This window comes from Varanus komodoensis, unplaced genomic scaffold (assembly GCF_004798865.1).
Source record: "Varanus komodoensis strain SLA01 unplaced genomic scaffold, ASM479886v1 scaffold20_1, whole genome shotgun sequence".
NCBI lineage: Eukaryota > Metazoa > Chordata > Lepidosauria > Squamata > Varanidae > Varanus > Varanus komodoensis.
In genome coordinates, this window is record NW_025335587.1 from 5,302,589 (window position 1) to 5,445,797 (window position 143,209).

General features: G+C 43.3%; 6 protein-coding genes across 9 annotated transcripts; 3 read left to right on the top strand and 3 right to left on the bottom strand.

The window, feature by feature from the left end:
• Window positions 1-5,554: 5,554 nt before the first annotated feature.
• Window positions 5,555-8,305, bottom strand: PARS2 (prolyl-tRNA synthetase 2, mitochondrial). 4 transcript variants are annotated; one of them, XM_044430455.1, is made up of 2 exons: window positions 8,180-8,305; window positions 5,555-7,135 (listed from the first exon to the last, which is right to left on the bottom strand). In XM_044430455.1, exon 2 carries the CDS (start codon window positions 7,099-7,101, stop codon window positions 5,680-5,682), a length of 1,422 nt encoding a protein of 473 aa, XP_044286390.1. In that variant the 5' UTR covers window positions 7,102-7,135; window positions 8,180-8,305; the 3' UTR covers window positions 5,555-5,679. The 4 variants fall into 4 exon arrangements, with proteins under 4 accessions (XP_044286390.1, XP_044286389.1, XP_044286388.1 ...); XM_044430454.1 differs by having other exon boundaries at window positions 8,120-8,305; XM_044430453.1 differs by having other exon boundaries at window positions 8,020-8,305.
• Window positions 8,306-33,530: 25,225 nt separating this feature from the next.
• Window positions 33,531-45,919, bottom strand: TTC22 (tetratricopeptide repeat domain 22). The gene is made up of 7 exons (XM_044430304.1): window positions 45,362-45,919; window positions 41,077-41,132; window positions 38,008-38,123; window positions 37,532-37,650; window positions 36,182-36,343; window positions 35,417-35,569; window positions 33,531-34,513 (listed from the first exon to the last, which is right to left on the bottom strand). The coding sequence occupies exons 1-7, from the start codon at window positions 45,917-45,919 to the stop codon at window positions 33,983-33,985; spliced, it is 1,695 nt and encodes a 564-aa protein (XP_044286239.1). The 3' UTR covers window positions 33,531-33,982.
• On the top strand, window positions 40,939-69,341 carry LEXM (lymphocyte expansion molecule). The gene is made up of 11 exons (XM_044430306.1): window positions 40,939-41,149; window positions 48,047-48,315; window positions 49,329-49,416; window positions 51,862-52,032; window positions 52,613-52,735; window positions 56,860-56,988; window positions 57,219-57,362; window positions 58,492-58,656; window positions 60,166-60,294; window positions 66,260-66,390; window positions 69,159-69,341. The coding sequence occupies exons 2-11, from the start codon at window positions 48,266-48,268 to the stop codon at window positions 69,211-69,213; spliced, it is 1,185 nt and encodes a 394-aa protein (XP_044286241.1). The 5' UTR covers window positions 40,939-41,149; window positions 48,047-48,265; the 3' UTR covers window positions 69,214-69,341.
• A 3,116-nt stretch (window positions 69,342-72,457) lies between these two features.
• DHCR24 (24-dehydrocholesterol reductase) lies at window positions 72,458-90,707 on the bottom strand. The gene is made up of 9 exons (XM_044430305.1): window positions 89,910-90,707; window positions 84,368-84,523; window positions 80,991-81,096; window positions 80,084-80,202; window positions 79,726-79,989; window positions 77,995-78,138; window positions 76,409-76,606; window positions 76,074-76,252; window positions 72,458-75,083 (listed from the first exon to the last, which is right to left on the bottom strand). Exons 1-9 carry the CDS (start codon window positions 90,138-90,140, stop codon window positions 74,930-74,932), a joined length of 1,551 nt encoding a protein of 516 aa, XP_044286240.1. The 5' UTR covers window positions 90,141-90,707; the 3' UTR covers window positions 72,458-74,929.
• Window positions 90,708-112,475: 21,768 nt separating this feature from the next.
• On the top strand, window positions 112,476-114,916 carry TMEM61 (transmembrane protein 61). Its single transcript, XM_044430466.1, has 2 exons — window positions 112,476-113,013; window positions 114,399-114,916. The coding sequence occupies exons 1-2, from the start codon at window positions 112,667-112,669 to the stop codon at window positions 114,697-114,699; spliced, it is 648 nt and encodes a 215-aa protein (XP_044286401.1). The 5' UTR covers window positions 112,476-112,666; the 3' UTR covers window positions 114,700-114,916.
• Window positions 114,917-128,598: 13,682 nt separating this feature from the next.
• Window positions 128,599-136,523, top strand: BSND (barttin CLCNK type accessory subunit beta). Its single transcript, XM_044430344.1, has 4 exons — window positions 128,599-128,775; window positions 129,927-130,021; window positions 132,664-132,921; window positions 136,091-136,523. The coding sequence occupies exons 1-4, from the start codon at window positions 128,599-128,601 to the stop codon at window positions 136,521-136,523; spliced, it is 963 nt and encodes a 320-aa protein (XP_044286279.1).
• The last annotated feature ends 6,686 nt before the right edge of the window (window positions 136,524-143,209 follow it).

Genomic DNA, 143,209 nt, shown 5'->3' on the forward strand with positions numbered 1-143,209 from the left:
GTTCTTGATATTATTTAATCCACAATTCTGCACCTTCCAAAGTTGAGCCCTAGCACTGAAATAATGTCTAGAGAGGCAGTGATGTCAAGATGCATCCATAGAAAGAAAGGGATGCTGTCCACAAACATTTATGTCAGAAGTATGTGTTAAGTGTTTAGGATGTCAGAAGACTCTTCTTGGTTTTATCATGGAAAAGGCTCTTCAGTTATTTGGTACTCTGGTTCAAGTGTAATTAGAAACTGTGAGCATTTACTCCATATTGAGAGTAAAGTGTGGGAGAGGGTGATAGTAAAGAGAAATTAATTTGCAGATTAATATGAACATGTTCCTACCATTTTATTACTTTCCTCCAGTACTGCTGTTTCAGGGCCTGGATCTCCTTTTACTTCTGTGTCATACAACATATTTCCAAGGGCCTTGCTGGAGGTTACTGAAGCTGATAAAAATGGAAGGTAAAATGAAAGTGAAAAAGATGCAATTGCTATGGAAATGTCTGCTACCTCTCTTTGTTCGGTTACTCTAATGGAAGTAGAAATTGGGGCAGAGAACTAAGACTTACTGAGATATGTACAATAAAAATTAGTCTTCTTTCAGTTGGTTTTCTGTTAATTCTTAATCCTGAGCAATTTATATGGATTTTCTACTGTCTTCAAAACTAAGGTAGTCCATCATGAAATCAAAATCACAACAGACTATAGCACAAGTACAAGCTGCCTGGAGGGCCTCCAGTTGCAGTCTTCACCTGACTTGGTTGACTACTAAAGGTTGCCTTGATGTATTGCTAAAAACCGAACCAGACATTTGTATCTAGCACCAATGACCTTATCATTTTCACTCCAGAGTAGGCATAATGATTCAGATCTTAAATGCCCTCCAGCTACCACCACTCCATGCTAGGCTCCTCATAAAGATTGGAGCTTGGGTGTCTTCTCTAGAATAACACTGGAAAAGCCATAGGTACTAGACACACATTTAAAATCATGTTTGGTTTGGTCCTCAGTTACATTCCTGTGCTCCAGATGGGTTCTTTGAATTTTGAGGCTGGCTGGATGGAAACATAGGAAAGTGATTTATATTAAGCCAGTTTGATTATGTATACTGATTGATTTCCCCAGGGCTTCATACACTAAATTTAATGAAGGTGCCATTTTAGAAGAATTAACCTAGTCTATTGAATTCAGGTTTATGAATTACTTCCTTAGAGTTAGCTGATCCATCATCAGATCCACACAGAGGACAGACGTAAAAGAAATGCATTTTGTGTATTGTACTCTGTGTACTTTGGTACTTTGTCTATTGCAGTTTGATCTAGCCATATGCATTTTATTTTCCAAGCCCTAGGGGTCACTCTTCACCTTCAGAAATAGCTTGTAATATGCAATATTCTAACAAGAAATCTTCTGGAGGTGTCTTGGACATCAGAGAGCATTGCTGGGTTATTAGAATTTCAGCTGACTTTTTCTTTCCAGGGACCATTTCTCTCTTTTCCTTCATCTTTGGAATCACTCTGGAGGGATAGTTTCTTTTCTTTTTTAAAATAATTTTTATTTTCTTAACGTATACAAATACATAGAAGAAAATGCAGAATAGGAAAAAAATCCCTAGTATAAACAGAACAGACTAAAGTAAACAAAATAGACAAAGTTGCCAAGGGAATTTTAAACAAATACAGCTTATGTATTGTAACCCCCAAAAGTGACTCTCTTCCTATCTTCCCATACTCTGTGCAACTTTACAAAAAATAATTATTCTATACATCAAGAGAATTTCTAATCAGTTTAAATTCTACTGCTTCCCTTTTTCTTTTCCAAACTTCCCTGAACTTCCATTAGTAATGCTAAGCACAATAAAATTTCCATTTGTCACTAAATTCTTCTGTCTTCTATTTACCTAATTAGCTAGCTTTGCCATCACTGCATATTCTGCTAATCTGTTTCTCCATTCTTCAATGGTTGGGGCTCTGGTGATTTCCATTTAATAGGTATTGTGATTCTTGCTGCCATAGTCAAATAACTCTGACATGTTTTTTAAAAGGGTCTCTGGCGTGATATTCAAAAGCATGTTCTTGGGACTCATAGGAAATGTAATTTTAAAGATTTTCTGCATGTATCAATTTCCAATTTTTAATTCACAAATCTACCACGTATGATAGAAAGTCCCATCTACCTTGTTACATTTCCAACATTTTCTATTATAATTCTATAGTATCTATAATATCTATTTTTTCCAATATCTTTTGGAGTAATGTACCACTGAAAAAACATCTTATACAAATTTTCTCTTAACACTTGACTAGCAGTAAATTTAGTATCTTTCTTCCAGAGAGCTTCCCACTTATCAAGATTCTTTTTCCAGATTGTCATATGAACTGAACTACCTAAAAAGCACCTGAATCTTTACCAACTGGGGAAGCTTAGAGATATCCTTCTGCTGTAAATCATGCACGAGATCTCGCAACCTCCCTTGGGAGAATCCTGACCAATAGCCTGACACCCATACTCAGCTATTTCAGAGTTTGAAAGTGGGTGATTATAACGTGAGCAGTGTTCCTGTAAGAGAATCAGGAACTTATCACATCAGTGTTGTCCCAAAATACTTTGCAGCACAGATGTACTGTGCCACAGAAAATCTAATGTAGGATTTTCCAATCGGGGGCCTTCCATATGTGCTGGACCCAAACTTCTACCATCTCTAGGCAGCATGGCCAGCTAGGACCAATGGGAGCTTTAGTCCAGCAAATCTGAGCAGTTGGTTGGCAAAGGCTGATCCATTGCTACAAGCACTGCCCAAAAAGATAACGGGAAATAGGAATGATATACCCAGAAGGATGTCAAGTGGGTACATTTTTTTCCTCCCATTCTTAAAGCAATATTCTCTCTCCTTCAAACTTGGGGCAACAAGGGAAGCCTTCCTACTTCTTTTAGAGCAAAAACCAGAGGAGACCGTTTGGGGACTTTGTATTAAGTATTTAATTCCCAATTTATATTTTGAGAAGAAATATTAGAATGTGGTTACATCAGTGTTATTCTCAAGAGAATATAGACTCAAGATGTAAAACCTCAGAGCAAGGCTGTATTCCTGACCAAGTCTCTTAAAGTATTGTAAGGGTGCATTGTTTTAACAGAAAAAGGGCCTATAACTCCTTCAACTACCAGCATGTTAGTAGTTGTAGGCCTTTTTTCCTGTCTGTGCATACATAGGATTATGTTCTAAATCACCCAGTTCAGCCTTAGATTTGTCAGAGATACAAGAAAAGTTTGTCCAGTGATGCTTTGAAAATGGGTATAACTTCTGTGTCATGTGGTTGCCCCTATTCATGTAGTGGGCAATGCTTGTTTCTGTAGAACTAAACTAATCAGACCAGAGAGAAGTTTCACTTGAATCTTTCTCTCCAAGGCAATTTAGACTCTCCAGCAGGCTAAACTGGGCATTAGTTATATGGCCAAGGCCATGCCGAACGAAGATTTTAACCCAGAATATATGGACATTCAGATTCACTATCACAGGATCTTAACATGTTAAATTCACTCAGGCTTCCCCAGTCTGGTACCTGTCAAATGTTTTAACCTCAACTTCTTGTCCTTTGTTGTATTGGCTGGGACCGATAAGCACTGCCAACCAAAATATCAGCTGGGTACTAGGTTGAAAAAGGGCCGCCAATCTTACAGATGCTGAAAACACAGTTTTAAGTGTCATGTTATTACTAATCTTGTGTAAAGGATGCTGCTACATCTGCAGTTAAGGATGCTAGTTTGCACACTGAGGAACAGGTGGACTCCACACCAGAAACACACTGGAATGGGTCCAAGAATGAAAAAATGGCACTCACTTGTTGGTGGAAGCTCACAGCTGTTTACTGACTTTACATTTCTTTTCCTCTGATGGACAAAACAGGCTCACCGGCAAGTGTCACAATGGAGAACTTTGTGTCATAATTAAAAACATTCATGACAACTTGCTTGTCAGTAGCACTCAAGACTTCGAATACATATGTAGCTGAGCATGTTTGTGGAGTGGTGCTTATTGGCATGCCACAGGTACTTCCCACAGAATTGAATGTTTTCTCCCCAAATCCAGGATCCTTTACTGTCTGACTCTGTCCCTTGCTTGATCCTGCCCCTTATATGATCAGTTAACTATTGAGTTTGGACAAAGAATCATTCAGAAGAGCAAGCTAAAGTTGGTTCTTATAATTCATTATGGGTCCAGTGTGGCGCTAAAACAGGCAGAACCTTTTCTTTCCTAAGCCCTGAAGTAAGCCTTTCCAATTTTACTGGGCGGAGGTAGATCCTATGCAACACAGAGAGGAATATGAGGCATACGTTTCCTCTTTCTCTCCCTCTCATTGTGAGAGAAGTAGCCTGAAAAATAGTATGTTTCTTTTGAACTGCCCTATCTCTGGTCATTTTCTTTCTGCATTACATCAGTAACAAAGGAAAAGCTTTGCAGAGTCTAAAGGTGCATAGTGATATTGGCAAGTTCACCCACACCAGTTGTTACAAACCCAGAAGTGAAAAGGAGTATTCTGTAGAAGTACCTATGATCATGACAGTGTATATTTTTATTTTTTAGATTTATTTCCCGCCAACTTGCCTCAAGGGCCCTCTAAAAGTGGATGGAGGTGCTGGGTGGAGTTTGAAGGTGCTGGGTTTGTACAATGGATGTTTTTGCCTATTTTACAGAAGAAAAGCATAAAATTGGCCAACCTCTAGCACATGCAGTAAAGGGCCTATGGACATTTCTCTTGGCACCTATGTAGCCTTCCAATTAGTATATATTTTAGAATATTTTAATTTTTAAAACATCTTTTTTTAATTGGGAGGCTTGGCATGCTCCAAAATGAAGTGCTAGCCCCTAGCACAAGGGGTGGATGAGAAGGGGAAGGAGTGCTTTGCCTTTGACTTATGTGCATTTGTGTGGATTGTGTTCTTTTGGTTTGCATGTTGCCTGTATGTCTGTGTTTCTCCGAATATTACCAGTTTGCCTTCTGTAAAATTAGTATTTGGTTGTGCTTTGTAAAGGCAAATATGCAATTTAGCATTTGGGGAGATCCATCTGGCTTGCACACAGATTCTTGGTGAAGAGACTTTTCTGCGAGCCTCATCAGTTTGCGTGGTGGGTGCTGGAGCCAAAGACTGGCCTGTTAATAAGAATGCAGGAAGAGCTGTGCTGAATCAGACCAAAGGTTCCCACAGTGGTCCAGATGCCATTGGAAGCCCAGAAGCTGGATGCAAATACAATAGCGCCCTTCTGTTGAACTCAGTGGTGGGAAGCCTCCATGTGGGACATCTACACTGCTCTGAACAGAACAAACTCTTCCAGACACTGAAAGCAATGGGCAAACACTTGCACTTTAAGCTTTGGGATGGAAGCCACACCGTGTCTGAGTTCAGATGACTCACCAACCCATTGTAGGTGAAACAACCTTGAGAATAAGCTATGGGTTGTCATGGTGGTTTGTTACTAGTAAACAAGCCACTTTGTGGTAACTTGTCTGACTTTATACAATAGGAAAATACATTCTGGGTGTCATGTCACGCAAACCAAGTCAACATTTGTCTTTCTTCTGATCTTTAGTTCACAAAATATAAATCAAACCAACAAAGATCCCATATGTCCCCATAACCATACATTTAATACTACACTTATATCTCAGCATTCAGAAGCCAAAATACTCAGTTATTTAGGGAGTTTACTTAGCAAGTCAATAATGGCCTCCTTGCTAAGAAAGAGTATTTCACCAGTGTTTTGATTTTGGACTTCAAACTGATAAGGTTCATCCAAAACTCCCTTTCCACCTATTATAACATAGGGGTATCCAAGTTTCTTAGCATCTTTTAACCTTTTACCAATGGTGAGCTGGGTCCGGTCATCCAGCACCATTTCCTCTTCAACATGTGGGATTGCTTGGACAATAGAATCATATAAATCCTCCAGGAGCACTGCTCCTTTCTCCTCTTTACTGCCTTTCTTTGGGGGAATAAGGCAGATGTGATAAGGTGCAATAAGGTTTGGCCAATGAATGGCATTCTCTGTAGAAAGCACCTCAATGGAGGCTGCAAGAATCCGAGAAACACCGAGTCCATAGCAGCCCATTTCAGCTGGAACAGTCGTATTTTGAGGAGTGTGGACAGAGGCATTGAAAACAGAAGAGTATTTGGTGCCTAAGAAGAAGGTATGACCAACTTCAATTCCTTTGCGCTTAACTAGTTCTCCCTTGCAAGCTGGGCAGTGTGTCTCACCTTGGTGTATTGTTTCCACATTGGCTGAAAAGTCACAATTCACACACATCATTAACTGGTCCTCTCCAATGTCAGAAGGGAGCTGGAATTCATGAGACATTGTCCCCCCAATGCTACCTGTAGCTGCCTGGACTTTCACAATTTGAAGGCCTAATCTATTGAATATCCTGCAGTATGCCTTGCACACAAGAGCATACGTCTGCAGGGCAGCCTCCTTGGAGGCATCAAAGGTGTACATATCCTTCATATAGAACTCACGGCCACGCAGCAACCCAAAACAAGGTTTTGGTTCATCTCGAAATTTTCTGGTTATCTGGTACAGCAAGAGAGGAAGTTGTTTGTAGGCCAAGCTGCCTTGAGAAGCTATTAAGTCTGTAATGGCTTCTTCATGGGTAGGTCCCAGACAGTATTCTTGGCTGTGCCTGTCTGTTAGTTGCAAGAGTTCTTTGCCCATCAGTTTCCACCTTCCACTGGCTTTCCAGAGCTTTGCTGAGCATAGTGCGGGCATGTTGATTTTCTGACCTCCTATGGCGAGCATTTCCTGATCTATGACCTTGATGAGCTTCTCCATTGCTCGGACAGTGTAGGGCATATAATGGTAGCAGCCAGGGCTGCTGGGACAAATCAGTCCTGCTAGTAACATTAGCCTTTGACTTTTACATGTCATTTCTCCAGGTTTGCTCTCCTGTGATGCCAAACTATCCTCCCGCAGATTCACTGACTGAAAATGCTGGGATACCAATTTTTTGGCACGAACATTGCAATAAAACCTGCCGCATTGCCATTGTGTTTTACAACGAGCAACCAAATTCAATGAGTCAGGAAGTAGTCTTCTCCCTGTTCCAAGAAGTCCATCCATTTTGAGGCACAGAAAAGAAGCATCTGTTTCAAATCTGCAGGCAGAAAGAAAAGGGATTTATTTTGCAAAAATAAGTACACAAGTTGTATCCGGGTGAAAGAGCTCCCTACAAGTAAGGAGAATAGAATGCATTGCAATCAGCTTATTTGAATGAATATGAAGCTGAACAGCTCTGGCTGATTTTGTAAATGTGTAAGGCAGTGAGGAATTGCTCCCTAAGCTTGTTTCAAGGAACATTTAAGAGCAGCATTACAGAAACAAAATCACATTAAAAAAAAAACATGAATGGCAACGCAAGAGCCTACTCAAACTGTAACCTTTTAGATTGTCAATGTGTAGGCAGAAACTTTTTCCCCTGAGAAACAGGATAACAATTCTTTCAATAAAATACTTAGTCTACTTCTTGCCTAAATGAAGAAATTTCCTAAACTACAGCTGGTGAAGGAGAGGAAGTCAACAATGAAAATACATTGTTCTCACAACACTCTCCTCATAGTTGTCCAAGCAATTATTTTCCCCGAGATTATAATCCAATTTCTAGTTACTTAAGGGTTCTACCAGGCCCCATCCTGGCCTCCACCTCAAACTACATAAATATTAGAACCACATTTTGCTATCCCAAATACCGATGTTCTAACCTGGGCAAAATATACAATGGAAAAGGAAACACAGAATCATGGCAGACAGAAAATAGTCTGCATTTTAGTTGCAGATGTGAGCAAAACAAAAACATACAAAAAACACAACTGAACCCCCTCTTTTTAAAAAGGAACTATATTTGCACGAAACATCCTGATACATAGTTAAGCACTCAGCCAAATGTACCTGAAAGCTGGTAAAAGCATGCGCTTTCATGTCATAACATTTCAATACAAGAACAATTAGTGGAAAAAGTATAGCAGGAGGGAATGCACCTGCCTTTCTTAATAGTAAAATTAGTTCTTGCTGCAGCATTTGAATGTATTTCTGAGTACAGATGCAGTAATATCAAGTTGCACGTCCTTCGTGGCACGGCTACCTCAACTATGTGCAAGAGACTCTGGTATCATAAAAGAGAGACCAGTGCAGTGCCGGTCACCACTTCCATCCCGGGGATACTTGCAGAATCCTCAACTCTTCCAGATCTCCCTTGGCAAAGTTCAGCAACGATCATTCCCGCCGCCGCCTCCTTCCCACGCCTGTCGCCAGCAGTACGGGAAGTCCGCAAAGGAAAAGCGACAGACACGCATGCGCAAGACTCGTGTTCTCTCCCCCGCCCCCCCCATGCCCGGAACCATAGAGTTAAGGAAAAATGGAGAACGAAGAACTCCCTCGGCTCTTGCCTCATTACCTAGCCGCGAGCTAGACAGTCGGCCAATAAGAGAGAAGATTCCATTCCGGGCAATCTCACGTGACACATAGAAAGCACAGTACCAAACAGTGAGCAACGCGTTGCCATTTAATATGTGAGGGTTTGGGTTAGTTTAAAGACGCGATTTCCAGTTCCCAAGTAGAGTTGGTAGAATCCTCCATGTGCGGGAACGTTTAGAACTAGATCTGAAAGAAAAATAAATATAAGGTTAGAAGTTCCCCTTCTTTAGGGGCGGAAGAAAGAAGTAAGGATATTAAAATAGAAACCAATGAGGATAAAGCGTGTTGCCAGGAGGTGGAAACTGGAAGGGAATGGAGTGCACCGCACTGCAACGTTTTGTTGCAGAGCCTGCTTCTGCTTTTTCTAACATAGGTTTTATTTCATGTGAAAAATGTAATATTTTTGAGAACTAAAATCCTTCTTAGAAGGGCGATGAGGTGTTAGGAGACGAAAACGCTTAATATTACGTCAAGAAATCAGTCCTTGAAATGGACTAAGGAAAGAATCCTATAGTGCAGATATAGTGTCCCAAGAAATGTAGGATCTGATGGAAGCCCCCCATCTTGGTATATCTCAGTGGTCCAATGCCAGTGCAAAGTCAGGCTGAAAGCTCTGTTGCGGGTGTGAGAGGCTTTTGTTGGGGGAAGAACAGGCTCATATCAAATAGTGTGTGCTCTCAGCCCCTTTCCTGGATCTAAGATGTTGACACCCCCCCCCCAAAAAAAAAACAAACACGGAAAGAAAAAGTGATGTGAGTTACATCTCAATGGACAACCTAAGTAAATAAACCTCTGCTTCCCACTTTTCTGTTGGTGAAGGCGAGATACTCCATTCTGATAATTATTACCAGAGTCTGCATTCCCAAACTCTCTTAGGACTTGCTGAACCACAGACTGGCTGTATGGATCAGGACAGGCAGACATGCATCGAGTGTTCCATGGCACCCTCTAAAGAGAGTGATACCATTTTTTAAATTCAAGGATGACGTTCTTAATCTCTCTCACAGGAATTTGCTCCTGGTGATCTGATGAAGAAAGGCTTTGATTGTATCTGGAAGGGCAATGGGAGAGATCAGATCTGCAGGCAAGGAGCCCTACAGGGAGTTACCCAGCTCTCAGAGGGATAATAACCAGATTTAGTCTATTGATTTGTGGAAAAGAGACCATCCTGGGACAAAGCATTTCTTTTGCTGATCCTCTGTGCATAACTGTTATCCCTGTATCGAACTGCTTTTGCAATTACACCCCAGTCCCATAACAAGTAGCTGCTTTCAGCTCCTAATGTTGGAAGTCATTCAGTTATTCAGAATCAGCTCTGGGATTATTCAGAATGACTTAAGTAAAGATGGGGTAAGAAACTGGACATTTTCAGTCACTATATTGAATTTGCATTTGCAAATGTTCTTTGGACCCCCCCCCCACACACACACACTTTATTGCAAGTCATTTGTAAGCGGATGTATGCAAGGGGATCTTGCACAGACTTCTTTTCACATACATAAAAAAGAAATCATATAGAAAGAAAGGAACTTTTAAATAAGATAAATTTCCATAGCAAAAGAACAGACAGACTGGGTCATGCAAGATTTATGGACAGCTAAGACATGTAAGAAAACAGGCAGAAGCTATAGAAATGGCCGGATATAATGAAAAAGAGTTGTTTGTTTGTTTCTGTTTTTACTAAGGAATGGTTTTACACTCATGACAATCTGGTGAGGCATCTTCTGGCAAGTGCAAATCATGGACTGATTGCATAGTGATATTGGAGGAAATTTTGAAACTGAAATACTTGGCTTTTAGATTGCATTTGGAATTTTAACAGAGCAAAAGAAAAAGAGGAAATTCCTACAAAGGATAACACCAATAGTAAGACCATAAGAAAAATAAGAATAAAAACATCCAATTGCATTAACTTTTTACAAAAGAATTGGTACAATCAGTTGCAAGATACACTTATTGCAAAATATAGATGTGTATACTCAAAAGAGTATTTTGTTTTGATTATTATTATTCTGTTAATATAAGCAGACCATATATACATAAGCAAGCAGATGAAATTGACAGGATATATTTTCAAATGCAACAAGAGTAACAAGATCTTCAGTCCACTGAACAACTGGTGTGTACTTACACTTCCATACTTGGAATTTAATTGTTTTTGTACCAGTCAGTTCAATTTTCTGTCCATCTGTTAACCCCCACATCACAGGAATATAATGTAAATGTGCACAAGCACTAGAAGTATCCCAGATTTTTCAAGAACAAAATATATGTGGGCAGCAGCTTCCAATCCTGGGGAGTATATCACTGATCACCAGGTTTGATTAGGATTCAAAGGTGACACTAGGAATCAGTATCCCAATAATACAACTCCGTGGGCTTATTGCTTGATGTAGCTCCCATCTGTGTGCTTTAATCTGCCATATTGGAAGTAATGATGCAAATTTCCCTATGAAAACTGGTTCTCTTGTGCTTGCTGGTTCTCTTTCCCATGCTTGGCTCTGGCCTAGGAAGCAAACCAAGCAAGAGAAAGTCCATGAATACTTGGGAATGCTAGCAGGCTCCTCTGTGCTGAATTATGATCTTGCTAAGTACACAAAAAGCCTTCAAGTCATGTGCGGAAGCAGAACTCGGCTTGGGCAGTGGGCCTGTGCAGTCATTACACCTGCACAAGCATTGACCTTGCTTCCTGCCAGACACCCATGCAAACACTTGGCACAAGCTGGGATTAGAGTAGAGAAGAAACACATCAGGGCCTGAGGAGCTGAGCTGAGAAAATCTGGTAGATTCCTACCCACAAACTGGATTCTTCACACATTGCTAATTGTATCATTTAAAAAAAAACTTGTTTTCACTTTGAACGTTGCCCATAGAACATGGGCAACTGATCAAGTGGATGAACAAATTAAGATGGAGCCTGTTTTAAAGCACACTCTCCCATGCAGCTGTATCTGGCAGACCATTCATTTGCAGAACTCACCAGGGCAATCGGCAACGGGGGAGATGACCAGGATGCAAGTTGCACTCAGTGTGTACTGCAGGTGTCTAATTGTGGTGTGGATCTTTAGGGCAGCTGGAGGGAGACAGGCCTTTTCTTCTGTTGCTATTGCATTTGAAGATGCCATAGAAGAAGTACTTCCATCCAAGAATTGTTTAGAGAAGCTCGTCTTCCTTCATTCAAAGGCTGTACTGCCTCTGATCTATGATGAACCACTTACTGTGCAGACAGAATTGTTCATGCTTTCCTCATCAGACAGAGTATCACAGAATCAGTTTATCTGTAGTGATATGTTTCAACTGGCATTTGGGTGATGTGAGCTATACTGAAGCTAATCTTGCTATTGAAAAAGATTTCAAAGAACTACACATTCTTGGCTGAGATAAGTCTTTTAAAGCAAATACAAGAGAAAAGTAGTTCTTGGGTGGTGTTTTTTTAATGGCTACCTAGCTGGGTGTGTGTAAGGGAAATTCTCAGACAATTGCTTGAATTAAGGTATTATGCCAGAAGGAGGGCCACTGTAAAACTCAAAGCAATCCCAGTGCATTTAAACATCCAGGCACATTGATGTCTTTTCCTTCGGCTCATTGATGTTTCTGTGTGGTAGCTCTCTTAAGTAACAGTATACAGTATATGGCACAGCCCACAGCTTGTGTCGCAATGTGAATGCTTGGATTGGAACTGACCATCCAGATGCAATGCGGCCTTGGATTATGAGAAATTTAATTTATCCATGAGAAATTTAAGCTGTCAAACTGGAATCCTCTGGGCAGGACTGGAACAGTCCTTATCCTGGCAAATGGGGCACAAGTGAAACTGTCTGCACCCCTCCAAGTATCTGGGAGCACCACTGTGTGGAGATTATGACTATTCTGCACCCTCGGTTTTGGGGGCTTTTTGTTCATGCCATAAGCTTGATTCCCAGGCTGCCCCAGGCACTGTGGTTTCTGTCAAGGCACAAATGGCCATGTCAGGAAAGGGGAGGCAGTCCTGGCTGTGTTTGTGGAGGTTCTTATCAGTGCAGTTCCCTCTGCCCAGTTGGGTGTACTGGGCTGGCGGCGGGAGAGGGAGTTGGAAGCAAGAAGGGGAACGCTTCCCCTGCCATCTGTGCTGTGGCTGCTTAAATGAGCTGCAGCCCTGGCTTGGCCTTTCTCTTTGCACCGATGGCTGCAAACTTACAAGATACACTCTCCCTCTGAGAATAGTTTCATTGCTGCAGACATCAGTCAGCTGTTGGTTGATGGGGCTGGGAAGGAGTATTTACATGGTGAGGCTGACTGGCCTGCCTCACAGGGTTTCCGCCTTTCCCACAGCAATGCAGGTTGTTAGGAAGTTAATGGCCAGGCAGAATTATCACAACTTTTTAGGTGGATGGCATTGGGCTGAATTCAACCCATGTCCCAGCGAAATTTCCCCTTGTTAAAGGGCCACCAGCATGCAGCTTGGGGTGTAGATCAGCCAATGGGCAGGTTGCTCAATTTAGGGATTCTTCCATATGCCATGTCATACTCCTCTTAACCTGTAACCAAGAAAGTCCTGCTGCAGGTCTAAGATGTTTCCTGCAGACCCGCACAATCTGTGCCTCCTCTGCGCCATCAAAAGAGGAAAAAGAGAAGATAGTGAAGAGGGAAAAGATAATATTTTGGGGTTTTTTTTTTTAGAAAGGAGAATGAGAAAGAGAGGATATCAAACAGGGAAAAGAACTTGGAATTAAGTATAACGAGTAACAAGTTTAACAAGAACAAAGAACAAAGCAATTGGTAAACAAGAGCAGAAGGCACGAGGCACAGCGAACAGCATTCGCAAAAGACTGGAAAAATGGCGGACACTCCGCTTTATATATAATACTGAGGGGGAGCGGAGTTTTCTCGCCAAAAACCAAAAACCGTTAGCTTTCTAATCTTCTGGCCTTAGGCACTTCCTTCTCCCCCCACTAAGCAACGGAAGAAGAAAAGCACAGTGGCTCTGATAAGTCCTCTAGCCGTAAGAAGGTGAAAAAGGACAAGGCGGACAAGTCGGCCCGCAAGGCGAAGAGGCCCGACCACACCCAACATCATGGCTTGGGTTCATCTGGGCTCTCAGTACCGGCGGCTGCTACGGTACCGACCCCATCGGGACTGGCCCTGCAATCGACCATGCAGGTCACTCCACCGGGATCCCCTGGATGGATAGTACAGGCTGAGGGTACGTCCCCTCGACGATCCGAGGCGCCAATGCACGAATCCATCTCGGATGGGGAAATCCGTGACTCCCCGCCAAGAGCCTGCTCACCAACTCCAATGCCTCTGCCTGGACCAGCTGCGGAGTCTCCTCTTGCACCACCACAGTCCCGGAGTTGCTCCGCTGACAGGCATGAAGAAGAGTGGGGCCTTCCCCATTATGGAGGCTACACTGGCTGGGGCAAATACCACTCTTTCAGCTATTACCCATCAGCACGGGACCATCCATTGCCATCGGTCCCGAGGGAGGATTGTCCATGTCCACCCATGGTGAATAGAGACACCCCGCTTCACCGAGGAGCTCCTCATCCAGCGGGCAATACTGTTATAAGGGCGACTCGGATGAGTTGGAGGTGGACTCTACCTCCCCTGATGTTGTCATCACTTCTCAGGGCCTAGTATCCCCAGAAGAGCCCCATATTTCGGGGAGCTTATGCCTAGACTCGTGCAGTCGCTGGAGATTGAGGCACAACATCGCCCCGATCCCAGCACCGACAGATTCTGCGACATCGTCAGGGTAGAACAGTCATCGGCCATCGTGCTACCCCTCATTACCACACTTCGCCAAGCGATGGTTCAGCCCTGGGATCTACCGGCTCAGCCGCAGGCCACATCTCGACAATATGAGGCAATGTACCGGGTTTGCGAGCAGGATATTCCATTCCTCCTGCATCATCCGAAACTGAACTCGGTAGTGGTCGAGTCGTCCCAGGGCAGGGAAGTGAGGGGCCACACAGCTCCCTGTGACAAGGAGGGCAGGAAGATCGATATGCTAGTGCACCGAGTTTATGCGGCCTCTGGACTCGGCCTCCATATATCAAACTACGAGGCGACCCTTGCACGATACCAGTATTTTATCATGCAAAAGCTGGAGAACGTCATCTCTTCCCTGCCCAACCATCAAGGAGACTTGGCCAAAGTCTTCATAAAGGAAGCAATGCAAGTGGCCATTCAACAGTTGTCAACAGCGCGGCATCACGTAGACACCGACTCCAGGGCTCTGTTCAGTGCCATCTCCCTCCGTGGACACACTTGGTGAGGAACAGCAATTTCCTGGAGGAAATGAAGCATAGAATCGAGGAGATGCCATTCAATGGATTGGGACTTTTCCACGCCAGAACAGACCACAAGCCCAAGTCCATACACGAGTTGAGGATGACAGCCTGCCATATGGAGATGCCAATGCAACAAAGGTGTAAGTGGTCTTGGTCCCGTCCATTGTACCGCCAGCAGTTCCAACCACGGCAACAGTACCAGCAACGCCAGCAGCATAGAAAGCAGCAGCAGCGCTTCCAGCAGGGCCATCGTCGCTTTGACACCAATAAGCGCCAGTGCTGACGGGCCTGGCGAACTTCTCTGTCTCTCCAAATCCCACCTTTCCCTCTCCCGTTGGGATCGGCTGCAAAACCGACTCCCCATTTGGGAGTCCATCACATCTGATCAGTGGGTCTTATCCATCATCCAGCTCGGATACAGAATAGAATTCAATATCGTTCCTCCGTTGAGCCCGGTTCGATTTACACCGTGCTCGCAGGTATTACTAGACGAAGTCTGTCAACTACTTTGTAAAGGAGTGATTCGTCAACTCTCTCCTTCTGAGGAACTCCATGGATTCTATTCCAGATATTTTACAGTCCCTAAACAGGATGGTGGTCTCCGTCCTATCCGGGACTTGCGAAATGTTAATAGGTTGATCAAACCTAAATTTCAGATGACCACTCTTCAAAATATCCTTCTGTTGCTGAGGAGAGAGGATTGGTTTGCCTCACTGGACTTAAAAGATGCTTATTTTCACATCTCAATTCATCCCTGTCATAGACGTTTTTTACGCTTCACTGTTGGATCCGACATTTTCGAATTCAATGTCCTTCCATTTGGACTGGCCACCGCTCCGCGAGTCTTCACAAAATGCATGGCTCTGGTGTGTGCATATCTGCGGCTTCAGGGTATCCAAATATATCCTTACCTAGATGACTGACTCTTAGTTTCCCAGACTAGGGATAGCCTTCTTTCAGCCGTCCGTACAACTTGTGCTCTACTGGACAATCTTGGACTATGTATTAATCATGAAAAATCATCCCTTGTTTCCACGCAGGTGATCGATTTCATTGGAGCTCGTCTCGATTCTACTCTAGTGAGGGCGTTTCTTCCTCTGACCCGCCAAGACAGTCTCTGCACCTGTATTCATCGGATTCGCCGAGACAGGACGGTACCGGCCCTTTCCATTCAGAAACTTCTGGGCCATATGGCAGTGTCCATTGCCATCGTCCCACATGCCAGACTTCGACCTCTTCAAATGTTCTTCAACAGAACGTTTCATCCACAGAGGGATTCACCCAACAAGCTAATCCGACTTCCGCTGCCTGTCCTACGCTCCCTGACATGGTGGACTATACCGGACAATTTGAATGCGGGTGTCCCTTTCCGCCAGCCTCAGCCAACCGTGACCCTCTACATCGATGCGTCACTGATCGGTTGGGGTGCAGTATGTACAGGACTCCACACCCAGGGTGCTTGGGACCGACAGGAATCAACCAAACACATCAATTTCCTCGAACTGTTGGCAATCTTCAACGCGCTGCGATCATTCGAAAATAGTCTTTGACAACAAGTAGTACGGATTGCATCCGACAGCATAGCTGCTGTGTTCTATGTGAACAAACAGGGTGGAACAAAGTCAGCCACCCTGGCCCAGCTGTTGATGAAGATTTGGGATTGGTGCATCCCGAAGGACATAGCTCTTCTGGCGGTGCATCTAGCTGGTACCAACAACGAGGAAGCCGACATGTTGAGCAGGTAAATGTCGACGACTCACGAGTGGGAGTTGGATCGACAGATTTGCGATCAGCTTTTCCGTCGTTGGGGACATCTGGACATGGACTTGTTCGCTACCCATGTGAACAGGGTATGTGAACTGTTTTGCTCCAGGGCAGGCATTGGACTGGGATCAATAGGAGATGCTCTCATGATCCCATGGGACAACATGAACTTTTACGCCTTCCCTCCAATTCCAGTCTTGACAAAAGTTGTCTCGAAGATAGCCCAAGGCAATGCCATGGGAATTCTGATAACCTCATGGTGGCCTCGCCAGCCGTGGTTCTCCACTCTTCTACAGCTGTCAGACGACATGTTTCTTCATCTCCCATCAATACCACATCTAATAACTCAACAACACGGAGTGGTTCGTCATCCAGACTTAACTTCTCTGAACCTCACAGCTTGGCAAATCTGCTGACCCTCGATACTGACTCGGTACCAACGAAATCTCGAGCATCTGAAAACTCCACTTACAAAAACAAGCAGTTGTTTACTTCCTCGGAGCTGACGCAACTTATCTCAGGATCGACCATTCTCGATCCAGATATTCAAAGAATTCTTGAATCTTCTCTAAGATCGTGAACACAAAGATCTTATGCGGCGAAGTGACGTCGATTCTCATCTTTTGCCGAATCCCACTCCTTTGTTCCTGGACTCGCTTCTATCGAGAACATATTACAATTTCTTTTAGCGTTGCATCATTCAGGACTTAAACTTCATCTATAAAGGTTTATTTGGCCGCGATTTTGCATTACCGCAGCGCAATACAAGGTTCATCTGTTTTTTTGCGACCGATGGTTAGACGAGTCATCAAAGGACTACAAAACCTTCATCCTTCAGTTCGCCCTGTCATGCCTACTTGGAGCCTTTCAGTCGTTCTGCAGACACTGACTAGACCTCCCTTTGAACCTCTGGCGACTATTGACTTGCAGCTAGTATCTTGGAAGACTGCTTTTCTCATAGCCGTTACTTCGGTTTGGAGAGCCAGTGAACTTTGTGCTCTTCAAGTAGATCCACCATATTTGAATTTCCATAAAGAAAAAGTCGTTCTTTGGATGAATTTGACATTTTTACCAAAGGTTGCCATCAGGAGATCATTTTACCTACTTTCTTTCCATCACCATCGAACTCGATTGAAAGATCCCTGCACACTCTCGATGTTCGGTGTTGTTTGGCATTCTACAGATTACATGCAGAGTTGTTTCGAAGTTGTAATTGACTCTTTGTGAAATATTCTGAACAAGACAAGGGCTCTCCGGTCACGCAACAAAGACTGTCAAAATGGATTGTTCAAACTATCGTGTTGGTATATCAACTAGCAAAGATGGACTTACCTGTTTTTCCGAGGGGTCACGCCACATGAGCAGTAGCAGCAGAAACTGTCTTCGCCACGGGAATCTGTGACATCTGTAGAGCTGCAACCTGGGCTGCTCCGTGTACCTTCGCCAAACATTATCGCCTTGATGTCCGTGCCAGACAGGACTGTTCCTTTGGCAGAGCCGTCCTTTCAGCTATTCTTCATTGATGACACCTCCCTCCTCCGAGTCTGGTAAGCTTGCTAGTCACCCATATGTGTGATGCACAGAGGTCACAAAGAAGAAAAGCAGGTTGCTTACCTGTAACTGATGTTCTTCGAGTGGCCATCTGTGCATTCACACAACCCACCTGCTGGCTCTGCTCGGTGTCGGTGAGTGGATTCGTATGTCGATACCATACCCTTATAGTCATGGTATGTTATATTGCTATATTTTTATCTCCTGTAAGGGGGTGAACAATTGGTCTTTCAAAGACTGGAGAAAATGGCAGACACTCCGCTCTATATATAGTACTGAAGGGGAGGGGGAGCGGAGTTTTCCCGCCAAAAACCGTTAGCTTTCTAATCTTCCGGCCTTAGGCACTGTACAGGTGCAGCACCCATATGTGTGAATGCACAGATGGCCACTTGAAGAACATCAGTTACAGGTAAGCAACCTGCTTTTCATATATGGCTACACTTTCCACAGTCTCTGCTGTTTGATGAGATTGGAGCCCTTGATTTCATTAAACTACAACTGGTACAAAACACAGCCACTAAGATATTGTTTGGTGCACCTTGTATAGTGATTAGAACCTATTCCTCTGTATTTATGGTTGATGATTGTGGAAAATGAGGACTTGATCAGGAGTCTAAAGCAGATAAGGGAACATTCTTCAAACATCTCCTCATCCTTAATGAAACTGGGATCACTGAACTATCTCAGGTATGCACAGGGCAGCGGGACACTTGACTGTATCTCATCTTCTGCATGTGGAAAGCTAGTATACCTGGAAGACAGCTGAGCTAAATATTTCCCATGTGGGAAGGCCTTCCAACTAACATTCCTCTGTGAGTATATTTGAGGGGGTAAGACTGTATTGTGCATATGTCTGAGATGGCAGAGACTCTGATAGTTCTTTTCCCACATACCTAGTTTTACAGAACAGTTTGACACCTTCAAGGAAGCTTGTTGGGAGGGGTAGGCCAGGTGGAGGCTCCTCTCAGCTGGCCCCAACAGTGGTGGCACCTAGAGGTTCCCCTGCAGCCAGAAAGCTATTGCCAGCAGAAGCCTTCGAAACAGAGCATTCCAGGCAGGGGAAGGAGGTGTCTTTGGTTCTGCTGGATCTCGAGTCCCTTGTTCTCCTCAGGAACCACACCAAGGCTAATTTATCCTGAGATGGCATAGGAAATGGCCCTCCTCCTGCAGCTCATGCAAGGGAGGGGCAAAAGCCCTTCATAAACTCATAAAATAAGGCCTGTAGGAGATAGCCCTTCCCTGTTGTTAATATGTAGCATTTAGTATTCAGAGGTAGCGTGCTTCTGCAGGTGAAGTTTCTACACTCAACTATAAGAATGAAAAGCATTTCCTAAATCTGACTCCACTCCAGAGCGACTGAAAGGCGATTGACAAAGAAAAAACAAAACGAGCAAGCGATCTACTTATCTACACAGCATGGCATTCTGGGAGTACAGCTTTCTCACCTTTAACCCCCATTACTTCTCATTTAGTGCTTGGAAAGGCTCTTTATCAAATATATCAGCATCCTGCTTCTTATGTGCTGCTGCTTGCTTTGGATTCACTGGGGAGGTTATTTCTCTCCATGCCTTTTGTCTGGGAACATCATCTGGAGGATTCTGCAGCACTGATAGGCTGGTCTGTTGGAACAATGCCGCTGAAGGTGATTTGCATGCTCTTCACACAAATGCTGGATGCTGCCTGTGGTTAGTGATGTATGGAATGGCCTGTCTTATTCCAGGGGTTCAGGTCTTTAACTTAGGCCTGCCAAAGCTTAGTTGTCATAGAAACCAACAGGAAGATAATTCAGGTGGTATAGATATACCCCTTTTAATCAAAGGATTTATTGTCTGAGGAATAAGATGTGGACCCTTTACATATAGTTGAGAATATCCTTAGCATTATATGACTTATTTTTCAAGTTGCATGTTCTCATATCATAAGCAAACAACCAGCTTAGAGAGCAAATATAAACAGGAAATCTTTGTCAGCAAGGGGCCTAAACAATGTGATGAATGTATTCCATTGATGACTATGCTATTATAGATTTTGTTTTGGGGACTTGACAAACAATCATTAGCATTTCTGTACCACTGGGATGTTTCCTTAGCATCTTTCCCTTGACTTTGGTGTGCAACACCATTCAGAGCTACCAAGCACAACAGAAAATAGTTTCATAACATTGAATCAAGTCCCACCTCTCCATCACAATTCACAACCCCATAAATACATGACAAATTAGCTGCAGAGACCAGGGGAGATTCTTGCTTGCTTGCTTGCTTCCTCCCCCCTCCCCCCCTCTTTCTTTTGCACATTTTTTATTAAGATTTTAAACTAAAAACTAAGAAAACATCAATCATCAAATACATCGGATGTACTGGGTCAGCCCCCTATAACATATTTTTTTAACATTCTATAATCATATTCAAATCGATTTATAAAAATTTAAAGACATCTTTAAATCTAAGCCAAGTCCCATTTCTCCAGCCAATCATAAAAAAGGTCCCAAGTCAGCATCTTCTTTCTCCTTCAGTAATAGAGTCAATCTGTCCATTTCTACACAGTCCAGAATCTTTTTTAAAATCAATTCCTCAGTGGGTAGTTCCTCACTCTTCCAGTATTGAGCAAGCACAATCCTCGCCACTGTGATTAAATGTAGCATCAAATACATTTCTTGTTTGCTAATATTTTCCGGTATAATGCCTAACAAGAAAATTTCAGGTTAAAAGCTATGGGTTTTTGTAGCATTTCCTCAAGCCATTTATGTATTTTAATCCAATACTTTTTCATATATTCACAGGTCTACCACAAAAGTACCCACATCATGTTTACATTTCCAACATCTGTTTGACATATTTGGAAACATCTTAGCTAATTGACTTGGTGACAAATTCCATCTATAAATCATTTTATATAAATTTTCTTTATACGAAGTTGCTAAAGTTACCTTAATATTTCTCTCCCATAGCTTTTGCCACTTTTCTAATATTGAATATTGAACTTTTCTAATTCAATATTATATCCAAAATTTTGTGCCCATGTTATCATAGTTTCCTTAACCTGTTCCCATTCCATTTTCCTGTCAAGTAAGAACTCATAAATTCTTTTAATCATTTTCTCATCTGTTTTTAGCATCACTTGATCAAAGGCTGTTAGGTCTTTATAAACCCCCCATATTTTACAATCTTTAGCATACCTTGATTTCATCTGCACCTTATACCACCAAGAGATATTGAGTCCCTGTTCTTGTATTTCTTGATCTAGTTTCAGGCCTCCATCCTTATCCAAAATACCATCGTATCTTATGATCCCTTCAAAATTCAATACATTTGGATACACAAAAACTTCCATAGGTGAAAGCAATCTTGGTAATTTATTATACAATTTTGATTTTATCTTTTCCCACACTGACATTAATGATCTTCTAATAAAGTGACTTAAAAAAGTCCCATGAGACTTAACCTTCTCATACCACATATAAGCATGCCCACCCATTTGTAAATCATGACCTTCAAGATACAAAATTCTCTTATTTCACAAGGTTATCCATTCTTTTAGCCAAGTTAAAATAGATGCTTGATAGTACAACATCCAATCAGGAAGACCAAAACCCCTGTTCTTTTTGGTTTCCTGAAGCATTTTTAGTTTAATCCTTGCTTTCTTTTTTCTCCAAATAAATCTTGAAATTTGAAAATTTAAATCCTCAAAAAATTTTTTATCAATTTTTATGGGAATCATTTGGAACAAAAACAAAAGTTTTGGTAGTATATTCATTTTAACAAGTGCTATTCTTCCCATCAAAGACAGTTGCAAATTGGCCCATTTTTCCAGATCACCTTTAATATCCTTCAATAATTTATCATAATTGTCTTCTTTCAAAGTTGTGCATTTAGTTGTAAGATAGATTCCCAAGTATTTAACCTTTTTAACAATCTGCAAGTCCACTTGTTCTTGGAGTCTTTTTTTCTGAACTTGCATAAGATTTTTAACTAGAAGTTTCATTTTTCCTTTTTTCATTTTCATCTCTGTAACCTCACCATATTCTTCAATCCGTTGTAAAAGTTTAGGGATTGTTACCAAAGGTTCCTCTATTATAAAGACCAAATCATCTGCGAATGCTTGCAATTTATAATTTTCATCCCCAATTTTAGTACTTTAATGTTATCGTCATCCCTGACATTTCTACTCAAGACCTCTAAAGTCAGAATGAACAACAGGGGTGACAAGGGGCATCCTTGCCTTGTACCGTTTTGTATCTCTATAGCCCTTGTAAGTTCTCCATTAATTAAAATCCTGGCCGATTGTCTTTGATAGATGCTTGATATCGCATTCATGAATTTTCCCCCAAATTCCATTTGAGCCATCTGTTGCTTCATGAATTGCCAATTAACATTATCAAAGGCTTTCTGGGCATCTAAAAACAGTAGAGCCATTGATTTTTCCATGTGTGTCTCATAGTATTCTAGGATATCCAAGATCATCCTCAGATTGTTCTTCATTTGTCTTTTAGGCAGGAAACCATTTTGGTCTGGATGAATAAAGTCTATTAAAAACTTCTTCAACCTTTCTGCCAATACAGAGGCAAAAATCTTATAGTCCACATTTAGTAATGATATAGGTCTGTAATTTTGAATCTGTATTAAGTCCATATTTTCTTTCAGTATTAATGTGATATTTGCCTCTGTCCAGGTATCTGGTATTTTAGCATTTAACAATGCTACATTACATATATCTTTAAGAAATGTAGCAAAAACTCCCTCAAAAGATTTGTAAAATTCAGCTGGTAGCCCATCTGGACCAGGGGTTTTATCGTTCTTTTGTAGCATGATTGCCTCTGTTATTTCCATAGTTGTTACTTCTTGATTCAATAATTTTTGATACTTTTCTGGTAGTTTTGGTAAGTCTCCCTTTCGAATGTATTCTTTTACCTTCTCGAAAAAAATCTCCTCCTTCCGATATAACCTTGCAAAAAAGTTTTCAGCTATTTTCTTAATCTGTGTATTTTGTACCTGTAGTCATCCTTCTCTGTCTTTCAGTTTTGAAATCAATCTCTTCTCTCTTTTTTTACTTTATATGCTAGCCATCTCCCCGGTTTATTAACATTTTCAAAAAAATTCTGTTTAGCCAGTTTCATTTGCTTAGTAAGTTCATTTGTATCCAAGAGATTCATTTTGTGCTTTAAAGTATTCATTTGGACCCTAAAATTTCTTTTTGTTGGATCCTCCTGCAGTTCTTGTTCCTGTTTCCTCAGTTCTTCTACTAATGTTGCTCGCTCTTGCTTTTTCTTTTTCTTTATTTTTGCTGAGTAGGTTATTATCAGTCCCCTGACATAGGCTTAAGCTTTATCCCAGACATTCTGTAAAGAAGTTTCTTCCGCTTTGTTTATTTGAAAGAATATTTGCATTTCTTTGCTTATCTCTTCTGTAAATTTTTTTATCTTTTAGTAACGCTCTATCTAAACTCCATCTGGGCGTCCTTGCAGCTCCTTTCAGTGATATAAATACAGGATTATGATCTGCCCAGACATTTGTCTCCATTTCAGCTTCTATCAGATCTGGAACTAAGTCTGGAGTTATCCAAACCATATCAATTCTAGACCACGACCTTTGTCTGTTTGAGTAAAAAGAATAATTGGCCAAAGTTGGGTTTTTATGCCTTCAGGCATCTATCAATCTGAGTTCTTCAATCATGTTGGAACAAGACTTTTGAAGCATCTTCCTACCCTTTTCCCCCTTACTTTCACTCTTGTGATCGATTCCCTTATTCACAATTGCATTAAAATCACCCGTTACACACACAGTCTGATAGTCCGCTTGTAAGAGTAACGTACGTAGTTTTTGGTAAAAAGTTTCCTGATGGTCATTTGGTGCATATATTGCCACTAACAGCACCCTTTTAAGTTTAATTGTAATTTCTACTATCAAGATCCTACCATCCTCATCAGCAAGAATATATTTAGGGTCCAATTTTTCTTTAATATATAGTGCTAAACCTCTTTTCTTTTGCGATGCAGAAGATACGAACAATTTTCCCAGTTTTAAACATTCCAGAAGTTTAACACATTGTTTCTTAATATGTGTTTCTTGTAGACAAATTATATCTAACTTTTGTTTTTGAAGTTGAGCAAAAATCCTTCTTCTCTTAGATGGTCCATTTAGTCCATTAACATTTAAGGAGAACAATTCAATTTTCTCTTCCTTTTTAAGAGCCTTATTTAATAAATTATCTACTTATTCTTTGCCTTTACAGTTCTACCTTTTTTTTTTCTCCTTTGAGTCCAAAGTCTGTACTTCTTGTTGTGAATCAACCTTCAGTATTTCTCCTTCTTCAGAATAGTATGCTGTTATTTCCATTGCTTCTGCACCTTTTTCTCCTTCTTTAGAGCCGACAGGGTCCTCCTTTTCCAACATGACTCTAAATTTTTCATAGAACTCTTGTGCTTTAAGAATTGAATCCAATTTATATCTTACAGAGTTCCATGTGAAAAATATTCCTTCTGGTGTTAGCCACTTAAAGATAATCTCTTTCTTGATCAGTTTTGTAGTAAGGAATAGATATTTCTTTCATCCCTCTCTAATCCTCCATGGTATCTGTTTCAGGACTGTCACCTCCTGATGATCATCTCTCTTTAACGGCTTCTCCCGTACGGCCTTCAAAACATTGTCTCTTATAGACCTTAGAGCAAATTTGACATGAACTTCTCTTGGAAGTTTATTTTTTCTGGTATAAGAGGAATTGACCTTAAAAACAAGGTCAATTCCCATACCCATGACCTCATTCTCGATTTCTAAAAGCTCCGCCAACATGTCAGTTATAAGCTCTCGCAGATCCTCATTTTTCTCTTCAGGTATATTCTGAAATCTTAGATAGTAAGATGCCTTCTCCATCTCTAATGCAGCCATTGATTCCCCTGTTGACTTATTTGTTTGCTTAATTAAATATATTTCTTTATCTACTGTCTCCAATTTTTCACATACTTGTTGCATTTTTGTGTATTCTGTTCCACTTTAAGTTGAACATCAGATAATTGAGTTGTCACCTCTTTAATAGAGTTATCCAATTTGTCAAGTCGCTCTTTTTGCTCATTTGATAAGCTTTCCAGCCGTGTTGACATCGCCTCTTGAGATGCTTGCAAAGTTGTTAAAGCCGCCTGTATTGCCAAAGTCATAATTTGCAACTCTTTTAAGCTTTTTGCAACATCTTCTGTCTTATGCTGATGAATTGGAATCTGACCAGCTGAGGACGGTGTTGAAGAGGGCTGAGTTTGCCTCATGATGAAAGTTGTTCACCAAAGAAGTTTCAATATAACAGCAAAAAAAAAAAAAAAAAAAAAAGTTGAAAGGGAAGAAGAAGAAAAAAAAGGGAGGGAGAAAAAATATAAATTGAATAAAACATTAAAAAGAAAAAAGAGAAAAAAAAATGAAAATAGCTTGCAATAATTCCAATAACCACAAGGTGGCAGCAAAAGGCTATTTTAAAAAAATGAAAGAAATGTCCTCAGTGTCCAGCTTCTTTTTGGCAGGAGTCCCAGAAAAAATGGAAACTGGCCAAAAATGGCCACTGGCAAATTAGGGGCTTTTCCTTCTTCTATATGCCAATTAACAACAGATATAGTTTTTCCACAGGTAATATTGCAAAAAGAAAGTAAAAATGCTCACCAGAAAGTCATCAGAGTAGAGAGGAAAACACCACGTAACACAAAAATTATCCTGGCAAGTGTCCAGTTAGTCTTGGCAGAAGTCCAAACAGGTATCCAAATGATCGCTCTACCTTTTAATCTTCTATCATTTAATTCCACAGTAATTATTCATTTTGCTTTTCGCCCTTAGATTAGAAGAAAAATCTTTTTCTTCGGCTTCAATTCAGATAAAAGCCTTCACATTCTCTCCTATATCAGTTGCCGCTTAAAAACTTCGGGAGGGCTTTCTCTTTCTTCTTTAAGCCAATTATAAACAGATACAGCTTTTTCACGGGTAGTATTGCGAAAAGAAATAAGAAATAAGAATGCTTACCAGCTGTCTGATGCTTATCTGGCTAAAATAAGCTAATTAATCCATCAGATGTCGAGAACTGGAAGGGGCTAACCCCCCCTCCCCCCCATGTTGCCCAGTTGAGAAATGCCTGAATTTCTCCCAGTGGATATGGGATTGCCGTCCCACACCAACCAAAAGAAAAAAAGTCAGGCAATCTGTTTTCGCCCTGAGAGGGCTTAGATGAGTCTCCCACAACTCGCTGCCGAGCAATACCGGCGTGATAACAGAAGCTCCGTTAATCACAGCCGTCCCCTTCCAACGCCATCTTGAATTTGTGGGAGATTCTTGTTTTCCTTTCATGTGTATGTGAAGTATCAGCAGAAACTTAGTGTGGATAGATGGCATTCCATTAGTGGTTCTGTCAGTCATTCTCACTGAAGTTTAATGTTATTAAAGCATCTCACTCTTCATGTGAATGCTCACTTGCTGCAGTCTGCAGTTACGGTTAACCATGAATCAAATGCCTTGATCCCATCTTTTAACAGAGGTGGTCAATTTGTACCTCTCCAGATGTTTTGGCAAGAGCTGATAGGAGTCGCAGGCCAGAAGATGAAGAGGGCCACAATTTGCCCACACCTGCTTTGAAGTTCCTTTGTTGAGGAATGGCAACTTAAGAGTTAGTGGTGAAATGTCCTGGGAAACAAAAACAACTGGTTTCTGAATATTGTCTTTTCTGATAGGAAACCTGTGTCTGTTTATTCTTTTTTTAGAGTCAGAGTTGTGTCCATTTGTAGATTTTGACCTTATTTCATATAGATTGAAGGCTAGAAGGTATATGCTTAAGAGCCTTTTCTCCCCATCTCTTTCCTTCAGGAGGTGTAATGTGTGGGTTTACAGCCATGACCACCTTGTGTCCTTCATTTTTGTGGTATGTTAAATGAAATATAAGTCCAAGTTGGACTGCTGTTCACATCTGTATATATTACAAACATCTGGCACCTGAAGAACTTCTACCAGCTTGGCATTATATTGGCCCTTCTAGGGCCGTTCAGATGTTTTGGACTACAGCTCTAAGTATTCCTCACCTTTGTCTTTGCTGTCTAGGAGCTGAAGTCCAACACACCTGTAGGGTTCCAGGCTGGATTACACAGCAACTTTTGCTTAATGGCCTCTCTGTTTGCTATCCCAGAACAGCCTTTTTCTTGCAATGACTGTGATGCAGTCTTCACTCCCATTGTTTTTCTTTTCTTTTTCAAATTGTACCAGAGTGCTACATCACTATACAAAAAGACAATTAAAAATGAAAGAAAATCTTGCACATGGGTGAGGGGAGAAGCTCACCAGGAGCAGCTCACAGAGAGGCTATTCAAGGCAGGAATTAATCTCCATCTAGGTTCAGTAGGCAGCCATAATGGGAAGAAGCTTGTCTTTGAACCTGCAAAGAAGATAAAGCTTTATTTAAAACTGCTGGAGGTTGAAAAAAGCCTCAGTGCTGCTTTGTCTATGCAGACTTGACTGGAACTGATACTGCATTTTATTACCAAAAATTGCCACTAATAGGGTCTGAAAATCTACAGGTGGCAAAACAGAAAACTTGCTTCTCCAGGTGGGGAAATGCCACGAAAAATACCAGCCAGCTTGAGGTGCAGCATGGCGGATGCCTCACTTATGGTCAGAGCTGTTTAGGCAAAGCTTGATAATAGCTCATGGTGTTGTGATGGTTTTTCAAGGACCCTGCAACCGTTTGGATATCATGAGAAGCTTTATCACCTGGTGTCCAGGAATGAAATGGGGTTCTTCAGAGAAGATAAGGTGGCACTCTGTCATTCTTTGTGTTCACAGTATTGATGGGCAGTTGCAAAGGACCATATAAGGATGACCCAGTAGGGATTGTATTTCTTATGATTTCCTATTAGAGATCAGGCTTGATAAAAGCAAATTGTACAGTGTAAAGGGACCTTCCTGAGCAGACTGATCCAATGTGGTAACTGATTCAAGCCAGTCCCTGTAGTGATGGCTACACTGCCAGCCAGCCATCTTTATAGAAGCCTTGTCTTCTAGGCAAGGCGTTTATAGTGCAACTGCCTTGCCTCATCCATGGAATTTTAGTGGGTGTTTCTGTCTATGTGATGATGTCTGCCACTCATAAGATGCCATTTTCTTTCATTGCTTCTTCCATCTTTTCCCTTACTGTAGAAAATCTGTTGAGAAGAAAAGATGGAAGAGCTGCCCGGTGCACTAGGAGTCTTCCACTTGGAAGCATCCAGTAGAGACGTTTATTTCAATTTTGTATTTATTTTAAATATTTATATTCCACCTTTCCACAAAAAGGCAGTTTATAACCAGTAAAATAAAGCAAAACACAAACACTCAATGGTATATAAAATAAATCTGACTGATTAAGACAGTAACAGGAAGTCAACAATGATAAAACCAGCAAGAGTAAGTCACTACAAGCGTCTCTAAGAATACCAGGATAACATGGAGACCAAAAGACAAGAGTATGTGTGATGGACAGGTGTCTCACAGATAGTATTATTCCCCAAATTGGACACGGAAGGCTCTATCACTGTCATCTATCAGGAATAACATGAAGAACCTCATTCATGTTATTATTGAAGAACGTGCATTTATGTAGCTGTCCAAGGTACTGCTCATGTGTAAGTAGCTCAGAATTTCTTCTGGTATGTTGCCATTTATCTGTTCACAATTGCTAGACTGCCCTAGCTCAGGCTTTCTTATCTGCAACATTTTTCTTTTTTCTCTATGGGTATTCAGAACCACCCTGACAGTAGCTCCTGACTGGAAAAAAAGTCCATGACTTCTTTAAATGTTCCCAGGTGAGAAGCAGAGCTGAAATAATGTACATGAGGAATCCATAATAGTTTCAAGAGCTCTTCTTTCCTCGTGGCTGGCTGTGATGGTTAATATTTGTGTTTTTAATAACTGGAGTCGTTTCAAAGAAACAAACTTGATAAATCCAAATGGATGGTGGCTCTTGTAGGGAATGAAAACTGTTGCTATTAAAGCATCCTCAAACCACTTTTTAACATTTATTGAACAGTTTATTTTATTTTTTATTAAAACATTTTTATGCTGCCCCATTCGCCGAAGCGTCGGGGCGGCTTACAACAATAAATTACAATATTTATAAACTTGAATTAAAAATATAAACATTAGAATTAAAATACAAAAATACAATATAAAATAAGCCGCCCTGGCCCGATAAAATTCAATAATATTAACATTATTTTTTATTTTATTAAAACAGTTAATGGCTCTCATACGTTTCCTTCATTTCTTCAGCTTCCATAGTTATCTCAACAGTTTGTTTATCTGCAGTCTAAGCCTCTTCTCATGGGAAGAAAATGTTTCTGGCTCTACCGAATGCAAAATCAACTTGCTTGAAATGTCAGGCCCCTCTTCAGGCACTGTGATTCTCTCTGCTCTGGTCTGATACCTCTCCCTCACCAGAGCTATGTGTTGTCCCAGTGTGCGGAGTCCCATAGCACATGTAGGTACATAGAGTTTTATGCTTGGTAACTTGCGTAACAGTTTGGGAAATTTGGCACATGCCCTTTTCAGGTTACCTGTGTGTAAAGACTGAACATGCTAGGAGAGTGACTTGAGAGTGGTAGGCCTGTCCTACTGCATGTATAGTTGCATTCATGTTCAGGACTGGTTTTGTTTTGAGCACTGTTTGAAAAAAGCCTATTTTTTAAAAAAACGCACTTTTAAAAATGCCACTTTGAAATGCACATTTGAAAAAAATCCATATTTTCACCTTGGTCAATGGTGATACATGCTGCATCCACATGCTAGCATGACAAAGAAAGTTACCAGAAGTAGAACTCTGCAAAATCGTTTTCCTTCACAAAGATGCATAGCAAGTCCCAACCTGCTTTTTGCTGTCAGAACTAGCAAATGTCATTCCACTGATTTTGCAGATGTTATGATGTGTGTGTGCTGGAAAGAAGAACTGACATTTTGACTGGCAAACAGAATTCACATGTGCTACAGCTTCCTCTTATCAGTCTGTTGCCCATTGCTATGGAATCAGATCGTGCCATCCAAATATAAAGACAAACAGAAAAACCAGCACGCATGCACAGCCCTCACCACCAGGTATTGAAAGACTGTGGCCAATTCATGTGCTCCCGCTGGTGTTGCCACTGCTCTAAAAGTCATCCTGATGCCTGGCAGCTGTGCAGCATTGAGCAGGAGGGGAAAAAAATCAAAATCCACAATTAGGCAATACTTTTGTTAGAACCAACCTAGATTCCACAACATTTCCAGGTCTCCAGAGCTGTGCATCAGACTAGTTAGTACAAGAAGCCAGGGAAGAAGGGGGGAAATTGGCTATGAAGTCTGCAGGGCCAACCTGTCAATGGAGATTCACAGTTTGAATTAATTGGTCCATGTTAGATGTTGCGGGTGTGAGATTACACTTGGGCGAGATCACAGGAGTGCTGGCCATACTTCTTCCCTCCTCTCTAGGAACCGCTGCAGGAATTACCCAGCTGATCTGTTCACCCAAGTGAGTACACCTTTAGGTTACTGTTACAGCATGGAAACCTGCTATAGGAAATTATTTGGGGTGGTAATCCAAGGCCAGGACCAGGCTGTTTGGCCCCACTGTTAGATAAAGTGAGGCAGCCCATCCTGTGTGACAAATCTGTAGTGACATTCAATTACGTATCAATCATTGTAGAGTGTATAATTTGGATTTTTAGCACAAGGCACCAAAATCTCTTTAGCTGTTTCTGCCTCGTATTAACTAGTTCCACTTTCTCAGAGGAGGAAGCTCATTTCTACAGCTTTGTTTGCCAACCAAATTCCTAGTGATGTTCAGGAAGGCAGAAACATTTTGCTGCCCATTCTAACCAGGTTTTAGTATAATCCCTTAATTCCTGCATCCCTCACCCCAGAAAATTTTAAATGCCTCTGAAATTTTAAACTTAAAACAAGCATTAAACAAGCATTTTAGTTAGTTCATTATTTATTTAATTTTATTTCTGTCCCACCTTTCAGTCAAAAAAACCTGTGCTCCAAGCCACGGACAAACATTCAGATTAAAAACAAAATTTTAATTAAAAGATAACATAAAACAAATAAATTACAGACATCATTTAAAAGAACAATAAAAGAAAGAAACAGCACCAACAACTTAGAAACCCCTTCAACAACAAACCAGCTCATCTGGTCAAAGGTCTGCTTGAAGGGAAATAACTTTGCCAGTGGAGACAAAAGTGAAGCCACATGAGCCTCCCTTGGCAGGGAGCTCCTGAGCATGGGAACAGCTCTCTTGCATCCCCACTGAATACGTTTCACATCTGGCCTAAATCTCCCATCAATCAGCTTAATGGGATGACCCTGGGCTCTGTTATTATGAATGAGGCAGAAAAATGTTTCTGATCTTTCTCTGCACCATGCATAATTCTGCACCACTCTGTTATCTCTCTCTCTAGTTCCAAGCTAAGCAATCTCAGCTGTTGCAATCTCAGCTGTTGCAACCATTTCTTGTAGGAGGGTTGTTCCAACTCCTTGATCATTTTAGTTGCCCTTCTCTGCATGTTTTCCTACTCTGCAATATCCTTAGGTGTGGTGACCAAAACTGCACAGTTAAGTGCAGTCACACCATAGATTTGTATAAGGGCAGTTTGACGGTGGCAGTTTTATTTTCAATGCCCTTATTAATTATACCTACCATGAAGTTTGCCTTTCACACAGCAGCTGTGCACTGGGTTGACATTTTCATCCAACTGTCCACCATAATCCCAGGTTTCCCTCCTTGGTCAGGGACTGCTAGCTCAGATTCCATCAGCCTATCCCGGAAGTTTGGATTTTGTGTCCCAATGTCATTACTTTATACTCGAATGTGCATTACTTTACACTTGCTTACACTGAACTGCCATTTGGATTCCCCCTTCTCCCAGCTTGGAGAGGCCCTTTGGAGTGCCTCACAACCCCATTTGGTTTAACCACCCCAAATAATTTGGTGTCATCTGCAAATCTGGCCACTTCACTGCTTACTCCTACGAATAGGTTGAAAAGCATTGGTCCTAATACCTGTAGGACTCCACTGTTTACTTCCGTCCATCAAGAGAATTCATTTATTTATTACATGTACATGCTGCCCCAGCGCCTGAAGGGCTTTCTGGGTAAAAACAACTGCAAAAGAATAAAATCCATTAAAACAATACAAGATCTGGCATTCAAAGCATGCAGCAATAAAAATTAGAGCAATGTTAAAAATCAGGTCAGCTATTATAAAACATCTTTTAAATAAAGAAGTCTTTACCTGGCACTGGAAAGAGAGCAGCGATGGCACCAGGAGCACCTCTTTGAGGAGCATATTCCATAAGTGGGGTGCAACCACAGAGAAGTCCCTTCTCCTAGCCATTTCCCCCCTCACTTCATTGGAGGGAGCTTCTCGGAGAAGGACCTGCATTGAAGATCTTAGTGAACAAGCAGAGATCTATGGAGGCAGGAGTTTCCTTGGATAATTCTGGCCCAAAGCCATTTAGGCAAGGTCAACACTTAGCACTGGATCCAGATTGCAAGGGGCAGCCAGTGCAGCTGATGGAGGACCAGCTCGATGTGTTCTCAAGGGCCAGTCCTTGTCAGCAGTCACTGTTGTGAATTAGTTGAATTGAGCAGACCCTTTTGAAAGGTAGCCTCACATATCATTAATTACCATTACTATTTGATTCTCACTTTCTGTTCAAAAAATCAGTGTTACAGTGGCTAATCTATAGTCCACTACTACAGTCACTGCTCTTAGAGACATATTACATATTTTTATAAGGTCAGCAATTTCATATTTGAGTTAAGAACTGTAGGATGGATATCATCTGGGTCCAGCGATGTATTAACTTTCAGTTTGTCATCTTTTATCACCATTATCTACCTTAGTTCTTTAGACTTGCTTCCTTAACACATAAATTCAGGAAGATACTTCCATCTTTTATTCTTTGCTGAAAAGACAGATGAAAGTAATTCATTCTGCTTCTTTGCAATCACCTTCCTTAAGCAATCCTTTAACTCCAATGCTCCTAATTCCTCTGTTGCTGATTTTCTGCTTTTCATATAACTGAAGAATTATTTATTGCTGGTCTTGATGTTATTAATGATGTACTCCTCAAAATGTATATTTGCATGTTTTATTACTTGCATTGCCCTTGTGTAAGGTTGTGTTTTGTTTTCCTCACTTGGGCAAAGTTTCTTTTTCCTGAAGGAAGCCCTTTTCTCTAATAGCTTTCCTGATGCTAATGACCCCTTGGACTTTGGGCTACCTTTCCTAACTTGTGGCATACCTAGCATCTGAGCTATTACTGAGGTTTTGAGCAATCCCTTCAAATTGCTTTGAGCAATCGCCAAGCATTTGGAAGTGATTTAGCCCTCTAGACCCTTCCTTTCAACATGTTATGACCAGTTACCTCATTGAGAAAAGTTTCCTCTTTTGAAGTCAAATGTGACTGTGCTGGACCTCTTTGCAATTTTCCTCTTAAATGCTTATTAAATCTGATAGCACTCTAATCACTGTTTCCAGCTGGTTTAACAAGAATTACCTATTATACTATTTTATGGGCAACCCACTTGGGATTAAATCCGGGACTGCCTCTCCTCCAATCGGTTCCATGAGCTAATGCTCTAGGGACCCTTTGTTCAGGACATTGAGAAATTAGTCAGAAGTGCAGCATGCATTTATCCAGTCAATGTGAGGGTAGTTATGCTGGCTAGGGATGATGGGAACTGAAGGCCAAAATATCTAGAAGTCACAAGATGCCTATCTTACCATAGAAAGTATCAAATGTTATTACATGTTTTATATTATAATATAAACATGTTATGTTGATAAATGTTATCAAATGTTTTATATTTCATTAAAAAATAGTTTCTTTACCCAAACAATGAGAAGAACAGAATTACTGCAAGGGAACAGTGTGGCAAAAAATGCTGTTTTATGCGTGACTGAGAGAATCCAGCTGTTCAAAAGGAGAGTGAGCGTTCATTCAGTTTAGCTTTGTTAAAGTCACACTTCATGGTCTCAAGGAGCAGTTTTACCAGCTTGGTCTTCCCTCCGGTCACCATGGCTTTGGAGAGCTCAAGTACTTCAGCTGTGTGGTGACGACAGACCAGCCTGAGCTCCTGTTGTAGCCGCTGCCGTGGATATTTGTCCTCAGCTTTCTTCACCCACAATTCCACCTCTTTCATTAGCATCTCCATATTTATCTTCTCCTGACTAAACAAGGTTAGCAGCATTTCCATTAAGCACCGGAAACTCTCTGTAGACACTGAACCTACACCATCCAGCTCTATTGCCTGCTTGAAGCATTCAATGGCACCCAACTCTTCGTTTTTTATCCGAAGGCATTTTCCCTTCAGCAACTGGAGTTCAGGCAAGACATTCCCCAAGTCTAATTCCATGGCTTTAGCAAAGAACATGAGGGCACTGTTCAGGGCGTTTTCGTCCACAACAAGGAGTTCCTGCATGGCATCTACTCCCATGTAATAATATACCTAAAAGAAGAGCAGGAAAAAGAAAGAGGAGCAAAACTGCACACTATTTATTCAAAAATATAGGTGCTGTTTTGTAATCAAAAGGACCAAGTTGGCTCACACTGTGCGGAAATGTAACAAAAATGATAAACTTTCATGGGTCAAAACCACAAGTCAGAATAATTTTTAAATGTAATTGTAATCTCATAAGATACATTCCTGAAAAGGAAGATCTTGCATCTTCTCCCAAATGCTTGTGCATGTAGGCTCCAGTGGGCCTCGGGAGACAGTTGCACCATAACAAAACCATTGTAGCGAAGGCCCTGCCAAATTTTGAAGACGTAAGCAGGGGATATTCAAAGCAGCAATCTTTATTAGAGGTGGTAGATTCTTGGATACAGAGAGGCAAGTCAAGCTATTCCAGGGCAGCTTCAGTTCTTTATTGGGTCTAAAGCAGCACCTTGAGCTGGTCCTGTAAGCTGGTCAGCAGAACTTGTCTGCCTGTGTCTGTTGATGCTTTATATTGCCAAAGGGAACAAAAGACTCATAGGATATATGTAGTCCAAGACGGTTCCGCCCGTTTCTTCCTCCCCCCAAACGAACCCATGAGTGAGTCACTACCTAATATTAGAACAGGGCTGCATATGCTATTTTATGTTGCATTTTATCTATTTTGCTTTTGCTGTGTAAGCCACCAAGAAAAGATTTGTTAATGGAAAGCTTTAAATTTAATTGCCTTTCTTAATTAAACTTAATGAATGAATACATTTAAAAAAGCAGCAAGAAGATTTTTTAAAATCAACACAGGCTAGTCCTTTAAAAGTCTGCCCGAATAACAACACTGCATTGTCTTTATAGCCATAAAATAAAATAAGGAAGCAAAAACAGTGAAAAGGACTTGATGAGGGGGGTGCTTTCTCTCACCTGGCCTAGGTCAAGGTAAGTCTTCAGGCATGGATGTACCTTCACAACATGTTCCAGATCAGCTTTGGCATCTGTGAGGTTTCTCTGGTCTGGCATTCCTCCCAATCCCATCTTCACACGTTCCAAGTCACGCAAATATAGTTTAATAAGCATCTAAAGATAAGCATGTTTAGTGCATTTGACTTCTTTGCCCCACTTTTTGTGTTCCACTCTGTTGAAATCTCAGGTGGCTGCTGACAGTCCGAGTAGATAATCCTAGGCTGAAGGACCAGCACTTTAATTTGGGTAAACTGGCTGCATAAACCCCCATGGCTACGTGTTCTGTTAGACAGACCTGTTAGATCTGAGCCTGAAGATATACTCTCCCTACGGAAGCCGTAAGGAAGAAGATTTTTAAACCCAGGTATAGATTCCTGGCTGTCCAAGTTAGCATAGCAACTCTGACAACAGAAAAGCATAAGAAGGCCCTTGCGGACTGCTGCCAACATGCTGGGAACCACAAAAGCAGGACATGATGACAGACACACCTGCCTGTGCTCCCCACATATTCACACTCCTCTGATACCAGAGGGGATATAGTGATCATGATTATTAGCCATTATTAGTCATATCCTCCGTGGCACACATTAACCTGAATATCCTGCTAGAAAGCACGAGGATGATGAAAACGAATTTCTTAATATAATGCAACTACTAAAAAAACAATGCTGGTCTCTCACAGAGTATGTGCATATTTTGAAGAGTCTGAGAAAGTGGGTGACATACCTTGGCGCGCATGCAGTATGCCTGCCAGTTAAGGACTGGATCTGGCAGCACATCTAAGGCCATGTTGCAGACTGCCATCGCCATCTCTTGCTTGCCAAGGAAGTGGAAGATTTTTGCCAGGCGGTTTAGAACAGCAGGACCGTCTCTAGCCATTTCTATTGCCTTAAAAGCAAGCAAATTCACAAGACATGGTTCCATTAGTGAATTTCCACCTACTGTTCCCATCAGTAGGTCATAACCAGGAGAAAGGTATTTGGTTATTTTTATTTACAGACTGGCTAAAGCTACAGGTTATCCTCCTCTGAGGATAAGCATAATCATCTTTACTGAAAATTTAGTGGCCCCTTATTCTAGGCAGGAAGGAAAGGAGTGAAAAGGAGATTCTTTCTCTTGGCTTAACAGGTAAGCCCCTTACTATGCATGTCTACCCAGAAGCTGATGCTGAAGGGTCTTATACCCAGGCAAGTGGATATAGGATTGTAGCCTTAGTGATATCACAGTGTACACAGATGTAAGTTCTGCTGAATAGGGTTAGAGTTAAACCAAAATTCAGGAGTCCACTGTGAGAAGTTTAGACTGCTTTCTTTAGGAATGTTCCACACCCACATTTCTACAGGAATTCTATAAAATTGGAGATGCACTTTTGGTATGTTCTTCAATTCCTCCAATTCTAGAATGGTTGGAGGAATGCTTAACCAGTTCTCAAAAATCTACTATATTTCTTTCTTTATAGGTAAGAATGACTATGTGGAGCTATCCAGATTTAGGTCAAAGTTTTAGCCTCTAGGAACATTATTTGTGTTTAAAATTGTGCATAGCAAATGCCCTTTTAAACTGCATCACCTGCATGAAGAAGTGTGCTTCTCCTACTTGTATATACAAGAGAAATTGAAATAAAGCCATCCCTCACTGTAGCCTTCAACATGCATGCCCCCTTTTCTATTCTCCAAGCTCATTTTAGAATTCACAACATGCCAAGCTTCCATTTAAGAAGATAGCCTTTTGTGAGGGTAGACACTGTGTTTCTAAGCTCCACAGCACTGCCCATGTGCCTTGTTGCTGATAATGCTGGTGGAGAAGAGGCAATAAAATTCAGAACCCCCCAAACTGTTAAAATTGGTGGAGATGTAGCTGTTAGCCAAGTCTTTAGTGTAATATTTAGGTCTTGACCCAAAGCATTTGCAAGAATTGAAATAACAATAACAACAACAATAATTCTATATTGCCCAACAGCCTAAGCAATCTGGATAAAGGAAGGCATCTTGGAACACCCGACAAACTGAATAATGGTCCCTCCTTCCACATTTCAGTAGCAATGTATTTGTTTGGTAGATTTATATCCACTTGTACCTTTCCAAAGCAGTCGAGGGGATCAGTCCAAGAGTAACCACAGTCATGAATACCCATGGGAGTCACTGAGAATGATTCTTTCCTCTCTAGTAAGATCCCAAGATAGCACCAGGCCAAGGCTAAACAGAAGGAACGGCAGAAGAAAATTTACGATAATTAGAGAGGTATAGTGGACAAGATCCCAGGGAGATTTCTATGCCTATGTAAGGGAAGATTATACATCTTAAGTTGACTGTTATGATCCCTTCCTCCCACAGGTGGGCGAAACAAGCCACATTTAAACCTGAAGAGCAGCCCGCCTGGTTGGGTGTGTGTGGGAGCTGCTGCAACCAAAGCTGCAATGAGCGTGTACAAATAGTCTTTCTGAATCTGAGCCATGAACTTGCACACATAGACTGCCTATGCACGGCTGGATCGCAGACATTTTGTAGGGTATAGGATGCACGCACTGCACCTGCACGGGTGATTCCTTTTACCTTTGTGATGCAGATTAGAGGACTTCAGGACTTGCTGGAGCAACGCCAGTGTTCTGTTGAAGGCCAACAGCCTTTTTTCCTCGTCGTTACCCTTGCTCATCCACATCCCATCCAATCTGAAACAAAGATGGGCACTGCTATGATTATTCACTGTTTGATATGAACAGGCATCGAATTGTACGATCTGTTCCTTTCTTTCACATAGCCCCACCTATTTGTCCTCTTTCTGTAGTGCTTGCCATGCATTTCTAGTTCCAGAGCTAAATAGCAAACAGGGAAATACTGGCAGGTTTTTTTTAAAGCAGAATGGTGAAACTGACTGATTGGGTCTGCTGTGAAACTGAGAAAGTTAGAAGTTATTTGCATTCTGAGGGATCACAAGTACACATGAAATGCCTCTTGTAGAAAAATCCATCATTCTATCATTGGCTGTTGTCTGTGTTTTTACCGCTACTGCCTGTACTGATACATGAACACTTTGGATGATTAATAACACATTGGTGTTATTAATGCTTTTAAAAACCTACTTGTCCTACATAAAAAGATCACAGGTTGCAACAGATTCAGACTGGTAAATCAAACTGAAGCATATGTTTCCTTTAGTTATTACGTGAAGCTATCAGAGAGTCTGTGGACCCTTTTTCCCTACCTGTGCTTCTCCCCAAAACCTCCTTCTCCAACTACGTTTCTTCCAGCAGAGCTCCACTGAGGAGTGGCTGAAGAAGGTGGGGAAAGGAGCAGAGGAAAGGATTTGGAACAGTGCTTTAGATTTGTGTGATTCTTTCCCTGGAATCTCCAGCAACAAAATCTTTCATCAGGGCTTCAATCATACAGTTGGCCCAAGGGACCCTCTCTTTCAGTCCGCTTTGAGACAACAAGTGGAAAGGCCCAGTGGACAAACTCCTGGACGTTGCTGATTCATGACAGGGCTCTGCTTCCAAAGCACTGTTCTCAGAGCTGCCAACTGATCCTCTGTGCTGATGATACATTGTCTGAGTCACAATACAACAGATTAGATGTCCTGCGCAGGAGTTCTATCACCTTTACCTTAAACAGTGTGCATGTGTATGTATGTTCAATTGATCAAGTGTTTCTTTTTAAGCTGTGATACCATTTTGAAAGATGTTTTTGAGCCTGTCCTTTAGTTTGGGATCCTGAGATCCATAATTTGTAAACCACAAATTAATCGCCAGCTGGGCAGTGTACAAATCAGGAGCATTCACCACTTGGGCAGTATACAATTATTATTACTATTATTACTACTACCACTACTATTACTAAGCAATTCATAATGTTTCTGATTTTGCAACAGTCCTTTATGGAAGGAAAGGCCCAACTACCTGGACACTACAATCAACCTCTGGGACCTGCCTCTGATTGTTAGCTCTTAGGGAGGTTTGGTTGGTGGTGACAAGAAGAGTCTTTTCAGTGGTGCTTCTCCATTATGAGAGCCACCTAGTGCCAACTTTACTATCTTTTTGGTACCAGGTCAAGACTTTCCTCTACTTCAGGGCATTTAATCAGTTGGAGCTTTGCTAGTTTTTAATCCAGGTCAATCAGATTTAATCAAAATTTTATATTTAAATGTGGTTTAAGTTTTTTGTATGGTAATTTAAAAATGTTTTTTATATATTGTGGTGGTGCATTTTAGATGGTGTTTGAATGGATTGTTCTAAATCGCTCAGAACTTCAGCTTTGGGCAGTACAGAAATCAAATAATAAGTAAATAAAATAGCTGGGAAAGCCAAAGGATAAAAAGGATTTCTGTACCTGCCTTTGACCCATAGATGATTGGTTCATAAGCGCTCTGTAGAGCAGGCTGCCAATCAGTACAATATATATATGGTACAGCTATCCTGAAATATAGTGGGAGGTGGTAAGAACTGTTAACTTCTACAATAATTTTGCCCATTCCAAATCAGTAATTGCCTATGTCCTGTGGTTGATGTATAGTTAAATTACTCAAACTGGTCGATAGCAACTTAAATGCTAAGATACCACCAGTCTTGTGTTGTTTTTTGCTCCTACAGCTAAGCATCTATTTTTTTACTCTGATATTAGATAGTGGTACATCTGATAGTGGTAAACCAGACTGAAGCAAGTCTTTACTTAATACTTGAATTCATCAGTTTCTCATTACCTGAGTATGTCTATGAGAATTTTAATTCTTGCATCTGAGATCCAAACTGGATGGGACACTGGCAATCATGTCTGTGCAAAAGATAATTAACAGCAGGTGTGTGTGGTTTTTGGTAAGATCAGAGCGTGCAGGAGGAGAGGTCCAACGCTTTCTTTCCCACGTTAAGCTCCTGATCAAACAGCCACTCTCCTATGCCTAGTATTAACCTTGGGAAGGAGATGCCCATAGCTAGGGATTTTCATGCAGCACCTTCTCTTGGTTGTTAACTGGCGCATCTGAAAGTTATTTTTTATCATCACGTTTATATAGCTTGGACTTAGACATTCTAGAAGCTCTTGTACATTTATACAGCTGCAATGTGGGGCTAGAGCACTGGACTAGCCCAAGGGGGACTCTATGCTGCAAATCTGCCATTTTAACTCCACTGCAAGGAGTTACGGACCATGGTTTTCCCTCTGTTTTTAATTAATAATAATAATAATAATAATATTTATTTATTATTTATTTATTAAAACATTTCTATGCCACCCCATTCACCGAAGCCTCGGGGCGGCTCACAACATAAAATTAAAATACAAGAAATAACAATATAAAATAAGTCGCCCTGGGAAGATAAAATAAGCAAATAATATTAACAATTAAAATGATGCTTAAATAAAAAGTTGTTGTTGTTGTTGTTACTCACAATAATAATTTATTATATTTATATTCCACCCTTTTTTCTAAAAGGAAACCAAGGTGACCTACATAATCCTCCTCTACATTTTATCCTCACAACCAGTTTGTGAGATAGCTTAAGCTGAGAGTCCGTGACTGGCCCAAAGTCATGCAGTGAGCTTCATGGCCAAGTGGGGACCAGAGCATGGATTTCCTAAGTCCCAGTCCAGCACTCCAACCACTTCATCGCACTGGCTACATTCCTGTCTCACCTGATATGCAGTGTGGCCATAGAAAAGTACCAGCTTCTTCTCTCCTCCAGTGGGATCTGAAACAGAAAGCCAGGTGAGTAGAAAATCAGCAATTGCTTTCCTACAAATACCATTCTTGATACAAAAGTTCCATGGAATCAAGGATTCCAGCAGCTTAGCCCTGTGTTTATGTGCACAGTTATGTAATATTTGAAGAACACTGCATTTGTACCAAGAAAACTTAGATATAAGCTCAGTCCTAAAACCACTTCATGTGCAGTGAAGTCAAACTCTGTTCTTCTATAACTGTACACCAAAATGCTTACATAAAATGCATAAAATAAAAGAAATACAGTTAGACTACACAATTCAAATAAAAAATAAATAAAGTCAGAACCAAAACTATAATTTAAAAACGAGTAAAATAAAAACTGAGACAGGTCTGAAGCATTCTTTTTTACAGTAAAGCTACATTAATTGCTGATTACTCTGGCTTTTGCTGCAACTTAACTGGAGTCTGTCTCTTTCTTGTAGCTGAATATTACACAACTCATAATTTCAGAAGTTATTTTCTCACATCAGATGAAGCTGGCTGATCGGCAGCATGTTGAATAGTGTGCTTGCATATAGGAATTTATTCTTATTGAATCATTACGCAACCTGAAACATGGTTATTCTTTGCATTTGTGCTTTTCAAAATTTTGGAATACAATTCACCAATAAAATGCTATAAAATACATACACATTTTTGCATATCCATTATGAAGTACAAAATGCATCATATTAGACACAATTATTGACAAAAACATTGTGGGACTTACACCTGAGCAGTCTGATCCAGAAAACATTCTTTTTCTTCATTATGTGGATATATGATAAAATGAATGTATATTTAACAAATAGTTTAATTGACTACAAATTGTATGATTAAATTACTAAAGCTTCAATCCTATGCAACAACATCAGACAAAAAAGGGCCTGCAATTCCCATCATTCCTCAGCCATGTCCCAGCTGGGAGTTCCAACCCATTTTTCTGTCCAAACCTCCACAAGGTTGTGTCCTAAGATTTCTTAATTGGGGTCAGTCAAAGAATTGGGCATGGCAGCCAGCTAGAAAATGTGTCCTCCCTACGAAAAGCTCTGAGTTAAATAGGTTGACAAGCAACATTTTTATGCAGTTCAAAGTGGTAATTATTATTTTCAAAAAGGTTTCTTGGTATGGGTATGTTGATGCCTTTCCCACCCCTACCCCCATTCTCTTTCAAGTCTGAAGAAATCTGGAGACTTCACAGTTTAGTTATAGATAAATATAGCCCAGCCCCTGAAGGCAAACATTTTACTTATCGCAAACTTTGTACCAGTCCATCCACCTGGCTTTTTGTGTGGTCTGTTGATGCAGGCAGCTATAAAGTCAGCATTCAGAAAGTTGCACCTTTGTTTAGACAGCTTGAGCTAAGGGGATCAGAATAATAATAATTAAACCCTCCAGCTAATCAGTAAACCGAAAACTATTAGGGATGGGTACTTGAGGCTTGGTATTTGAGTTATTCAGGGCTTGGTTGGGGACATTTGCTATTGCTGTACTGAAAGGTTTCAGTGCTCTAAAAATGAAAGATATGAATTCCACCACCGTTGGGTCACAATGGGATCTTTGTTAACGCCACACGTGTGGCACCTCAAAAGATCAGCTTTCAATAGGGCAACATTTCATCTATCCACTCAATCCTTTTAACTTACTCGTTTGGCTTTAAACCCTCACTTGGCAGAAGGCTTGGGCCAGGTAGCAATTTAAAGCACTGGATCCTTTAATGTGATGGGCTGCTGAAGGAGGAGCCAGAGCTTAGTGGTGGAAGAGCACATGCTTTGTGAATGGAACCGCCCTGCATCAGTCTCCTGCATTTCTAGCCAACAGCTGGTGGAAGGGCAGAAGATAATTGTTTAATTAATTAATTATCCTCCTATTCTGAAAACACCTTCTATTGTGTATCAGACAAGCCATCTCTGAAGTGGCTTAAATGACTATAGGATGGCATATGTATACGTCACTAGACTAGGCCATAAATGGTTTTCTGAGGCGTTGCAGTGTCTGGGCCAAAGCTTTTCAGAGGAGATTTTTCTCAGAAAATGCCTGAGGTTTGTGGTGTCCAGTGTTACACTGAGCACTAAAAACAGAAATTAGATAAGCAACAATAGTGAAAGTAAACAGCAGTAGAAACAGATGTAGCTAATTTAAAACAATATTAAAGTGCTTAACCACAGCTCTCTGCAAGCTTGAAAGTCAATGCCTGCAATAATTGGCCAGGCATTGAAAAATAAGGGCAGAAGAACCACATGGAGCTTGCAAGATACTGAGTTCCGGACTTTTTTTTACAGTGGGTCCCCAATGTGGTGCTCATGGAGTCCGAAGGTCTGCACAAGCTTCACTCCTGCCTCTTTCAAAATACAATTTTAATTGAAAAAGAAAAAGAAAAAAGCATGCCAGGTTGTCCTTCCCATTCCTGAACATGCAGCTGATCAGTGGACTGGAAGTGAGGGCACAGCAGAGGGTGGAAGGAAGTGAAAGGGTGAAGCTAGTGGCTAGGAATGTGACTCAGAACCACTCAGAGACTCCTGCAGGACTATTGAGGTGGAATATTCATTGAATGTGTAATAATAAATAGGAAGGGAGAGAAATTGTGTGGCTAGATAGAGACAGGATGTTCAGAGCAATGGCAGGATGACTCGGGAAGAAAGAGTAAGGCAGGGGTTAGGAGTGGAGAGCGACTGGGCATGCAAAGACCTGCTGGACAGAAAAAGACTGGATGGACCAGGAGGCAAATCTTTCTGTTCCCTCTCTCTCCAGCCTCTGGCCTTGCTATTCCTCCACTCTCTTCTTTCCTAGCCAACCCCTGTGGGTAGGCACATCCTCCATGGGAGGCATTTTGTGATGGCACATGCAGTAGTTTCTCAGAGGCCCAAATGTGCCCAGGGGCTCCAAACGGTAGAGAACCTCACTCTGGATGTTACTGATTGGGGCACTGAAGAAGCAGGACAGACATGCCTCACAGGGCAGATCAGAAGATTCTAAGATCCCTGTCCCAAAACTATTTTCTAAATAGGATCCACTTTCACTTGAATGCTGTTGCCTTACTTTGCACATTTTTCTCATGCCCCTGGTGGAGGACTATAAAAAATTTCAACCTAAAAAATTTCAACCTGGTGGAGGACTAGATGCATGGTGGGCACCAATGGGTGTTTTGACTGAAGGTGTGGCTCTTAATGGGAAAAGCTTGTCTCAGTTCCCTGAGGGCTTTGGGTGCCCAGTACGACCTGCCCCTTGCTCTAGAAGGAGAAAGGGAGGCAGAGGCAGCTAAGCGGATTAGTGATAGAGATGCATGTGCATTGGCTTGGAGCCAAAGCCACACAATGGGACTTTCATTTGTACAACAGGACTACCGCCTGTGCTCTCCTGCGTGATCTCCAGGTCCCCTCTGGACGGTCCCCCAAACCTCACGACTAGCTTCGGGAGGGGCCAAAAGGGGGTGCAGTTGGGATTATGTGGCATCTTTTTCTCCAGTAGTTTCCTCCTGCTGGCAGACCAATTCTGCCAGACACAGACCCGTTATCTGAGCACCAGAGGTCCTTCATCACGCTGGATGGCAGACAGAAACTTCATCCTGCTACCCAAACATCTAGGAGGAGAAGGGCTTAGCAGCCTGTGCCAGAATGCTTGCAGGCTTGCTCCTGCTCTTCGCTGTTCTGCTGCTGCTCCCGCCTCTTCCTTCCCCTTTCCTCCAAGCTGCCTTACAGAAGAACCACACTGACTTAAAATGAAACTTTGCACCCAGGTTTCTGCAACATTTCCAGGGAGAAGGTAGGTATAGTGCAGCTCCTGAAGCAGAAAATGGGAAGGAAGGTGCATGTATGTATCCGTCTAGTCTTCAGTCTATTCTGCCTCTCTAAGATCAGGCTTTCCCAACCTGATACTTTGGACTACAATTCCCAGCATTCCTGACCATTGGCCACTGCTAGCTGGAACTGGGGAGAACTGAGGCCCAAAACACCTGGAGGACAGCTGGCTGGAAGGACTGTTTTATCTGAGCATTCAACAGCCATTTTGTTTTCACCCTGATGCAGGGTCCTCAAGCCATATTTTAAAAGCCCCTCTACCCCATCATCCTAGAGCCCCAATCTGGATCAGGTCCCCTGAACTTACTCTAGAGTAACAATAAGACATCACTGCTAGAAACAGGTTTATAGTCACATCCTGGCCCTGATAGTACTCCCCTTTGAACAGCAAGTAACCTCAAAAGGTAGGATTACCTACCTGCTTCCCATAAGCCAGAGCCTTACTGTAGAGCGTGAGGCCTGCAGTCAGCTTCTCCATCTTCTCCTCTTCGTTCACCAGCCCCACATCAAAGGCGTAAGCATAGCCCTGCTCAGCCAAGCAACGGGCCGCCCTGAGTTGGGGATCTCCTTGCAGGGGCTCTTCCAAATCCAAGCCCATTAAGCGAGAGAGGCTTTTGGTGCACTTAGCCACTTCCTGCTCATCAGCCAGCTTGTCATAAACAAAAGCCAGGTTGGCCCAGGCATTCAGATTTTCAGGGTCCTCCAGAGAAATGTGAAGGAAGATCTCCTTGGCTTGCTCCACTTCTTCCAGGTGAAAGGAAAAGACGCCGAGGAGGTTTCGGACGGCATTTTGCTGTGAGCCAGTTTCAAACTCTAATTCATAGTTCAGGCTCTCTCGTTTCAGCTTCAAATCTCTCCCCTGGAAAATCATTGCAGTGGAGGACTCAAAGTTCATGTTCATATCTAGGTGAAAGTGACCAGGAATATAATCCATCTGGTCGATAAGGGTATCAATGTCTACTTCTGTTTCTTCCATGTCCCCACGGGAAAGACAGTCTTCGATTTCAGGATTCCTCAAAAAGCCGCTTTCCCGGTTGTTGCTTTCCTGTTTATTTTTCCCTCTTTGCCCTCTGACTTTGTTTGCCTTTCTATATCCTCCACCTCTTTCTTTACTTGCATTTCTGGTTTTGCCAATTCACGCGGTGTCTGAAAAGGGAGGAGCGGAGAAAAGCACTTGTCATTCCACAGCCAACCTGCTGCTTCAAGGCTATCATTGGCCCAGTGAATCACACAAGGCAGAGGCAGCCCAGGCCTGTTGAAGCGATCCTTTTTGGCCAATAAGCTGCAGGCCAGCATGACTTGGAATGCCACCCAGTGCATGGATATCCCTTGAATATCTTGATCAGGATGGTGTAATTGGGATCCTGCACTAGCAGGGGGTTGGATTCAATGGCCTTCTTGGCCCCTTCTGATCCAACTATTCTGTGAATAAGCCTGTTTTAAAGTGTATGAATGTTAAATCTACTTTTACACTGTTTAGGGGCCTTCCCAAATAAATAGCCTGGAGCAAATGTACACAATATATAGTGATTGGCTTGAGATTTTAGGTACAATTTCAACATTCTAGAAGAATGTGAACATTGCATGACTTTCACAATGAACATTAAGACACGTGCATCAAGAATTCTCAGGGGGAATCCAGAGTTTGAGATATCTTGAAGACTAACAACTGGGTATGTGTGTGCACACATCCAAAGAGACATACTGGCAACATTTAGGATAATGCTTGCATTCTAATCCATGGATTAGAGTCTAATCTAAGCCATAATACATCCATTACTCTTTAAGGTGCACAAGACTGTTATTCTTGCATATGTACATTAATACAAGTATTGCAAAAATGGACACTTTAGAGCAGGGTTTGATCACTTTTGCAGCAGCCTGTCAGCATATTTGGCAATCTGAGAAATTGCCTTGGGAATCACTTCAAAAAGACTGCCATGGAGTAAGCAAACTTCCCAAAACTCAGAGATGAGATCTGAGCCGCAACATGCTAAACAACTCCTTGGAACCCACAGTTTGCAGCAGGCATATTCCATAGCAGTTCCATCTGCTACTAAGAACATGCATTTATTCTTCTTAAGTGGGACGGTAAGGGTTGGCAACTTCTGAAGTGTTGTCTGGGGAGTGGGCACACTAGTCTCCATGGGAACCACATTGCCTGCGCCTGCCTTGGAGTGCTGGAAGGGCAGCAGCCTGCACACCTGATCCTCTTATGTGGGCTGTAAAGGCCTCAGTTGTGAAATGTGATGACAACCCGAAAAGCAGATGAGGGATGGGATGGAGCAACCTGAGAGTTTTGCTTTATCCTGCCTTCAGATTTTTAAAGTCACAAGTTCTCTGCACTGTTTATGAAGAAATGTGATAAATCCTTATCAAAAAACAAACCAAACAAAATGAACACTCAACAGCACTGGCCAAATTCAGACAGTAAAACCGTTCCCAGCATGGAGTGTGCGCCTGCCTGCTGCAGAGCTATTGAAGATTAAGAGGCCGTCAGAAAAAGAGCAGGCAGCAACAGTTCAGCATCATTAATGCCTGGCCATTCAAACACTGACTTTCCAGATCTCGGCAGTCAAACCTGGTGGGACAAATAGGTCAGCACTGCTTCTTCCACATTCAGCTAATGCTATGCAGAAGTTATTTCTGCTGCCTTGATGGTGAAACTTGCAGAGTTGGCTGTGTTCTTAGAAAAAAGGAACCAAACAAATTTTTTACCTGTTGCTTCTAGGGACCGGTGCAGCAGTGGGGAACCTTGGATCCAAGAGCCAATCCAGCCTTTCCGGAAACCCCATTCCAGCCATCCGGAGTTCCTCCAAAGACCCTCTCTGTTCCCTTTCCCTCATGCTACTCTCTTTTCTTCCATTGTTTGGCAGTTTCCCACCTTCAGTGCTGTTTTTCCTGCATTCTCTTACAGCTTTGTTTCTGGCAGCAAGAGCTTTACACTACAAAGTTCTTTTTTTGGGGGGGGGGTCACACCCCTTTTGCCTCTGGTCCTAGCCACTGTTATAATGTGTTTCCCAGGAGCTTCTCCTAAATGAATTAGGCCCTTAGGATGAAGGAATTTCCTAATCCCTAGCAATGTCCTTTTCCTTCCATCCAGGATCTGACAGTGTGCCACAACAGGTGCCTGCAGCATTGACAAGCCCTTGTGAGCATATGGCAACCTTCCCAGAAGACCTGCCCCTGCCGGGCACATGGAAACAGAAGCTTGAGCGTCTAATGTTGTCATAGCAGTGAAATTCCAGATCTATTCTCCACTGCAGTCTCCAATGAGGAGTGCAGTTCTGTTTCTTCTGCTCCAGGCACCAGAGGATGGAGGATGGAACCAAAGGGCTTCAGCGGAGCCCCGTTTTGGAGCCAAACAGCCAGGTAAAGGCAATTTCAGCAGGATTCAATTGGTTAAAAAAATCAATGATTTATAGATTCTCACGGTGCGCGGAGCCTGCTTTTCCCAGGCAGCCAGGAAAACTGCAAGCACTTTGTACTTTAGAAAAGAAGTTGCTGTGTTTCCCATACTTGTGTTCTTGTTAAATCCACACAAATCAATCACCATGGATTTGAAATTTGGAGGGATCATGTGGATTGACACATAAAGAAATTCAGACAAATACAGGCCTCTCCCTCTCTTTCCCCCTCACAGAAAAAGCAAAACAAACAAACAAACAAAAAATCAATATGCAGGCAATCAAGTATGTGCCTGTCAATCTATACATGGTTTGCTATCTATTCCTCATACTATGCATACTAAGTGAAACTGTTCATTCTTGTAGTAAAAGCACTGTGTTTGTTTGGCCTGTGTCCTTCTACTTTCTCCCGTTTCCTAAGAACCTCATTTTTCTCCTGCTTATATCACACTGTAATCAAGAAATAGAGAATTGGGTCCAGTTGGGCCATCCTGTGATTGGAAAGCTCCTGTCATTCAGGGAAGGCTCTAGGATCCACCAGAGCTTAGTCTTTGCCAGTCCCCCATGCAGCCACCCCTGACTGTGCCCTCCCCATGGACCACAGCTCCAGTTGCCCCGCTGCACTGACCTACTGGGGGTGGGCTCCAATGACATCTGGAAGCAGCAGGGGTCGGCAATTTGGTCGGCCTGCAACATTCATCATCCTTCACCGTTGGCTATGCTGATGGGAATTGTAGGTCCACGCTTCTGTAGGCCCACAAGCTGCCTGCCCTTCCTCTAGTTTGTGAAACAATACTGTATTCATACCAAACAAGAAGCCTAAGTGAGCTTGTATCCTGCTTCCCCAGTTTACCACACCTAGTCTTGTCTCATGCCTAAAGCATCAACACTTGTTTTTGCAAGTGCTGGTACTAAATAACATTTGTTCACATGGCAACAGAAGCCATCCTTCAGCTCTCTGTATATTCCTCTGTCTAGATTTGACGTGTCAGCAGTTTATCCAGATGTCAAGAAGCCCAATACCTTTCTGCAGGCTCCATACTCCAAGGTCATCTGTTCAGACTTGGTGAGTTCAGTGCATCCTATATGCCCAAAGTGGAAGGATTCCTTGGATTTACTATAATCTGCTTGAATTAGAAAGAGTGCATGCAATAAAACATGTTCTGTGTATGGTATTAGCCACCAAGAACACCCCCGCCCCCATACTGGCAATTTCCCAAGATGGTCAGTCTCTTATAGTTCTCGATTGTGATGTCACGTGGTTTATTTAGTAGCTTGCTTGTGTGGCCAGTTAAGAACTTCGGAAGCTGCCTTATATTAGAGCAGAACATGGGTCCCTCTAGACCCGCATTACAGGGCCAGTGGGGCAGACAGGGTCTCAGGCAGGAGTTTTCCCAGTAGGGAAAAGTTGGGATTTGAAGCAGGGACCTTCTGTATGCGAAGCAGATGCTTTGCCCCTGAGCTACAACCCTTCCACCTATAGACTAGCTGCCTTGCATTTCATATGTGTGAACCCATTCACAGAGCCATAGCCTACAGAGGCTTTCATCCTTGGTTGCAGGCAGGAGTGGGCAACCTGTGGCCATCAGCCGTATCCAGCATAGCTAACAGTGAATGATGCTGTAAGCCACAAGTTTCCCATCCCTGCACTGCAGCTTGGCTTTTCTATGTGAAAAATGGTGCAATGTATTCTTCACATTCTGATAAGTGTTCCCATTTAAGGTTCCAGCCAGCTAGTCTGTCATGTCTTCTCCAGGACTCCATTCCACCTGCCTCCTGGTGTCTGTATTCCTTTTCCAACTGACCTTCAAGAGTTTGTGGCTTCTGAGCCTTCTCAGGTCACATTGAACATCTTTTGAGTTTTCCCTTTGGGTTTGCTTTCAAAAGTTGCTTGGTGATCCTTCCAGTACCCCACAACATGCTCATCCCTTCCTCTTGTTCACTCATTCCTTTTGTGGCATCACCCACCACCTATGTTTCCCAATGGAAAGAGTGGAATCTTTCTTCTCCTTGGATAAGAGGTGGAAGGCATCTGTATAAAATGTACAGAATCTTTAAATATATGCTCAAGTCTCAAAAATACAAGTGAGCTTTTGGGAAGCACATTCTCTCTTCAGCTTCTGCAAAATAAGAGAGGGATTTGATGATATTAGGCTAAGTTAAAAGTAGTAAGAAGTGTATAAGGGCAGAACAGTCCTATTGGGAAGGAGAGTAGGGGAAGCTCTAAAGTTGGAAGCTCCAAAATATCTACAACCTTCGTGGGCTTATGCAGTCATAGTAGAGGAAGAATGGCATTTGCCCTCTTCTCTTGTTTTATAGTTCCCCTTCAACGAAAATTATGTGTGCCAGATACACAGCTGGTATACAACCCCTGTGTTGAGGGGACTGAGTTTTGGAAACTGCTGATTCTTTTGCCTCTATGGAATTGGAGCTCCTGCTAAGGGACAAGATATTTCCACAAAGGCTGAGAGCTTTTCTATATGAAAAACTATTAATCTACCACATCTACTTTAGGTTTGTCACAGAATTGAGGTCTAAGCTCGCTACACAAAAAGCTTTTCCTTTCCTGCCTTTCAGTAGTTGTTGAATAATGCAACTACAGAAGTAGGAAAATCAGTATGCTATCACTTTTATGAATAGCACTCCATTTTCCCTACTGTAACCACCCCCCAAGAAAGAACTCATTAAAAAAGAAGTGAAACTGGAGAGTCACAATCTTGTCTAAAGAGCCTGTAAACAATGGTGAGTGAGGAGAGATAAGCATACAATAAATGCCTGATGGACAAAATCTCTGAGAACACGCACCTGGGGTCAGATATCCCCTTCCTAAAAGGACCTGCCTTCATGCCCCCCTGTGGGGAGCCAAACTATCCTAGGAATGCAAGAACACCCTCCAAGGGACCAAGCATCGTAGCCCACATTTTCAATAATGAATAGGGTATACATTGTGGAGATCCCCTGTTGCTATCCCCACAGCTATGCTTCCCCACTCTATATTGGAAAGCTGCCTTTTGTTCCTCCTGCTGGTATATATTGTTCGTGGTTTAAGATGTGAGACATGGACATGGTCATGACTTCCCCACCATGGGGATAGGGGATGACTCCCATCGCCTTGGCGATGTGGATTTTTAATGAAATAAAGCAGTTCAGACATACAAAGGCACTTTCAGATAACAACCACTTCTAAAGAGAAACAGAGCAAGCTGTTTGCTTGACCACAGTGGTCTTCTTCAATCTGGTGTCTTCCAGATGTTTTGGACAACAACCTCCATCATCCTTGATCATTGACCAGGCTGTCTGGGGCTCATAGAGGTTGTAGTCCAGCAAACAGCTGCAAGGAACCTGGTGGAGAACACTGGATATCCTCTTGCTTTTTCCAATGGTGACTCTGAACCTGATTATGCTGTGTTTTGAAGGAATTGTAGCTTTGCATAAAAAACAAAAATCAAAAAGAACAAACAATAGCAGAAACAAGTAACCCTGTACAAATTAATGGTATGTTTCCTTTTAGAATCGAAAATTAGGACCAGGCACCTACAGAACGGACTATGGCGGGTTCAGTTCTACAGACTGGGAAAAAAGGAGGTCAACGTCTAGTTGGGCAAAGGCACAAGAGGCAACCAGACTCACCCAAATGCCGCATTTTAATTTTAAGGATATCTTCCACAGAGAAAAGGCTCTGGTGAGTGTTTGGCTTCAATCTTTTTTACTATGTCTCAGCAGTTCTTAGGACCAATAGTGGGAGTCAGTTTGCCTCCAATTTAGTGATGGACAGGAGCTGGTATGTCCAGTGGTGCAGTGATAACTTTTGAAGTGCAGGGATTCATCTTGAAAGGTCCCAGAGCCATGCCTCAAGGAGAGGGCAGAGTCAGCCTAGCATGTTGATCGATATCAGCAAAACTTTTCTAGCAGGCTTCCTCTTCACTTGGAAGCTTTGCAAAGCTTAATATCCCATGCAAGACAAGGATGCCCCAAATACTTTGTGTTACGGCAGGGAACAGCATGTTGTTGTTGAGAACAGTGATTCCTCCCAGCTACTGTAAGGACTGCAGCTACATTCAGAGACAACAGAGAATTCTGAGGGGAGTGGCAAACCATGTCAGTATTCCTCCTATTTCAGCTCAAGCTGGGACTCCATATATATCTGAGATGTTGCTGTTGGTGAAATTAACTAGGTAACCCTACTTGTGATCTATTCATCCTCCCTTGTGGCTGGAGGTCAACCGTCAACCCTACTTTCATGTGCTCTCTTTCTCTCCAAGAAAGAAAAACTGGGCCCTGGAACTTACAACCACACAGATTTTCTGGAACTCCAAAAAAGACGGCCATGCAGTATTAGAGGAATATGTGATACTGGAGAAGTGAGATTCAAAGATCATATCAGGGTATGTCTTGGTGTCTATCCTTGCTGGAACAATTAAAAGCATTAAAAAGAACAAAAAGTCTGGAGTAACCTGGATGTGATTGACTACAACTGTTCTCAACTCCAGGCCAATGTCTCTTCTGTCCAAGATGACAGGAGTTGTAGTCCAGCACATCTGGAGCACACCAGGATGGCGAAGTTAGACAGCCTGGTGGTCTTCACAACACAGATCAGTTAAATTGGTCCTTTTAGGACATCCATAATTAAACTATAGCAGCCTAGTGTGAGATCCAAAGCAAAGCCTTATAGTGCGTACATGCAACGGAAAATAGTTTGGGATCTTATGTGAAAGATAGTATTTCCTGAGCAAGATTGATACAATACCTGAACATGGTTCATCAAATTGTCCTAATAGGGGCAATATTTTATTACAGCCAGTTAAATAAATTCTTTCACCGATGACCAAGTGGAGATCAACTGGAGATCATCCAAACTATTGTATTCCCAATAACGATCTATGGGTGAGAAAGCTGGACAGTGAAGAAAGCTGATGGGAAGAAAATCGATGCATCCAAAACATGGTGCATGGTGGTACCCCCTTGCAACAGGCATGCAGAGAATCTCTGGGGCTGGGAAAGTGACCTGGGATAGGAGTAATGAGGAGGTGCTTGGGGGACAGGAAGGAGGAGAGACTGGGATGACTAGGATACGAGGTATCCTAAAGCTGCTCCAGCTTCCTGTCCTTCCTCTGTGATGCCCAGCAGCCGGATGTCTAATGAAACTGCAGACAGCAAGGCGAAGATCACTTCTGCCTCTCCCCGCACTTTGCACTGGATGCATATAAATTCCAAGTTTGGGGGATTACAGACATGCTGAGAAAATTGGCCCCTGAAAGCATCTTTGCATCTTCAAGTGGTATATTATAGGGTTAAGCAGCAGGGAGTTCAGTATCACGGAACCATCGTTATGTCCAGGCAGAGGGAGAGGCTGGAATACTTTGCATCCCTTCTCTCTCCCTCTTCTTTCCCAGCAAGTGGGACCCCCCCCATTTTTCACCCACCCGCCCTCTTTCTCTCCCTCCAGCCTTTATGAAATAAGACAGAGGGCCATATACCGCCTTCAGGCCCATGGGTTGCCCAATCCTGAGATAAAAATCGGAAAATTCCTACTCTTCATGTAAAATCTTAGCTGGGAAAGGCTACTGAGTCGGAACTGCAGGAAAGGAAAGGGAGGGTTTTGATGTTGAACAAGAAGAGTTGGCATGGCAATGGGCTGCGAATCCAGCAACGCTAATGTAAAGCTGCACACGCACGTCCTTTACTCTCTGTGAATCTGGGAGGTGGAAATACGGAACTGACAGTTTAGTAGTCCCCTATTCTCAAAAAATATGCTTGACTTCAGCATTTATGAAACAAGAGTGACTCACAGTGGATTAGTAGCTGAAAAACAACATATTATTGCTGTCAATCTGTTGGCTTAGAAAGCTATCCAGACCTCCAAACTATCCTGCATTACAATATACTTAATTATATGATAAGGCTGATTCTGAACTCATATCCAGAATGCCTGGGAATGTTTTCAGGTTGCACTCAACACAAACAGCCACACTGGATCTTAGCGAAGTCTTCCCAGTCCTGCATTCTGTCCCCATAGGGGCCAGCCTGTTCCCCCAGGAAACCCGCCCAGCACCCAGTGCGCCTAAGTGTGTGTAGTGCCTCTGATACTGAAGGCATTGCATGGCTATGAGGACTCGTAACCCTTGGCAGGCCTGTCCTCTATGAGCGCTCCCTTTGCCAAGTCATCCAAACTGGTGGCCATCACTACATTTCAGGGAAGGTGAACTATGTGCTGTGTGAAGAAATACTTTTATCTGACCTAAATCTCCTACCAGGGAGCTCCATGGGAGGACTCCAAGTTCTAGTACTATGAAAGAGAAGGAAAAATGTCTCTAATTACGTCCACGGGACCACACATATTATTAGATAGAACTGATATGTCTCTGCTCATTCACCTTCATTCAAAGCTAAACTATCCCAGATATTGAAATCTTTCTTTGCAAAGGAATTGCTCCAGACCCTTATTTTACATGCCGTTTAGTTGCTTTCGACTTCTAGGTGTGCTCATCGTTTCTGAACCTGGTGTCATCTGAATGCTTTGGACTGCAGTCCCCTGATTCCGAACCATGATGGGAACTGTAGTCCAACACAACTCAAGGGGAAGGCTGGGGGAAGGCTGTCCTATATTAATATGCTCCGGAAAGCCAGATTTCCCCCTCACTGTTGCCATAGTGATACAAGTCCTTGGATGACTGAATGATCCTTGGAAGCTCTGGACTTGAGGGGTGCTTTCTCCCAGCATCCTTTTACTCTGGAAGGAAATAAGAGAATATACAGCCCATTTTCTATCTGCAGCAGTCTGTGCTGTTGAAGCTGATTGGTGGGAGATTTAGGACATGTTTAAAAAGTGCTTCTTCACACAGCTTCTTCACTGTTAAACCGTGGAATTCCCTGCCATGGGAAGTGGTGATGGAGAGCAATATGGATGGCTTTAAAAGGGGATTGGACAGATTAATGAGGGAGGGGGCTATCAGTGGTGACTAGCCTTGCTGGCTATGTGCTACCTCCTTTACCGGCAGTGACATGCCTGCATACACCAGTTGCTGAGAGCTTGGGCAGGAGGAGGCCTTGCACCCATCTTACTTGAGGGATCCCGGCGGCAACTGGTCTGCCACCCTGAATACAGAGTGTTGGACTAGATGGACATTTGGTCTGATCCAGCTGGGCTTTTCTTGTGCTCTTAAGTTCTTCTGCTTCCCTTGCTGGAGACGACAGGAAGCAAACTATGGAAAAGAACCAGCTCAAGTGCCCATGGCTGAAAACAGCAAGTTCCTCTGGCGGTCAGCTCCCTACATCTCTCCTAGAAAGGTGTCTGTGTAACAAGAAGTCCAGCAATTGCAGCTTTTCCTAACAAAGAAGCATAACTGGAAATAACTTTGGAGATAAACTAATCCAGCTTCCTCCCTTTGCTCAATGCAAGCTCTACATTGCTTATAGGAGACTACAGCAAAAAAGCTGACCCAGCCTCTGCCAAATGGCCACCATGAGCCAGTCTGTTCCACTGTTGAGCAGGCCTTACCGTTAGAAGGTTTCTCCTCATGTTTTGGTGAAAACTGCTTCCCTGAAGTTTGTGCCCTCTTGGGTCCTGCTCATGAACCAACCGAGAACAAGTTTGCCCACCTATGGCATGATAGCTCTTCAGTGTGGGGATGGCTATTGTGTTGCCTCTTAATCTGCTTTCCATGCTGAAAGTGCCCAGCTTTTTGCTCAATGCTCATAGGAATTTCTCCCCTCAGTATGCTGGGAAAACCTCCACCCACTGCATGCTTCTGTTATCACAGGCACCCTGCCAGAATCCATCAAAATGGCCAGTCTGAGGCTTACCTACATAAAGTCCTGGAGGATACCAAAGAATAGGTCCGATGTCTTCCTCACCATTCAACAAGCAAATGCACCTGCCACTATCTGTAGGAAGCTCTCTTCTTCTGCCCTTTCACCTTTACAGCTTTTCCAGGAGATCCAACAACCCAAAACACTTTGCTGTCTGGGGAAGGGCAGCAAACACCTCTCTGTTGCCCCTAAATCAAGGTTCATAATGCTCCAAAACTTGATACAGTATTATGGCCCATGAGGCAGAAAATCCCACAAGAACCTCTGCCTGTCCCTGGCTGCTTTAGTTTAACCATTTGTGGCTTTTTAATGACCACAACCTGCTGTCTGAGGTAGATACTTTACTCTGCCTAATGGTGGTGTGGTGGTTAGTGTGTTGGACTGGGCACTTGGAGATGTGGATTCTGGCCCCCACTTGGCCATAAAACTCTCTGGGTGCAATCACTCATTCTCAGGCTTGCCTACCTCACAGAGTTGTTGTGAAAAGGATAAAACGGAGCTGTGTAAGTCAGCTTGGGTTCCTCACAGGAGGAAAAAGTGCAGGCCATGTACAATGCTATTACGATGATGGTAGAGCTGGGCCCGTGATTGGGACTAGAGAATAAACTAGCTGAGAGACGTTCAGGGTTCTGCTACTGTGTTGAATGTCCCATCTTTTGTCATGCTCTCGCTCATTGGTTCTTTCCCCACTCCCTCCTAGGAATGTTACCCTGGCCCAGGAACTTACGGGAATCCTTACGCCTTGCTTGAAGAAAAAGAAAAACGTTCTGTGACTGCGCTTGGAATAATGGACAGCAAAACAACAAAATATTTTGCCTTTCCCCATACGGCAAGCTTGGATTCTTAATTCTCCACTTAAGTGTCCTTATTGCTATGGTCTCCCTCTCTGGTAACTCCTAATCCCATAAAAGGGAAGCATCCCACCATGAGTTGCCACATGGAAGTCATCCTCGGGGATCAGGTGCATGAGGATGGAGGCCTCGCTTCTGAGCTTCTCAGTCTTTTCTAGGCTTGATGGTCAACAGTTTAAAATGTGTCTCTCCTTGATGCCGTTTTTAGGGAAGTGGTTTGGGCCCGGGGACCTACAATCACAAAAACAGTGTGGACGAGATGCTCAAACGAGTGGTCAGCACAAGAGGTCCCTATGAAATCTTCACAGGAGACAGGTCCAAGCCTATTATTTGTGGGCATTACGCTACTGACGTAAGTATGCTCATCTTCTTAACTTGCAAGAGTTTTTCAAAGTTCACGGGGCTGGTAGTAATTCAGGCAATACACTGTTGATGGTCAGATTCAGATCGATTGACAATACTTCAGCCACTCAGTGAATTTAGCTCCCAAAAAAGAGGATGTAGAAATACAGAGCCTAAGTTGCTTGTAATGACAACTATAAATTTCATGGCTAACTGCTGCTACAGTAAACAATAAACTTGGTTTATTTATTTGATTTCTATGTAAAAGAATAGGAGAAGCTACTTTAGAAAAGGTTCAGACTATTTCTAGAGTATCCAACACTCTCTTAATGCCTTAGCACTTACAATGGGTTGGATCCACACTAGTGCTTCTGTTCGCAGAAGGCACCTGATTAGCACAGCAGTACTAATCCAGAAGCAGTCTAGATCCAACAATCTCAGGTCACATTAGAAGAGGCACCTATATGAACCCTACACATAGTATGAAGAAAATGTACTTGAACTAAGAAATAAGAACTGATCTCATTCCAGTTCTGATGAATGAGCTTGAGCACATGTGGGTGATCCACTTGGGTTGAAGCCCTGCATTTGGAACGCCAAATTTCTGGGAGGCCATCTGCCCCACCACCCTGCTGCCCATGGGCCTTGCTGAAATAAAGGTCCAGCGACCCTGATTATTTTTTGTATGGATCTCCCAGCTTAGCTGACTTTTTGCTCACATGTGGTTCAATTTCTGGTGTCTTCATCCTGAACCTTTTGGCTTGAGCTTTTTCCTGAAATCAAAAGCCCTCCTCTATTCTGCCCATACATAACCTTTTTCAAACCAGGATGTCCTTAGGAAATAGGATCATTCATAGACAAAAACGCACAGAGAGACTGCAGAGTGGCCCATTCTATCTATGAGGCTTAAAGCATATGTACATTAGCAAATGCAAATCTGGGCTTTTTTTGCTGGATGGGTCTGAGCCCCGCATCCTTCTGGTACTGAGCACCACCCTTGGCATGTGTATGTCTAATATATTGCTTGAGGACAGAGCAAGGAACCAAAAGATGAGTTGCAGCTATTAGTAGTGAATCCACATAGATTTGGAGACACATTGTCCTCCCAAAGAGTTTGTTCCCTTATTTAATATTGCTAGAAAAAATCTGTTGAGCTGAGCAGCATCAATGTAAAGAGTTTCCTGGAAGAACTGAACACAAAGGAGAAAAAGAGGCATGGCGTTTTCAGTACCCTTGCACGGAATCCTGGCTGCCCAAGTGAACGGATCTTCTGGGCCACTGTTGGTCAGTGTCCACGTGAACAAGTAGGTGACTTTCTGCTGCTCCTTGACTACTAGCACAGCACTGATTTCCTTGGGCTGAAATGAGGGGGCTAGGAAGTAGCACAAGAAGAGTGCGCGCGCAAGAACCAAACGGGCTGTAGGTACCATGCAGCATGGCCTCTAGATACCAACCCTAAAACAGAGTAAAGGCCAGCCCAAAGAAGTCTCCTTTGCCATAGTGCCACTTTCATTGCCATTCCCTGGACAAGGGAGTCTGCAGTTTCTCAACCAAAATACTGTGGCTGGATGAGCAGTCCAGAGTGATGCTGGTATATAAGAAGGGTGCACAGCTAAAGAGGACCTTAAAAATAATTATACAGTGAAATGTGCATATGTGCACGTGTGTGTGCATGCACGCAAGTGTGTGTGACAGAGAGAGAGAGAGAGAGAGAGAGAGAGAGAGAGAGAGAGAGAGAGAAGATACATCTGCAATGCAAAGTGTGAATGCAGTAAAACACATTGATCTGAAATCTGCTTTACCATTGTGCAGTTTAACTCAGTGAACACTGTGAGGTACCTCTGCACTGTAGCCGAAGAGTGTCTCAAACAGCAGATTTAGGATTTCTTTCCCATCCTGCCTCACCCCCACCCCCCACTGCACTGGGGGTGATATCCAGCTCTTCTTCTTCTTGAAATGCACTAGTACAGTACAGGGAGAGGTGTTTCCTACCTCATGGCAGTCAGCTTCCCCGACCCTGCACTTTCTCCCCAAATACTTATTATAGGCACCAGTTAGGGGTGTCAGCTAAACCATCCCTTCTCTTCTGCTGCCCTCCATTTTCTTTCTGCCCCCACCAACTGCCCATGTCACAATAGCTCTCAGCCATAGATATAATTTCTAGACTCACACTGTTTAGAGTTCCTTGAACATCCTGTTTCTCTTTTCTTGAGGTGAAATTGAACACTGCCTGCAGCAAACAATAGAAAAATCCTGAAAATTATTGTAGCTGTGTTTGGAGAGCACCCTCACCTCTCTAGAAGGGGCAGTAATCCCTGTTTTTGGCACTCGGTATGAATGTGGAAGTCTCATATCCACACAGTGGGGGTGAATTACTCTGATACTTGCTGACCTCTTCTGCACATATACACCAACATTCTGTAAATCCTGAAAACTGACAGACCCCTTACTGAGCTGCTCCTGCTTTTAGTGCTTTAAAAATTCAAAAGCTGCAATCCTGTACCCACTTACCTGGGAGTCAGAACTCAATGGGACTTACTTCTGTGCAAGTTTCTGCATATTTAGGAAGGCCTATGACTGTGTAGAAAATGTTATCTTATCATTGGCAGACTTGAAGTTCACTCTTATTGGAAATAAGTGGGCCCTGAGATGAAGTGTTGTCCCCTGCTCCCTTCGTGATGGATCAGTCCAATCTTCCCCAGTAGGGTATTCTAATTCTGAAATCTGGGTGCCCCTACAGAGTGATTAATTTATCACTGTTATTATTGTTTAAAGCTCCTAATTCAAAATCATTGTTTATGTGTTCGTTACAGTACAAAGCAGGGCCAGGGTCATATGACATAAAGCATATTAAGAGAACAGAATATGAAAATCAACCACCATTCTGGATTGGTGCAAAAAGATTTGACAGAAAAGCATACCGTCTCTTTTTTGGAAATGCAGTAAGTAGATTACAATACGATAGGAACAGATAATTGCTGCACAAAGTATCACTTTTCTTACCTTCTACCTATCAAGCTCCCTTCTGTTTAGTTTATGGCTCTAAAGTCAATATGATATAGTATGTGACTTGCTGGGAAGGGGAAATCTGAATATGAAAACTTGTACGGCCGCAAAGTTTTGGTCAGTGATTGCCTCTTAGGAGTAACCTATTTCACAGGGTTGTTGTGAAAAAAGGATGGTGGGTAAGGATAGAGTTTTTGGGAGGAAGAGTACAAGAATCATTAAAAGATGCTAGAGAAGATTTTGTATCATTGAGATCCAGTTTTCATGCTTTTCATGTCACGCTGCAGGCCGCTTATACAAGGTCTTTTAAGGAGCAATCCTAGCCAAATAAAACTCCCGTAATTCCCGTTTCTCTCTAAACATGCATAGCGTTTGCTCTTAGGTATGGCGTTAGGGGCAATTATTTAATTCTATGGCATCTTATCAACATTTAGGTTCAAGGCATCTATGACAAGAGGAAAATAAAAATACAGTAGACGAACCATAAAAGCAGGAGATGAAACAATAAAAGCATCCAGTAAATCCGAGTTAACCACAAGAAACAGTAAAAAGGGTTGTACAAATGGTCAGGCCAGATTTTCCTGGGCATTTTGAACATTAAGGCGTCAGACACACATCCCAAGACTCCCAGAAGCAGGGAAAAGACCCTCTATGGAGCAGCCAACTGCCTAACCTCAGAAAAGCTTTCCCCAAGCTGCAAGTGGAAGTGCCTTCCAGATGTGTTGGACAGCATATCCCAGCATGCCTAGCTAGCATATTCACAGGGAGCAGGGAATGCACGCTGCCTACCTCATGTTGTAGAATGAGAGCACAGTTCTATGTGCACTTACGTGAAAGTAGGACTTATTTCCAAGCAAGCATGAATATTGAGGTTGGTAACCTGTGGCCCACTGAGATATTGTTCCCCTACGTCTCCTGCCTTCCAGACCATTATCCATTCTGGCTGATGCAGACATTCATGAGAGCCCAGCAACGTCTTGCGGGGAGGCACTGCAGGTCCCCCATTCCTGATGTGCCTGATCAGGCTTTCTAGTAGTTAATTCTTTCTCTTCAACAAGCTCAACCACCCTTGCTTTGTGTTAGCTTGAGGGAATCCTTTAAGTAGCCTGATAGACTGTCACATTTCCTTTTGTGGATTGGCTAAACCTCTTTTAGAAATGTAAGTGCCAAAGGGACCATTCAGCACTGTTCCTCCTTCTTGTGCTCTTTCTTGTATCATCTGTATTCATCATCTCCAGGTTCCTGTGGTGAACTGGAACAAAGCTGGAAGGACTCAAACAGTCAGGGAAAGCTTTCACTTTGAAAGAGTTCACTTCCACTCAGGAAATAGGAAAGGACGCCCAAGCAGTTTTTTTCCCTTGATGCTTGAGAGCCGGGAACTTAAAAGAGGTCAAGAATGAAGGCTCTTTCATAATTGATGGGGAACCTGGCTGGTGCTGATTAAGTGCCACTGATCATCTGGGTAGAGCTGCACTTGCGGGCGGATGGCTTGCAATTGCATTGCAAGTGGAGAGGCAGTGATTTTGCAGGTCCGGCCGCCGGTGGATCTAAACTGGCCTATTCCAAAAAGAGAGGCCTCACCAGTGGTCTGGGTGCACATGCCCAGAGTTGTAGGAGCAGTCTTGTATGTGTCTGGGAATCAAGGAAGCAGGCTTGAGAGCACTGATGCTCTCACATAGCTAAAAGGTGCTCTCCCTGCTGTACTGTCATGGGGGCGGGGGGTTGCCTTTCAAAGGAATGCTTTTGTCTCATAACCTTCCCTTGCAGTAACAGCAGCCACAGCTATAGCTGGTACTCTCCAGATGTTCTGGACTATGACTCCCAGAATTCTTGACCATCAGAATTCTGAAACATCTGGAGGGCACTGGGTTAGAGAAGGCTGATCCATAACACTGATGATCAGGGGAGTATCAAAGTTCACTCAGCAGCAAAACTGGTGTTGCAAATGGCCCGAGCTTCAGTCCCAACATTGCCAGGTAGGATGCCTGCTCTCCCTAAGACCTGACTGAGAACCTCCTTTGATATGATCATATCTGTACACTGTGATCAGCAGCTGAGGTCTTCCTTGCAGTGCCTCTTCTAAGGGAGGTTGGAAGGATAGCAACTCAACAGGGGTGTACTAGGTGGTTAGAGACCTGTTATTCCCTGCACAGGGTAGAGACCTGGACAGAGACCTGTTCTCCCCTGCAGTGGAGGGCAAGGCATGCTCCAATGGAGTAAAGCTCAGGGAACCAAGGTTCAATTTGTATTCCAGGAAGTACTTCCTGACAGTTAGGACCCTGAGGGTATGGAATGGGCTTCCACTGGAGGTGGCTGAGGCCCCATCCATGAGGGTGTTCAAAGATAGGCTGGACATGCACATGGTGGACATGTCATGAGCAGAGCCGGCTGGAGCCAGGGGTCAGACTAGATGGCCCGGGAGGCCCCTTCTGACTTGCTCTGTTTCTATGTTTCCCAGACAATTGAGGAATGCCCTCTTCAGAGTGATCCACCTGGCAGCAATGCTATCACCTTTTCAGCATCAATTCAAGACTCTTTTCTACTCCAGATGTTTGACAGCATTTTTTAAAATGTTAGTTCCTTTATCAGGTCTTGGTATTTTACTGTTATTTCACCTGTTTTAAATTGTTTTAAAACACTATATACTAAATATTAAATATTAGGATCTGGGCAGCTAGAGTGCTGTCTGGAGATCAGAACCACCACCACAATACTTGCAAGATCTGTCCCAGGCCCTGCTGGAGCTCCTGGCCTCCTGATGAGCACCAGCTGGGAGACCTGGAGTAAGAACTATATAAGAGCAAGTGCTTCCCTCCATTAACTGTCTCAGCCGCTTAGGTTTTCCTGCTAGCTGTAGTATGGTCCAGTACCCGCATTTACCTGATCTTCGCTGCATCCAGGCCCGGCCCTGCCCTGCCCTGGCAAAGCAGGGCAGCCTGCTAGCTGTGGTTCAGTTCCTTGCATCCTGCTGCATCTGCTCTCTGCTGTGCCAAGCTGTTCTGGTCTTTTTCTTGATACATACTTGTCCTGGTTCTTGACTTCAGCCTGTTTCTTGTCTCTGTTTTCACTACTGGAATTCAGACTGTGTTTGGACTCTGGTTTTGTGCCTTGGTGCCTGTGCCCCTGCCTTGGCTTGGCCACCCTGCACCATCACAAAAGGAACGGCTCTGCCTGAGAGTTCAGAGCCACTGCTAGGAGATGCTGAAATGTCGTGGCTCATGCAGCATGGCACGTAGCCATTGTGGGCTGTGCTGCCTGAACCTGGGCCACTTACTGCAGGTTGGCTAAATTGTTGCGGGGAGGGGGGCACAAGCCATCCTGACAACCCATGGCTTCTTCTGGGGCCCTTTGGGACAGTGATGGATTGTCATGCCATCTGAAGGCAATTTCATGGTGGGTTGAACTAACTGGCTAACAAACTATTTACCAAGAGTGGCAAAAAACCTGCTGCCCTTTGCAGTCTCACGCATGCCCCCACCAGTAATTCCCCACCCCTGAGGCCTAAGTGGCACTTAGGAGTTATGCTACTGGTTCACCTCTGTACTTTTTCTATCATATAATTTCCGTTGACAACTTGGCAGCAGGCCTTTGGCTACTGTGTACAATTAAACTCTTGGTGGCAGAGTTTCCTCTTGTCAATTGCCTTTGCTGTTACCTCCTCAGGTTCAGGGAAAGACTATTGAGCATCTGTAAGAGCCAGTGCTGGGAACACAATCATATTTATGCATGGGATCCTATTATGTGTGTTTTTTTCCCCTGACTGGTTCTGCCCACAAGAAGCAATATGGTTTTCCCAAGCTGTGCTATCCAGCAGCTTCCTGTATCCATGAAAGAAAATTGTATTGGGTTCGCTTTTATTGTGTTGCTAGAATTTAGCCTCCATCTCAGGGAGTCTGCCTGGGCAGTGGCTCTCCCTGCTAAGGGTATTCCCCAACAGCAAAGGGCATAATTTGGAAGAGAGGTAGAAGCCTCAGTAAACCTTCAGGACCCCCTACATTTTGGTCCACAGTACCCACACCAGAAAAACACAGATTCGCGGACCTTTTATTTTGCATGCAGAGCAAAAGCGCTGCTAAGACACACGAGGCTCATGCTTTCATTTGCCGCTGACACACAAGACTGGGCTTTCAAGCAGTGGCCTTTGCTTGCCACCTACTTTTTCAGGCTTACAGAGAATTTTACAGGAGATTTTCCCCCAGCAGTGGAGATCCGTTATAAGCATTAGATGAATTCAGTAGGATTCAAGCAATGCTGAACGAAATGAAGAGTGCCTCCCACTGGTAGTGATAACTATGTGTTTGGCTAAAAAGTGCTGGCTTAGTGCTTTGCACATGACCAAAGCAGGTGTAGTGTGAGACACCATTATCGTAACAGCTTCCGTCTCCCCACCCTGTTTATGAAGACAGTAATCTTCCGTTAAGCCTGGCGCTGGCAATCTGCAGCCCGTGGTCCACAAAGTGTGCCCTTTTTGAAACCAAAGCTTGTGCTCCCCTCATGCCTTGTTTAACAGAAAAGAAATCTCTTTCCCCACCACAGCAACACATTCAGTAGCATGGTATGGTGGCAGTGGCAGGGAGCAGCGGGACAGTATGGCCTCCAAAACCCTTGGGCATTGCTTACTCCTGTGTACACAGTGTTATGCCTGTCTAGCACTGCAACTCACTCCCATGGAGTTGATCATGGGATCGTAACATAGCCCTATTGCATCAGACTGGGACGGCACTCCAGCATCTTGTCGCACAGGCTAATGCAAGAAAAAACTAACAGGACAAGGCAGCATCTTCTGCCCAAACCTGAACATGATACCTCCTGCTTTAATGAAATGCTGAGACTTGGTCTTGGTGCCTACTGGTGACACAATACACTACTTCAGGGGTCTCAAACTCAACTTCCCTGGGGGCCGCTGGAAGTAGAGTCTGGGTGAGGCTGGGCCGCAGCAAGTATTCCACCACCGCGGTGGTGGTGGGCCGCTCATCCCGCGGCCGGCCCAGGTGCCGCCGGTGCTTTGAAGGCCGCAGGGCCCCTCCCCCGTGCCCCGCCCCTCCCGGCAATTGGCCCGCGGGCCGCGAGTTTGAGACCCCTGCCCTACTTGAACCTGCTCAATTTCCACTTTAAGCTAGAAATTTCCCTGGAAGCAGAAATGACAAAACAGAGGCTTTCATACTTTGGGTGTATCACGAGAAGACAAGACTCACTGGAGAAGTCAGTTGTGATAGGGGAGGTCACAGTCAGAAAAAGAAAAGGAAGACCAGCTATGAGATGGATCCATTCCGTCAAGGAAGCCACAGCCTTGAACCTAGAGCAGCTAAGCAGGAATGTTATGCATAGGGCATTTTGTAGGGCTTCATTCATAGGGTCACCGTAAGTCAAAAACAACAACAATGAACTTCCACCAGACTCTGTCTTAGGAGTGTCATCTAAGTATATGGGGAAAGACTGTTAGGATCAGGGAATAAGTATTTTATATTGGAGGAAGACATCAGTGAGACTGGATGCCTGCTCTACTCTTATTAAGAACGTAATTTTCATTACCTTCAATATAGCGCACACAGCTGAACATGAAGAATTTCATTCCTCAGATCCTGAAGGCTTTCAGACATGTCAGGGAACAAGAGGGTATGCAGGTAGCCCAACCAATGGCATTGTGCATGTCTAAAGTGTGGAAAAGGAACTCGTGCAGAACAGAGACATAATGTCCATGCATTTCTCCCAAGTGAGCTCAACTCCAGATTCTGCAAGTAAAAGGCATTTAAAGGAATTTGCAAAGGTGCTAATCAACATTCTTACAATATCCACAGCAGCTATTTGTTGACTGTTTTATTTCTTTTGTTTTGTGAGCTGTCCGGAGAGCTTCAGCTATTGAGCCATATAGAAATGTAATAAATACTCTTCTACTTACAGAATCCAGTTGGAGTTGGCCGCTATGATACCACAAAGCATGAGAAATACCCAAAGAAAACCAGATACCGTTCACTTTATATGAATGATGCACAGCGTTACCTTAGTAACCTGGAAAGGGACAAGTGCTTACAGTAAGTGAAATTTCATATATGGTGGTTGTAGGGTGACTTAGTTGAAACCACCTTCACCCCCCCCCCAAAAGAAATCATAGGGAATTGAAATTCTGTTTGAACAATTCATCCAATTTTTGATTGATAAGACTTGACCTAATTTAAATCCCAATTTTGGGTTACAATGTACTTTAAGCAGAAGTGTGCTTTCGGATTGGTAGTCTGAATACTAACAATCAGAAAGCACTGCTTAGTTACAGTCTTTGCTAGGATTTTCCAAGGTAAGAAAAATGATGGAAGGAGCTGTTCAAAATTACAGAAAGGCTGTGAGTGGAAACATAATCTGATCCCACCCACCTCCCTTGTAAAATTCCTTGAATGATGGCACAGCAACAATCTTGTCTGGAAGCACTCAGATCTGGACAATTCTTTCCAGGATCCACTTATTTATCATATTGATAGGAACAGCTGTCAAGAAATACTTTCTGGGTGACTGTTGAAACCAATCTAGAATAGTAAATGAAATAGTCTCAAGAAATAGGAAAGTAATAAGGATATAAGTGTTTAAAATGAAGAAGTGTTACGTAGGGTGAAAGATTTTTCCCCTTTTGTTACTGTACTTGCTTTGTTCTGTCTTAGGGTGCAAACCTTCTGAATTGTGGTTTAACTAGAATGCCTAAATTCATTCCAAAATAGGAAAATAGTTCAGCTCCAATTGCTGGTGAGCACTGACAAATAATTATGATACAAATCTTGACTGGATCACTGTTCTCTTTTTCACAGAGGGTTTTTTTCTCTTTTAATTAATGCACTCATCCTGATGGGCATATTAGCAAAAATGCTACATAAAAAAGAATCTTGCTGAAGTTGTACATACAGTGGTACCTTGGCTCACAAACTCAATCTGTTCCACGACCCTGGTCACGACCCAAATTGGTCATGAGCCAAGTCAAGTTTCCCCATCAGGTTCAATGTAAATAAGGCTAATCTGTTCTGTAACCATTTTTTTTAATCACAAAAATTTGAAGTAAAGTGACAAAGAACAACAAAGATCATGGCCATCTCCCCTCACCCCCCCAGCACAACCGCGATTGCGCCCGTGTTGCCTGCCCGATCGTGCCTGCGATCACAGCCATACACAGGTGTGATCGCGGTCATGCTCGGGCAGGGAACACGGGCGCAATTGTGGTCATCTTCCCCCACCCAGCACGATTGTGGCCACCTCCCCACCCCAACTGCGCAATTGCAGTGGCGCTCGTGCAGGGAAGGCGGGCGCAATCGTGGTCGTCACCCGATACGGAGTTCGCAACCTGAGGCAACATTTTCCTGAAATTTCTGTTCATGACCCGATTTGGTCATGACCGGAGGCGTTCTTGAGCCGAGGTACCACCGTACATGTATCAGAGTTGCTTTTTGCAGCATTTTACCACTGCATTCACATTCATTGGTAATACGTGTGGGGAAGGGAAGATATGATGAAAAGCACAAATGGCATGTAGAGTGCTCTGTACAAAGATACTCCGGCTCCAAGACGTTAGGGTTTTAAAGATAAAAACAAATACTTTAATTAGACTCAGAAATGGACTAGAAGCCAGGGCAGCTGTTGGCAAAAATGGTCATGAGCAGCTTCAGACAGAAGCCTGAGAGCTCTATTTTGACTTAACAAGTTTCTGAGCCATGTTCAAAGGTAGCCCCGCATGCAGTATGTTTACAAGGAGCTGACTAGAGTGCAGATCACTTGGTTGACTTTGGCCCAGGGTGGCCATACCTGTGACATCAAGTTATGAAAGGCATTCCTTACTTCTGAAGCCACAAGTGCCTCAAGTAATCATGAAACAGCATCTCCTCTCTCCAGGAGAGTTGATGTACTGTCTAGAACAAGTTGAACAGTGACTGATAAGGCAATAACCCAGTTTCATAGACTAATTACCATGGGGGGACGGAATACAACTAAATTCTGGCCCCTTTTTATTTTATAGCAGTAGAAAGTTGTAACTTGCAGGGGTGGGCAGAAAGCTGATGTCCAGATGTTTTGGATTTCACTTGCAGAATTTCTGATCAACGGCCATACTGGCAGAGGCTTCTGTGAGTTGAACTCCAAGACATTTGCATTTTGTTCATCCTACACTACAGTTACATGTTACCCAAAAGTAAGCCCTATTGAGATCAATGAGACTTACTCTTAGGTAAATCATTATGGAGATCTAACTTAATATGTTTGTGTTGTGCTGCACCAGAATTTTATGCAGAAATTCTAAACATAATGTGTTTCACAAAATGAAAATCTGGTTTTCTTTTGATGAGCTTTTTTCTTGTTTTGATTTTAATTGGTGAGTTCTCATTATAACTGCTTTATATTTTAGTGTTAGCTCCCTTGAGCTCTATTTTTAGTTCAAAGGAGAGCTTTTATGAAGCTACACTACCATTCTCCTTTGATGAAAGGTGGAATAAACATATCACTGCAGGAATGTTAAACCTCAGGCACATGGGACAAATCTGTCCTTCCAGAGTTCACCACATCACCCTACCTTCTTTCTCCTGACCTCCTGATCCTGCTTTTATGCATCGTAACCCATTCGGGAAGGTTAAAATGTCTCTCCTGAAGTTTTGTTCTTAGTTGTAAGAGCTTTCAGCTAAAATTCTTTGGCCTCACTCACCAGAGTGAAATGCAGCCTCCAAGAACGTACCTGAAACTTGAATTCAGTCCATTGGCTGAAAAAAGGTTCAAACCTTCCCCCTCCCAAGCTGGCTTACTCTTTTCTCAGCCCATCCTTTTTTCTTTTTTTCAGGGAGCGAATCACACCTGTTAATAAAGGCCACTGGAAGTACCCAGCATCTGCCTGAGCAGTCCTTGTTGCTTCTTGAAGCAAGACGTGTTTCAGCCATCAGGCATTTGCTTTTATGGAAAATTCTGCCACCATTAACTGCATGAAGAGAACATTGATCCCTAAACATCTGCTTCACTGAAATAACTCATACCCATTTGAAATAATTTCTTGGTGATTTTGGTGATCACCTGTCAAAGATACCAAGACACATGGTGGAATCTGGAAAACACATTTCTCTTTTTAAATCAGGTTACGGCCAGAATTAGGTCAAAATTAAAATTGACATAGAAATGGACATGCTTACTATCATTGTATCCATAATCCAAAAATTGTTCCTTTATGTTGTGAGAAAAGGGAGTGTTTGTACTTTGCATTTAGCTGTGCTTTGCATTTAGCACCCCACCCCAGGAAAGGAAGGTATATAAAGAAGATATGGCAAGAGAGTGAGTCTTTTCTGCCAAGATCATGTAGTAACAAGAATTCATAAATTATTGGCCTGTGGGTAGCTATTACACTTTTTCAATCCTCTAGCAAGGCAGTTCTTGGAGGCTTGAATGTCAGCTTGTATTTGCTTATTTTACTTAATTGAACTGTGGAGAGCAAGTCAAATAAAATAGTAGTCTTCTATTATACCTTAAAGAAGATATCTGCATCCTTTTTACCTGGATACCCAAGCAGCTCACAACATTCATGACACAGAGTTCTGTTAAAAGTGTTACACTTTAAACCAAAGTATAAGCTAAAGAAATGAATCCATGCAAGAAAGGGAGGATGGGCTGAAAACCAGAACTCTAGAAAAACTCAACTCAGATGCACAAATCAGAAGACAATAGATCTCCCACATACCATCAGCTTCTCTACACAAGGCTTGTATTATGCACCTATGATATTTGACTCATGGAAGTTGCATGGTCTTTTCCTGATGGAATTGGTCCTAGAGGATAATGACAAGTTTTCCAGTCAGTTTTGGAATTTTCTTAATTCCTAGGAATCTGATGTTTTTTCCAGATGAGGCCATTATTTATGACTGAAGCCTACTGTGGTTTTGCAATTCCCCTCTGTATCACAGCATCATCATGTTTTGGGTAACGCAACATATAGTTCTGCAGGACATACACGGCCAGCTTGTCATGTTCCAAGCCATACACACGATAGAGAACCTACAGCATGGTTACAACACAACAGAGAATCACCAACGGGCAGAGAATGAGCAGTCTCCTGTCCAGAGATCTCCACCTCAGCTCCCAGGTAGACCTGACCCCTAACTGTGAGCAGAGGTCACATGGATTCAAATGTGTCAACCAGGAAACCCGGTGGGAATTTCAACCCAATAAGCAGCTGCCCTTGCTGCCTGGTCGAGAACTCCACCATGCTCCTGGGGTCAATTGCCATTTTGCTGTGATGAAACTCATTTTTCAGAATAAAGATACCTTTTCAATCTCTCACCTTGTGTGTAATTGAGCTGAGTGCACCAAGGTCCGAACCCCTTGCATCTAACAGTTCCAACACAAAAAATCCTTGTGGGAAGTCTGTGCTACTCCTCTTGCAATATGCTTCATGCCGGAAAGCCATATGGTAGAAAGGACAGCTCTGTGCTGATGCAAGAACAGGCACGTGATGTTATCTTCATCAGTGAAAAAGAGGGGGAAGTACTCCAATGAGTCAACGTGCACTTTACTTATGCACTTGATCTGTGCTTGTCTTGCTACATCTAGTAAAGAGAGGATGGCTAGTTGGGATCAGGAGTAAGTGTGTCCCTGTTGCTTCTGCTGGATCTCTCAATGACTTTCGATACCATTGACCATGGTATCCATCTTGGCCACCTTGCTGGGATAGGAATCGGAGGCACTGTCCTACAGTGACTATCTTCTTCAATTCAATGGAAGAGGTTTCTGCAGGGCTGAGTTTTTATCTTCTGTTTAACACCTGCACAAAACTACAACCAGTTTTTCTGGAGGTGCAGGCTGAGGTGTTGTTGATATCTACGTAGATGCTTGGATTTACAACCCAATTCAGAAGAGATAAATTTTCTTAAATGCTATTATGGATAAGGACCAATAAATTGAAACTCATTTCAGGCAAGATTTGCCTTATCAGTCACTGTTCAACTTGTTCTAGACAGTACGTCAACTCTCCTGGAGAGAGGAGATGCTGTTTCATGATTGAGGCACTTGTGGCTTCAGAGGTAAGGAATGCCTTTCATTAACTTGATGTCACAGGTATGGCCACCCTGGGCCAGAGTCAACCAAGTGATCTGCACTCTAGTCAGCTCCTTGTAAACATACTGCATGCGGGGCTACTTTTGAACATGGCTCAGAAACCTGTTAAGTCAAAATAGAGCTCTCAGGCTTCTGTCTGAAACTGCTCATGACCACGTGCCAACAGCTGCCCTGGCTTCTAGCCCATTTCTGAGCCTAATTAAAGTATTTGTTTTTATCTTTAAAACCCTAACGTCTTGGAGCCGGAGTATCTCTGAGAAGCTCCCTTCCTTCGGCTTATTTGGGCTTTTAGGTCAATTGCAGAGGCTGCCTGCAGCTGTCCCACAAGTTAGGTAGGTGGCTACAAGAAAGGGCCTTTCAGGCCCCATTTACAGACTATTCCATCCCTGCTCACCTGGTACCTCCACGTGCATTTTCAATTCTAGGTGAAAAATGTTTTTTTTCTGAGGCCCTTTAATATTGCCGTGGCTTTTATCTGTTTTACATTGCTTATCCTATGCTGTCATTCTTTGAATTACCTTTTATTCTTTTAGCCTTATAAAATCCGCCTAGAGTATTTTTGTTATAGGGTGGATTAAAATAAATGAATAGACATTTAGTATGCATTTCTCTAATCTATTCTTTTAGCCATTTAAAAATTATCCCATCTAAACAAAGTAATGTGTGATGATGCACTAAAGCCTGGAACGGTAATCAGGTCAGACCCCTGTGGGAAATGTCAGCAAGGTAGACTTCTGAGACCTTCTGTGGGCCAATGAAGGCATGGTTCTTTAAGAAGCAATACGCAGCAATAGGTTCTGAAAAGATGACCAGTAAGTCCACTGGATTCAGGGACACAGCAGCCTAAGGATTGTGTTTAGGTGGTCTCTGCATTATTCCAAGTGCTCCTCCCCTTAGCCCTATGGTGTGGAAGTGGAATGTGAGTGCAGAATGCATGATTCTGAAAAGCAGACCTACCCGGCAAATTTGAGCTGGGGTCCTGGGAGCATGAAAGTTCTAAACAGGTCGTCCATACATACTAAATGATTGTGATACTAGATATACAATAAAAGTCTTCAACACAACTTTATTTGGCCACATCAAAATAACATTTATATGGTAATACCACAATTTCTGCCCAAGTACAGCAGCAGAGAACAGCTGACAGTTGCAACATAAAGTACATTGTTGCTTCTGGCATTAGATTAGAACATCTGAGTGAGCTGTCTCTTTGTACTATAGTTGCAACAACAGAGGACAACCCACACACTTGCAGATGCAACCTGTGATACCATGTGTGGCACAAAAGAAAGACATATCCTACAGAAATAGGTGAGCACAGATTACCTTTAACTCTCCAGTCCATTTCTGCATTCAACTTATGCCAAACACACTGGCATAGCTATGGTGGCCTTTTGTAGATTCCCTCGTTTTCTGTTCTCACAAGCATCATGAGAGTGGTTTTCAGATATATGAACAGGACCACCTAACTGTAAGCAGTGTCTTTACCTCTCAAGAAATACTTGTCCAATGGCTCACAATGTGATCATGTGTGCACTTCTGAATGACTAGAAGATCTCATTAGTTTGCTCGCAACCAGCCCTCTGATAAATAAAATCTTCAGCTGAGCACTGTAAATCAAACCCCACAGACAGTTGCTTATATGTATTCATATGGCATGTTTTATCAAGCCAAAGATTTATCCTTATGTTCAAATAAATAATTAGTCTTTGGATCACATTTTGGCTAGACCTGGTGTAACTAAAATCAAAACAAAGCCCACCCCCTTAAATTGATTATTGATGTAAAGCAGTAATTAAACAAGACCCCTTAAATTGATTATTGATGTAAAACAGTAGCTTCAAGTTTCATGGCTTGAACGAAAAGTGATCAAGCGTTAAATTATGTTGGAGGTATTGGTACCCTGTCTCTTAAAGAGACTTACCCAACTAATATTAGAAAGTTTAATCTAATTAGTAGTTTATATTAATCCAGGAAAGAAAACAGCCGCACTTTAACATTTGAAATCCCAGACAGGAATAGAGAAGATAACGAAGAAATGATACCCAGTCTTTCATGTTGTCTACTTGAGAATTTGGCTTCTGTACCTCTACAGCTCCAACTCTGTGTTCTTAGTTGGAAATAAGGCCTACCAACTCAACGAGTCTTTGATTAAATATATGTAATAGTGGGCTGCATGATACAAGGCCTCCAACTCCCTTTCTCCTAAGTGTGGTGCACAAGTCTGGCCAGCAAGGAAAGAAAGGTTCTCTGTCTCTTGCACAGGCACACACACACGTACACACTTCTAACTGCTACTGAACTTTTGAAAATGATCCAGGCTTCTTCCAGTTTAAGGCACTAAAAATCCTTAGTAGAAATGGAAGAGTCCCACAACAAATATCTCTGTAAAGGGATTGAAACAATTTGACAACTGAAAAGGCAAGAGAAAAATATCTTGCCTTTCAGTGCATGGTTGATGTACGTGATCTTCTACTATACAAAACTCCACTGCCATTTACTACATTTCATGAAATAAGCATAGAATAGGTAGGCACAAAAATGAAATCTCTTTGCAGTTCAATGTCAAATCAGTGGCAATACTTTCTGTGTTCAGTTAAAAGTGAGACTAGTCTTGCATTTCTGACAAGCACATTATAAACCTGTTAACAGGAAGAAGTATACATATGTGTAACATATTCCATGTCTTGTAAGAGAACCTCTGAGAAAAACCCGTCAGCTCATCAGGGTGTGCTAAAAGACCAGTAATACTGTGACAAAAACAACCTATTTTATAAACAGGCAAAACAAAGATATAAATGCCCTCCTTCTCCATTGCATGCCAGAAACAGTCTTTGTCTGCAAAGAAACCTTGAGGGGAACCACCAAAGAAATATATAAAGGTGAGTGAAGAATGAAGCTAAGAAGAATGTGGACTGGTTCAAACTGCCTGAAAAACAAAGTCCGAAAGTGGTCAGACAGGTTTATAGAGGTGAGTCTAATGCAAACGGTGCTCATGGAAATCCTGGGTGAGGTTAGCAATGTGGCATAGGCAACTGTGACGTTTGCAAGGCAGTCTTATTTGGTAGCTGCATTCGACGCTACTCTCAGACAGAGGCCACGTTCTAAAAATGGAACGACATCCAATGACATCTGCAGCAGCAGATCTCTCAGAAAACTCCCACTGGCAATTACTAGTTCAAGTGTAATTTTAACTAGAAGTCACTGTTCTACTTTAGGATTCTGCTTTTTCCATTTCCCTTCTAGATCACTAAACAAATCAATGCAGATCAATAGCTAAGCTAATTAAACCAGATAGGTTAAAAATGGAATCCTTAAAAAAGAACATTATGAAGGGTATAGATTGTTTTTAAAAGAAATTACCAGTTATATTTTGATAAACAGGGAGGAGTATGCACTCTTAATGATGCCTGAAGTCTTTGGGACAGCAACAACATCTTTTTGTTAGGAGCACAGAAATTAGTTATTGTTAAATCCAATGTCTCCTTGATTCCTTGCTTGGGTGAATTGGATTTAATGCCTTGCAGCTTTGCAGATTTTATCATACACCTCTGGAAAAGCATTATTGCACTGAAACTGTTTCCTCAGCTTGTGGTATAGGGAACCATCAAACATTTCCCAGAACTCCTCACGGGTCATATAGCAATCTGCATATAACATCTGAAAACTGGAAAAAATGAGAAACAAGTCTTAGAAATCTCTATCATAAAATGGCAATTACTGTCTGTGTCTTAGAACAAGCTGCTCTGCCAATACCAGTACCACTTGTTCGGGTCTGACCTAGCCTTGTGTTCCCCAGCAGCACTCCATAGGAATAATTCTGCATTTGGGACAAAAAGAAACACACTTGGAATTGTGTAGTAGCCTTCAGACACCCAAACTGGAAGCACTGAAAATAGCATTTCATTTAAAGCATTTATACCTGAAATCTGACAGTGCACTGCCTGCCAAATTATGTTTTCTTCTTCTATACATGCATGATGTAATTTCTCCATTAATTTGCACAGATTAATGTAATTAATAATTTTATGAAATTGTATCAATTATATTTATTTATGGTTTGGAAGCTGCCCCAAGGCTTATGCGAATGGGGCGGCATATAAGTTCTCCAAATAGATAGATAGATAGATAGATAGATAGATAGATAGATAGATAGATAGATAGGAAAAAAACCCATGTCAATGAAAAAGCCCATCTCCTTATGAAGGATCCTGATTCAACAGGTTTCTTGGCAGAGGGCTGACTCTTAGCTGTTCTTCAGCAGGGACCTTCCCTTCACGTGCCATTCATTTGGACAGATGGAAAAATGGTGTGTAGGTGTGTGCGCATGGGGGAAATGGGGGTGGGGGGAGAGCACAGAGAGAGAGAGAGAGGAGTGATGGATGTTCCCAACATTTCCTAACTGGCTACCCCAAGACAGCCATTTTATGACTATCCACACACCACAGCAGCCATTTCAATGTATATCTCATAGTTTTCTCACACAAGCCATGTGACCATGGCCTACCTAGCCTGACAACCCCTTCACTTAAACATTCAAAATGCATCAAAGTAGCAAATACGATGTTAATTTACAATTTGCTGCCCGAGGTAAACAGATTACTATCAGGAAGTGCTCAGAACATTACAAAGTCCTTTTAAGATCTTAGACGCTTACCCATGAACATGCCTTACAAACTTTTCTATCTGTCTGGTGGAAGCCATGGCTTCAAAATGTTTCGTTTTGGGCTCTCCATAGGCTCCCACATCTACATACAGCTCTGCCTCATCTCCTTTCGGATGAATCATGCCAGGGTTATTAGGCAGTATGAAGGGGCACAGCCACAGTGGATAAACCTAGTGGAGGGCAAATATACACGTGTCACAGTATTGCCACAAGGTCGCTCCGAGGAGCCTCCCTCCACCCCTCCTGAATACCGCAGCCGGCACATGCTCAGTTCAACAGGCACCTGCCGCCAAGCACCACCGCGAAGTTAGGGAAGGTGTCCTTACTTTAATGTCACTGTGGAAAGTTTCAATACATTGCTCAAGGCTTTTCATGGGGATCATCATGTCCTGAACCACGTGGTGCTGCTCATACAGCTTTCGAATTGCTTCTCCTTGGGTCAGTTTTAAAAGGGAGATTTTAGGAGGAACCATCCAGCCGAAAAGGAAGCGAAAAATAGGGTGATTGCCAAAAGGAATGATATCCTATAAAAGATACAAATACAAATACTAAGAAAATGTGCATTTCAGATCTGCATAACAGACTTAAAAAATCAGTGAACGGTACTCAGCCATTATTAATGGTGCTCATTTCTATACCCAAACAGTATAAATTACAACTACAGTAAATACAGATCTGCTTTGGATCATTGTTTTAACATTTTCTTCCAGGGAGTGAAGGAAAAGGGAAGAGAAACAGCTTCATTTTCGCAGAAAGGCTCATTTATAAACATCTTACTGAACTGGTCTTTGCCTTCCAGAAAAAGGTGGACCAGGGAGAATAGAAGAAGCTTTGCAATGCAGGCTAAGATGACAAGAAGAGTGTCGCTGTGTTCCATAGGATAAGTGTGCACAGGTGCACATACACTGTCCAGATACTGTCCATTTGCTGATCACCGCTGTAGCCATTTCTGCCATACCCCTCCTCCCCTACTGTAGCACTTGTAGGTACGTATGCGAGCAAGTGGATTCTTAGCATGGGAAGGGATATCTTCAAGAAAAACCATGCCTCAATATTGTACCATGAATTTCCTATGGAACCCAGATGCCTTTCGACCAATAGGTCCTCAGTTATTTTTGCCGCTAGAATCAATGGGCAGAAGTATCAGGCCCAGTATCATGGACCACCATCCCAATGTCACACTCTCCCTTTTGCCGGTGGACAGCTCACTGGCACGAATGAGAAACTAACTAGCCTGCCACTGGACCACCTCTATGCAACCAAGTGTTTTAGGACTGTCAGTGTTTTTCTGGAGCTAGCAAATAGGTTTAACACAAGAAATACTATTCTCTTTGGAAGAATACCACGGTCAGTTCAATTCCGTATTTTATGAAGAAGGACCAGCCACTCCTGTCACTTTGCCGATCAAGGGAACAATCCTATTCTGTGTTGCAACACCCCAACCTTCTCAAAGGCATGCTATGCTGGCCTCCAGCTGGCCTGGCTGGCCTCTGCATTTCCCCCTCTTTGCTTACAGGGGGACCAACTCTAGGGCTGGTCTTAATGTGTCCTTCTATCAGGGGCACGGTTAGAAGCTGGGAGGGCTCTGGATCCTTAGTCTCCCATGCTCTGCCCCCACACCATTCCCTTGATCATCATTGTCCTCCTCTCCAAAAAAGGAGCAGTGAAAGGCCTGGATTTTTCCATGGGAACAAAGAGGGGACTCTGAGACTGGTTCTCCTCCTCGCCTCTCTGACCTCAGCAACAGATTTCTGATCTCTCTCAAGCTTCTGGGATGCTATACCAGAGACCACAGGATTGCCCTGTAAGCATATCATTAGCAGGGGCAAGGAAGTGTTTGTGGCTTAGAGGAACAGTCAGCATCATAATCAGTATCCACACCATTATAAACTTGTATGAATTAGCACCTTACCTGGAGCTCCCAGAAAATGCTCCGTGTATGCCTGTGATAGTAATGCCTTGTTGGAATGTATTCTGCTCCCGTCTTGTTAGCTTTCAGATAGTTCTCCACATGCTTAAAAAACCATGGCTTGTAGTATTTCCCGATTCTATTAATCTTAAGAGGAAGCACAGGAAGTTTTTAAAAAAAACCAGCAACAACTCTGTTTGATTCAGTAGTCAACCATTAATGATATTAGGCAAATATCTATCACTGGTCAGAGTGAATTGACCGGACACACCAGAAAGAGTGGGCTCCTGTATATGGTCACTGCACCTCAACAAGCCATGCCGACTTCAGTCAGAGTGTGTGCTTGGGTGCCCTTTGCCTATTTACTGGCCCACACGGGGCTTGTTGTGCTATTCATTTCTGGGAGACAGAGCCCTTTGGAATGGAAAATAGTCCTCAAATAAACCAGGGCCTATGCTATTTAAAAGCTTTTTCTTCCTGCAACAAGCCATGTTTTCCAGGTTTAGATGACACAAATCCTGATTGGGCAGGTAATTAGACAAATGGGGCCCAGCATGTGCTTGGACGGAAACAAAGCACGGTGGCTTGTTTATGGTGAACATGGGAGCCGGGTCATCTATGTACAGACACACAATGCAGTCCACTTATCAACATATTTAGGACAGACCACTGGACAAGTATGATTAATGCTTCTGTGGCCAAAGACTATCCAGAATGCAAACATCATGCACCTCTTCTAGTAGGAAGAAATTGTATTAAAGATCACTCATTCAAAAGAATCAGTGCCCTGAAGATTTGATGGAGTGGATGGATCACTTAGATTTTACCCAGATTCTAAGGACTTGTCATGGAATATATATACATTTCATGGAAACTCTCAACATGGCACGTTTTTGTAGAAATAGGCCTAGCGTTTAAGACACTGATTGATCCCAAGGATGGATTTGGAATGCACTGCTTTCTACTAGTCTTTACTTAATGTGTTAAACTGGTTTGTTCCATGGAGGATTCAAAAGGCCAGATCCAAAAAACTTTGAGAACTCTTGGCTCCCAGAAATGGAAAGTGCATGTGATTCACACTGGTTCGCCCATCCCTGTGGAAATCAGCTCTGGAGAGTTGAGAGAATGTCTAAATGGCATGAGAAGCAGCATGGAAGGCTGCAGGGGCAAGCAGATAAAACCTCTTCTCTTCTGTTTCCAAAAGCTCTGCCACAATGTCACTCTTTCTGTTTGTGAAAGGATTCTGCTGGATCAAAGCCAAAGTTGCTTTCTGGAAGCTCCATTTTAGTCACATTGAATAATGTTGCAAAAAATCATAATAGTAAGAATTGGTAAAGGCTTAAACTTGTTTAAAAATTCATCCCTTATCTCCGAGAACCAGGAAAAATATTGTTCCATAAGGGAGACTAGGTTCAACATAGAATTTTCAACAGCAGCTCTGCTCAACCTGCTTCCCTCCAGGTATTTTTTCTCCCAACTCTCATCATCCCCAACCACTGGACATGCTTGGTGGGGCTTGTGGGTACTGTAATCCAGAACATCTGGAGGGCATCAGGTTGAGGAATGCTTCTACTTTCCTCAGGATCCACCCGGTGAAGCCATGACACTTACACTAGTAGAAGTATTGACACAAGGAGATGAATCATCTGAGTTTAGAAGCAACATGCTAAACTTGCATCTACAACAGATTAAGGCAAATTGATCTTAGTAAGTGAAAAAAATAAATTATGTTACCTTGCTCTGATCAGCTTCATTGGTCAAAACTCCTGTCATTATGACAGCCTCTTCCAAAGAATACACCAGACCCTCCACAAAATCATTCTCTTTCCTCCCAGATTCTTCAGCAAATCTTTTACAGATAGTCTTCAATCCTCTTACAGGCTCATAATGCAATTTCACATATTTCTTTGCTGGGATCATCTTTATTTCTGCCGCAACCAAGAAGCCCAGTGTACCACAAGACCAAGGTACTGCATAAAATAGATCTGAATTCTCGTCCTAGGAAAAGCACAGCAAACTAAGTTGTATAGCAGCACATAATCAATACAGCATAGTAACATTTCATGGATTGTGTGTAAGTAAATTATCTTACTGGTGTACACCTCACATGGCTTCCATCAGCAAGGACAAGTTCATAAGCCACACAGGTGTGCTGAAATAGTCCATAAGTATGGGAGGAAGATTCAATGCCAGTCCCCATGATCAAGCCACCTAAGCAAGAAACCATGCACAAGAGTCAGCTGAATCTTACTTTAAATGTATACAGAAATCTGATAAGGAACAGAAATCTGATAAGGAACAAAATACAGTGGTACCTCGGCTCACGAACGCCTTAGTTCACGACCAAATTGGGTCGTGAACAGAAATTTCAGGAAAAAATTGCCTCAGGTCGCGAACCCCGCATTGGGTGATGATCATGATTGTGCCCGTCTTTCCTGCAAGGGCACGATCGCGGTCATGCTCGGGGCAGGGGAGATGGCTGTGATTTCAGTCGCACTTGTGCGGGGAAGACTGGCACAATCGCGGTTGTGCTGCAGGGGGGTTAGGGAGATGGCTGCAATCATGCTCAGCGGGGTGGGGGATGGGCACGATCACGGTCATGCTCCTGCAGGGAAGACGGGCACGATTGTGGTCGTGCTGGGTGGGTGGGTGAGGGGGGGAGATGGCTGTGAGCTTTATTGTTCTTTGTCATGTTTCAAATTTTTGTCACGTTGTTTTCAAATAAGGATTAACCTTATTTACATTGAACCTTATGGGGAAATTTGACTTGGGTCATGACCAATTTGGGTTGCGACCAGAGTCATGGAAGGGATTAAGTTCGCGAGCTAAGGTACCACCGTAATGTTCATGGGAGAGGTGTCACAGCATTAGATCTTAAGCACCACAGAGGCATTTCAGGGATGGTTTGCTTTCAGTGGCGAAGCATTATCATTTCTAACATAGTATGTGGAGCATCTGAAGAGAAGCAGAAAGCATGCCTACAACCCAAGGACTCTCACCTACTGTAAGATCATCAAGTTCCGGTACCACTGGAATGGTCCAGCCCATGGGATTGAGATGTGCTGTTAACTGCCCCATTGTCACCAGAGGTTCCACACGGACAACCTATGGCAGAACATATTTTACATAGCACACTCTGAATACCATTGATCAGTACAAACCTGTACTGTACTTTTGCTGCTTGCAGACCAACCTCTGTTACCTACAACTCTGAAAGCCACCCTGGGTGTTATGCATCAAGAAACACAAGGAAAATGTAGCATTTTAAAAATCAGCTTGATTTATACTCCACCCTTCTTCATGAAAAACCCAAGGCAGCTGACTATCTATGTAAAACACAGCACACAACGTAATTTTTAAATTTTTAGCTCTACAATATAAATAAACATATAATTAAGTACAATAAACCATCAACACAATTGACCAAAAAACCAATATAGCACTTGCTTGTATCCTCAGAGCCTGCACAAATAAACAGGTTTACTGTTTACTAGTACCTAGCATGGGCAACAGCTGAATCTTTACCAAAAGGGAGTTCCACAGCAGGGGTGCTGCCATAGAAAAGGCCCTGCCATTCCTCAGTGGGACTAACAAGCAAAGAATCTGCAGTCAATGTGAAATCCTGGGATGGTCAGTATAAGGGAAGGTGGTCAATTGGGGCTTTGCAGCTAATATTAGTACAGACACACACCAGCATTACGAATTACAGTGCTTATACATGATGGGTAATGTGCAATGCTTGTAATTGCTACCATATGACTGCACTTTATGTGGAAGAGCAAAACAGTAGTTTCTCTAGCAGCTCTAGCAGACAAAGCTGCATTTAATAGTAGGGAATGTAGTCAGAGATACTCCAATTTATTTTATTTAAAGCACTTACATGCCATCTGAGAATTATGGGCATGCTATGCAGGGGAGAAAGAGCAAGGCAGCACTCTTCTTGCCATCTGCAAACCAGCTTGGCGGCTGATTCTGCCTGCCTGTGGCGCTTCTGATGAGGAGAAGAGGCTGGAGCAGCATCAGGACACGCTGTACCTTGGCAGGCCCCAGCCCCCCCCCCCCCCCACCCAAGGCCCTTTGTTAAAATTGCTCTTTCAGCACTGATGCTGAGTGGGTCCTGAGCAGTGAGGCCGGAGCACGTTTCCAACTTCATCTCTAGAATGTGATGCCTTAAGTGACCCTCTAGATCAGTGGTGGCGAACCTATGGCACACGTGCTATAGCGGGCATGCAAAACCCTCTCTGTCGGCATGCAAGCCAAGCTGCCCCAGCAGCCGAGCATAGGTTAACAGTGCACATAGGGGCCATGTGCATGCTCAGAAAAGAGTAGTGGTGCCAGGCTATGACATCACAAGCCGTGACACATAGGCTGCGACTCATCCAAGCTTTCGCATGGCTGGTCAATATGCTGCCAAGTATGTGTATATATTTGCTTGGACTGGCTGTTTTCAGGTTTTATTGCACTGTAGGCACTTTGTGATAAATAAGTGGTTTTGGGTTGCAGTTTGGGCACTCGGTATCTAAAAGGTTCACCATCACTGGGTTAGGGTTAGGAAATCGAGGTGTCCTGGCATGATTTTGCTGGTTGCAATGTGTTTAGAATGTGCAGAAATGATGAGCTGTGCAGAGAAAGCTACTCAAGAAAGGCTTTTTCAAAATCGCCCTCTTTTCAATGGAAATTTCACCCTGTATTAGGGTTAGGGGTGTGCACCACGGTAGGGTTGGGGCAGTGGTGGTGAACCTATGTCACGCTTGCCATAGTGGGCACGCAGAGCCCTCTCTGTCAGCACATGAGCCAACTCGTGCCAGAAGCCGAGAATCAGGTAACAGTGCACACAGGGGCCATGCGCATGCTCGGAAAGGAGTAGCGGCACCAGGCGATGACATCACGAGCCGTGACTCATTAGCCGCAACTTGTCTGAGCTGTCGCATGACCAGTCAGTCCGCTGCCAATATGTCCGTCTGTCTGTCTGGGCACCCGGTCTCTAAAAGGTTCACCATCACTGCTCTAGATGCTTCCTAGTGGCCCACAGGACCACTCTTTAAGTGGTTCACATTTTAAAAACCAGTATAAAACCAATAAATTCATCTAAAACGTTATAAAAGCAGCAAAACAGAGCAGGATGCTTATGTGTCAGGAAAGTCCAAGTAAACAGAAATACATGCATTTTTAAGGGGATTCTCAATTTTTCCAGTTTCCATATTTTGGACCTCACAGGAGAGAGTGTTTCAGATCATAGGTTCCAATACCAAGAAAACCTGCTTATGTACTGTTACTTGATGACACACTGTTGGTCATCAAATGACCAATGAAGCCTCCTTAGAAAATGCAAGGAATCAATTTGGTGTCTAGAGGGAGGTAGTTTGTTAGGTTGAACTCAAGATGTTTAGGACTTTGGATGTTAGCAACAAAACATCCAGTGTGGCTGAATAGCAAACAGCCAGCCAGTGCAGTTCTTGTAACACCTGTGTAATACATGCAAAGCGAGGTGTTCCACTGAGCACCTGAGCTGCTGCATTTTGCTCCAGGTGCAGCTTCTGAACCAGGCAGCCCCAAACAGAGCTTAATATAATAGTCTAATTGTGACATTGCCAATGCAAGGATCACTACTGCTAGACTTCCACTAGGCTAACACAGGAATGGTTGTGTTGGCACACCAACCAAAGTTTGTAATGGGTGCTTTAGGCCACTGAGGTCACGTGGGTCTCCCCTGGCCCTCTCTCAGTCGTTCATCCAGGTGCCCAAGACCAAATCTGTTCCAGAACTGGGACTAAACCCAGACTGTAGTGGAATGGTTACAGATAAAGGCTGCTGTTTTGTATAATTTCAAAGCAAGCAGTTATCTGCATTTATCTCATAGCATCAGGATCTGTAGCCTGGTGATGAGCAGTGTGAGTCACCTTGCATGTCCCTGAAAGGACCAGTGCCTCTGTGATCATGCAGTGCAGCTGAGAGCTCTGAAGGCTCTCTGAAAGGCTTCTCCATGCCGCTCAGTTTTGCCACAGCAACGTGGACCTTTGTGGAGGTTGCTTTGTGGTCCTGATCCTGTCTCTAGCCTTGCCTTGCTTTCAACCAACCTGATTCCTTCCTGTTCCTGACTCTGGTCTTGCCCTCCTTGTCCTTTTTGACCTTGCCTTGCTCCTGGCCCTGCTTTGCCTTCTTGGTCTTATACTTACAGACTTTAAAATGTACGTGGCTGCAGAATGCAAGTGTTTGGCTTCCTAGCCACTGCTGCTGAAGCATTATGGAATGTTCATGAACAGATTGCTCAAAAGCAGAAAAAACAGTTACAAAAATCAGACCAAAGGACTGGAGTTTCCCATACCTGTCTGATGTGAAAGCCCAACTGAAATGCCAGTGTACATTTCAAGCTTACCTGTCTTTCCGTATCTACCTCTAGAACATCCATCAAGTTGATTGTTATATTCTTAAGAGTCTTCTTGTACTTTCCAACACGAAGTGACACTGTAAGCCAGCCAGGACGGCCTGTGCACATATATGTCTTTTGGCCTTCTTTCTTCCATTCTCGTACCTACAAGAAAGGAAGACCGATTCGATTTGATTATGTATATATAGCAAATAAAACTGTTCTCCAGCTTGAAAGTGCTAACATATAATGCTAGCAAACGGACATTCAACTGAGAAAATTGATTCTGACTATAATCCAGTGGCACACACATGGATGAAGCACTGGACTTGAGCACCACTTCTGTGGTAGAGCCAAGGCCTCTGAATTAGAGACAACCTCCAACTCCAACCCTACCCCCCCTCCACTCAAATCAGAGAGCCTTGAGCAGAACCCTAAGACCCTTTGTAAACCCAGGTCCAACATATTCACATCCAAGGATAATAATGTAAAAAATGAAATTAAATTTACAAGGATGGATTGCAACCAAAGCTTTGAACACCTTAAACTATACTGCCCACTGCTATAGTACTACAAACTCTAATCCTTGGGTTTATGATCAGGCATGGACTTCAGAAATTAACTAGAAGAATTAACCCATAAGCAAAAGTGTCACTTGTGTCATATCCCTCAGCAGCTAAAGCAGATTCAGCTTCATCTATTCAGTGGCATTCCATTCCCCTGCCTCCCAGAATCACTGAGTGCAGCTAAGCATAAAAAGTAATATAGCAAAGAAGCACAAAACCCATAGTTGTGCCAGTTCTTACATCACCATCTTGGCTGATCCACTGATACCGACATGACTTTTACTAATTTTGGTAAAACGCAGACCTGGTGCAAAGGAAATATGGTAGAATAGGGACTTGGTAGTAAACCTACCAAGTCTGAAACCTATCACAAAGCCTGGTTAATATGGGAACTCTAATTAGCAAGGGGAAGGAAAGAGTTAACGCAAGACTTGGTTGTTCAGAGCCCAGGCAGCGGTCCCAAGGTCACTTTGGGCCTAGGCCAGGCAGAGGAAGGACTGGGAAAACATCAACGGTACTGCAAATCATTCAAGGACAGGACAAATCACATGCCTGGGAGAAGGGCACTGGAAAGGTGGGGGGGCACTGATTTGACTGGTCCCACCTGGGAATGTCACCCCATGGAACCAAGGGCTCTGACTGTTTAGGGGAGGGGGAAATAAAAGGGGAGCGTTTAGCCTGGTGGTTGTTCCCTTTTCGGAGAGAAACCACTTGCTGTCACTGGCTCTGCCCATCAGTGCTGTGCTATGCTGCTTGTGAGAAAGTTCTGCTAAGTATTCTATTCTATATTAGTGGTAGGTCAGCTAGCTTTGTTGTTTGACCATCTGAGATGGTCAAAAGGTCTGGGAATTATGTTTAGGATTTGAACTCTGTATTTCTATGCTGCTTTCCAATTCCCCTTTCCTTGTGTGTGTGTGTCTGCCTTGCTGAGTGTTTGCCTTTTACATTCTCCACTTCTACTGTATGTTCTATGTTCAACAAAGTTCTGTTTCCTGCAGGTACTTGGATGGGCATGTGCTGAATCCTGTGTGTCTGCTCCCTGGTTGTTGGGAGTGGGGAGTTCTGGGTGTGGATTCACCAGGAGATCCGTGAGAGGTGGGGACTCCGGAGCAGCAGAACATTACAATGGTCAATGAAGAACATGTAGGCTAGAAGAATTCACACAGGAACGGGCTGGAAAATCAGATATTCTCCTCTTCTACTCCTTCAGTGAAGATATACTATAACTGGGAATGTTGTGTCTGCATCAACCCCTGATATTAATCAACTAGAAGTTGTCAATCAAAGGTAAACTGAACTACAATTACAGAGAAGCACAATGAATTAGGGGGAAAAAAAGCTTTGCAAGAATGGCATTTTCCTTCCCATTCTAAATCTTTCACAAGTAGACTACAGTAATTAGAGCTAATCTATTAGCTACTGCTAGTTTCAGATAGCGTATGAGAGAGGAAACTGGGGAGCCAGTATGATCAATTCTACTGCATTTCCTGCAGAAAGGACAGCTTCTCTGATCCAGCCCATTAAAAAGTTTGCAAGGGAAAGTGAAGTATAGTCTACTAGAAGAATTTCTGAATTAGTCTGATTCTGTTGGCATTCTAAATAACGTTTTAAATAGCTGGCTATTATTTTATTTAGAACAAAGCTCTTTGGGCAGTTCACAGCAATTTCAAACATAAAAGACAATATAAAAAATAAATAGTCCAGAGTGCAGTATAAAGATTTGAAATGCAATACAGAATTTAACACAGACTGAAGCTAACAGTGTAGGTGCCAGGCAAGTCTCCCTAGCAAGTTCATTCCTTTGCTGGGATGCCACTACTGAAAAGGGCTTCTTCTTCACTGCCACCCACCTGACTTTCCCCACTGGGGCTCCCTCAGAAGAACCACTAAGTATGATCTGATGGTTCAGGCAGGTTAATATCAGAGGTGATCCAACAGGTAACCTGGCTCCAAGCCACTTTGGATTCCAAATGTTAATACCAGCACTTCGTATTGGGCCTGGCATGGACTGGCAGCCAGTGCAGATGGCAAACTGCTGGCCAAGCATGACCATACTGGTTGATCCCCATCAACAATCTTCTTACCTTGTTTATTAAGCAATACTTCATCAGTCAAATGCAAGCCCCACACAACTTTTTTTTAATTAGTTTTACAGTTAAAGGGTAGAATTGGAGGGCAGACTAGTGCCTGGCCATAAGCCACTTTCGGCTTGTTCGCACAGCCACAGTTCAGACCCTCCAGCGTTTGTGTCCCATGACAAATTCCTTTATTACCACTATTACTATAATGGAGCATTACCAATGTACATAATAGATTGGGGAGAAATGCCAAGCTACCTGCCTCCATGTGTTTACAACCTAAACTTCATCAGAGGGAATATGATAGGAAGACATGAAACAAGCAAGCAATATGGGGTTCTTTCAATTACACATGCTTAACTCAAATTTGCAAGCTAAGCCTGTAGGTCTATTAGCTTACTAAAATGCACTGTAGTGAGATTTCAAATTTGTGTAAATTACGTTCCATAGATCCCCTATATTACTGTCTAGAGATTCTGAATGTAAAAGATTTGGAATTAATGGAAAATCAAGAATGAGTAAACAAGATTAACTTGGCAGATCACCAAAGTGTGAGAGGCCAGCTTTTCACAGTCTGGTACCTTCAAGATGTATTCAGACTAAAATTCCCACCACCTCCAGCACACAGGACTTGCCATGTGGCTGGAGATTATACAAGCTGTCATCCCTTGCACCTGGAGGGCAATGTCTCTTATATCATTCGCCAGCAAATCTTAACAAATGCCTCTTCCCCCATTGTCTTCTGCCCCACTTCCAGTAAGAGATGTGCCAAACAACTATGAAAATGCAAGTATCTAGATCAGCTGTGGTCCTTGGAGACTGAAACACGATTAAGTTGAAGTTACAGACAGAGCCGAGTTGGAGCTCTGGAAGCATCATGAGCTGTCTAAAGGGACATTGTACCCTACAGAGGAGCAGAATCTGCTGGGATGTTAGTGCAGCAAGTCCCCATCTATGCTTAAGCTATTATAGATATGTGCAAATATACCAAAGAATATCGCAAGTCTCTGAATTCATATTTGCTACAAATGTGTGACCTAATTCCAAGGGATCACATTACTGGGTAACAATCACACTCAGACAGTTCTAACTGCCAAGAAGGCATTTGAAAGCCCTTTCTTAGCCTCCTGACAAACATGGAGAAAGAAAATACCTTCTTGTTTACAAAAGCTCCCTTGGCTTTTCCCCTGGAAGTGGCACCCACTCATGCCATGCGACTGGGCAGGCAGCAGAATATATGCAGTGCCTGTAGAAAGCCCAAGGCTCAATCTGTGGCATCTCCAGTGTTAAGAATGATCAGCTAGAGATCCAGAACGGCTGCTGCCAGTCAGAAGAGGCAATTCTGGGCTTGGTAAGCAAATAGCTTGAACAAGCTTAAAGCGGCTCTCCAATTCTAGTAGGAACTTGATCCTTCAAGGCTGAAACCTTTTGACAGTGAAAAGACAGTGCTGAATTTTGCCGAAGAGCTACCCATGACAGTGCAGATGACAGAGAGTAAAGATTGTTTCAGCATTATTAGATCAAAGAGCCATGTTGCTCTCTAAATTAGCTTACGGCCATCGGTATGCTTCCAAATCAATGGTTTCTGTAGAGTTGACTATTTTCTAACATTTCCTTAGATTTAAGTACTCGCCTCATAGCCAAGGCTCACCAGAACATGAGCATGCACAGTAAGTTCCTCTGTGTCCAACCCAGAAACCAAAACAGCTGCTAAAGGGAGGAAGCTCCCTCCACCACACCAGTACAGAAATGCAGCTCTGTCAGGCAGTCAAGTTGGCTAGAAAATTTCCTTTCTTTCTTGCAAGCTAGTAACTTTGAAAGGATATCTAACAGGTACTTAGTCACAGGTCACGCTCGAATCTAATAACCCTGGCAGTCCCAAATGAAAGGACTCTTCCACACTGACCCCACACCTCTGGAATGAGCTGCTACTGAGGGTCCATTAGGGCCCAACATTAAAGGTTTTTTGGGAAGGTTCTCAAAACGTAATTGTTTATTGTCATCCCCTGATTGTGTGTGCATGTTTATTTCTGTATTTTTCATTGTTGTTTTTAAGACATCACATAAGAATATTTCATTATTGCAAAATAGCCTTCGGAAGACTCCTGCTGCCACAAGTTCCTATAAAATATTTTTTAAATGTTTTTTTTTTAAAAATCAGAGGACCAAGAGTTAAAACAGATTCAGCATGATTGGTACTGTCCAAGTGAGCAACAGATGTGCAAAAAGCTGGTGCTAGCCTGTAAGTGCCCTTCCCTGCACTTCCAACTTAGTTTTGCACTAGAACTGTGGCAAGGAAACATCTGTCTAGACAATGCTTTCATCTGAGAGAGGTCCAAGTAATACAAACCAGAGTGATATCAACAGCAAGATAATGTGGGGTACACTTTCCCTCTCTTTTTCTATATTAGGTTTCTACCATCACATCAAAATAAAACACATCAAAAACTCACAAGGGGGTGGGAAAACACTCATCACAGCTATTACTGTGAGTATTCAGGCAGAACTGGAAGATGCAGCTTGGATTTCTTTTTTAAGAACATGAATATAACTTTTCTTTTATAACTTCTTTTATATCGTTTATTTTTATATTTATTTATTTTATATTATTAATTTTAATTTTATATTGTTATTTTGTATTGTATTGTATTTCATTGTGTTGTAAGCCGCCCCGAGGCTTCGGCAAGGGGCGGCATAGAAATGTTCTAACAACAACAACAACAACAACAACATTATTGCTAGTTCTAGTACCTTTTCTCTTCTATGGTAGAATCTCTGTACCAGCAAAGGGGTAAAAACGGAAGGGCTGACTTAGCAGTACAAAAAGCACAACTGCACCTTCAGCTTCTCTGTCCCCAAGCATTTATGCCCTGCCCCCTGGCTCAGCCACACACATCACCTCCTTACCTGTCTTTGGATGTTGCGAACTCGCAAGTTATGCTGCCGTGGCGCGCTGTGAAGCTTCTGCACAAACCAGGCGCGGAACTGGTAGTAGATGTCGAAGAGGACCGAAAGAGGCAGCAAGAAGAGGCACACGAAAATCCAGCGGTGATGGACCAGCACATAAGCGATCCCCTTGTAGCGGGCCCACAGCAGGAGCAGCAGGAGCCCAACCCCGAGAGAGAGCAGGGGGCCCATCTCGAGCCTCTCTCCCTTGCAAGAGGTCTTCAAATCCGCTCGTTCCCCGAGCCGTGCTCACCGGATCGCTCAGCTCGCCCACGCCCGCTCTAACGCCCAGTGAGCAGCCACCTGTGCCGGCAGCTGGCACCCCAAAAGGTCAGCGTATCCCCAACTCTTCCTTCCCCACCCGACACCCTTCCTCTTCACCGCCAAGGACAACGGCTAACACCTTTTCGTGAGTCCGGGCGTGCAGCAGCCCCCCTACTCCGGGCGGACGCCCGCCTTCTTTGCCAGAACTCTTCTTAGAACGGGGAAGAGATGAGCCCCCGCTTTCTTAGCCACGACCCTTTCTATGTTCAGAAAGTGTGTTCCGAAGAACCAGTGAAGGCGTCCGCACCTTCCCTCTTCAGACTCGCCGGACCGTTGCACGCGAGCTCACAAATCTTTACAGCGCATCGACGCTGCTGGCTTGCAGGGCAGACTCTCCCTTATTTAAAAGCCTGAACTGCTCCCTTTTGCCCAGCCTAGCGGAACCCGATCCTAGGCACCCACCAGCTAAACGCCCCCCGTGAACTCATCACAGCAACAGAACACTCGCTTCCCCTGCCCAAATCAACGGGCAATCCACCTGCCTCCTGGTTGGCTGGGCAGCTCCCTCAGCGGTGAGGAGAGGGATCCTGCCCAGCCAATGAGAAAGCGCCGTTAGGATCGGATCAGGCGCAGAGCAGTCGGATTGGCTGGAGGCGCGAGGGCCGGCCTTCAGATGGTGTGGGGGAGCGTGGCTGAGGGTCGGCAGCAGCGGTGCACCCGCGTGCTTCTGAAGAGGCACGAGGCGGGCAAAAATCCCCTCTTGAGCAGTTGTAGCAAGCGGATCTTTTTGCTTTAATCACCTGTTGGCTGGGGCGCCGAAAGGCGTACGCTTTCTGTTCTTTTTCGCTGATCTTGTTTCGACTGGGAAATCATAGGTATTAACCAGTGCTATTCAGCGTATGCAGGTAGACCTTGCTGGTCAGGGGTAGTCTTTCCCCATTCTGGTCGGAGACGATAGATGGGCTGGACTACAAATGCCAGCATCCCCCAGCAAGCATGGGTGTTAAAGTCCAACACATCTGGAGGGCAGCCAATTGGGGATTGTCTACCGTAGGGCAAGACCAAAGAGTCTGGGGAGAGGGTCGGCCGAGGCGGTCGCATGAGGTTGCTTTCTAGGCTGCACCATGCTCCCCATCCCCGGCAGCGGATTGCACAGAAGCCTGTGGGGGCGACCACCGTCTCCTCGTGCGGACCTCTCTTTCCTGTCCTTCCTCAAAGCCGTAGAGCTCAGAGGAAATGTGGGGAGAGGGGTGCTTCTACTCTTCGTTCAAGGGCAAGGGATAGCGGCTGAGATTGTTACTTTCTGTAAGATGGCTGCTCTTTACCACCCGCAGCTGCTGATAGATGGGTTGCTCTTCAAAAGGAAGCTGTTTTAAAAGCTTGTTTTAAAAGTGTCCCTATCCTCATGTATAGTTGGATCCTAAAGATGTGTACTTTAGCACGAGTGTTCTCTCTTCTGATCCAAAAACTACAGTACTTACTGTCTGCAACTGCAGATTCCACAATAATCTTGTTGGAGAGATTTGGTGGTTGTTTTTCACATGTCTAATTGATTGCAGACAGTTCCACCCTTATCCTGCCACACACAGAGAGAAGTGAAAAGGGGGGGAGCAGGGTTTCCACAGCTCTGTTATCCTCTCTGTGTGAAATGTAAGCACTGCATTAAACCCGCATTGTGGTTGCATTCTGTCCATCACTGAGCAGAAATACAGTTGGCACACTGGGATGAAATAGCAGCCAGGCATTGGCACAGCTCCATAGGCAGACCCTTTCAAGCCACGTGCAGGCTTGTGGCACATTGTCTAGAACATTGTAATCCGGCCCCTTACCCTGTGGTATGATGTCATGGCATAAGACAAGCCATCTGCAAACCCTGGGTGCTTGCCATACTGGAAGCAGTGCTCCAGTTCAGAATCTGCTGGCACAGCGACCTCCTTGTGCAAAGCAAGGAGGTCTGCCAGAATGAGAGGAGGGGGAGAATTAGCAGAGCTCTTGGTTTGAGGCACTAAAGATTTCACAGAGGATCTCTAATACTTGAAACCTCACCCTCTTAAGAAGTACTTCTCCCTTGCTCTTAGACAACTGAGCTCCCTACTTTCTCATAAAGCTTTTAAATTGCTTCCCAATGAAATAGAAATTTCAAGGTACTTCATGGGGCTGATGTTCAGGGTTAGTGCAGAAGTCCACTGATGAGCCACCTGGAGGTGTGTGTCTTCATCATTGCAGCTACTTTTTCATCTGCTGCTCATCCTGCCCAGGCACTGGCAGCGGAGAGGGGAGAAGGAGCCCCAGAGTTAGGCCAAAGGATTGGAGCAGTTGCTAGACTAGTTTTAATGCTGCCAAAGGCATGCTGGCATCCACTGCACCTGGGCTTTTCAAACAAGGCAGTTGAGGGGTCCACCAGGTGACAAGACGTGCATGCAAGAAACCAAGGCATTTCATCACATGTTTCCTCAGTTGTAGGTGTGTGCAATAGCTGTCGTGTACATCTGCTATAATGTACATATGAGTGTGTGTGTTAATGATCATATGCACTCGTCTGATGATGTGCTTGCATCTCTGATTGCAAAAATATTTTCATGAAGGTACATTTTTTATTTTACTTTATTTAAAGTTTTTCTATGCCATCCCATTACTAGGAACGTCTCTGGACGGCTCACAAAGTCTCTGGACAGCATTAACGCGTTCCCACATGTCATTGCACATGCATTGATGTCCATGCATGTGAGTGAGCAGTGAAATGCATGCAAGTGCACACATACAACTTACTGTGCAAGTGTATAATCTTGCATTATCATGGTTGTGTGCGCACATGATCCATATCATGTACTTTCACCATGATGGAAGCACATACTCGTCAACGCACATGTGTGTAACGATTTGCTGTCATTCACCATCGTACAAGTACAGTCCATGCAAGTGAACACTGAAGTACATGCAAGTGCATGCACATCACTTCATGTAGAAGTGTTGTGTGTTTGGGATTTGTACATTTTCACACCTGTGTGTGCTCATGATCACTCTCATGCACTCTTGCTGTCTGTCACTGGATGGTGTTGCTGTGCATTTTCATGTTGTGCCCACTCATGGCCATTCTCATGAACTCTTGCTGTGATGCACACACGCTTCTGTCAACACTTGCACATGAGTGTGTGATGATGCATGTATTGTGACAGCACTTCAGTGCTGTCCCACACAACATTCTGTGTAACTGGATGCACATATGCAAGCACAAAGACCGAAGTGTGTGAGTGAGCTCATGTCACTTTAAGAGCATGACATTGCTCATGTTCATGCTTGTGCACGTATGTCATTGCTCTCATGCACTGCTCTCACGCAATTGTGCACTTTCACGCTGCAAGATGAGCATGACTGCTCTCATGCACACTTGCCATGACACATGTATGAACACTTGCAGAACTGACATGCAGATATGTGAGGGAGCACGGAAGTGCGTGTAAGTTTAAGCATGTTGATTAGCACATAAGCAGGTCATTGAACCTTTTTGCAGTTGTGTGTACATGCAATCACTCCCTGCACTATTGACTTGACTCACATGTATGCATGTCAAAAATGGAAAGCACACATGTGGCACTGTGTTTGCGTCTGTCAGCACACTTGTCTGGTCACCATGGCATGCCCGTGATTTCCCATGACATTCAGAGCGCTTCATGTGATATGCTGTCTAGAGCATATTGTACATTCTTGCTCTTGTGCATATGCATGCTCACTCTCATGCACTGTCACTATGACACATATGCAAAAGCATCAACACTGGAATGGACAAGGGTGACAATATATTTGTGTCTGTCGAGGCACATGAAAAGTCACATTTGTGCATCTGCATTCCCTCATGCAGCAGTAAGTGTGACACAGCAGTTAAGAAGGCAAATGCCACCCTTGGATGTATAGCCAGAAGTGTGACTTCCAGATCTGGGGAGGGGTTGATGCCATTCTACACAACTCTGGCATACCCACAATTGGAGTAAGGCATCCAGTTCTGGGCTCCACATTATAGGAGAGACATCGCTAGATTAGAATTGGTTCAGCACAGTTTGGGAGCTAGTAGCTGGGTTGGAAAGAATGACAAGAGAAAAGACTGGAAGTGGGTCTTTTCAACCTGAAGAAGAGGAGACACTGAGGGGATTTTTAAGCGACTTATAGATATGTGAGGGGATGTCATGTAGAGGAGGGCTGTGAGCCGTGGGCAGCTTGCAGGACTGTGGGGTGTGGGGAAGGCAGGCTCCTCAGCAGTCCTATTTTACAAATGTTTGCCTTTTTGTGCTCTTTGTTTCTTTTGTAGTAGTAATCGATACAGGTAGTCCATGGGCTACGGACGATGGGCTTTCTCCATTCCTGAGAAAGTCCTTAAGTCACTTAAGTTTGTTAAGTGTTTTATATGCACTTTTCTATGCATATAAAACACTTAACAAACATTTCAATATTTGCTAAAATATCTTAAACACAATGCAGCATTGTAATAATGGTAATAATACAGTAATAATAAAGTAACTATAAGTATTGAAGAAAGAAAATCTGTATGTATGTGTATATGTGTGTAGGTATACAGTATTAAAAAAGAGAGAGACAGTTCTTAAAAGTGTTTAGAACATTCCTGAGGTAAATGACCATTGACTGATGATGGAGATGGACCTGGTGCTGGAGAGTCAGGGTTTGATTGTGCTGCTGGAGAGGGGCGGAGAGGGGTTACCACAGGGGTTGCTTTCTTGAACTAGGCCTCAAGGGTCATTAGTACAGCCTTTTTCTGTTTCGTATTATAAATGGCCTTGTAGCAGCTAAGGGCCTTGTTGGGAGGGCAAATACAAAAGAAAAGCCAAAGGGGAAATATGCGCCCTACATCTGCCTGGAACACACTTGGCTTGGGCATGCTAAACTGACACTGTGGAATGAAAAGAGGTGAATACTCCCTCTCCGGGGAAATAGGCTGCCATTGATGACGCATTGCCAAATGCATCACATAGTTCCCTAAAGATAGCGCATGAAGATAGCACGTAGTTCTTTAGAGATAGCCTTGACAATCTCTAATGGATCTGTAACTCTAATGAAAAGTCATGAACTACACAGCCACTGATGACACGTTGCCAAACAGGTCATGGCTTCTTTCTAGTGATATTCATACAGGGTTTACGGCAGTTCATATGATTGAAAGTATGGGTTGTTCATAACCTGGGACTACCAGTAATCTCCTAATGCCCCCCTGCTGTCCCTCTTTTCCTTACTGACCCCCTGGATCTTTCTACTGCCCCCCAGGAGGGGTGGTACTGCCCACTTTGGAAATCTCTGCCTTAGTCAAATGGATGGCATTTATATACTTGGCTTGAGCTGGGTGTTCTAGCAGGTCGTCTGTGTGTGGCAGAGGAAAAGGGTCAGTCAGGGCCAACTTATTCAGCTGATAATAGCCCATGTAGAATCCGACTCTGCCCCCATCTTTTTTTCCTATTAACACAATGGGTGAAGACCAAGAAGACTGAGAAGGTTTCATCAGCTCAGTTCTAGCATGGACTGGATTTCTGTGGCAATGCTGTGGGCATACTGTCCTACGGCAAGACAGAGTACTGATTGAATAGAGGGGAGTCACCTGTAAGAATGGAGTTTTTGACCAAAGAGTTGCAGCCTGCCTTGCTGGAAAACAGAGACCTAAATTCTGCCAACATTTGCCAGAGCTGGGCCATCCATCTATGTTCAGGGCCATAAGCTGACCTCTTCAATTTTACCCTTCAATTCCAGCAAGTTGACCTCTTCAATTCCACCCCACCCTTGTTTACCAGGCCTACCATCTGGCCTACCTAACATCAAACAGAGCAGGGTTTGGTTCCTGGTGGACTATGTATGCTTGAATCATCTCCCCCAAAGTCTGATTAAAGCATTCTGCCAATCCATTGGTCTCATAGTAAAGTTAGTACCTTAATCGGAGAGTACTGTCCTAGACATGCCCAGTTGCACCATCAGTTTGACCCAAGTCAAAGCAGTAGCAGAAGTAGAGGTCAACGGAACAGCTTCAGCATACTGGGTAGCAAAATCAATCACAGACAAAAAACATTTCTTGCCTGTCCTAGTCAATGGAGAGAAAGGCCCCATGATGTAAATTTCCACTCTTTCAAGAGGGGCCTCAGCACGAAACTGGCTGCAAAGGGGCTTTCCATGGATCTTGACTAGAGCAGACGTACCTCACATGATTGGCAAAAGTCTTTGTGGCATTGGCCACTAGAGGCCAGTAGAAGCCACGTTTGTTTCAAAACACAATGCTGGTCCATTTAACACCCATGTGCCCACCCCAAGCCACTTAATGGGTAAATTCTAAAGCACGCAGTTGATAGTCTCATGGCACCACTAACTGGCATTTTTAGGCTCTTTCTACTCCTGCGCCATTTCGGCAGAAACTCCCAATAACAAAATCCCTCTGTCCCACAAACATGCATCTAGTATTGAGAGGGTAAAGCCTGGGGTGTTCTGCCTGATACTCCCAGGATTTTCAGAAGAATGCTATTGACAGTTTTTAAAGACTCAAGAGACAGAGCTGCTGACAGAAGCCTCCTAATGACTTTCTTTTTAACCACAAGCTAAATTCCCTAAATTTTCATGACAGCCAACCAGGGCTAGGTCTTGGGTTCATTCTTCGGGGATTAGAGACACAGAAACATGGAAATAGAGCAAGTCAGAAGGGGTCTCCTAGTCTGACCCCCAGCTCCATGACATGCCTACCATGTGCATACCATGTGCATGTCCAGCCTATTCTTAAATACCCTCAGTGATATGGCCTCAACCAAATCCTGTGGAAGCCCATTCCATACCCTCGGGGTCCTAACTGTCAGGAAGTACTTTCTGGTGTCCATATGGTTCCCTAAGCTTTGCTCCATTGGAATGCACCCTGCCCTCCTCTGCAGGGGAGAACAGGCCTCTGTGTGACACCACCTCGCATACCTATATGTCGCCAACAGACCCCCTCGGAGTCTCCTCCAGACTGAGAAGACCCAGTTCCCTCAGTCTTGCCTCGTACGGCTTTCTCTACAAACTGGCCACCAACCTTGTGGCCCTGCACTGCACCGATTCCAACCTGGCTATATCTTTCCTGTAATGTGGAGCCCAGAGCTGAACACAGTACTTCAGTTATGGGTGCACCAGTCATATAGAGTGGCAGTAATACCTCTCTTGATCTAGAAACCACGCTTCTGGCTATGCAACCAAGGGTGGTGTTTGCCCTCTTGACCACCACATCACACTGCTGACTCATGTTTAGCCTGCAGTTGATCGGTATTCCAAGATCCCTTTCACAAGTGCTGCTCTCCATCCACTTGTTCCCTTCTTGTGTAAACTTTTACATTTTCTTCTCTTTAAGGAGGCCACAGAAAGCAGGTCTGGATATAAATGGAACTTCACTGTTAATATAAAATAATTTAGAATGTATCTCTAAGTTTTTACTTTTTATGTTTTTCCTTCTTCTTCCTCATTCATTCTTGCTCCTTCTATTCCTCTCTCACTCATTCTTACCTCTTACCTACTGGAGCCCACCAGAGACAAACCATTTCACAACTTAAAACAAAGCAGTGCCCATAGCTATTCAAATACAAAACAAAAGTACAATTAATAAAAGCTGGATTCAAAAATTAGTTACAAAATCTTCGAACATTCCAAGCTGTGTCCTTTGGAGTCCCCTTTCTCATACTTGGAGAAACAGTTGAAGAGCTGGAGGGCTGAACGGTTGCTGGAACCATGTCCTGCCCTTTCTCATTTATCATATAGACTTTTTAAATCTAAAAATTTAAAAGATAGCCCACTATCTTCTTCCTCTTCTGGTCACTGGCCGTTAGCAAGTCTTGAGATGCTCCATTTCCTTTCAGGCTCAAAATCCACTGAATTTCCTCTGATAACAACAATCTGTAAAGATGTGAATACTTGTAGTGTCCTTTCTTGATACTGTAGGGGAGTTTCATTTGAATGACGTTTCCAGTATTCGTTTTATGAAAGTTGGCTCTTTTTTTTTTGTTCTATGCACTATTTATATTTCTTTTGTTTATCTATAAATGACAGTATGTTACAAAAGACACTGGAGACCTGACAAGGAGACTAACCTTGTGAACCTTTGTCCTAGAACTTACCAAGTTCTCTTATATGGAGACAGACCATTCATCTTCAAGTATAATCTTCTTTGTAAGTCATGAGGTTGAGCTTGAGCCTGCAGGACTGAAGTAGCTGGACATTGTAATTAGCAGGGAGCAAAGTCACCAGCCACCTCACTCTTCTGCTCCCTCTGGTTTACCTGAAATCTTCACAGGAGCTGGGGAGTGTAATGTTTGGTGTTCTTAAGCATAAGCAGATCACCTCAGGCACAACACACAAAAGGAACCCTTTTTATTAGGAAACTAATAAACTCCAATATAAAGCTAAAATATATTAGCTTTATTTTATATAAATATAATTCCTGCCTGCTCAGTTGATCTTAATAAATCACACGTAATATTCTGCACAATATTCACACCTAGGCCAGACACTGACTCTCAGTCTAATCTGCACTATAGGGTTGTCAGGATAAAATGGACCGATGGAATATACACCACTTTGGTTTCTTTTGAGGAAATGTGACAAATAACAAAGAAATATATTGGAAAGGATCAACACAGCTGCCTGCCCTTTTGGACTTTCCTTGGTGGCATGACAATTGACTGGGATGTCTACGCATCAGCATTGAGCATTACACCACCGCTTTTGTGACAGGCAGCGGCTCCCTGAGGTTTCAGTCTGAGGTCTTTTAAGTGGAGATTCCGTGCAGATTACATTTGAGGCCAGTGTGTTCAAAGAACCTGCCCTGCCCGAGCTGTGGGCCCTTCCAACTACTTGCAAAAACAGGGAATGTGAAGATGCAAGACTATTCCATCAAGAATAAAACAGAAACAAGAGTTGTTCTTATTTAAACTAAGTTTTAACTTGCATTTACGGTGCCTCATAATTTTGTTATCCATCCAGCACTTTGGAGCTGAGCAGTGTTCGTGTGAACATCACCACATTTGTTGGCGGCAAGCACATGTGCACATCTGGAAGTCAGGTGGAGGGCACACACTGTGTCTTTCCTCTTCTAAAATGGCGTGTGCTCTTCATCACACTGGGTAGAAAAATGGGTGTTACGATCCCACCAACCACGGTGGGTGTACAATTGCTCATGCAACAAGCAATTTGCTTGGGGAGTTAGATCCAAATGATTCCTGTGACCAGAAGTGAACAAGCGCTGAGGAGAGCCGCGGAACATACGGCTTCCTAAATCTTGGGAGCTGTGGCTGGCGGTGTGTTGAAGTTCCTGTTCCCCTCACAGAACTACATTTTCCAGGGTTCCTTTGGGGCAGACGGGAGGATTATTAAACAAGTTTGAATGTGCTGTGTAGAAATGGCTGAGAGCCAGGGCATGAGATGGGATAATTAGGATTCGTTCATGAGTGCTTGCAGACAAGGACTGCCTCACTCAAAAAATGTTACGAGGGGGGCGGTGTCCAAACGACAACGATGCAGTCTACTTCGCCTGTTTTATGCAGTCTTCCTTATCAAAAAAGAGTTAACCAAGAAAAGATGGAATAGTTCCACACAACCTTTTGTTAGTGAGGGGGCGTATAAGAAGTTCCCAATCGTGCTTTAGTTATTCATTTATTTTGCATGTAAGCCTTTCATTTCGACCCCACCCATCACTGGAATGGACCCCTTCCCCCTCCGGCTGCTTCGAAACTGAAACCAGACCTCAGGGTTGAAAGAGGTTCCTACTGCCTGCCTTACAGCGCTCGCCACACTTTATGCCTCTTTCACAGCGTCAGGGGGCGCTGTGGAGCTATTCTTTCTTTTCCGGAGGTTGCGTCCCCAGTTACACTCGCCCCTATCCAGCCTCGCTGCCTTCCCCTTTTTTCTCGTTGTTTGCTCGAGGGGAGGGAGAACGCGAGATCCTGCGGCGATGTCGAATAGCAATATTTGCGGCAGCATCCTCTTGATTGGCAGAAGAATAGATGAATTAAAGAGGGCGGGGATGGCGCCTGGACGCCTTCCCAGGACCCCCGCCCTCTCGCTCGCTCTTCCCCAGCCGCTGCTGTTTCCACCGCCGCGCTGCGGGGATCGGCGTGTGCGGGCTGCGTTCCTGGGCAGCGGAGCGGCTCGCCTGGCGGTGGTTTCCGTTTCTGCCGCTGCCTGAGAGTCCCACGGCTTGGCTTTCTCCCCTCTCTCTTTCGCCTTAAGCAGATGGGGATGGACTTGAAGCTGTGGGTGCCTGAGTAAGTTACCGAATGCCGAGCTGTCCGCCGATCTGAGTCCGCAGAAACAGGGCGGGGATCATGGAAAGTGAAGGGTCGCTGGCTGTCGCTGGCGGGGGGAAGCCGCCTTAGTTAAAGCATGTTCGGCGGGCATTGCGTGCAACCACACTTAGCTCCCCGGGACCAACCCGACTTGTAATGCGCCGCCTAAATATACGCTCGTTTGTGTTCTTGAAACTACATCGTCCTCGTGGGCGCAGCCAGTGAGAGATGCATACGGCGAGTCGGAAGTCTTTCCACCTCATCTGGAATTAAGCTCCGTTGAATACAATGGAGCTTACTTCTGGGAAAACTTGTACAGCGCTGAGCTGTCCGAAGGGTCTAAGCCCTGCAGAAGCGCTGCAGAAGTTGGACGGTTTCGCTGCAGGCGCGATTATCGCTTCCCTGAATGCATCTTGCCGGTGTGCTTGCAAAGGACATTCTTAGTGATAACAGAAAGTGTTAAGTAGAGCCTTTCCCCATCTTTGTTTGGAAATCTCCGTGCATTTTTTGGAGTGGCATAAAGTCTGCGTGTGTGCTCGCGCGGGGGGCGGGGGGCGGGGGGGGGGACACGGACATTTCCATGTAGTCTGGATGGAACCTTCTGAAGTAAGTGCTGTTATTTTAATCGCGTTTCTGTGCCTCCGTGCTACTTTTCTGTGGTTGCTAATAGCGTGGGGTGGACTCAGAAAGGAGAAAGATTGGCGGTGGAAGATGGCATTTCACTTGTATTCTGTTTCTGCTGTGTGTTTGTTGCAGAACCAAGACCTCTAACTGCCTTATTGGTTCTTGAATTTTGTCCACTGAAGCATGCGATCCACAAACCTGTTTATTTGTAGATTACAGAGCAGAAAACCATTTTAGATCCAGTGGCTATAAATCTAGACACTCCAGTTTTGCTGATGAGTCATAAAAATTGAACTAGGCTCTTTAAGCTGCATTTAGATTTGTCCACACAAAGTGGATCCATCTATAAAGTCTGCTGGATATATTCAATATTGTGAAAACCGATGTCTTCACAGCAGTAAAAGTGGAATTCACCTCAGTTTGTGTTCACAAGCGCTCATCTTTCATTTTTCCTGTGGCAGCAATCAGGACGTAAGAACCCTGCTGGGTCTGAGCAAGGATCTACTAGTCCAGCATGGCCAAACCTCTGCCCGCAGAAAACCCACAAGCAGGTGGAAGTGAAGAAGCACCCTTCTGTTCCTGCTGCCCAGCAACTGGTGCACAGAGGCAGGCGGCCTCTGATACTGGAGGGAGCATATGGCTATCAGGACCAGTATTGCTCAGTGGTTGGTACAGACTAACCTACATGATGATGAGCCCACAGCTGTTCATAGAAACCACACGCAATATGTAGCAGCACCTCAACCTCCACCCCCCACCCCCCGCTTTAACTTTCTTTGCTGGAGGTCAAGGGTGTGTTTGTATTTATGGGCAATGTTTATAATGAGCAGATGAAAATTAAAACCTATGAAAATGTCTCCACAGGAAAAGCAACATTTGAAGATGATCAGCCAATCTCTTTAAATGAGGGTAAGTGACAAAAAGTGATAACTAATAAAGGAAAACCATATTTAAAGCTCCAGCAAATTCTCTTTGTTGGGGAATTCATATCTTGCTGGTGGGGTCCCCTGTGCAGCTTTTGGCCTCTGTGGGAGTAGATGGACGGTTGTTCTGATCCATTAAAACTCTCCTTATGTTTTTGTGTTCTAATGCAATGACTTGGTGGCGAAAAGTTAGTTACAGGATGCATGGTGCCAGAAAACAGCTTTATCCATTAAAAAGTCTGACATGTTTTGGCTCAATGTATTATTTGGAGCCATCTCCAGGGGGTTCTTGGAGAATTCTGTCAAGGCTTTCTCATACGTTTGGTCAAAATGCCAAATGTACTGGGCTAAAACCTATTAGGCTCTTTAAAGAATAAACTATTTTTCCAGTGTCTTGAGACTGGTTCTTCCTTTGGGATGAACTGTGGCTGCTTTCCATTTTCTTACATTTTCCAGCATGCACTATGCCCCGGCTGCCATCTTTATGAGGCCTAGGAGTGTTCCTGTTTTAGAAGCATCTGGGAAATGACGGATGACTTGTCATGTGGGCTGCCTGTTTCACATTACTTCATACTCCACACAACTGTGGAACTGCTTTCAAATTTGTACAAAGAAATTCAGCAGAGCAAATAGGTCCATAGACTTAAGTGAAACAAGGAAGATTTATGTTCCAGATCATAGCCATAGTTCAAGAGCTTCTATATAAAGCATGTGTTAGTGGACAGTAAAGTTCCCCTAATACCTGAGGAACACGTCATCTCTGTATCCAAGAAATGGGGAGGCCTGGGTTGTTTGTGTAGCTTGACTTTGCTTGGTTCCCTTCACTGCATGCTTAAGAGCATGAGTGTATTTGGGACAGTTCATGCATGCAACTGTTTGTTCATTTATTTGCATAGTAAATCTCCAGTGCGCAACAGACTCCTGGTTCCCACACCTTGATTGATGTGGTTAGGGTTGGGATGGTAGGCTCACGAATGATCACATCACTAAATTGGCTTAAGTCCAAATGGTAAAGTTCAGTTTGTGGGTCTGCCTGAATGAAAAATGGAGATGTTGAGGGGAGGAGAAAGCCTCCATTGGCCACATGTGTGGGTTCTGTCCTACAGGGTCCAGAGCTCCTTGTAGCACTGAAACTAGTTAGCATCCCTTTAGCCTTCCTGGCATCCCAGCCATGTCATGGACTACTCAAGGAGAAGGCAGGTGGTACATCTCCAGATGTTTTGGGCTTGAGTTCCTGCAACTCCTGCCAACATGAACAATAGTAAGGAACACTGGGAGCTGAAGTTGATTTACCTTCTGCCCACCACTGGCCTATTGCTTACCCACAACAGGAAAGAGATGGATATTGTGAGGATGCTTTTTGTGGGTCATCCTATAGTAGGAGTTGATGGAAAGTCAATTCCTAGATGCTTTGGACTTCAGCTCCTAGTGTTCTTGACCACTGGCCATGGTGGTGGAGGTTTCTGGAAGTTGGGATCCAAAATATCTGGAGATCTTGCTTTTGAGCATCCCTGTCCTACAACAGTGTTGAGCATCCCTGTCCTACAACAGTGTTCAGAGGTTCACAGTGGAGCAAACACAAAACTTGGCAGGCATTTTTAAAAACGAGTGAAATGGAGGAGTTTAAATCCAGGGTTTGAATTTCTGAAATGGGTTTTAAGGGCTAATTTAAAAGCATAGCACTTAAATCTTGTTGATTATTTTTAAAACGACAGGGTTAACAGTGGAATCCTTTATATGTTTTACCCAGAAGTAGGAACTTAAGCAGCTGCCTTATACTGAGTCAGAACCATTCAATGGTCCCTCTGGCCCAGTAGAGTCAACTTGGATGGGCAGTAGCTTTCCAGGGTCTCAGGCAGGATTCTGTCCTAGCCCCACCTTCAGACACCAAGGATTAAACGCAGGACTTTCTGCATGCACAACAGGTGCTCTGACAGTGGACTCTAGTTCCTCCAGTCAAACCTCACTACATGCAGCGTGGTTTAATCCTGAGTATATGATTAGATTTAGAACAGAAATCTGAACAGTTTTATATAAGAATGTACAAAGAGCTATGCTAGATTAGATCAATGGTCCCTGTGTCCAGCGTTTTGTTCACACAGGGCCCGACCACTGCAGACGAGAATGGGAGCTCACAGGCAGAATAGGAGTGTGAAGGCAGATTCCAAATTCCTCAGGGACAGGTTTACATAGATCCTTTGATTCTGGTGGTAGCATTTAGTCATCAGGACTAATAGTTGATAGCCTTCTTGTCCATGAATTTGGCCAGTCCCTTCCAGAAGCCATTCAAATTGGTGGCCATCACTACATCTCATAGAAGCAAATTTCATAGTTTAACTGTGCACTCTGTGATGAATTATTTCCTTTTATCTGTTCTGAATCTCTCACTAATGAGCTTCATTGAATGACCCAAGTTCTCGTATTATGAGAGAGGGAGAAAAATAGCTTCCCATCTACTTTCTCCAGACCATGAATACTTTTGTAAACCTTTGTATACCACTTTTTTTCTAAGCAAAGCAATCTGAGCGGTTGTAAGCTTTCCTCATAGGGAGTAACTCCAGCCCCTTATTTGCTCATTTCTTCTCTTTCTCTAACTCTCCAGTACCTTCTTTTCTGTGCTGGAACCAGAAGTGGATACAATATTTTAAGCATGGTCACACCATAGATTCCTAGAAGGGGATTATGATAACCGGCTGTTTTATTTTCATTCCCTCCCCTACTGGTGCCTCTCTTGGAACTTGCCTTTTTCACAGCAGTGGTGCACTGGGCTGACCTTTCCATTGAGCTGCCCACCACAACTTCAAGATCTCTTTCTTGGTCAGTTACCCCTAGCTCAGATCTCATTAGTGCATATGTGAAGTTCGGAATTGTTTTTTCTAACATGCAGCACTTTATACTTGCTTATGTTGAACTACATTTTCTATTTTTCTATCCATTCTCCCAGCTGGGCAAGATTCTTCTGCAGTTCATCACAATCCTTCTTTGTTTTAATCACCTTAATTTGTTGCCATCAGCAAACTTGGCCACTTTGCTGCTTGCTCCTAATTCTGGATCATATATGAATACACTGAAAAGCATTTGTCCCAATAGAGATTTCTGTGGACCACACGGTTTCAGGAGGAATTACCATTTATTCCTTTTTTCTGCTTTCTGTCCTTTAACTCTGATCCATATGAGGACCTATTCTTTTATGCTGTGTGCTAAATCCACTCGGGAATCTTTGATTAGAGTCCTTGTCATATTACAGACATACAACATTACCAAGACCCTATGTGGAAAAGTGGTTTGTATGTAATATTTGGACTGGGATAGACCAATCTGAATCACTGCTCATCCAGTCACTTTATGGAGTGACCTTTAGCCAGTTTGTAATGGTGAAATGGGTCAACTTCCCTGGATACTTTAGAGGAGAACAGGGTAGTAAACCTCATCATCTGTGGCAGGAAATAAGCCAATTTTTGGAAGCAGATTTATGTTGAGACATTTGCTTGCGATATTGCCCATTCCTAGCCCTAAATTTGTTTAGTCTCTAACTTAATCCTTGAAGAATTAATCATTTTTAAATGAAAAAGGCTTATGTTTGTCATTTTAAAGAACAGATAAAATGAGTGCCTTCAGGTACGATCCTAAATACCTTTAAGTAGTGCTGATGCATTTAGGATGGTGCTGTTTTGAAATTTTGATCTAGCAGCCCTTGGTTAGGGATCCACTTCTGCCCCCGCCCTTTCTTGGCAGTGTGGGTTGGGATGCTGGAAATGTCGCTGCTGCAGCTTTTATGCGGGGAGAGAGGACTTTTTTCTACAAAACTGTCAATCTCTCCTATTATTTGGTAAGTGATAAAAATTGTGTTAAGCTGTTAACCTCCCCCACAAAATTCATCCTAGGAGGCTGAACTGGAAAGTGCTTCAAATGCACAAAAGGAGACGGAGAGGAGGAGAGAAAAAAAAAGAGAAAGAAAGCTGGTTTCAGCTGAGTTTTAGAGAAACTGTTTTCAGTCTCTCATATTTGGCTTATTATCTCCAGTTCTCCTCTCCCCAAGGACAGATCCCTGTTTACTAGGCTCATGACCTTGCCTTTGTATGGTTGCTAGACTAACATTTTTCCAGCCACTGGGTACTGCAAAGCTGTACAGCCACAGGGAAACTGCCTTGTATAATCTCAGTTTATTCACCTAATCCAGTGATCCTTACTCTGGCTGGCAGCTGCTCGGGATCTGGGCCGAGGTGTTTTTTCCATCACCTGCTGCCTGAACCTTTTAACTGCAAGGGCTCTTTTAACCTGGGTTCTCCTGCATGAGTGCCCAGGGTTACACTGAGTTTGGGAAATACTCATTTTGGAAATTGTTCCTGCAGTATACAGAAGGGAGATTTGTTACAGTAACTTTAAGAACTACATGGCTGAGCTTGCTTCCCCCCTCTTTCCTCCCTATCCCTTTTTCCTTTTGTGTTGTGTCTTTTAGGTGGTGAGCCTCCAGGGAAAGACTGCCTTGTCTGTTACGGACCTCATGATAAGCCACTCTTCAGCTTTTTTGGCTGAAGAGCAAGTGAGAAAGCCTTAAATGAATGAATTGGCAGACGGTCACTGGCACATACCTAGCACATTGCAGTTGTTTCCGTGGTTGCTAGTCATGATAGCTTCATGCTGCTTCCATGAATACATGCTACCTCCAGTTTCCAGGGCTGAGTGCATGAGCAGGAGAGTGCAGTCGCGCTCGTGTCCTGCTTTGGGAGTCCCCACGGAAGAGCCATCTGCTTGGCTCCAATCCAGTATGCTGATTAGCCAGTCTATTAGCGTGATCCTTCAGGGCACTTTTTGTGGCTTCACCTGCCGCCTGGGTGGCGTGAATATGATTAACTGCACCCTTTCGTAGCTCCTGGACAAAAGAAGGTAGCCCTTAGGCCTGCTCTCTCTGTAGGGTAGGGGGGTTTGAAGGGGAAGCAGTGACTGGCCTTCAGCTCTGAAATCTCAGTCCTGGCAGCCAGGGGTGCTGAGAAGGGATGACCGGAGATGACGGGAAGGAAGGGTCTAGTAGGCAGTCGGCTTAATCCTGTAATCCAAATTATTGTAAGCAGACTGTGTCTGTGAGGTTAATTAATTAGTATTGTTAATATCAGTTGGACACTATGGCATAAGCCCCTGAATAATGCAAATCCTGCAAGAGGATTTAGAAAGGATCCACATCCCCACATTTCTCAGGAACAGGTGGGCATTCCATTATAATTGTTGCAATAAAACTCGTTCTAGTGTCAAGCGTAGAAGCAGGTTCACATTTCAGTTCATTTTGCCTGTATCTGCAGCCTATCTGGATGTTCTAGTGCAGGGGTTGGTTTTAGATCTGCACTTGATATTCACATTTATTACCTTTTGATTTGTATTAACCTACAGTTGTGCTGCTCTGGCATTATAAAAGCAGAAATACACAGTCTTCCTTGGCCTCCTGCTTCCCTTCCCCACAGAGGTGCATCACAATATAATTGCTGGCAACATGATAGGAGACTGGGGCAGAATCCAGTGCTTCCAATGTGCCAGTAGAACCCACTGCTAAGTGAAGGTGCAAGAGGACGCCAGTGTTTCCTAAAGCAACTGGAAATGAATGAAGACACTCATCTCCAGGATGGAACAGACTAGCAGAGCTCACAGAAGGCATTTTTGCTGATCTGTCCTGTTCCAGAAGAGAGCATTTTGGCTCATTTCCAGGATTGCTCTGGGAGTCACTAGCTTGCTCTTGTGCTGGTGATGGGCTCCACTGGCACAGCAGAATCAGTGCTGATGCACAGGCAACACTGGATGTTTCTTGTCACTGTCTAGAGCTGGAAGGTTTATTGTCCATCCAGGAACTGAGATCATTTGGTTAGAATCTGGGGCCTGAAATGCATTAAGAGCTGCTTGCTTGACCTGAGGAACATCAAAATAGATAAAAATAAAAATTTCAAAGCCTCTGACAGTAATCCCCATCTTTTCCCCAAGGTAAAATATATTTCTGAACACAGATAATAACTACTTTAGAGCAGGGCCAGGCAACTTGTGTTCCTGCAAGAACAGAATTTAATGGTATCGTTCTGTGAACTCAGATAGCACTAGTGGAGCATCACTAAATCTTTTTGTTATGCAAGTGCTTATGTATCTGGTTTCATCACTGCATGGGCCATTGCACTTGTGAAAACATCACTTTAACCAAATTCTCCTCTTGCACGTAGTTTGGCACTTTTCTCTAGTAGAATGCCACAGCTGGATATGGCCCTGATGCTTGGGCATACAGCTCCCATCAGTCCTAGGCCAACCAGCTCTGCCATTGATGAGGAAGCATGGGAGTTGTAGGCCAAAACAATCTGAAAGGCCAGAAGTGTTGTACCCTTGCTTTAGAGGCCATGGATGCAAAACACTCTGCAAAACTTAGAGGCCAGCAAGATTGTCTAGGAGATTGATTAAAGGAGAAAGTCCTGAGCATACTCATGAGTGGACAGTGGAGGTCACCTCTGCAGCAACCCCTGGTGCAGTCCCCACTTTTTCAGGTACCAGTGATTGGAAAGCACACCTGCCAAAGGCTGCATGGGACAGAATTAGCACTGGAGTGACCTCATGTTTACTTGAATCAAGGATTGCTGGCCTGTGGCAGAGGCACATACCTCGAGTTGAAAAATACCCCAGATTCATTACCTTCAGAGTCATCCAGTCTGTCAGCAGCTCTAATAAATCTGATTTTATCACATCTCTTTATTAAACATGGATAACATCAAACTGAATTTTCTTTCACTGAAATGTTATCCAGCTTTCCATCTAGCTAACACACCTCATATGAAACAAGCAGCGTCCCTTGTCTTGAAGGTGACAAATTAATGCTGGAACTGAATCTCTGTTCTTCTGCATGAGGTCTTAGATATTGGTTTTGGAAAAACAAAAAACATACAACTTTTCAGTGTTAACATTTATGTCTAACAGAATAACTTAGCAGATACTTTCAATGCCCCTTTCCCTGAACCTTTGTTTTTGCATTGTGCTATGAGATTGTAAGCCTTCAGTATGAGCCATATTTCCAAAATAATAGTGTGTAATGCCTCTGCGTAGGCACTTAATATATTAGGCATAACCACCACCACCACCACAACCATTTCAGAAAAGCAATGACATTTTTATACCTTGCACATAACTGCTCAAGAACTGCTTTGGGGGAAATTCCTCCCCCATTTCATTTGACCCTTTCACTTCACATGAAACCATGTGCATTATGATTAATATCTGATTCATGCAAAGCATTTTTGCATCATTATCAGCTCAGCCATGTAATTGAGATGATCACATTACACCATAGATCTGTGAATACATCTTGTGTAGTTACCATTGCAAAATCTAGATTGTGATCAGTGATGAAGAACAGGACATGGCAAGTAATAGGATTGTACTTTCCATAACATTGATCCATTTATGTGAAGTTCTGGTGTAACAGCAGTGGATCAGGGTGGTGTAATAAGTGGTAGAATCTGTTCCACATGCCAATAATGAATCTTTAAGTATGTGCTGTAAATTTTCTAGATTCAGAATAATCTGGGACCTGGATGACTGATGTTCTCTTATTTGGCCATGGTCAAGTACTGAACAGAGTTGCAAGGACTTTGTGTAAGTGGCACTGTCTTCAAAACAAACAAATGCACACGCACGCACGCACACATCCTGATATCAGCCATGAGAGACATAAGGACAGCCTACTTCTCAAACTCTAAGGAAACACTAATGCAACATTAATTGTGAACTGCCTTGGGAGCCAAAAGCATTGAACAGTAGGATAAGAGTGTTTAAAACAAACAAACAAACAAATGCAGCATATCCCTGAATGTAGATGGTGACTCATAAAGCCCTAAAGGACTTGTGGCCAGGTTACCCGAAGGACTGACATCCTGTCTGAGGTTACCCAGGTACTGAAATCTTTCGGATAGGCCCTTCAGTCTGCCCTGCCAACATTTGATGTGTGCTTGATGGGAATTTTTTTTTTTTTTTAAAAGCCTTCTCAGCAGCTGAACTTATGCCATCTCACATGATTAAGCCGTGGGATTTGCTACCACAAGATGTACTGATGGACAGCAATTTGGATGGCTTTTAAAGGAGGAATTGGGGAAAAATTGTGGAAAATAATGCAATCAGGAGCTACCTGTCCTAGTGCCTATATGTTCTCCAGTATCAGAGGTAGTATGCCATTGCATGCCAGTTGCTGGGGAATGTGGGTGGGAAAGTGCTGTTGCACCCAGGATGTTCTTGTGGGTTTCCCACAGGCAGCTGGTTTGCTGCTTTGCAAGAGGAATGCTGGGCTAGGTGAACCTGGGGTCTAATCCAGCATGGCTTTTCTTATGTTCCTCTGATGGCCTTCCAGCAGCAAGCAAAACCTTCTAGGGAGGCAACTGGCCTTTGGAATTTTGAAGATTTTTTCAGTGCTTATTGTGCTTATAATCTATATTCTAACTGTATTATATAATTCAAATTTTATAAACTCTTATCTGATTTTTATGATTTTATATTGCTTATTCATTATATTGTTATTGAATATTGCTTTGGTTAGTTTTCCTGGACTTTTTTACAGATGGTATAATGCTGGGGGCGGGGGGAATATAACTTATGCATTTGCCCCAAAACTCTTGCTCTCACTTTCCTTCCATTAAGCTGCAAGGGCAAAACTTTTCCTACTTTCCACATGCTGCAAACCATCTCTGGACAGGAACAAAGATTTGGCTGGAAGCACAAAGCAGACATACAATCTTTGTATGTCTGCTTTGCTTTGCTTTGACAAAGTTACAAAGTACCCAGAAATCAGAGCTACCAATACATAATTAGCATGGTACTCTGTAAAATTTCTAAGGGGCACAAGAGGGAATTGGACCCTGGAGTCTTCTCAAAATTGGTCAGTTGCATACATTCCTCCTCCTCTTTTGTCTTCACAAATAACACATGCTTCAAATACGTGACAATTATTTAACTAATATTTAATCAAAGGTTTGGTTACCAATGCTGCAACTAGGTCATTTTACCGCTTGGGCTTAATGACCTAATGGAGTGGCCTAAATGTATTACTTCAGCCTGTGCTGAAGTACGGAGCCAAGGTTTCTCCCTTTCATCCCTTTCATTCATGCCACGACCAGCACCACCATCTCTCGTACATTAGTGCAAACAAAACAAAGTCCTGCTTGCCAACCCTGATTGTGCTGCATGTGCTGTTTGCATTTGAAACTTAAATTGTAGCACTTTCATGACCACAACAATAAGATGGGAGATTGTTTCTGCTTGCTCTCTCTTAAATATGTTTCTTTGGTGCGGAAAATGATACCATATATTTCAAGTAAAAACAGTAACATGAGTGTTTATAATAACGCATATGCCAGTTGGGTGCTCTTTAAAATGCTTTAAAATAGGAATAAAGCAATGAGCAGTATCAGCCCTGGAGGGCCCAGGCGTGGCTGTGCAAGGTACAAAAAGGTGGGTCTTCAAAGAGAGGCCTAATTCCTGGGCTTGGTACTCTTTGGCAAGCTCTTGTAGGACCGCAGGGGGATCATAAAGAGAGAGGAAGAATTGGTCTCAAAGAACGGGATGTCAACGCACGAGGCAGTGAATATGTTTTTCCTTCCCTATAGTAACAGTGCACTTCCTTCCCAAGCAGCCTAAATGTATGAAGCCTAAACAGCACCAGCCACGCACTGGAGGGAGGTGTCCACAGGTTTGCAAAAGTACAGAAAAACTTTGAGGGGAAAACACCTACTAAGGCTGTGGGCGGAACCCCGGACAGCCCAGCGAGGGTGCAGATGCTCAGTGTTCATGGGACCAGTGACTGGGAAGGAGGAGGGATGGGAAGGGGAAGGGGTGTCCTAGAAAAGGGAATGGCTGCCTGCCTGAACGGGAGCATGTTGCTTTCCAGGCTTTTACTACAAGGTTGTGTGTGTGTGTGTGTGTGTGTGTGTGTGTGTGTGTGTGTGAGAGAGAGAGAGAGAGAGAGAGAGAGAGAGAGAGAGAGAGAGAGCGCTGTTCATTTGTATGAATCTGCATATGGAAAGATCTTGAATTTTCCATGTTTTCAGTTGGCCTCGTAGCACTGTTGGTGTGTCATCATCTCACCTTGTACAAGATCGTGTGAATGATGTGCTGCAAACAAGAACTTATGTCAAAAATTATGTGATTGTTTGGTAGTCCTTGGAATGAAATTGGGAAAGGTACTTTGAAAAAAAGAGTAATGGTATTATGGGATACTCTTTGTTGAACCCACACAAACCCATGTTTTCATCTAATTTGTATATGAATGCTGAATGTTGGCTGTACACTGTGGAGAGAAGTTCATGAAGCCACTCTAGCCAAATGAAAGAGTTAAGTAGCTTTATTTGCTGTGCTTTCTATGACCGAACTGGGACTTCTGCATTATTGCATCCAGGCACAAAGTGCGATTGGCTCTTTCTCCCCAATGCGAAGGCAACAGAGATGTTTTAGAAGGCACACAGTGAAACTCAGTGGACTCCCTCTTGCATTATGTGTGTGTGTCATTAATCAGACTGTTTGTGCCTGTTTCTGCTCATGCTTTCTTTTCCCTCCAGCATGAACCAAGGCAACAGCCCCATTTCCTTGTACAGCATTTGTATCGGCCTCTGTCTTTAAAATGATGACTGCCCCTTTGCGCCATGGAGTGACCATCACTGGAGCCGTCCTACTGGTGACAGGAACGCTGTGTTTCGCCTGGTGGAGCGATGGTGAGATGGGGGCCACCTCATCTAGCAGCGACCCGAAGGTCATGCTTCATGAGGAAGCGGAACCTGTGGCAAGCTCCTCCTCTAATGCAGTGCTCAGGTCCATCAGTTTCTTCTGCTGTGGAATTGGTGGACTCCTTCTCTTATTTGGCCTCCTGTGGTCAGCCAATGCTGGAATAGTTTCTCGGCACTATCAGTACCATTTTTCCAGGGACCTTCATTACTCCACTGTTGATCCTCTTGAAAAGGAGACTTGCAGGTTAGCAAGATCTTTGCAACCATACTTTATGGGAATAGTTGGGTGCTTGAACTGACTTACCAAATATCAGTTAATGAGTACTGATTTATTAGAGGTGTGATGGCAAGGAAGAGACATTACTTATCAAAAGGACGTTAGGTAGAAGTGTGGAACAGCCTAGTGCAGTGCCACTCATGAGGGTCCATCTGGCTTAGTGAAGAGAAGGGAGAAGCTCTGGACAGAGTAAGGCACGTGGTCTCAAACCAGGACTTTGCATCTTAACTTCTGTGTAACTAAGAATTTCGCCCCAAGAGTAACATAAACAGCCATGTAAAGTAAAGAGAGATGCATAACAAGATCCCAAGTTCAAATTACCTGGACTGCTAGAACTTTGATTATAGCATAATCAAAAAACATTATTTGTCTTCTCTCCAACCCTACAAAGGATTGGCATCTGAAAAAATATATGATGACTATAAAAAATGGTCTCGTGTGCATGAATGAAAAATATATTTTCCAGTCCTATATGTAACAGTGTGTGTGTTTGTTTATACTTAAAACTATGACAAGTGATAAAATATCAAATATAAGTATCTATTTGCTTCTGGTGCTCTGGTGTCCTGCAGACCTGTTGGATATTAACTCCCACCAATTCCAGCCAGTATGGCCAATGGCCAGGGAATATGGAATTTATAGGCTAAAATGTCTGGAGGTCATGAGGAGGACTGACACAGCCCTGAAACCTGCAATTCCAGTATTGTTATTTTCCACCTGCAAATTCTTTTCCCCTTTAAAGGGAGGAAGTGATCAAAGTTTACCTGTATCCAGACCATACTTGCTCTTTAAAGTGCAGTGAAAAAAGTCACAGCAGCAAATGATCATTAACCAGTCGGAATTTGGCCAACTTTGATTCTAGATATCCTTAATATGGTGGAGCCAAATTAAGGTCTCTGTTGTACATATAATACAAAAATTTCAAAGGCAGCTATTTCTGGGACATGTTCTTAGGGTGCTTTCAGACAGTATTTTAATTTTTTTGCAATTCAGCCTCCATGAGGTACTCGTGTAATACTTACCATGCTTGGAAAGTACAGTAATCATAAAACAGTTTTCTGTTTTCTTGTTACTTGTTCATCTGTGTGCACAAATAATTCACAGGAGACTCAAAGGGCAATCCTGTGTCTGTTTACTCAGAAGTAACTGCATTCAATGAGACTTATTCCAGGTAAGTTTGTACAGGATTGCAGCCTCAGAGATGCTTTCAGGAAAAGGCAATGCTGTTGTTTTTCTCTGTGCTCAGGGTTGGGACGTCAGAGGCATGTTGTCTGTGTTAGTCTTATTTTATAACCAAATGCCTCCTTTTAGTCCAAAAAGATTTTGATATCATCGTCTTGGTTCTGTTTCAGCCCTGTTCCTACTTATGAAGCCAGTACTATTCCCACTTACGAAGAAGCATTGAGTTGCCAGCCTGCCGAAAATGCCCTAAACTATACACAGTCCCATGTTTCGAAAGAAAACAGACCATCCTTGTATCAAGTTGTGGATGAAAGCAACACATGGCACAGTGGCCGTAGGCGCAGTTCCTCTGATAGTGTCTTGTTTCAGAATATTTTGCCAAGGCTAGAGTCAGGACCACTGGATGAAGCGAGCATTGTCTGCGACACTCCACCACCAAGCTATGAGAGTATCAGCTTATGCGATGGATGATCCAGGGATCCAGCTTGCTGTTGCTTAAGGATCTCTAGATTCGTATTGATCTGTCTTTTCCTTCTATTAAGTAATTGTGACAAGCTGGAGTAGAAAAGGGTAAATAGCTACTACAATATGTATTACCCACCCTGTTGTCTTTTGTAGGAGTTGATGCCAAATTATGAGAGAATCATCTCTCAGCCTTGCTTTTTAGTGTGTGGCTAATGTTTTTAGAGTCAGCCTTGTATATCTAGATGCTTTGGAGAACATCCAAAGCATACAGAAAAACTGACCTTCCGTAAAGTGGGAGCACTGCTTATATAGACTTATGCTGGTAGAGGACTGTAAGGGCAGGATGCAGTAAATTCAGGGAACCAGACTCTGAATAAATAGTTGGAAAACAGAGAGTTCTGAAATTTTCTTAACAAAGCTCTTATGACAATCATGTAGATTATATAGGCATACAGGATATAGGTATCCAGATGTTGGGATGGGGGGGGAGCCTGCTGTGTACCCTGTAAAATCCATTTAGTTTCATTTAGTTTGTTGCTATTGTAGCCTCCCACACTGAGGCAGAATCTCACAGCCTTAAATATTCTTAACAAGCAGATTAGTCTGTAGAATCTTGATTATAACATGAATGAAACAGAATGGAGGTGCGAGCAAGCAAGTGAGCAAGCAAGCAAGGTCACATCATGTTCAAAGAGAACAGCATTACAAACTAATCTGTAATGCAGGAGGAATGCAGCATGCAAAGTGAAGTCCCTACTCTTTGATTTCCTCTGTAAAAAGGGTATATGTTACATTCACAGTAGTAGTAGTTGCTGCCATTATATGGAACAGTGACCCCATCTATACATATGATTAAATTGTAAGAGGAAGGGCAGAGTTTGTCTATTCTGACACACTATGACTCCTGAAGATGAATGCACCTTGTAAAACTGTCATGGACCAGAGCCGAGTGAGGAAGCAAAGGAGCTGCAAGAAAAACAATGCCAATGGATGAAAAAGTGGGGAAATGTTGTGTATGGGGTGGGGCAGAGTCAGATCTGTATTCTTCTGGTCATGGTGAACCAATGCTACTTCACACCAAATTAAGGACTGCTTGTATCCTGGGCTGTTGATTCCTGTTTCCAAGTGGAAAGGCAGGTCCACCCGAAGGCATTTTGCTGTCTGAGGTGGAGGGTGCTGATGTCCTCATTCCACACACGGAAGTTGACTGGGCTGACAGCCGAATCTTATTCAACACTGGCAAAGGAACAGTGCTTTCTGCAGCACATGCCAGCAGGAGGCTAGGATGGGGTGGAGGGCACATTCAGTAATGTTTTTCAACTGCTTGTTCCTCTCTGTTCCTCTCTCCGGCATTGGCTGCCTTGTGGTACCTAATTGTAGGGGTGGCCCTGTCCAGAGATGAAAACAAGACTTCGATATTTTGTCCACAATGTACAGATTTACACATTAAACAGTTCTTCAAAGCATTAGGAATCTCTCTTGCCTGGAAGAAAACTGATTGTACAAGGAAGTGCACTATTTTGTGTGTGTATGTGTGTTTGAGTGTGTATGTTACAGATCATAGCAAAGGCCTCTCCTTGGGTATATCCACATTGAACTGCAAAAATCCCACTGTGTTTTCACAACTTCAGGTGTGGTTACTGTGCTAAATTGAGGAGAAGAAATTGGGGTGGTACCAGAACACCACTGCTTTCTTCCATTGTGTACTTGGTTGCCCAAGCACAGGTGGACCATTTTGTAATGATCTGCTTTCTGCAAAAGGAAGGACTCCATTAATGGACTCTCTTGACTTTTGGTGAGACCCTCTCCACAGTTCACCCCTTTCAGCAGCATCTCTATACTGCAGACAGTATTTTCAGTGGGTTGGAGACTCTGCTGTGGGAAAGAGGAGACACAGAAGTTCACTTCTGTCAGTGCAGTTGATTCAGTTTAAATTTGAATTCAACTCCCTTTTTTCAGTGGGTTGTGTCAGTAGGAGTTGAGTTCCATTTTTCCCTTCTGCGTAATTTGGAATTTGTTTTTCCCTCATGCAACAGCTGAATGGCACTGTTGGATACAATCCACTGTTTTATTTTCATTTTTCATTTATTTCATTTCTGTACTGCCTAATAGCCAACATTCTCTAGGTAGTTCACAACAATTACTTTAAAAAAAACCAAAAACCTAAAAATGTTAACATTCAAAATCTAAAACAATTTAAAGCAGCCGTAAATGATACCAAGATAGCAAAGTTTTGCTATTTGCATTGAATATGAGCTTTGGATAAGACAAAACCCAACAACATCAACAATGAAAAGCCGTTTCAACGAGATAGTGGGAGCTGATAAGAACAACTGACTTTAAAATCCCTTCATGTTATATAATAATAGCTATTTTATAATTAACCCAGAAAATGGTGCTCCTGATGAATAATCTCATGTAGTCAGCAGTGTGGGAGGGGAGGCGGGCAGGACTGCTTCTCTTGGAAACAAAATGGTTTTCAACCCAAAATATGATGGGGGTCACTACAAAGAGAACATCTACATTGCATGTTGTGTGGACCTCAGGTGAAAATGAACAGCTTGTTTTCCCTGGATTCATTGGGTTTTTTGTCTTGATATGGGGGAGTATTAAGTGTGAGTCACGTGTTTATTTTGATGTGATGAAAGTCCTCAAGCAATGACTTCACCAATTTGTTTTCACACAGGAAGTTATTTTGCCCACATAAATATATCCAGTTACCACGTAAAAGGAAACCCTTCAGAACTAACATTTTCTCTGACAACATGGTAGCTTTGGAGATGTTCCCACTCGAGCAGTTTCAGCTAAATGGCTCTGCATGTGAGGATGATGTGGTCAAAGTCAGTTAGCTGAGCACTTCAGCCCTTCCAAAATCAGACCAGCATTCTGACTTTCCCACTCTTGAAGTAAGGAGTTTTTCTTTGTTAGTATTTCCAATCCCCTTTCAACTCATTTCTACCACTTATTTTACCAAAAACATGTTCACACACAAGATTGTTTTTGCTTTCAATATTCCATGCAAATATCTTTTTCATATGAATCTCCTTATTTTGTCAAAAGTTTGGTCATTTTCATTTAATCACTATCTGATTATAACTGCTATTTTTTAATGGCAAGTCACCTATGTTCTTACCAGTTGCATAACAAGCAGAGGTTCAACAGGTAGATATTTCTTTATTGTGTCTCCATGCTGGGAAGAGGCAGCTGTTGAATTTCTGCCTACCATATAGCTGTAAGGCACAGAATTATTGTTGGGGAACCAAAAAAGAAGGTTCAAAGTTCTCACTGCAAGTCATGGCCATTTAAGAGGGAGAACCTTACCAGATGACCCATTTCTGTGCTCTGTTGGCTTTGGCCACACCCACTACAACCACCTCATGTGGCCCCCGTAAGATTATCCATGAAGGATGGTTGGCTGAAACAAGGGTAGCCAATCTTGGTTACTTGAAAATACGAAATTGGGCCTTGGCAAGAAGCATAAGATCAACTGGGGCTTGATGACAAATACCCTGTGTGCTCAACGAGCATGTGAATGTAAGGAGAGCCTACAAAATAGGGAGACTTAATATACACATAAATGTATTTGCTTTGGTGGAACATTTTAAGAAGAGCTATTGAAAAAGGGAAACCACCATGGAAGTGTAGATGCTGCTTCCTCTGTGCCTGGGCCTGCAGTAATTATCTGTCCGGCAAGACTAGCACTAGCACCTTAAAACCTTGGTACATGCTGGGACCTAAAGACCCTGGAAGGGCCTGCCATTTAAATTGGGTGTCCCCTTTTTCCCTAACCTGTCTGCTCCAAGCAGTATTGGGAAGTTCCACATCACTGCCATTTAAATTCCCACAATGCTCGGAAGCAATGTTATCTCAGAGCTGCCTGAGCTTAGCCTAGGACCTCTTGATGCATCAGGGCAATTTGCTCAGAGCTCCCTAAGATCCAGCATCCTGGGCCAAACAGAAATTAAAAGGATCATATCACTCTGTAGTGGAAAAGTCCCTGGCTGGGTGCTACTGTCTTGCTTGGAATCTGTCAAATGAACAAAAAGTAGTGGAAGTTTTCTGCTTGTTGCTTTTTAACAAACCTCACTGCTACAAGATTGAATAGAATTCAGTGCATAGGTATCCCGTCTGAGGAGTACTATGTGGGGAAACATTAACAAAATCAAAGGAAGTTTTCCAGCAAAAATTGTTCATGCAAAAATACTTAAAAGCAACATAGGTAAAGGGAAAAAAGAATAAAGCAAATAAAAATTGCAGGTCTCAGGAAACTGGATGAGCTAATCAGAAAATGAAAGGCTTGAAGACAAAAGAAACTGACAGTAAGAAGGCATTGCTCTGGTTATCCATATGCTCAAATAAGCATGCTGACAGGTAGATAGAACAGAACCTGGCTGAATTCAGTAAGGGGCGAAGCAGTGCCACACAATCTCATAGCATGTTCTATTTACAATCATAAATCACCTTTGGTAGCTGTGAGGCCTGCTAAGTATGGGTTGACTTGGAAGTTAGTCAAGTTATGATGCATTCTCACATGAAAAGCAGCTTTATTATTTGTAGCATGCTAGTTTTATCCTGCGAACTCATAACATGCACCTGTGTGTCACCAAGAAATTGCCCTATCGATTAAACTCTACCTGTCTGACTGTCTGTCTTTCACCGGGAGATTTAAACTTGAAACAGGAGAGCATTGAATGCAGTGTTACTCAAGTCGTCCTAACACACATTGGAAGCTATGAAAACATTTGGTATTCTATTAGGATTTCTTGCTTGCTGTTTTTTTCCCCTCACTGTGGCTTTGTGTTCTTAGGAGCTGAAGAAGAGGCAGGAATCAACCAAAGTAGATCCTCTGCACCCCACTGCTCCATTTTTGGTAAAAGTTTCATCTGTTGATTTATTATTTTTTTTACCTGTACATTTAAGGCAGAGAACTTGTGCCTATAAAAAAGGGCCATCATTTGCTGATGACTAAAGTGCTGATTTCCAGAATGCAATTTACCCACAAAAGTGAACATGGATGTAAGAAAACACACAGCCTTCTACACAGTCTTCTCCAGTGCTGGTGTGTGCATACTTGAGAAAGTAAGGTTGAAAAGCCTGACATTTTTGAATTAGCTGCTTTAGCTGTTTCTGTAATAGCCGTTTGACCTATCTTCAGGCCTATGGGCAAATCAAGGGGAAATGTAATGTATGAAGCAGCTTACAGTCACCAGATAATTGTCACTTCAAAATGCATTTCTACTCTTTGTGGAAGAAATTGTATATTATGTGTGTCGTTGTGGGATATTTCCACAAACTCTCTTGCACTAAGCACAGCTTAAAATGCAGTTTGATGGGGAGTTTGCTCAGAAGAGAATAGGGAAAAATGTTCTCCCCATGCCTAAAACCTGGCACTTAGCATATGTGTCTCAGGTTGCTGTTAAATGCATGGGAGTAGGACCACTAAATGAATTTGTCAACCCCACCTGTAAACAGATCTGTGGACACGGTATTAGCACTGATCATGCACATAATATGAAATGAAGCTCTGGCAGACTTTGCAGCTGGAGTTCTCGAATGCAGCGCTGTGTGCGCCTGTAGCATCTTCTGTCACATGTTTGATCAATCCTTTCTTCAAACCAAATAATAGGTTATGTGGGAGTTAGACAATGGATCTCGCAGCATCGGGAATGCAATTAAGTCTCTGATATTTTTAGCAGGGTTGAACCCTTTTATTGGTTAAAGGGAAATATTCTTCTCTGGAATTAACCACACACAATATTAGATTATCTCCTTAAAATGAAGTATTGCTTAATCTTTTGCCATGCTGTTCAACTGCCTAGCCAAATGTACCATGTAATCCTGGGTGAGTTTACTTAGAAGTAAATGCCACAGCTTTCAATGGGTTTTGCTTCCACAGGAATGCATGCTGGATTTGCAATTGTCATCAATTGCACATCAATTGCAATCGTCATCAATTGTATCAATCAGCCATCAATTGCAATCCTATATATGACTCCTATATCCTCAATTTCCCCATCATTTATATCTAGACCAGAAAAAACACAGACTGCTAAATTTCTGCATGTTGACCTGTTTAAAGGAACAAGAGTGAAACTGAGGTTGCAGGGAGGGGCAGCAGGAAAAGTTGGTAACTCAGCATGAAAGTTATAAAACAAATCACTCCAACTCATCTCAGGATTCATTGAAATGCTAATCCTATTGACCTCAAAATATATTAATGCTTCAGAAACAGAATATAACCTGCTTGTTATGACTGAATAAGGTGGACATGGGGGAACTTATTCATCTTTGGAAAAAAAAAACTCCATAATTTTTTCCAGTGATAATGTCAAAATATGCAAAAGGACTTACAGATGACCATGAAATTTCTCAGGAAGTTTCACAACCCTTGCAGGATTCATTTACCGCAACACTTTACTGCAGATTTATTTTTGTAATTACTCTGGAAGGTTCTTCTAACACTTTAGAATTTATCATTCTTCACTGGTACTTTAAGTATTATTACATTATGAGGTTCCCTCCGTGGGGAATCAACTTTAAATGGGCAGGATGAATAGCATGGGAAACTGAATAATTCCTTCCTTGGCTGAAAATAGTTGGCTAGTGCAGCTTTCCCCAGCTTGGTGTCCTTGAGATATGTTGGATTATAGCCTCCATCCACTGCAATTAGCAGGGCCAACACTTGTATTCCCAACACATTTTGTGGGGACCAGGTTGGATTAATCCATCTGTCTCATATGGGTAGACCTGGTGTAGGCGCCTTAGTGCATTCCAAGAGTTTTAGACTCCAATTCTGAACCCCTGACCATTGGCCCTGCTGTCTGAGGATGATGGGACGTATAGACCAAACAGATGGAGGGCCTTGGGTTTCCTACCCCTCTCATAGGCCACCAGTAGACCAGGCAACCTCTTGCAGTCCGAGAGCTGAATTCAATTTCAGAGAAGCTTTTGCTGGTGGCATTTCACTGGCTGACAGAGCTGAGGATGCAGGAGGTAAGACTGAATTAAAAATGAGTGGGGTTGGACTACAACCCTATCAGCATGTTGTGGCTTAAAGCTCTTACTGCCTCTAATTCCACTCCAGAGCCTTTGCCCCAACCTTTAGAATGGGGGCAAAACTGCAGGAAAGCTGGGGAACCACCAAATGATTGATGGTCATGGAGAAGGGTGTGGAGTCAAGGGAGCGGGCATAGCCATATGTAGTTCGAGGAACTGGTTTTGGCTCTCAACTTGAGTTCCCATTCTCATTGAAGGCAATATCCTCCATGCAAAGGAATGTAAGACAGTGAGGAAAATGAATTGCAAGAGGGACAGATCTTGATTTTTCATGGCAATTCCTCTGCATATGGAGTGACTGTAGGCATCGCCAAGAAAAAGCCAGCCTCCCCTTGCAGGCGCACCTTCCTGCTGCCTGTAACGGACAGCTCACATTCGTCCTGACTTTGCCGCATTCCATTGTGCGCATTCACACATCTTCGAAAAGCAAGCAAAAGTTCACAGCAAAAGTTCAACAGCCTGCTTAGATAAGGCTGTCTTGCTTTTAAAGCAGAGGATTAACCTTGTAGGAAACAAAGGACCACTACTTTCATGCCTTTGCCCTTAAAGTGACTCAGCTGCAGCCTGGAAAGGGTTTAGGATGAATTTGCATAGCCTGCAGCTTGCCAAAGCCTACACCCGCCCTCCTGCAAGTGGAGTCCTCCTTTCCCCTGCAGCGAAGGAGACCTTTTATTAAAAACACTTTGACACCGAAAGGCAGTAAGGATGCACAAGAATAATTTATGAGCACAAAAGTGGTAAGCTCATCCAAACACTCTGAAGAAGAAATTCAAAGGCAATGACTGTGATTATTGACAATTTCTTACCACCCACTTGAAGACTTGATTTTTCAGAATATTAACAACTTGATTATCAGCTTTGCTTTGTGAGGATTATTGCCACTATTATGGGTGGCATGTAGGAAAGCCCCTTTATATCAGGGCCCACTGAGGTTCAAAATTTGACTTGTGGAGAGTTGGGGTTCCTCTGTGGCTCACCCCCAACACCATCCCCTGGAGGCTGTATGAGCTTGGGGAAGGAAGCAGAGGGAGGAATTTTCTTTCTATCTTCCTCAGGGTATATTAGATACTGTTCCGCAACAGTCATCTGGAACAGAATGATATTAAACTGGCAACTAAGCTCAGCCTTCATGTTTCAAGCCCTTGTGACTGGAAAGAGATGCAGCTCAGGAGGCAGGATGGACAGATGCTTGTCAATATGCCTCTTAAAGCAGTAGTGCACTCTTCCCCAACCACTGTCCTCCAGATATGTTGGATTACAACTCCCAGTGTCCCCAGCCAGCATGCTGGGAGTTGCATTCCAACACATCTGGAGATCAGCAGGTTGTACAAAAGGGATGGGGCTGTTGGTCAGAGGACTCCACCCTGCCCTGGTTTCATGGAAGTTTCCTTTGCAGAGGGAACAGGTCACACTGCATCCCTGATGCTGAGGAGCAACAGTGGGGCAGGGCTGCTGGTTCCTGGGCTTACGGAGGCAACAGGCTGGCCATGGTGGGACCCAGTGCTGGAGGAGACGGGCCTTTTGCTAGCTCTTATTCTTTTACGGCCATTTCTTGATAAGCGTCATAGATTTTAGAGACTGGAGATTCTGAAGGGGCTGGATCCTTTCCCCTTTCTTTGCAGGTTGTGGGAAAGCATGTTAATACATACCAAAGCACAGTCCAAAGAGCAGGCCTGCTCAGAGCATTGTGTGCATCATAGTTCAAAAGTCATGCAGAAACTTTGTGAGTACACACATCAATTCACCATTACTGATTGCAGCTGCTTCCCTTTTCTTTCGACTGCTCTTGAAGGCTGAATTAAGTATCTGTATTCTTTAAAAATGCCAGTGATGTCAGTGGGATGACTCCCACTGCTTAGCAGAGTTCGGTGCGCACTAGACGAAGGAGACCAGGAGGCGATGTTCTGTATTCCTCCTTCCCCCTGCAGCCTGCTATGACACCAGAGCAGCAGGGGAAGCCAAGCAGGGGGCTGCGGGGGAGAAAAGTGAATGGGCAAAGATCACCTCCCAGCCTCCTTCCTCTAGGGAAGGATCTCCACGGGATCCTAGCGCCCTCTGTGGACAAAAGGAGCCCTTCTGTACACAGCAAGAACAAGCTGGATCCAAGCCAATGACTCCTAGTGGTGGGCTGGCCAGGGACTACTGGAGCAAGATCCATGTCTCTGTTCAGTAAAACAGTAAAAAGTCTTAAAAACAAACAGATGTTATTGGATGACTTGACTGAAGGTGAGCTATATCAGCACGCAATTCATGTAGGTAAACATTTATTATCCATGAATAAACGTGGTACACAGAACTATAGCACCCCAGTTGATGGAGTGCTCCAATATTATCTATTTCACAAGGGTCATGGATCTTAGGATATGCTTAATTCAGCCAAAGTTGATGTTTCAAGTATCCTGGGCAGCACACTCTCTCTCTGAGAAGAGCTTGATAAAATTGGGCAATTGCTGGAGGTGTATTGCTGCTAATGCTTCTCTTCTTCATGTGTTAAGGCAAAGCCCATGGGCAGCTTTGTTTTGGGAGGAGGTAATAATTTGGACAAATCTTCTGATGTAAGGTTCTTTAATACTTAATGATACACATATCTTTTTGAATCTTTTACCCATATCTTGGAATTTACTGCAAGGTCAACACAAACTTTTCAATTTGGTCAACACAAAACTGCAGGCTAAGCATGAGTCCGCAGTGTCATGCGGTGGTCAAGGGGGTGAATGCCACCCTTGGTTGCATAGCCAGAAGCGTGGCTTCTAGATCAAGAGGGGTATCACTACCACCCTATACGACTGTGGTGCTCCCGCAGCTGGAGTACTGTGTTCAGTTCTGGGCCCCTCATTACAGGTAGGATATAGCCAGGTCAGAGTCAGTGCATTGTAGGGCCACAAGGATGGTGGCCGGTTTGCAGGAAAAGCTGTATGAGGTGAGACTGAGGGAACTGGGTCTTTTCAGCCTGGAGAAGAGGAGACTCCATGGGAATCTGATTCACATACAGGTATGTGAGGGGATGGCACATGGAAATGGGTAAAGGCCTGTTCTCCCCTGCAGAGGAAGGCAGGACGCGCTCCAACGGAGCAAAGCTCAGGGAGCCAAGGTTCCATTTGGATGCCAGGTAATTCTTCCTGACACTTAGGACCCTGAGGGTATGGAATGGGCTTCCACAGGAGGTGGTTGAGTCCCCATCAGTGACGGTGTTCAAGGATAGGTTGGACATGCACATGGTAGGCATGTTGTGAGTGGAGCCGGCTGGGGGTCAGACTAGATGGCCTGGGAGACCCCTTCTGACTTGCTCTATTTCTACATTTTCACCTGGTTTTGATAGCTAAACAATGAATACTACAGTATGGGAAAGATAAAGGCCAAACTGCAATAATACAGTTGGTGAAAACTTTCATGAAATTTTCAATTTTTGAACAGTAGGTCTTCAGGTGGAATCTACAAATGCAAAAATATATGGGTATTTGGGCTGCCTTTGTTGAAATGTATGAGCAATTATTTTTAATAATGGCAGTATGCCCTGTTATGTACTAATACATGGACATATAATATATATTTAACTAGTGTTATGGGTCTTACTAAATCTTATCCCCCAAACTGTAATGTTTTAGTTAATTTCATTTTTTTCCCTTTAAATTGTGGTTTCATTTTGTTTTTGTAACACGCAATACACACACACACACACACACACACACTGGCATCAGCCATCAGCCATCCACTTCATCAGCTGCATGGAATATTATCAAGAGTTTCAGGTTTTTTATACAGTACATATGGATATGGAGATAGGAAAGAATTGTAAAGCAGAATTGTAAATGAATTCTGAAATTCATTGCAGAAACTGCTGGTGGTGACAACTGATCTATTAACATTTGTAGGACTGTTGCTGCTGGTTAAGACATATGCTGGCACTAGGTAAGTCAATGAACACAGAGTGTGACTATTCATGAGCAAGCTTATCCCAAATGGATCCTCAGGAAGTAACACATCCAGCCATGTGATCTCAAATGAGAGTTATCTTTCCTCTGAGATCTCCTTCTGTGTATATTAGTTTCGTGCGTGCACAATATCACACTGCATCTTGGGAGCTGTAGTCTGGAAGTGAAGCATAACCTGTGCCACTATGTTTGTTATATACCTCCATTTTTGGTTTTTTCCAAGCAGCCTTTCAACACATTTTTTATTTGCTGTCAGGGGTCAGCATGTGGAGGAGAGAGAGATGGACCATTATTTGGCAGTGTATGCAATCTGTGGGTTTGCTTTTTTGATCATGATTAGCATGTGGAAAGAATCCAAATGCCAACCTTTTTCTAAGGGGTTAAAGTGACATCACATATCCTCCTGAAATTAACAAAGCAACTCAGCACATGCACAGAAATACTACAGACTGTGCATGCTCTGAATCCTTTCTGAAATTAAGAACACATTCGTAAGTCAGTGATCTAACCTTGCTACAAAGGTTAACATTATCAACTCATGAGTTTTCAGTATGAAATCCAGTGGCATCAGTAAACATAACCTCCCCTTAAGATTTGTTCTTGTTAGCTTGCAACCGTGTATGCACCAAGTTGGGAGTAAGCTCCACTAAGCAAAGTTTTAGCGAGTACATATGCAAATGTTTGCATTGCTGGAGAAGTTTGCACTATTTATAATGATATTTTCACTTGGAGATGGTAATTAAAGTGAAAGCCTCTGCAACCCTAAAGATATGGTGTGACCAAGTCACATAATGTTCTTCAATAACTGTAGGTTGCTAATCAGATAGAAGCCTGAATAGGTACTTGAAAAACTGGAGAAAGGATAAGCAGGAGGAAGAAAAGTAGATTTAGCAACACATTCTTTTGTGAACAACTGTTTCTGAAAGATTGCAGTTTACTGTTCCACTGGTCGGGCTTTCCCCAGTACCAAGAAAAGCCTTTGCATTAAAAAAAAACCACTAGATGGCAACCTTCCCCAACCCTTTTGCTTCTGCAACTCTGAAAGAGTCATAACTATTTGGGAATCTGGGGTGGGGGTGCAGGTGGGGAGAGGATAAAATATATATTTTTTAAAAAAAAAGAAAATAATATTAGCCTGCTGAGGGGAAAGGATAAGAAAACAAGTAAATCAGGGGACTTATGAATCCTTGTTCCTCCATTCAAATTCACCTGGTTAGAACATTAAAAATGAACACAGGAAGAACAGAACAAAACAAAGAATATAACAAAGTAATGCCTGATTTGATTCTCAGTTGGGAAAGAGGTTATCAGTGATTTCATTAAATCCTGAATCAATCAATCATAGGCTAAAACATGACAGAATGAATATTCCTGAAAAACCCCAAACCTATCTTGGATAGATGGGAGAAAACTTCCACCCTAGAACCACATTTTAGCTTACTATTCAGGCTAGTTAAAGGCTGAGTTCTCGGTATGTCTAGACAGAAAAGAGGCTGATAACTCCCAACTTGCCTGAACATACAGAGGTTGTACCTGAAAAGTCTGAAGCTTGCAGAAAGAATCTGTAATGGATCATTGTGAGAACACGGGTTGAAGGGTGAAGTGTCCCATCCTGCCTCATCTTGGAAGCTAAGCAGGGTCAAGCCTGGTTGAAATCTGGATGTGTGACTTAAGTGTTGTGAATGGCCCAGAGACCTTTGGCTACAGGCAGTATAGAAATATAATGTAATAGTAATAATTTAATAGTTACCTACTCATACGCACGATGGGGTTAATTTTTTTTTATTCTTCGCCAGCCCTGTATATCTGAAGGATGCCAGGTTGGGAAAGGTTGTGCTATGTAACGACTCTCAATCATGTACCTCGTTCAGCAGCACTTGCTTCTGTGAAAGCAATGCAGCTGCCTTTGCAGGGACCTGAATGAGCCAAGCATGAGCCGAGTTGGAATGACACCTTTGCAAAAGTGGTTTCTTAATGTGGCAGCTCATTTCATTCTCCAAAGCCTGGAGGCCAAGTTAAACATGTTTGTGTGGACTGTTTGCTATTAACCTTTTTTGTATTATCACTATGGAATCCTCTTACTGAGGGGCATTTGAGAGATATGCTAAGTATATATAAATGATAATGAATAAATCAGTGCAATTATACCCCTCTTGCAAAAAGATGATGTCATGATTTGACAGTCCAATATTGTACAAAGAGGGAACACATTTTTACAGGTAACCTTACAGTTAACACAGGGATTGCTTTTTCCTGCGTCAGATACTTGGTCTGTCCCACCCAGTGGTGTTGACTCTGACTGGCACTGGATCTCCAGGACTTTATGCAGGTGTTTCCAACTCTGCCTGGGAAAGCCGGGGACTGACTCTGGAATCCTCTGCATCAGAGCCAAGACACCTCTTGTGTGCAGGGCTGAAATGTGAAGCAGACCATTCTCCCTTGGCTTGCTGTGGGATCGGTGTGTTTCCCAGTTCGCCAGTTTCCCTCGGACATAACCTGGCGAATGAGCTCTGCCTCTAGGCGGATCCCAAAACGCCCTCCCCTACCCACAGGCTCTCAGGGAAGCATTCCCGGCTGTGCCCAGAGGGAAGGTTATTGTGGAGCGTCCCCAGGCAGTGTTACTGGAGTGTGAATTTAAATATCTTGTTTGCATTCATTACAAACCCATTAAAAGCTGGCTGGCTCAGACCTGGGCAGGACTGGTTGGAAGGTGCAGCTGACTATTGTCCCTTTGTTGCCTCTGAGCAGCTCCTTGCCCGGCGTGGTGCCTGCCTGCGTGAGGACTACTGTCTGGGGAAGGGCTGCCCAGCCTTCCTAGTCTCACCCCCTCCCAAGCTTCCAGTGCAACTTTCTTCCATCAATTAGTTCAGCTTTTTCTCCCAATTTCTCCACCTGGGGTGTTTGTCTGTGGATCTCAATGGCTGAAGAGAAAACCTTTCGCTACGGACTCATCATCCTGGGATTCTTCCTGGTGATGGTTGGCATGTTCATCATGAGCGTGGAGAAGCCCCACATCTACATCACCTTCTGCACCCTGGGGATCTTGATCATAGCTGTGGGGATCGTCTGGAGCATGTGCCAGTGCTACCCCAAGGTAGGGAGCAATCTTGGTTCTTAAGGCTGCCTTCCAGAATTCCTTTGTGCATGCATGTGTACAACTCAGGCTGCTGAAGACTCTTTCTGGGCTCTTGGAGGCTGCAGGAATGGAAGTGATTGTGCTGGCAGATCTTTACAGAGCTCATTAGTCTTTCCAGAGTTGCTTCTGTTGTCACCAAGTATGAAAAGGCAGATGAAACTACTCACAAAATAGTCATTGGTAACTGATCCATGGATGAATGACTTTATATATCCATTTCCTTACAGATGCCACAAGAATAGGGTAGGTATTAGAACTGGGGTGCACAGTGCAGTGGAAAATGTGGAAAGACCAAGGAAGGAAGCCTTGAATCATCTGCTAGAATTACAGCTTCCTCCTGTCTAGAATTTGAAAGTGCAGTTTGGAATGTAAAAGCAAAATGAATATTTATTTTTTAAAAAATGTGTGCATTTCCATCCTGCCTTTGCCCCAGGGGAACTCAGAGCAAGGTTTGATCCTTGCATCCCCTCTCAGGGAAGGACTTTGCCCAAGATGGATCACCTTGTGAACCGTGTAGCTGAGAGTAAAATGATACCGTACATTTCCCTTGTCAATGAAATGCTGTGTGTGTGGGGCTGCAATTTTGATTAGCACTGCAGTGTGTGCGTGTGTGTGGGCTCACGCACGGGTGCACATAGGGATATGGGGAGGTGGTGCTCAACACTTTCCCCCATGTCATTTTCTCCTTCTGGCACAGGATGCCTTCAGACCTCAGCTAGTGGTGGGGACCTGCGCCACACCACAATCACTGCTTTCCTTTCATCTGCCCTCTCTCTCTCGGCCCATCGCACACCCCTGCCCAAAGGAGACGGCATGGCAAAGGAGGGGTGCCCTTTCCTCACCTCCCTCTTGCCTCCACTTGCATTCTCAGCTCCACGGGGAGTGAAAGTGAGTAGGAAGTGTGGCATGGCTAGGAGCCCCGAGGGCTGGCAGCAGATTCCCTGCAAAAATAAGGGTCTTGGGCCAATAATGCTACCCCTGAAGGTTGAATGTCTGTCGAGCGTACAGCTATGTGCGGAGTCATGTCTTATCTCACATCCCTAGAGGTGACATTTCCCCGTCTTTGCTCAGTGAAGGATCTCCCTTAATGCCCCTACTTTCCACCACAGGTCAGAGTAGTTTCTGTTGATCCAGAGACTGAGACTTTCCTTGTAAAGAAGACTGCTGCTTTGTCTACTGAAAATGAGATTCCTGAGAAGAGCAGGTATGTCTGAGGACTCCAAGCCCATAAGCTTCAAGTCAACAGTTGTTAATCTTTTTTAGCAAGAACACTAATCAGTGCACAGAATAAACTGTGTTCTTCAGAGGGACAAGGTCGACGTTTGGAAACACCAACACAGAGTAGTGAGAAGCATGGCATATTTGCATACCATGCTATTGTTAGCTAGTTGACCCAATATGGATCACAAATAGATGCCATCTTTTGTTCTTGGCTTATGAAGTCTGGCTTGTTTAAATCCTGGCTTGTTCTGATGACTGGACTCTGAACAGCAGCTCATCTTTGACCTGTTTGTGCTACACTCTGCCCTGAGACAGGGTGGCAAGATCAGCCTAATAATGAACAGGATGAAGGCTGGTAAAATGACTGGAAGAAAAACAAACCAGAATTAGGGCAAATAGTCCCAAAGTACATGGTATTTTCTGTTTTTCCATCTTCAAGATGATTTCCATCTATGCAGAACATAAACCATGAATTTAACCTTACACATGAAACCATCAATTTGGTTCATACCTCGCAACAAACCAGTTCTGGCAGTTTTTACCTCCACAGGAGAGCAGGGTGTTTGTAAAGCTAAGGGGTCTTCACTGCCTTTCAAGATCAACTACCCCCAAATACTTTGCATTACAACAGGGGTAGCTCACAGAAACTTATTGTGGCTGGGAAAATCTATTGTCCTTCCTCCTGCAAACTATGATGGGGATTTGAAGGCAGCCAAGCTTGGAGAGAGCAGAGAAACTTGAAGGATCAACCCTGCTGATCAAAAATCCCCAGTGGTTCATCCCTGGGAGCCTTGCCTCCACACCAGTGCAACTGGCTGGTCAAGATAAAATTATACAAAAGAAAAAGAATCCATCTCCATCTCCCCTTTCCAGCATATAGCCAAGACTCCCCTTCCTCAAAGCAGTACATTTCAATATTGAGCAGGAGTAATGGCATGGTCCACTGCCAGAAAGTGTACCATAATGAGCTTCAGAAAGCAACACTGTCCCTGATTTAAGACATTTAATGCAGTGAGACCAGCAGTTGCTGCTCTTTGGACCAGACTGTATGGTAGCCTTGTGGGAACTGCATTTCTGGGTTCAGGTGACTGAAAAAGTCATGGTGAGATGCAGAAACCAAACCACAGACTATTGTTTCTCCACAGAAACTAAATGTGCCATGTGGTAAGTCCATGGCAGGGTTCAAACAACATGACAGACCATATGCAGTGGAAACCACCATGGCTTGTTATGCGTGAACCCAGCTAACAGGTAGTTTTAGCAAATATTTGGACTCCAGCTGAGAATGGTCATAACTGAAGAGCTTGTTCTGAGTTCCAGATTAGTGGTGCATAGCCTAGCCTAGCTTCAGCCTCTGGTCTGTATGACATGTTGGGCTCATCATGGTTTGTTTAACTCCCTCTGAACCACAGCATGTGCTGAGGACAATTTTGTATATGCAATATCTGATCAGGATGACCATGAAGGTGGGTTGCTGTGTCATGCAAACCTGGCCACCATGGATCATTTGAGAGTTAAACAGCTCCCATATAACTCCTGGTTTGTTGTAGGTTTGCATGACACAGCAGCCTTCCAATTGGCCCAACCAGGGACTGCATATTCAAAATGGCTCTTGCAGATCTTGGGGGCAAGGCGTTAATCCACAGTGAGCATGGAATGTCATGCAAACTGGCTTATGCAATATCTGATCAGGATGACCATGAAGGTGGGTTGCTGTGTCATGCAAACCTGGCCACCATGGATCATTTGAGAGTTAAACAGCTCCCATATAACTCCTGGTTTGTTGTAGGTTTGCATGACACAGCAGCCTTCCAATTGGCCCAACCAGGGACTGCATATTCAAAATGGCTCTTGCAGATCTTGGGGGCAAGGCGTTAATCCACAGTGAGCATGGAATGTCATGCAAACTGGCTTATACTGTTCATCTTTCCTTCAAGTGAAGGGTGTCACTCAGCGGAGGAATTTCCATGCAATGGGAGGGAAAACCCATGTGCTCTTCCAAGGGCAGTCTTCTGCCTGAAGGGCTGCCTTGTCCAAGTTCCACTGAAAGATAAAGAACCCAGTGAAGCTAGAGGCAGGTCCTTAAAGTTGTCCATCTGTAACAGGCGGCACTCAGCTGCCTAAGTAGCTCCTAAGGTCTTCCTTGCCATCGTGAGATGTCTTACATTTCTATTTAAATTTGGGAATTGTTCCTGAATTGCATCTGCACATGTGTGTCATTATATGGAAATGTTTATGCATGTCCATGTCTTTTTTATTTTGTAATGTCTTTCCTTTTTTCTGGCAACAATGCATATATGGTAACCCCAAGGGTATTAGAATGATGAGTTCTGTTTGCTACTTTCTTCAGTCAGCCAGGTGGGAATGGAAGGCAGGTTACAAAAGTAGGCCTGACAAGTCCAATCCAGAAACAAACTGCAAGGTAATTAAATGTTCAAACTGAAGCTGAAGTTAAATTGACCAGAAAATACCAGGTGTTCTGAAGTTCCCGAAACTTCTGAATCAGCAAATAATTAGATTCCTTTTCCCCATCCTTGCTAATACCAAAAAAAGAAAAAAGAAAAAAAGAGGAAATGGTAACTAATCTGGTGAAATGATGCTCCACTTTCTCCTGTATTTTTACAGTTCACAGGCACCTTACACCACTCAGAAAGAAGCAGATGTCTATGAGAAAAGTCTGCCATCTTATGAACAGGTCCAAGCAAAGGTGGCAAGTGCTGGAGGGGGACTGGGAGGCCCACCCACCCCTGTCCTTCCAGTCAGGGTAGGAGGAGGTTCCCAACCTACCGTACAGGCCAAAGTAGAGGTTCACAGAGATTCAGAAAGCGATGGAGGTACCTCCAAGGGTCCCACATCCCAGCAGGAAGCAACAAGGTTGTACCGGTGAGTCGCTCTTCTGATCTGCCCTGGGTTTGGTCTACATTGTACACCATCTAACACCTGATGGCCACTTTACCTCTTAGATTACATTTCTATCCTGCCTTTTTTCCTTCCAAAAACTCAAGGCTTTTTACATAATTACCCCCTCTCAATCTTATCCTAACAACAACCCTGTGAGGCAGGTGGAGCTGAGAGTTTGCGACTGGCCCAAAGTCACCCAGCTGGCTCCATGGCCAAGTGGGGATTAGAACCCAGATCTCCTGAGTCCCAGTCCTGTGCTCTTAACCACTACAGCACAGTGACTCTCAGTACCTACCTGTCTACCTACCTTCCTACCTCATACATACATATCACATCACTCTGGTGCCTCCTGTAATTTCTAAAAATTTTAAAAGACCCATCATGGACTTTAGAACTGCAGAAAATGTTTCATCATTTTAGTACTTTACAGTCCCTGGATTCTTCTGGCACAACAGAAATAACACAAGCTCAGTGCACATTTGATTGGTCCCACTCCTTAAGGGTTTGTCACAGCAACAGTAGCACCAATTCCCGTGTCTCCCTGACTTCAGCCAGAAATGAAAAGTGAGCCCAGAAGCGGAATGCAAGGCCTTGGATCTATTTTATACAATCGCATGGAACACATTGCTCTTTGGTACCGAAACCCCAGATATGTATTCTCTGAAATAATTTTGTGCCTTCCAGATGTGTTGGACTGCAACCCCATCCTGCCTGGCCAACATGGCATAGCACCATGGGATTTGTGATCCAACAGGTCTAAAAGGCACTGGCTTAGGGAAGAGCTATTCAGAGCTAGCTTAATTCTGCCCTCAGCCCTGAAGATATTTGCCAAGGGTGCATTTATTCATGCTTCTCAGTCTCAGCTAGTTACAAAGACAAGCAGGTTTACTCTTGGAGAGCCAGTGTGGTGTCGTGGTTAAGAGCATGGGACTGGGACTCAGAAGACCTGGGTTCTAGTCTCCGCTCAGCCATGGAGCCAACTGGGTGACTTTGGGCCAGTCACAGACTCTCAGCCCAACCTACCTCACAGGGTTGTTGTTGTGGGGATAAGATGGAGGGGGAGAATGATGTGAGCTGCCTTGAGCCCTTTGTAGGAAAAAGGCAGGATATAAATAAATAAATAAATAAATAAATAAATGCTCTGACTTTGCAAGCAACACTGATCAATTTTTTCGGATATGAGTCTGAAGTCTTAACAATAGCAGGATTTCTCAGGTGCAGAAAACTATCTGTCCACACTTAAGAGAAAACAAAAGACAAAAAGAAACTGTCAGGCACATCTAACTGAAAATAATCTGTAGGCTGGAAACTTCCTGGCTTTATAGCAAAATTGTGGATTGTCCTAGAGATGCTAGTGAACTGCAAAATCTGGGAAGTGGTGGTAAAATTGGAAATAACTGTGAATGAGAAAGGTTTTTTCTTTGGTTTTAAAGGTTTCTGTAAATGATGACTGAAACTATTGGTAGAAAGTAACTATTCCTGGAAAGAGAAAAATAGACTGTAATTCCCTGCATTGGCAAACTGCTGCTGGGGTTTTATTATTTCATTCTGTAGCAGGGGGCTCACATGACTGGATGCTTCTCTAGTTAAAAAAAACCAATTTAGATATAATATTAGATATCAGAGAGAAAGGCTCTAGCCTTCTGCTTCACATGCTAATTTTCCGTGCAGACAAATGCTTTTTCCTCCCTTTTTTGCGGGGAAGTATTCCATCATGCGAGCACCCCATACCGGTACTGTGAAGTGCTGCACCCCAGACACAAGTTTATAGTCATAGTAAAAGTTAGCTCATAGATCAGTGAGATATTATTCTCAAGATAGCTTGCATACACTTTTCCCTCCTCTCCATTTTATCCTCTCAACAATTATGTGAGGTAGGCTAGGCTAGCAGTGAATACCTGGCCCAAAATTACCCAGTGAACTTCATGGCCAACAACCTAGCCACTGGCTTTCAATATTTTGTTGGGCAACTGGTGGCTTCATGATGTGCAGGATTTCACCGAACTTTTCACTGAGCTTGATTCAAGGTGCAAAATTGTGGCCTAGATTCTAACATGTTAGTTCCAAGTTTCATCTTCAGTGATTGCTGTGCAGGCTGAGTTCACACAACACAACCTGTCGGTTGTTTCACGCAGTACCCATGATGAGCCCGACAGATGATTGGGCTCCCTGTGGGTCGTTAGCTGCCTTCCTCCCTTTTCTTCTCCTTATTCCTTCAGGTGGTGTCTGAGGGACACGGCAAAGGGGACTGAGGCTCCCCCGACAGCTACAATCGCTGACTGATTTCATTCACTGTGGCTATCGGAGACTCCCTCCTTGCACACACAGGGCTTGTGCCCAAGGTTAATTTCCACCTTGGCTGGAACCATGTATGGGAGACGACACCTTGCTGGAAGTTGACCCAATTGCCCTTCGGGGCAAGAGACTGGTTTCTATCATAGGGACAAAGTTAGCCTCCATAGTCGAAACGGGGCTGGTGCCTTCAAGTGCAGTGGATTCTTCTTCCAGCCTCAGTTGAGACAATGTGCAGAAGGCTTGTTTCTTAGTTCTTCTGCAGTTTTTCTTCATTTCAAAAGGTAGAACTGTCTCTCCTAAGACTGAGTTACCTGCAGCAAGACTTTTAAATTAAAATATACTGGCATTTTCAGGAATATTGATCTTATTCCTTTTGCCTTTGGTCTTACCCACCATTGAAATCCAGCCCCTGAAGGCTTGTCTGAAATGGAATTTGGCCTTCTGTGAGAAAAAAGCCAGTGTACTTCCATAGTAGAGGATGGAGGGAGGAAATGTCGGGAACATTGATTTGGCTTTCAGCTGAGCTAAACAGAAGAAGAACTGCAGCTTTTAACTCCAATACAGTCATATCATCCAATGCTATTGTGCTCTCTAGGTGAAACCTCTTATTTCTCATGGCTTGCAAATCAAAAATTGGTACTGGACTGGTATGGCCAACAATATTTAATCTAGACCTAGATGCAAATGAATAAAAATAAATACTGGCCATACTGAAACCAAAAATGCCCTGGTGCTTGCCTGGCATGCAGCCGGTTTCATTGGTGTAAATTCCCCAGCTGAAGGACAAAAGAGCTCCATAAGCAGCCTTGGGAATCATGTTCCTTAATGAATCTTCAACTTTTTTTTAAAATTCCAGCCAACCTGAGAGAGTTCCAAGCCAGGCACCACTAGCTTCTCTCCAGGAAGAAATGGACAATTCTTCAGTGGCATCTAATTCCAACAGCCCATTTCTACAGAGGTGGAAAGATGCTCCAGATCCCGGGTGTTCAACAGAAAGTCAGCTCAGATTCAAACTTCCTTCCTATGAAGATTTTGCCATGATTGATTCCCTGCTGGTTGAAGGTCAGGAACAGAGCAATGAACCAACAGTGGCACCAATCCAAAGCCATTGCCCTGCTCCTCCCACAACAGGTCATGGCTCCTTAATTACAGCAGGAGCTGGGCTATTGGAACACCGAACCAGACAGAATATGGAAGATGACACTATGTACTATGGGATAAAAGAGGAATCAGAAGTCAGCCTCACATCTGTTGATGCTGTCTTTGATCAAAGCAAGATTAAGGACTAAAACTGGAAGTTGGAATAATTAAAGGACCCAACATCCTTATGGGAGTCCAAATGGAAGACAGTGGAAATGACAGGGGAAGGGGGCTCAGCCAACCAACTAAGCAATGGCTGAATCATTTTTAAATTCTGGGAGTGAGAAAAATGGTGTGTCCAAGCAGCGCTCGTGTTGTCCTGTTCTCTGCAGATTTGCATGGAAAGATGTCTGGGAAGAATAAGGAATGGAACCAAAGCAGAATAAAAGGGAGGTGCACCTATTTGTGAGCTAAGGTGAATATGTAAAGCATGTATGTTTGTGAATGTATGTCTTACTGTTTAAAGAGGCTTGCCTCTTTTGCCAAATCCATCTGTCCGTCCGTCCAATCTATCAATGATCTATGTCATGGAATAACATATTCTTAAGAGTATGCAAATCATTCATCAAGGCAAACCTAATCCAGTACCCACAGGAGCACCACTTCCAGTTTTTACTGCAAAAATGGGGGAGAGGGAGCTGACCAGCACCCAGTGACTCAGAGCACAATGGTGGTGAGCTTTCTTTGGCTTGGTGGATTGCAAGGCAGGAACATCTCTCACCCCAAGAGCCAGATTCAGTTTTTCAGAAGCTTGTGAGGGGTAGCATCCCATTGATGGGCAGGGCTAAAGGTGAAAGAGTGGGACCAAAATACAAAAGAATACTAGCATGTTGTAGCTTTCAGAATGTCATTAACAGTAACTAAGCTTTAGGAGAGGTTAGCGCTCGACCTTTTAGAATCAGGACAAAGCTGTAGAAAAGTCAGGAAACCACCAAGAGAATGGTCCCCACTGCTGCCTTATAGATGTAATGATATCTCACCCCATTCTACTCCATGTTAGTTGTTCTAAGGCAAAGCAAGAGCACCTTCTCTTCTTTTGAAAGGTACCAGAGTATGCTGAGTCCTACAGGTGAGATGGCTTCTTTCCCCCTGGTGAGAAGATTTGAGCTGCATTAATGAGAGTGATGTAATTATCCAGTTGCAAACATGAGGCTCTCTGTTTAACTAACAGATGTCTCTTGAATGTGTGTGTGTGTGGTTGGTTGAGGGATGCTTATCTTGTTGCTACAACTTCTGAAGATCATATTATTGCAAGACTGAGGTTTGGATAAGGTGCTAGATGAACTGGTAGAGATTCCTTAATAACCACTCTAACAAAAGATTGTATATGGCAGCCTTCCCTAAACTGGAATCCTGCAGGTGGATTGGACTACAGCTGCTGTCATGCTCAGTCAGCATAGCCAAAGAATGCTGTGAGTCGTAGTTCAACACATCTGAAAGATCCTACCTTGAAAATATATCAATAGTCTAGGACCTAGACTCTAGGTAACCTTGTGCTGGGGGGGGGGGGTCTTTAGAATCATAGAAGAGTTGGAAGGGGCCATGAAGGCCACTGAGTCCAACCCGCTGCTGTTGCAGGACACTATGTTATACCTTCCCACTCAAATGGCTGCCCAGGTTCTTTTTGGATGTCTCCAGTGTGGGAAAACCCACCACCTCTCTAGGTAGCTGGTTCCACTGTTGTATTGCTCTGACTGTGAGAAAGCTTTTCCTGATGTCCAGCCTGAATCTGGGTTGCTGCAACTTGATTTTTCCATGTCCTACATTCTGGCATTAGCAAGAAGAGATCTTGACCTTCCTCTTTCTGAGAGCCTTTGAGGTACTTATAGAGGGATGTCATGTCCCCCCTCAGGCTTCTCTTCTCAGTGCTGAACATGCCCAGTTTCCTTAGTCTCTCCTCACAGGGCAGTGTTTCCAAACCCTGGATCATGTTTATTGCCCTCCACTGGATCCTTTCTAATTTACCTGCATCTTTCTTAAATCTTGGTGCCCAGAACTGGACACAGTATTCCAGGTGAGGTCTGACTAGTGGGCAGTATAGAAGAACTACTACTTCTCATGATTTGGAAGTAATACTTCTGTTAATGCCTCCCAAAATAGCATTTGCCCTTTTGACAGCTGCATTGCATTGTTGGCTCGTGTTTAGCCTATTGTTCACAATTACTCTAAGATCTTTTTCTTGCTCAGTTCTGTTAAGCAACATCTTGTATCGATGCCTTTGGTTTCTTTTTCCTAGGTGGAAGACTTGGCACTTGTCCTTACTGAACTTCATTCTGTAATGAAATTAGAATATTGGTTTCAGCGCAATGTTCAAGTTTATCAAGATTGCCCTGGAACTTCATTCTGTCTTCTGGGGTGTTTGCTATTCCATCCAGTTTTGTATCATCTGCGAGTTTTATTATCTTTCCTTTTACTTCCTCATCTAAATCATTAATAAAAATGTTGAACAGCACTAAACCCTGTGGCACCCCACTAGTTACCTCCATCCAATCTGAGAAGGTGCCATTGATGAGCACTCTTTGTGACTGATTTAGCAGCAAATTTTGGATCCACCTAATAGTTTTTCCATCTAGTTCAGTTTTTACTAATTTGCTTATCAGAATGTCATGTGACACTATGTCAAAAGCTTTGCTAAAGTCTAGGTAGATTATGTCCACAGTGTTCCCTTTGTCCATTTGGGAAGTTACCCAGTCAAAAAATGAGATTAAATTAGTCTGGCAGGATTTAGTTTTGATAAATCCATGCTGGGTTTAATTGGTATTGCATTTTCTTCAAGATGCTTGCAGATGAATTTTTAAATAATTTGCTCCAGATTTTTTCCAGGGATTGCTGTCAGACTACCTGGTCTATAGTTCCCAGGTTCATCTTTTTCCCCTTTTTGAAGATAGGGACAACGTTAGCTCTTCTCCAATCATCTGGCACTTCTGTTTTCCAAGATTTATCGAAGATGATAGACAGTGGTTCTGAGAGTTCCTCCACAAGCTCTTATATGACTCTGGGATGGAGTTCATTCGGCCCAGAAGATTTGAATGTGTTGATTCCATCTAGATACTCCTTGGCCATTTGTCTGTCAGTCTTGGGCTGCCATCTCTCACTTCCAGCTTGAACTTCCTCTTGATTGCAGATTTCCTTGTGAGAGAAGACTGAAGCAAAGTAGGAACTGAGCGCCTCTGCCTTTTCTTTGTCATCTGTTATCACTCTGCCATCCAGCTGGACACCCTTCTCTTTCTTATGTCTTTTGTTCTGGATGTATCTGAAGAAAGCTTTCTTGTTGTGCTTAGCATCCCTTGCTATTCTTAGTTCCTTTTCTGTTTAGCCTTCCTGAACCAATTCCTTGCTATCTGTTTATATTCTTCTTTTATGGCCCTGCTTCCACTTCCTGTACTTGTTCTTTTTTTTCTTTCAGGCTGTCACTTAACCCTTTGTGGAGCCACACTGGCTTTCTCTGCTGTCTTCTACACTTTTGTCTTGATGGAATTGTTCATAGTTGTGCTTCGAGGATCTTCCTTTTCAAGATTTCCCATCCCTCTTGGACACCTTTCCCCTTATGGGTGTGTTGCCATGGCAAAGGATAAACTTCTTTTATCATTTTTCTGAGTTGGTTAGAAACTTTTCTCCTGGCAGTGTCGTTAGTTCCCACGTGGAAGGTGTATTTGTCAGTGGGTTGTACAAGTTGTGTGAACTTGCTGGTTCCTTGGTGCCAGGGAGACAGCAAACTTGGCGATTCTCTAGGACATCACAACATACATATTTTTCCATTCCACGCAAGAGGGAATCTCCCACAACTAGCACTCTTCTCCTTTTCTTGCGAATTTTGCTGTCCTTTTCCTTGTTTGACTGGCCTTTTGTCTCTGAAAAAGAGTTATTTAGTGTGTTGTGTGGTTCTTTTACAGTGGGTTTCTCACACGTCTCTTTCTTAAGTAACTCGAAGCGGTTCGAGAGTTCCACTGCTTCCACAAGTGCAGTGTTTTCTAGCTCTTCTGCATCTAACTGTAACCCTGTTCCAATGAGTTTTCTCTTTTTCCCTTCTCTCAGGGTTCTCTTCTGCCTGCTATGCTTGCAGTTGCTCTTCTTCCTTCTGGACTACACCTACAGTTTGCAGCTCCTCCGCTCTGTCCAGAAACTTCATTTTCTTTTATTGTCCAGAGGGTGGGCACTCGCTGCTCCAGTGCTCTCACTTTTTCCTGTAACAGGGGCATGAGTGTGCAGCAGTTGCGGTTGTTGCAGGGTGCCACTGTGGAGTCTTCTTGGTGCATTGTTCGTGCCACCACAATGCAAATCCCAAGGGGATTTAAGGTGAAAATAAGGAAGAGGAGCAAAACGGGAAAAGAATGTTAGGGACCTCCCCTGCCAAACTCCTGTTGGCTCTCCCTATTTGCACGCTCTGGTTGCTTGCTCGCTGGGAACTTGGATGCTTGTATCCTAGAGGCCCTAGACCAGCTGGGGCAGCTTGCTTTGATGTGCTCTGCTCTGCTTGGAGTCAGGAACCAGAATGATGACTGGCTCTAGATAAGCTCCACCTATGCTCAACATATATATTTGTAATACCAAATGCCTCCAGTGACCTCCTTCTAAATGAAACCAAACCTGGGGATACGCTAAACCTCTGGAACGTCTTGCTGCAGAGAAGTGGGATGAAGATAGCAGTATAAAGAAGGAACTTTCCCTTGGAGGAGATGTCAGAATTTTACCTTTGGGGCACATGTGCAGCTTCCCATGGGGCAGAATTTTCCCTTGGCGGGATATCTAGAGAGCCTTGGCTATTGGGTGATATAAAAATGACACCAATAAATGGTGTGGAATGAGGATGTACAACTCACATGAACATCATCTATTGATGTGTTCTGGGAGAGTAATGTATAAAATGGCAGCTCCTAAGGGCACAATCCAATGCCCATCATGCTTAAGGCAAGTAAGGCTCTGACCCATAGATGGCTGTCAGGATGAAGTACTGCAGAGGAGGAAGGAAGTAGACTGGGGTGCTGTCTGGATATGGTGTAAGCCACCAGCCCCGGCCTGCCTCCTCCAGCCCTGAACACACCCCTTTTCGTGCTCTGCAAGGCGGATTTGCCACCTCGGAGAGGCACCTGACATGGTGTTCAGAGTCCCACCTCCAAGGCCAAAGGACCTCAGAGGTAGGCCTCTGAATCATCCTATGCCCTTTCCTCACACACAGTGTCAGGAGACCATGCATGCACTTCTGGATTTGCAGAATCCTTTAGCCTCAGAACAATTTCTTCCATCTTGCAGTCTCTCTTTTGCTCTCTGTAGATTGGCGTGATTGCAGGTTCTGTTTATATTTTAAATGGACTAATTTACTGGGAACATTTTGGATGGTGCTGAATCCTACTTCATTCCAAGGAGTGGGGCAATTGCTGTTGATGCCTTTTCTGGTTTTAAATCTATAATGCTTATCATTTTTGGAAGGGTTATGGCAAGAGGTATATTGTAACACATCTTCTCCTTCCACTCTTGCAAAAAATCTAATCTACTAACCTGCTCCCTCTGAGAAAGGGCCCTGTGTGTACGCAGGTGCAAATGGATGCATGGGGTGGGGGCAGGGGTGTGCCCTGCAATATAGCTATTCTCCCTACCCACTCCTTAGAATTGCCACCGTAACAACAGCAACACCGCTGATACCTGAAAATCCTGTACAAAACCTCCCAAATTCTGGTACATTAATGTATTTTGAATGTGCACAGTTGGTTCACAAGCACTTCTGTGTAGATGGGCAGAGAGCTCGTGCTTCATTGCCTGGCACAATCCTGACTGAGCAGCTGACATGTGTGGGCAGCCACAGACCGAAGGCTGACTGGGTGCCCGCTTCACCTTTGCTTTTGAGGCTCTGCTTTCTGCTCCGATTCATGCCTCTTGGCCATTGGAGGTCAGCTTGCTGCAGTGGAAAATCTGGAATGATTTATGTGGGCTGCAAAAGTCTGCCAACTGCTTGGCTTGTCAGTTTGCTTCTTCTGCGCAGAGGCAAAGCTGAGCTTACAAGCAGTCGTGGTACACTGGCTGCATAAAATTGACAGTGTATGGAAAAAAGGATTGGCATCTGTTCCTTCTTAACTAGGCCATCAGCAAATCGGTCTTCCATAAGCTGTGCCTAGGATTCAGTTGTAAAATAGAGCTATTTGGAAACGACTCCCATTGATTTCAATGGGACTTCCAAGCAGAAGCAGGAGAAAATTTATATAGTCTGTATTTTAACATGAATATACCTACTGCACCCTTGAAAAAATGCATGAATTGAAACACAGTTGTTTTGCATTCAGAATATGTGTACAAAAAGTGTATGTTAAGGGACTGCACACACAAGAATGGGCACATTCCTGAAAATAGTGCTATCAGGAAAAGTTACTCTAGGCATATTAGGTAAAGTGCATGTATTAGAAGAAATGCACTCAAAAATGCATACCAATTTTCATGAGCTTAAAAAAAAAAAAACAAATTTGGAACGAATTGAACATAAGCTGAAAAAATTAGAAATTGAGAGAAACTGAGATTCACCTGTACTGAGTCAATTTCAAAGCCTTAAAAAGTCCAGGATCCTTAATTATCCTTAATAGCTTCCCCCTCATGTTGGCAATGCATTTCTGTTATTACTTTTAAGAAATATTCCTCAGGCACAACATTCAACCTTCTTTTAAGGATAATCTCTGTAAAAATGACATTTAGACTTTTCTTTTTTCAAAGTAGCCAGAATATTGTAATTGTCAGGAATCTTAATAGACATCTTGGTTTCCTCAATAAACTTTCAAGATGACTAAGAAATGGAGTATTTGCATGTCTGAATCAACGATACCTTCAGTCATAAAACACAGTATCTTATTTT

Bases quoted from the DNA above. Each gene is read 5' to 3' on its own strand.
- PARS2 (XM_044430452.1), bottom strand. From the start codon at position 7,946: ATGCTTTTACCAGCTTTCAG. The intron at 7,136-7,926 runs GTACATTTGGCT...TTCTGCCTGCAG, and splicing joins ATGCTTTTACCAGCTTTCAG to ATTTGAAACAGATGCTTCTT.
- TTC22 (XM_044430304.1), bottom strand. From the start codon at position 45,919: ATGGAAGAAACAGAAGTAGACATTGATACCCTTATCGACCAGATGGAT. The intron at 38,124-41,076 runs GTGAGACAGGAA...TCTTTGTTTCAG, and splicing joins ATGGCCACACTGCATATCAG to ATTGGATGGGATGTGGATGA. The intron at 34,514-35,416 runs GTGAGAGAAAGC...CTCTTCTTTTAG, and splicing joins CTTACCTTGACCTAGGCCAG to GTATATTATTACATGGGAGT.
- LEXM (XM_044430306.1), top strand. From the start codon at position 48,266: ATGGAACCAAAGGGCTTCAGCGGAGCCCCGTTTTGGAGCCAAACAGCC. The intron at 48,316-49,328 runs GTAAAGGCAATT...TCCTCTGTCTAG, and splicing joins TTTTGGAGCCAAACAGCCAG to ATTTGACGTGTCAGCAGTTT. The intron at 66,391-69,158 runs GTAAGTGAAATT...TCTTTTTTTCAG, and splicing joins GAAAGGGACAAGTGCTTACA to GGAGCGAATCACACCTGTTA.
- DHCR24 (XM_044430305.1), bottom strand. From the start codon at position 90,140: ATGGGCCCCCTGCTCTCTCTCGGGGTTGGGCTCCTGCTGCTCCTGCTG. The intron at 81,097-84,367 runs GTAAGCTTGAAA...GTTCTGCCATAG, and splicing joins AGGTAGATACGGAAAGACAG to GTTGTCCGTGTGGAACCTCT. The intron at 79,990-80,083 runs GTAAGATAATTT...TGCTTTTCCTAG, and splicing joins GCCATGTGAGGTGTACACCA to GACGAGAATTCAGATCTATT.
- TMEM61 (XM_044430466.1), top strand. From the start codon at position 112,667: ATGATGACTGCCCCTTTGCGCCATGGAGTGACCATCACTGGAGCCGTC. The intron at 113,014-114,398 runs GTTAGCAAGATC...GTTCTGTTTCAG, and splicing joins CTTGAAAAGGAGACTTGCAG to CCCTGTTCCTACTTATGAAG.
- BSND (XM_044430344.1), top strand. From the start codon at position 128,599: ATGGCTGAAGAGAAAACCTTTCGCTACGGACTCATCATCCTGGGATTC. The intron at 128,776-129,926 runs GTAGGGAGCAAT...TTTCCACCACAG, and splicing joins TGTGCCAGTGCTACCCCAAG to GTCAGAGTAGTTTCTGTTGA. The intron at 132,922-136,090 runs GTGAGTCGCTCT...TTAAAATTCCAG, and splicing joins GAAGCAACAAGGTTGTACCG to CCAACCTGAGAGAGTTCCAA.